This window comes from Lethenteron reissneri, chromosome 38, assembly GCF_015708825.2.
Source record: "Lethenteron reissneri isolate LAM-NWPU_2019-01 chromosome 38, ASM1570882v1, whole genome shotgun sequence".
NCBI classification, from domain to species: domain Eukaryota; kingdom Metazoa; phylum Chordata; class Hyperoartia; order Petromyzontiformes; family Petromyzontidae; genus Lethenteron; species Lethenteron reissneri.
The window spans coordinates 5,836,095-5,964,082 of record NC_083816.1 but is presented as its reverse complement, the minus strand read 5'-3'; the positions used below and the strand labels follow the sequence as shown (position 1 = coordinate 5,964,082).

Sequence of the window (127,988 nt, the reverse complement as noted above, 5' to 3'; positions counted from 1 at the left end):
TAGAAGGCACAGGGCACTGGGGCTACGAATGTTTGGGGAATTCCGGTGTGGTGGTGGGAGGGATTTGATTCCATGCACCCAGGGCCCATCACCATGACTCATCTGTGTCCTGTCTCCTGCCATCTTCTGTCTGCTAATATTTCGCACCGTCACTTGTCTTTGCCCATTTTTCAACTTCGAGCATCGCTTGGTTTCGGTCATCTTCTGTCCTCAACAACAACAACCGACATCTTTCGCCACTAAGTGTCACCACCACTACCGTTTCCCACAATCGTTCAACTCACAGCATCTCCAATCATCACCAAACATCCTTCAGCTTTTCAACTTCGCTCGTATCTCGTCTCTGTCTGCCTCATATCGATTTCCATCTTCGGATACCTCCCAATTCCTACAGTCTCTATTCTCGCACCATCTTCCTTCATCTCCCATCTCTCTTTATTCCCCATCATATTCGACCATCAGTCACGATCACCCACCTCCTTTCATTTGCCATTCCCCATCATCTTCAACATCAAATATGCCGTGGACGAGGGTTGAGGATGCGTCCCATTGATTGGTGACGTGCTAGTAGGGTGTCTCTGGGTGGTCGGTAAAAATGGCACAGATACAAATGGCACAATCAATAATTATCGAAGGTTCGGGTTAATCGTCTCTTTCATTTAGATATGTATATAACTGTTTGTACAGTGCCTCTAACTGTTAGCACAGTGCAAATATCTGTTAGCACGCCACTTGAAACTGATAATGAAGGCCAGTTCCATCGTACCATTTGTACCGGTGATCAGAGTGTCCACTATATAGATTTTTTTCACGATACGATTGCAATGATCACGATGTGGATGACGGATTATATTATTTTTAGATTTGAAGCTTTCGTGACTGCAATGATTCATATTCCTAGGTTTTTTCGGTAAAGTCACGTAGGTAAAAAATCACTTGATACAGCTATACAGCTATCGTGCTGTGACGGTTCCACCTGAAAACGGAAGCTTGTGTTGCCACCGAAACGTCGTGATTTTTATTTAATTTAATTTTTATTTCACTTTTATTAATTTTCATTTTTTACCTACGTGACTTTACCGAAAAAACCTAAGAATAGGATTATATTATTATCACCGCGCTATACGTTGCCCGTAAAAAACGTTGTCATTGTCATTTCGCAGTTTCATTCTGTCGCCGTTCACGTCTTCGCTGCTGACTTCTTGTACCGCACCTCAAAACAAAATGAAGATTCCCTGAAAAGACCACCGACTTGAGTTTCGCTCACTCGACGCGAGCTCTCTGCATCGTCGCAACATCGCCCCCCCCCCCCGCCCCATTTACTGCCGCGTGCATTTAACGCGCGCGCTGTCGGTGACGCGAGACGCGAGGCTTGGGACCGAGCTCCCAACGCGATGTTACCGTGGGTCATCATCATCCGTTGCTTGCGAAAAACCGAGTTTCTCGACGGATTCAGAGCTCATTGTCCCCCGTGTCAATGGCACAGTTCAATCCAGGGCTCGGCAAAAAACCTGCGGCTCTTTGCAGACTGCTTCGGGATGTAATGTAGATATTAAAAATAAAGATCTCCCGTTTCGACTTAACAGACTTAGACTTCAAACTTTCGTAACTACAGGAATTCATATTCTTGGTTTTTTCGGTAAAGTCACGTAGATAGAAAAGAAAAATTAAAATGGAAAGCAAAACAAAACCACGACGTTTCGATCGCAACACAAGCGGTCTTCTTCAGGTGGAAAGAAAAGAACACCGCATGTGTTGCGATCGAAACGTCGTGGTTTTTTTGCCTTCAATTTTTGTTTTCTATCTACGTGACTTTATCGAAAGAACCAAGAATAGACTTAACGGACTGTTGGGGCAAGTGCTGCTAGCGAGCACCTATGAAGGCCAGAACAGTACACGAGGGGGTTGGTGGCCAGCACCACGCCCGACCGTCTTTGTCTCCCCAGTGGCGATGTTTACACACCGCACCAGGTACTCATTTGAGGCTGAGTCGACCTAAGGGAGGCCTAGGACTGGTTCAGATAGTCATCACCGGTGTTGGCCGTGAGCGGCAATCGAACTCGGGTCGCTGGGTTCGTAGCGCAGCGTAGAGCTAACCACTACACCACCGCTCCCCATAAAATATATATTCACATACATTGAGTTTCTTACCGAATTAGAATTTTGTTGTATCTTCTTGTTATTTTGTGTGCTGACCCTTTGGTTCAATCGATGGAGGGGAGTTACTGAAAAGGCCCGCGGCCCACCTCTCATTTTAACATGCCTGCCCGCTCAGCATTTCGAGATTGTACACCGCAGCTCGCGTGTTGGTGGGGCAACGCGTGGACACAATGCCGACAAAAATATTCTCTGATGGAGCCCCCCCCCTCCACCCGCCAGCAGTGGACGCGAGCAAGCAATTGCAGGGCTGTACCTTTGCCTTGCACGTTGCTCACAGTGCGACCGCTACACTTTGGTCCCGGCCCGAGCGATAAAGGTGCAAGTCAACCTCGTTGAACGACGGAGCAAGGCAACCGACGCCGAGATAAGCTGCAGGAAATTCTCCGTATCTCTCTCTCTGTCTATCTCTCTCTCTCGCTCTTATCCGCTGTCAGCCAAGGCACCGGAATGATCGCCGCTGGTTAATAAGTGGCGAACGGAAGTAGGCTTCGAAGTCACCTTGGGCCGAGACAAACGTACAGTCCCGTTGTCGGATCCACTGCTGGATGAATGCCTCCCCGAGTCGCCACCACCCACCCACTCACGGTCCTGCGATCTCACAAATCCACCCAGCGCCTGCACACGGAACTGATTTTCGCCGCTCCATCTCCTCGGTTGTACGCACTCTCGGACGCGTTGCATTCTTTGGCTGTCACTCCCGTTATTAATTTAATTTCGCAACTCCGATTATCACGGTTGGATATGTACGGTGCGAAAGAAGTTCAACATACATACGACCATCGGCCAATATCCTTTATACAGGGGTATGGAGCCTTTTTTCTGCCAAGGGCCATTTTGATATTTATAACATCATTCGCGGGCCATACCAAATGATCAACTAAAAAATTAGTGTTATATTTGGTTAAACATTTGATTAACTCACCCGTAATGGAACTGCTTCTCTTGGGTGAGGCATGTGATGTTAGCTGGTATTGATGATGTTGCTACTCGCAACTGCTTTTCCAGGTTTGCTCCTAGATTTATTGAATTTCGAGTCCTGCCTGCGGTTGCTTTGGCAGGGCCACACAAAATGATTTCGCGGGGCCTTATACGGCCCGCTGACCGGACGTTCCCCACCCCTGCTTTATAGCCATGATGCGTCATGCCCAAGCCACGTTTTTAACAGTCCGAATGACAATGATACGAACCTCTTTCGACGAAGCATTGTTCTCTACGTGTCTTAAAACGATGCTGCTGAAGTTACGCGATCCCAGAAGGCCGTACGGCCGATGGGTTGCGGAAGAAAGGAGATGCATTGCCTGCTTCGTAATTCTGGTGTCGATATTCTCAACACAATGATGCAAATTGTTAGGTTGAGTTATAGTGTGACCTGGGTACGTCCTCTGACCCGCCTGTTCTCCATCAGTCTCTCGACGTAATGCCAAGGCCCACGCTCCTTGACGCGCCTTTCAGTTTGTGTTCCACATTTGCGTTCATCTTCTTCTTCCTTTAATGACCGTGTTTCTATATTCTTTGGTTCTTTCGGTAAAGTCACGTTATACTACGTGACTTTACCGAAAGAACCAAAGCGTATGGATTGCTGCAGTCACGAAAGCTTCAAATCAAGATTGGACCGTGTTTCTGTTGTCCGTGCTCTTATTACAAAAACAAAAAAAATATAGATCTAAAATAAATAAAAATGTCTCGCCGTTCTGAAATTATTTCAACGCGGCCTGGCTCGGTCGACCGAACGTGCAGCGTTGGTTACCAAAAATGAGTCGGGAAGCCAGAACCGGCCCTAGACCTTTGGGGGCCCTAAGCAAAATTTGGTTGGAGGCCCCTTTGATGTATGATTTTTTTTCACCCACGAGCTAGCAGTGACTCTAGGGGGCCTTCTGCTGGCCACGGGGCCCTTTGCAATTGCAAGGGTCGCTTAGTGGCTGGGCCGGCTCTGCGGGCAGCAAAAGGCACGGGCAAGCTGAACAAATATGAACGCCCTGCGGCCACACATGCGCAGCCACACAGGGGCTCCTCATGTCAACGGCGACCGATCGTGTCGCTTACACGGCACGCGTTCTGAACGCCGACGGGGTGATTGTCCACCACCCACCCACCTCACCCACTCCACCCACCTCACCCACTCCACCCACCTCACCCACTCCACCCACCTCACCCACTCCACCCACCTCACCCACCCCACCCAACCTCAACCACCCACCTCACCCACACCACCCACATCCCTTTCTAAAATAGCAACAACAAAACTACTCGAAGTTGTGTCACATTCCTCCTGTTCGTGTTTGTGGAGGCAACGGACTTGCACGAGCCCCCCCCACTCCTCCTCCATCCTCTCCTCCGTCTGGAGATGCCATTTGTACATTTGAGGTGGGGGGGCCAAGCGGTTGCACGTTTGTCGCTTGTTGCAGAGGTTCGCGGTTTAAATCCGGACGGCCGCCCTGGTTAATACCACGAGTGTATGGTTAATGTCATGGGTGTATTAAACCGGGAAAAAAAGATACGTGCAGTCTGCTGCTGCACACGGCGGTCGTTAAAGGATCCCCGCAGCGGGGTCGTTGCCAATATGTTAACTACCTCGCCCGGTATACAGGAGGTCATGGGTTTTATCGCGACCCTGACGACTGCATATTTAGAGTTTGCGTGTCCCTCTCCCCGTTGTCGCGTGGATTTTTCTCCGGGTCCTCCGGTTATCCCCTCCACATGTAGAAACGCGCGTTTAGAGTGTTTGGCTACCGATATAAATGTCCGCGTGATGAGTCCACTTCGTTGAGCTGCCATTTGCGACCAGGTCGCTTCTGAACAAGAGCTCCACATAACCCAGTGGGCCTTACCAGGAAAAATATAAAACATTGTTTCGTTTTAGAAAACAGGAGGCCATCCGTGTGCACGTCGCCGTCAGGCTCCAAATGTTTGCTGAATTTGAAAAGTTGGGAAAACGCGCAAAGCAATCGTCGCCCTCCACCCCGCCCCCGTGACTAACGAAAAGTCGGCTGGGTTCATCCTGAAAAACGAGTCTTGCGGCGAGGTTTTCCTGGGGTAAATAAACGAGCTGTCTGCGAAAGGATCATCATCGGTGGACATACACATCTCAGATAGGAATCGCAAATGTGACAGGGATGATTTTTTTACAGTATTTATTACGCTCGCTTACCCAGAGAAGCCTTGCCGAGTCCCACGACTCAGTAGCGTCCTGCCAAGCTGTCGCAGATAAGGGGGAGCGATAACGGTTATGTTACTATTCAGTAATTTGCGGTGCAATTTTTTTTTTGACCGACACAATTGCCTAACTCTTGCGAACGAACTCACGGGATCTCCAGCGTCGACGCGTCGTATTTTCTTACGGTAAACACAGCCCAGGAGGGGTGGGCGGCAGCAATCATTTTCCGCCCATCAGATTTGCTACTTTGAGTTGGGTTTTAAAGGGGGGGGGGAGGAGGGAATGCTGCCTTCTTCTGTTAGCGCAGTGGTCAAAGTCAGTTGGTGACGTTGTGATATTTATTCTGCAAACACGGGCAGTGCTGAACAGGTTTAACGGAGAGAAAAAACAAAGCCCGATCCATTTCCACCGCGAGAAAGCTCCCCGTGTCACTCCAATGTTGAGCCTGGGCAAACGCTTCGACAACAGATGTTCAATGCTCATTGAAGGGGCCTCCTCCACTATAATCCCAATCATATGCATTCATCAGACGTCCTGGAAGAGGTGGGCGTACCCACATTCTACCCCACCGTACGCGACCTGCCGATCGACTGATATGTTGAACTTTTTTCGCAGCGTGCGTAGCGCAAACCGTGCGAATCGCGGAGGTGCGACCCATTTGTGCGGCTGCCGTGTGGGCAGAGGCGGGTGGAGGGAGGCGGGAGGTGGGGCGCTGGGGCTGGATTTGGGAGACTTGCACCATTGTTTCGCCTGCCGCGCCGGGAGATGGAGTCTAACCGGCGACCTCTGGGTCCACAGGTCCAGTGGTGTGCGAACCACGATCACCATGGCGACTCACAAATGTCGAGCCTGGCAAAGGCTTCTTTACCAACACATTGTCCAGTGCTTCTTACACTATTGCATTATATATTCATCTTACACTCTATTGTATTTATACACCTAAATGTCAACAAAACTCAGTAAAATATGTTCGATGTCAAAAAGGAGATTCACACTTTCGTTTAAAATTCACATCGCATTTTTATTGCAATTTTGCTTCTTTTTTCCCCCCACCTCCCATAACAACACTTCATGTAATCATTCGCAAAAATCCCCACCCCCCCCCCCCCCCAGCATTTGATTGCCCATCCCACATCCTTGCAACGGGTCGCACGCGATGGAGTCGATTGTGCGCGTACTCACACCTTTCCATGGCAGCTGCCCAGCATAGGAAGAGTAGGCCAAATATAGCCGCGAGAGAGAACTGCTCTCTTAGCGGAGGCCCTTCCTCCGACGGCGACACGAGACGAGCGATTGCAGGGGCTGCGCCTTTTACCGTTCTCTACGTCCATCGGCTCGCTGCTGCAACCTGCCGAATATGGGCACAGGCAAACAAATTGTGCCCTTTCATTTCATATCCCCTGTGCAGGAGGCGCGATAACAGGAGGAGCAACTCGAAACGGCCCCTCGATGGCTTTGGCGACTACTGCTACTATTCCGTGATAAGTGCTTTTTCGTCTTCTCTGTTTTCTGCAAAGGTGCAGAGAGCAAATATTTCGACAGTTCCACAACGCTTACCCCATCAGCGATCCTGTACCGAACGCGTACTCTACACGTTTGTGTGTTTAACACGCAGGCGTTCGCGAACCAATATCCATAAGAGGTGTTTGTGTTCCATCGCGTGAATATAAATGCGTCGTTAAACCCGCCACGAGCCGAAACAGTCAAATTGTAAGGTTTGTCACTTAAACAAAACATGCCAATTCGTTATTAGCACATCAGGCGACAACTCGCCTGACGATGCTAGTTGTGATTACTTGCGAAACGTCGCACTCGAATTGTAAATGTCGTGGGTTTACTCTCCAACACACCGGTGTGCTGTACTCGTAACGATTTGGCACGTGTTGTTTACGTGACAAACATCGCTAATAAGTTGTCTGTCGGGTGGTGGCGGGTTTTAACGACACATTTATAGTTACGCGCTCGAACCCAACGCAGCTCTACTATAGATACGTTTGCGTTCACGGCGCAGTTAAGCCAGATGCACTTGCCACCACCACCGAAGCGGGCGAGCACAACATTGTGGGTGGCGGACAGACGCCAGGCTCGGGCCTAGGCAAAGGCTTGCATAGCTTTTGGCACCGTGGAAAAACGACAGCAGCTGGCTTTGGTTAGGATTCGCTCCACTCTTCTCCTGCAGTGCTTCTCCATTCACGGTCGAACCCACGATCTCCTGGTATGGAGGAGAGCGTAGGCTTGATCCCGACCCTGACGCCTGTGTATTTGGAGTTTGCGTGGATTTGTCTCCAAGTCCTCCGGTTTTTCCCTCCACATTTAGAATCAACATGCGTTTAGAGTATTTGGCTGCTATACATTTCCACGCTATATGCCGCTTCGTTGAGCTATCATTTGTGGCCAGGTCGCTTCTGAAAAAGAGCTAAATAGCTCAGTGGGCCTTATCTGGTAAAATAAAAAAAATTGTTTAATTTAGAGTTTAGAATATATTTTGTTTTGGTTTGTCCGAGAATTGTCCGTTCCGAGCTCCCACAGCTCGTAGTGCATCACCCTGTGTCAGAGAACAAACCTCTGGAAGAAGATACTCCAGAACTACTTTAGAAGTCCCTTAAACAGCGTCTTAATTTTCACACACCGTGGGGGGGGGGGGGGGGTCATATCTTTCCATGCACCCTGTAAAGCTTATTTGTCGCATGTCGATCAAAGGTCAAAGTGTCGACCGGCCAAGCTGGCTCGAGCCTTAGAGTGGGTGGCTCAGACTCGGAAAGCGCGCGAGTTTAAATCCTGGTCCGGGGGTTGACTCAGCCGACCCATGGTGCGTCCAGGGGGAATTAAAATGAGTACCACTTCGTGGCAGTCTCATTAGGTCTTCCATGCCAATCAAGCCACACAGCTTTTATATTTATGAGATGGGCAGATGCTCTATAGGTTCTAGATGTGTGTGTATATATACACGTGTGTGTATATACACACACACGTGTATATATATACAAGTCATTACGCATTTGCTATACGTGTAGCAACAGACACCCTGGGAACCCTTTGCAAATGAGATGTTCCATCTCAAGCGACGATCCAGGTGAAATATTTGAATAAATAAAACAATAAATGCCAAACCCAATTTGATATTGCTGATTTTTGTTTTGTGACCAAGGCCAAAACCCATAATAAACTTGCTTAACACTTGCAAAGTCAAAATGTAATAATCACAGGTAGCTGGGCTGAAACCCGGAATTGAACCCAGAACATAAGCGGGACTGACCCGGCCACCAGGCCACCTCTAAAGCTCCTGAAACGGCGCACGAGTTTTTGGTTACGAACTCATCCACGATTCGTAAGAAATCGACTTGGGTTTTTTCCCCACCCGCCGTTTAGTTACCGTTTACAACTTTCCCCCCCACCCCCCGCCGAGCCTCCAGTAGTCGTTGCAGCGTTTGGCACAGATTACGCGTGAACATACGCGGCGATAAAAAATAAAACAAAAATTAAATTAATGCGATATCGCGTGTCCACGCGTGCGTGCGTGGGCGAGCGTCCGAGCGACATCCTCGAAGTCAAATGAGCCTCGGACTCAACTGCAACACTCGCTCATAAGTATTCATCGCAGAGGCGTCGTCGTCATCATCGTCGTCATCGTCGTCATCGTCGTCATCGTCTCCATCAAACACCGAGTCCTCACTGGGCTCTCGGCTCTTGGACGGTCTCAGGCCGATCGTGGTGGCGGCGGCGGTGGCGGCGGCGGTGACATTGCGCCCGTCCACAACACCTTCCTGAAAGTCCAGACAGTCGAACGACTCGCTTGACAGGATGCTGTCGTCGCTCATCACGCTCGAAGGGCGACTCTGAAGACCGCCTCCGGCACTGGAGCCCCGCTCACCGCCGCCCCCTCCGCCGCCCCCAGCATCGCCGAGCAGGAGCAGATCGCCGAGCGATCGCGACATGCGCGCTGGCGGCGGGGCCTCGGCGCCGAGGCTGGCGGGCCTCTGAGAGAACTTGCCGTGGCGTTTCAGGATGCCCTTGTGGCGCAACACCACGAAGCCGCTGCTGCCTCTGCGCGGAGGCGGGGGCGGCGTTGTGAGAATCGAGCGCCAGCCGCCGCTCCCGTCCGGCTCCACGCCGCCCGTCCGCACCGCCAGCAGCACCGTCATGTCCAGCGAGCCGCTGCGCTCGGGGGACGAGTAGTAACCGCTCTCCCGCTGGCCCCCGCCACCTGCGCCGCCCCCGCCGCCGTTTTTGAGGATCCCCTTCCGCGGCATCTTCGCGGTGCCGCCGGCGGGCGCGGCGGGGTGGCACTGCGAGGGCGACGGCGCGCGCTTTGGCAGCTCCGCGTCGTCTGGGAAGCTGCAGCGGGCGCCGGCGGCGGCGGAGGAGGTGTAGCTGTCGAAGCTGCGTGCGGCCGGCTGCGAGCGCTCGGCGAAGTCGCTGCGCTTCTTCAGAATGCTCTTGGGCTTCCGCGCCGGCGCCCGAGCCGCGATCGGCTGGGGGTCGCCGCCAGCGCCGCTGCCGCCGGCGGCCTGAGTGTGGGTAACGTCGTTCTCCTTGCGCGACTTCTGCAGGCACCGGGCGGCGGGCGCCGATCCCGCCGGGCGAGCGGCGACACCGGCGCCGTCTTCCTCGCCGTTGCGCTGCCCGCCGCCCGTTGCCACCGCGGCCGCCGCCGCCACCGCCGCCGCTGGCGCCGCCGCTGCCTTCCAGCGCTGGTGAGAGTCGAGCGCCGGCTGCGGGTAGGACCAGCCGCGGGAGCGGGCGGGCGAGCCGGTGGGGGGCGCGCGGGCGTCGCAGTCGCACAGCGAGCCGCTGTGACCCCAGTTGACCCACCAGTGGCTGGCGATGTCCTCGATGCTGGCGCGGCGCTCCGGGTTCACCATGAGCATCCAGCGGATGAGGCCGCACGCATCTGGGTTCGTGCGGGAATGCGGGGGGAGGGGGATGGGGGGCGTGGCAGGGGGGAGGGGAGCACATGTTTGTTAACGTTAGGGATAGAATCATTCATGGATTGAAATCTACACGAATGACACGTGTTGGATTGTGAGTTTGCATTAGAATCAGTTGTTTTTGATTGGCGTATTTTGTGAATACATTTGTAGATTTTATAATGAGTAGGCCAGGGGGGAAGGGATTTAGTGAGAGAGCAAGCAAGATGGTGAATGAGTGAGCGAGCGGGTAAGCGAATGAGTGAGTGAGCCGGTGAACAAATGAGTGAGTGAGCATTTGAATGAGTGATTGAGCAAGCATGGCAGTGAAGAAATGCATGTGTGAGCCAGTCGGTGAATGCATGAGTGGGTGGGTGAGTGACCGAGTGAGCCAGTGAATAAATGAGCAGGTGGCTGAGCGAGCGGGCGAGCAGGTGAGTGAGCGAGCGAGCCGGTGAATTAATGAGCGAGTGGTTGAGAGAGTGAGTGAGCCAGTGAATGAATTAGTGGGTGGGTGAGTGACCGAGTGAGCCAGTGAATAAATGAGCAGGTGGCGAGCGAGCGGGCGAGCAGGTGAGCGAGCGAGCGAGCCGGTGAATTAATGAGCGAGTGGTTGAGAGAGTGAGTGAGCCAGTGAATGAATTAGTGGGTGGGTGAGTGACCGGGTGAGCCGGCGAATAAATGAGCAGGTGGCTGAGCGAGCGGGCGAGCAGGTGAGTGAGTGAGCGAGCCGGTGAATTAATGAGCGAGTGGTTGAGAGAGTGAGTGAGCCAGTGAATGAATTAGTGGGTGGGTGAGTGACCGAGTGAGCCAGTGAATAAATGAGCAGGTGGCTGAGCGAGCGGGCGAGCAGGTGAGTGAGCGAGCGAGCCGGTGATTTAATGAGCGAGTGGTTGAGAGAGTGAGTGAGCCAGTGAATGAATTAGTGGGCAGGTGAGTGAGTGAGTGAAGGAGCCGGTGAGCGAGCGAGATGCCCGGGTGGGCGACAGGGCGGCCACTTACCGGAGGGCTGAGTGGGCTCCTTGTAGTCGCCGCTGCTGATTTGGCGCACGAGTGTGCGGTGGTCACGCCCGTCGAAGGGCATCGTCCCGTACACCAGCGTGTAGAGCAGCACGCCCAGGGCCCAGCTGTCCACCTGCCAGCACACGAAGGCAAAGATCCCCCCCGTGTAGCCTAAACAGACTTTTGGGGCAAGTGCTGTTAGCGAGGAGTAGCACCTATGAAGGCCGGCACTAGCACACCTAGAGGGGGGGGGGAGGGGTGGCCAGTATCATGCCCGGCCGCCTTTGTCTCCCCAGGAGCAATGTTTACACAATCAGAATCAGGATATTTTTTCTGGAGGAATCCAATGAGCTATAAAGCTCTTTTTCACAGATGTCCAGTATGGGCGGGTCAGAACGTTACAGCGACAAACGTCGATCCCGCTGGTAATGACATCCAGCGTCATTGGGCGATTTTGCCAGAATTCAAATTGTAAATATTGTGGATTCACTCTTCAACACACTGATTGGCACGTTTTGTTCACGTGACAAATCTCACCAATTGGCTGTGTCGGGTGGTGGCAAATTAACGACACATTTGCACTCGCGCGATCTCACCCCCCAAAAAAACCCTTCGTGATGAAGCTACATAGCTCAGTGGGGGCCTTACCTGGATTCAATCAAATTTAAAATTAAAATAAAAAAGCCAGCGTAAAAACCGTACCTCGGGGCCTCGGTAGGGGCGTCCGTTGACGATCTCGGGCGACGCGTACAGGGGGCTCCCGCAGAACGTCTGGAGCAGTCGGTCGCCGTGGAACTTGCTCGAGAGGCCAAAATCCGCGAGCTGCCGGGACACGGGACGGGGGGGGGGCGGAGGGGTAGATGTCAGTAAATGCAGAGAGACGTGGGGAAGGACGTGGGCAGATGTGGGGTGATGTGGTCAGATGTGGGAAAGATGTGTAGAGACGATGTGGAGAGATGTGACAAGGTGTGTGGTGATGTGGAAAGATGTGGAGAGATACGAGATGTGCGGCGATTCAGGGAGATGCGAGGAGATGCGGGACGAGGGATGCACGTGCACGCATCACCGTTGTACGGTCAGACCTGGGCCTGATCGTACCGGTCACCGCTCACCATAACCGGATATCGAAATCTGGCCGGCAGGTTCGAAAGTGCAGTGCGCTAACCACACCGTATGAACGTGTGTACGTTGAACTTCTCTCGCACCCTACGTAGCCAACCGTGCTAATCGGAGGTGCAGGGCGAAGGACAACAAACTAAAAACCGTGCCACCGCTCCGCCCGACGAATATTTTGCTTCACTGGTTGTAGTAACACGTTCCTTCGGAGTGGGCAGGTAGGAACTTGGTTGGACAGCGCATTTGTGCTATCCGTGTCACGCGGCGCAAGCTGCGTGGGGCGGCACGTCACGTGGTGCTGAGCCCGCCCGAAGCGCTCTATGAAATATAAATCGAGGGCGGGGCTATGCACGACAGACAGACAGACAAATAATCCCTGGTGGGAAGTGTGGAACTGTTGTTCCTACCTGCATTATTATTATCATCATCACGGCTACCACACTTGTTCACCCAGGAAGGTCCAGCCACGTTTTCCCAATTCGGAAGGGGGGTGGGGGGGGGGCACGATTGGCATGCGACCAATTTAACGAATTTGGACCGTGACGCTGGTGCACAATGGCCTACTCCTCTACGAATGACGTCGGGGGGGGGGGGGCGGTGGGTGGGGAGTGGGGGCATGGAAATCTTTAACGCCCTCTGTGCAGTAGACGGCAATTTGTTCGTGTGGCCGACACGCCGGTGATATTTAAAAGCCAGCGAGCGAACCAAAGCGGAAGCAATTTTTATTTTACCACCCCGTAGGCCCACCGAGCGATGGCGTAGCTCTCTCTCGGAAGCGACCTGGCCACAAATGATCGCCGAAAGAAGGTGGCTCGTCGTGTGGAAATGCACGGCAGCGCAAACGCTCTGAGCGCGTGACGTTGACTCGCGGTTACCGGGGAGGGCGGCCGGGATCGGACCGCGAAACCTCTCGCAACAAGCGACAAGGGTGCAGCGGCAGCAGGTTACCTTGATGTTGTTGTTCTCGTCCAGGAGGATGTTTTCTAACTTCAGATCTCTGTGGACCACACCGTTCTGCGGGGGTGGGGGGGGATGGGGGTCAGAGGAGAGAAAGCGTTTAGTTAAAATACGGAAAACTAAACTACCGTTTTTATTTTTACCAGGTAAGGCCCACTGAGCTATACAGCTCTTTTTCAGAAGCGACCAGGCCACAAATAATAGCTCAACGAAGTGGCTTATCACGTGTTAAGTATATAGCAGCCAAATACTCTGAACACATGTTGAGTGTAGGGGTATAACCGGAGGACCCGGAGAAAAATCGACACGACCACGGGGAGAGAGAGAGAGAGACGCAAATTCCAAATGTGCAGGCGTCAGGGTCGAGATCGAACCCACGACTTCCTGTATACCAGGCGAGGGAGTTAACATCTCGCCACCGCGGTGGAGGCGGCCGGCACTTAGGCGGTCGGAGAACGTAGAGGCGGCGCCGCTGAGAACCTGGGGTTTATTACCCCAAGTTTCGGCCGCCTGTGCGCATCCCGTGCGGTCCCACGTCATGAGCAAGAGACTTCGTTCGTGGCTTTTAGAATGTGTGGGAAGCTCCCCGCTGGATATGCTCTGCAGTGATGTCACCGAGGGAGGTTATTGTTTGTTTTCTTCACTCACTTTTATTTCTCATTGCTGGGATAATCGCCACATTCAGTGACGGCCCAAGTGTTATCCGGTGGTTTTATGTGCACGGTTGCATCTACGTATGTTGAACTTCTTTGGCACCGTACGTAGCCAACTGTAATAATCGGAGGTGCGGGGGAAGGACAGAAAACTAAACACAAAAAACTGTTCTAGAGAAATGAGTTTTCAATCTATGTATAAAAGTGGATAGATTTAAAAGTGCATAGCTCCAGTGGCTTGAGCACACAGCTTCATTACGAAACATTAAGCAGACAATATACACGCCTCCTGCCACATACATGTCCCTCCAAATGACACGTCTTAGTGTTTTTTGTACACATCTAAAATCGGCAACACGGCCTTCCTTCTGTGAGCGACAATGTTTCACCAGCGTCGATATTATACCCGGGTTCGACACTCGGGTTTCTCATCAGCAGCAGAGTCAGGCTCGCCTTCAACCCAATAGCTGGTGAATTGCCAGACGGTTACGGGCAATGACTGGTTTCGACATTCAGCATCTCATCGGCAGCAGTCAGGTTCGCGTAAACCAATGGCTGGTCAACTAACAGATGTGGTTTCGTGGAGCTGGCCGACACCCAGACTCAATCCCAACATCTTGGCATCGCTGACTGGGCACTCAGACGCACCAATTATGAACCCCCCCCCCCGCACCACCCTTTCCACTACCCCCCCACTCCACTACCCCCACCAACTCAGCACCCGACCACCTCACTAACACCGCGGGGTGCCGCCGCCGTCACACACGCCGAGAGAGCGAGTCGCGTTATCGTTGCCCGCAGGCGGCAGGCCAGGAGGCAGCGGCGGGAGATGCGATACTCACCGCAGACTCAACACACCCCCCCCCCACCACCGCCAACACTCACCGTGACGAGGGTCAACATGGCTCGCACACTTACAGCCGCCACGAGGCCACCGGGGCCACAGGGGCCACAGCGAGGACGTGTGGATCGTCGTCAGGGCCAGGACTGAATCTCTCTCTCTCTCTGTGTTTTTATTCAAATTCCTTCCTGTGACCATTGACCCGCCACGCGCGTGGCGCGACGATGCCCACAATGCATCGTTGATTGATTCACCTCCGCTATTTCAGAGCTGCGCTCTCTAGCTGTGAGTTACACAGCTGCAAAGAGGCCAAATCGAAGTTAAAACGAACAAAACTGTTCATTGTGGCATGTAACTAGGCGGTAACGCACACAGTGAGCCCTATGGATTTAATTTCCAAACTAACTAAGAGGACGTTTCATAGCGCAGCAGTATTGCGTTTCAACCATTATAAAGCTGCGTAGACAGGACCTAATTACTCACTCGAGTAATTATGTCCCGCTAACTTGGCCGGCTTGGAGTTGGGATTATCAGCGCGTGGGGTGCAAGGTATGACTATCAATAATAATGACAATCCGACATTCGTCAAGTCAATTTGAGTTCTGCTTACGTACACCGGTGCCTTGCTGGCACAAAATCTACCACCCAAAGCGCCACCGTCACATTAATGCTCAACACAAACTTAAAAAATTCTAAACAATGAGAAAATATATATATATATACAGTACTGACACTACGTATTATTGTACACTTATATTCCTATCATCCTATGGAGATGTTCAGGCTACAAGTCAGGCATGAGAAGGATGTGGCGTCGCCAAAATAATTCCCGGAACACCGTTGCGGACTGTTCCATCTGGAAATAAGCACTGTATCGTTACAACTGCATATACCGCAATAGCCCCGATGTGCATTTTTCACCTTTTCCGTCATTTCTCAAATACGTCGTTACTTTATTATTAACACCGCTACCCGATGTGCGTCGCCTCAACCCCACAGCATCGTCCGTGCTTTCTCGTCATCCGTCGCCTCCACCACCTACCCCGTGTACATCGCTCTCTGATGGACGTCGTTTCGATATTCGCCGTCGCACTTTTCGGGAACGCACGCAGGATGTAAACCGAGCGTATTACGGTACGCATATATATGGCCAGGTGGCCCAGTGATAGAGCGAGTCGCTCGCAATCGGAAGAGAGCGAGTCGCTCGCTATCGGAAGATTGCAAGTTTAATTCTTGTTTCGGTGGTGGTTGGGTGCGGGGGGGGGTGGGACTCAGCCCATCATCCTTCTGGGGGCCTATAAAATGAACACAAGGTACTTGTTAACAACAGTGGTCAGACACGCCAAGTCCTGCAGGAACGTGGAATTCCCACCACTGACTCACGACTGTGAATGCTCTGTTACGGCAGGAAATCACTTCATCATTAATATATATTTATTGTTTTTGGATGGGTGGTGGGTGGGGGGGTGGCCCGGCCCTTAATAATCCACCCAAACTCCAAGGCCTCGGGCGGAAGAACCACGGCGTCCTCCCGACAAAAGCCCCTGAAGTTGAGACGGCCCGGGGTCAGAGCGGCTGCGGTGGCGGGCAGACCGAGGCGGAGGGGGCGGCCGCGGGAGTCTTTGGGCGGCGTTGGTGAGCGCGCCGAGCCTCTCGGCGGCGTTGCACACGCAGACAGCCGAGACAAACCACAGCCGTCTGTTCAGACGTGGGCGCCCCAAGTAGGTTCAAGGCGCAGCCCTGCGATTGGTTTCTCACAACCATGCTGGCGGAATGGGCCTTCACTAGACGGGGGGGGGGGAGGTCTGGCGCTCCAGAGGGCCCCCCCACTCCCGGACGGTATTTAGCCTACTCCTCCGCCGCTGTACTCGATGTCTTTGAAGAGGTCGGGAGTACACACACTTTACCCCGCCACACGCGTGCACATTGACGCCAAACGATTGTAAGTTTACTTGCGAGCTGGGGCTAATGTGGTGAGACAGGAATGCTCGCTCTCTCCTCGCCAAACCCCCCCCCCCACCACCACTCCTGTGTCCTGTGAGTAACGGTCGAGAGAGCACGTCCAACAAAGGAGACGGAGCGGTGAAATCGGTCCGAGTGAAGGTGCTGTGCGGATTGTTACATCGCTGTATCGAGACGGGGGGGGGGGGGGGGGCGGCAGCTTGCAGAAGCCGTCATCCAGCAGTGGACTGACCATGACTCATGATGATAAATGATGAAAAGGTATCGTAATGTACAGTCCTTTGTCAATGCACTGTTGAATGAAGGCTTCCCAATGCCGTGTCTGTCTTGGGATTTTGACTTGACCATACATCACCATGCCGGCCAATGTGGATTGAAGGGGTTGAAGGGGTGCACCAAGGCCCTGATATTTCACGCGCCGCGTCAGGTACTCGTCAAAAGGGCGAACCAGCCCAGGGGATGGCCCCAGGACCGGTTCAAATTTCACTCGCCGCTGATGTTCAGCCATGGCCAGGAATCGAACATGCATGTGGCGCGGGAAGGAACTAGAGACGAGCGGGAAGGCAGCGACGCATTAAGCCGGCGCCGACAAATCGCCCAAGATCTACGGTCCTCTACATGTATATATACAGGGTGCTTCAAAACAATGTTAACGCTAATATGGGACTATCCGAAAGAAAAACAATTATCGGAAGTGTTCACATTTTTTTGAAGCACCCTGTATATTCATGTGATTATCGGATTAAACGCCCAGCGCGCTCACCACTGACACTTGGGGATGCCCGGTTCGCCGGCGTGTCACCCCTGCGTGAGCCCAACTCAGAGGAAAATCAAGCGAAAATTTACATATATTGAACTTCTTTAGCCAATATTGAGAATCGCACTGTGCTGTGGAAGGACAACAAACTAAACACAAAAAGCAGTTCTAAAGAAATGAGTTTTCAATCTACGTTCAAAAGTGTCATAGCTCCAGTGGCCTCCTAATATCGGAGGAGCATTCCAGACGGCCGCAGAAGCGCATGTGAAAGCGCGCGATTTCGGTGACCGTCTTGGTTCAACGGTTAGCCAAAAGCCGCTGTGGAGATGGGTGGATGTAGAATGTGTACGCAATGACGCGGGCGAACATGATGCAGCAGCAGCAGCACTCGCTAGGCTGTCTAGCCGTGTGCGTGGGTGTTGCGAGCAGTACCGCAACCGCCGCACCTTTGATCCGAAGTCGGCCGTAACAGCCACCAGACAATTGGGCAATCGGCCCGCAGTGGAGGGGGGGGGGGTCATAATGAGAGACTCATTGTAAACATGAGTGTGTACATCCGTGTCAGGGCCGGGACAGGGAAGGCCACCTGGAGGTCGTGACCTCCGACTTGAGTCTTCTCACCGCCGACTCTCTCTCTCTCGGATCGTGAGCTAATTCGAATGTCGAGAGTTTTTACTTTATATATATTATATATTTTTACAAAGTCACGTAATTGTCATTCATCGGAGCTTTTGTTTTAGACGAGGCGAGACACCGTGCGGATATTGAATCACTTTTGGAAGGGACATCCGATTTTACAACAAAAATCAGGGCAGAGGAGAGGAGGGGTGAGCCAGGGAAGGAGGGGAAAGAGAGGGGGACGTGGGTGGGGGGCACGTGCAGTTTATAATCGTTATAATGAGCAGGTAAATATTGTTGCTGTTGTTGGGTTTCAATGGCCTTTCGCTAACCAGTGGGGGGGTCCAAGCCCCACACTGACCGCCAGTGCATTTCACCTAGAGGCCTTGCATTGGTTGCGACGTCGCCGATTGCCCACGATGAGAAGTCGCCAGATCGATCGGCCACAAAGTCGCCGATCGCTTACGAAGTCACCGAACTCGTCGTCCGAGGATTACCTCTCCCGCCACGATCGCGCTCCTGCAACTGCGAGGACGTTCGGCCGCGAACGAGCGTCCCATTGCCGCCGCCGCCGTCGCCACCGCCCCCGGCGAACGAGACACCGGTTTTGCGCGGCGCTCCGCCAAAGTTGTTCACATTCCACCGTCGGCGCCCCTCTCGACCGGAAATTGACGCCCCCCCCCCCCCGCCCAACGTACACATTCGCAGCGGTAGCAGCGGCGGCAGCATGACAGGCGACATCACAATTTGGCGCGTCGGCAGAGGGAAAAAGCAGAACAACCCTGAAAGAGAAGCGCCCGCCGATGAAAGGTGGCACCGGAATATCGGACGGGGTGGGGGGTGGGGGGGTTAGAGGCAGTGCCGGCGGGGGGGGCGGGCGACGGTTCTGAGCGTTGACGAGCGGCGGAGACGACGGCGGGGGGGGGGGGGGCGGGGGGCTCTTGGAGAAACGAAGGAACCCGCGGCCGCAGGGACAAAGGACGCAGGGATCGCAGTCAATTACAGACAGCCGAGAGCAGCAGCGCGTACGTTGCTCGTTCGCAGAGGTTCGGTGCCAGCGGCCGCCTTGGTGAATGCCGCGTGTGAATTAACCTGGGGAGTACGTAGAGGCGAGGAGAGTGGAGCGAGAGGGGAGAGGTAGGAGAGTGCGCGGAGGGGAGCAGACTGAGGCAAGAGGGGAGAGGTAGGAGAGTGCGTGGAGGGGATAAGAGTGAGATGAGAGGGGAGAGGTAGGAGAGTGCGTGGAGGGGATAAGAGTGAGATGAGAGGGGAGAGGTAGGAGAATGCATGGAGGGGGTAAGAGTGAGATGAGAGGGGAGAGGTAGGAGAGTGCGTGGAGGGGAGTAGAGTGAGATGAGAGGAGAGAGGTAGGAGAGTGCGTGGGGAGGAGTAGAGTGAGATGAGAGGGGAGAGGTAGGAGAGTGCGTGGAGTGGAGCAGAGTGAGGCGAGAGGGGAGAGGTAGGCAGGGTGGGTGCAGTGCGATCTCGAGGGGCAAGGGACAGCGACACGAGCGTGGGCTTGTCAAGGACGCGTGGATGAACACGCATTTGGCAGAGTGACTCAAGGTCACTTGACGTTATATTTGGCAAGGCACCGCCATCTGTGTTTTTGTTGTTGTGATGAATAATAATGTCCACATCGCGGGAGCGCAGGGCGGACAGAGCGAACCTTGCGTGATCTTGCTCTTCTCGCTCGTCTCGGCGTAATTATCGGTGACGAGGCTCTGATTAGATTGCGCCGGGGGCGACCGGAATTGCATGCTGATGAGCCAGGTCCCGGATTAGCGTGGGCGCGTCTCTTTTTCAGGGCCGACGATCAAGGCCTGACTCACGATACTAATATTTACACCCCCGCCAGGATGCATTTCATGATTCACTGCTCACGCAACCCACTCCCACAACCTCCTCTTCCACCTGCACCCTGCCGTCTATTCACATGCGTGTTGAACTTCATTTGCACCGCCGGACGTAGCCGACCGCGCCATTGCACGCACGATGATAATTTCGACCTTTGAGGGGTGCCCAGCGTCCGTTCGCTCTCACACAGAGAGAGGAGATGGAACGACTCCGGCGTGCGCGGGAAGGGACTAGAGACGAGCGGGAAGGCAGCGACGCAATAAGCCGGCACTGACAAATCGCCCAAGCTCTGCGGTCCTCTACATGCATATATACAGGGTGCTTCAAAACAATGTAAACGCTAATATGGGACTATCCGAAAGAAAACAATTCTCGGAAGTGTTCACATTTTTTAAATCCTTTATATTAAGTTCACTTGCTTACTTGCTTGCTTGCGCGCTTATGACCGTGCAAATCTTTCGGTCGTTTTTTAACCCACTTCCCGTGATCCAATCGAGCTGACATTTTGCACACAGACTCGTTGTGCGTGACAATTTATTTTCGTGAAAAATTTGTACACTTTTTAGGAAAAAATAAATTATATTTAATTACCAATTGCTTAATGGTGGCAGGCAATCATCTGACCCATAGGTGGCAGCCATCTCAAGCCAGAGGACGAGAGGACTCTAGCCGCCACGCATATAAAGGATTTATAGTGAAAAACTTTGTTTTTGCGGATTAATTTTTTTTAAGCACCCCGTATATTCACGTGCTCACCTTGTGGCAGCAGTGCACGGCCGAGACGACCTGGCGGAAGAGACGCCGCGCCTCGGCGTCGGGGAGGCGGCGACGCGCGCTCAGGAAGTCGTAGAGCTCCCCCCCCTCGGCGCACTCCATCACCATCACGATCTTGTCCTTGTTCTCGAACACTAAGGGGGGACAGACAAATACCAATATTTGGTGTATGTTGGTGTACGGTGCTTTTTCTGCAATATTTTGCCGTCTTTTCTTGGATTTTTCTGTTTACACAAAGTCACTTTAAGATGTTTTCTTGTTCATGTTTTTGTTTTTTTGTTTGTTGCGGTTGCACCCGATTCAAGAGCCGAATGGCTCTCAGGGCTATACCTACTAAATTAACTTGAACTTTAACCAAACGATCCCCATTGCAGCCTCGACAGGCGTTTTGGGGCGCGGCACACGAGGGGGTGGGGTGGCTCAGCACCATGGCCCCGCCGCCTTTGTCTCCCGAGTGACGATGTTTACGCATCGCACCAGGTACTCGTTTGAGGCCGAGTCGACCTAGGGGAGGACCAGGACCGGTTCAGATAATCATTACTGGTGCTGGTGGCCGTGAGCGGGAATTGAACTCGGGTCGCTGGGTTCATAGCACAGTGTGCTATCCACTGCGCAAGCACGCATTAAACATCGCACGGATGCAAGCATAAAGGCAAAGATTCCCTACCCCCGGTAGGTAGTCTTATAGACTTGTCGGGGTAAAGTGCTGTAAGCAAGCACCTATTCAAGCTGTTATCAGATCGACGCGCACACAACACCAACAGCCGTCACCACATCCATTGTGCCAGGCGAGAAGCACTTTGAGGCCACGTGGAGCGTGGAGGGCTCGCCGGGAGGAGGCCATGGGATAGACTCAGGTGCCTTGGGTAGACTGAGATGACTGGGCGACTGACTCCAACTGCCCATTAGCGTCCTTCACGAGCCGTAGAGGCTGATTTTGACACGAGTGGTACCAGTCATCGGCAAGTCCAATCAGCTCCACATCCTCCTGTATCGCATGAGTCCACCTCTTTTCTAGGCCGTGCCAAAGCCCGTTTATCCCCCTCAATCCATTCAAACAGGGACACGTGTCGTTAGTGAGCGTCTATTAAGGCCAAACAAACACACGAGCAAAGTGCAAGAACCGCGTCTCGTTTAACAGACGTAAAATCCCAGCGCCCCATCTTTGGTTTTACGCAGCATCAGCAAAACCCCAAGGTGTCTCCAATTGGGTGAAACGATGACTTAGAACAGGGCTAGGGCAGAGCTTTTGCCGAGGGGGCAAATTCACACGCTTTGAGTCGGGTCCAATACGAGGTGGGGGGGGGGGCGGTAGACAGAGCGCTGGCTCAGCGGTTTTGCACGCTCTGTGGTGGAAGCCGATAAACTCGTGGTCAACCCGCGGCCACGGCTGACACGAGTGGCATGCGGTGTCCGACACGGTCTGGCCCTCGCCAGATGTTCGCCAACCAGCACTGACTAGCGTGGTGAAGTATTGTTACCAACAAACAACAACAAAACCCCATGACTGATTGGCCTGGAGAGGCCGACAGCCAGCAGTGGATTTACAAATGGATGTAAACCATTTTTCTGGCAAGAAAACAGGTGTTTAGATGTTAAAACACCAAACTGAAACCTTTTAGAAGGAATCATGTCGACATTAACCACAATACTTGTGGTCAGAATGCAAACAAAAAACAAACTCTGATAATATATGCATTGTCTTTGAAACTGATTGGTCCACACCAGAGACAGCTTTCTTTGGAGCCTAGTCTCAAAAGGTGTTACACTAGAGGACGCCAAAAGGCGTACAGCAGAAAAAAGAGGAAAACTTATTCTCATATTTTGGTATTGGCAAAGGAGGTCCCATGATGGATGTAACCCAGCGGTGGGTAACCCGCGTCCCGCCGGCCACACGCATCCCGTGGAGGGGCCCTCGTGGTGGCCTGGCCCAAGTGTGTCGAGGGTGATGCGTGGGGTGATGATTGGTGAGCAAGAACGGTGTCAAGCTTGCGGCCCACTCATCCGAAGGAGGGCAGCCCACGTGGCCCAATGACTCGTCTGGGTTGCCCATCACTGCCGTCGACTCAACACGGCCCATAGACTCAACACGGCCCATAGACTCAACACTGCGTGGGATCATGTTTAGTGCATGAGCACAATGTCGAGCTTGTGGCACACGGAGGCGAAGGAGGACCGCCCATCGACTCGTCTGGGCTGCCCATCACCGCCGTAAATTGTCCAGAATGAGAGAGGACAGCACCTCTTGTGAAACTGATGATGCAGGAATTAGAATTCTCAGTGGGAGGTGGGTAAGGGAATTAACGACCCGCCACCTTTTTTTCTTCTTGGTTCTTTCGGTAAAGTCACGTAGAAGGGAAGTAACAAAATAATAAAAATAAAACATAATAAAATAATTCTCACGACGTTTCGGCCACAACGCAAGGACGGCTGCTTGCGTTGTGGCCGAAACGTCGTGAGAATTATTTTATTATGTTTTATTTTTATTATTTTGTTACTTCCCTTCTACGTGACTTTACAGAAAAAACCAAGAAGATGAATCCCTGCAGTCACGAAAGCTTTAAATCGAAATTTACCCGCCACCTACCACCCCCTCTACTGCTCCACCCGGCTAACTCGTCGTCATCATCATCATCATCAGCCATGGTCAATCCACTGCTGGATGAAGGCCTCTCTAAGCTGCCCCCCATCACTCACGACGACCCTGCGATGGAATAACCCAGCAACACAACGACAAGGAATGTTCGCAAGGTGATCAAACGTCCTCTCTTTGTTTTTCACCATAAAAAAACACATTTTCTTGCTGACCACTCTGTGGGTCTTCCGGACCATTGTGTATTTCCAGCCGCATTCGTTCGAACGGGGCACAAACTTAGTTTTGATTTCTTATTTTTCTAGTTAAACAAATTCCATTTAAGTGTGTTTTCTTTTTTTTGGGGGGGGGGCAGTCACCGTGACCGGGCGAACAACAGCAACGTGCTGCGTTTCAGAATCCAGTTTAATCGCACGGGAGGATAAACCCATACAATGTCAACAGTGCTGGCTCGGCGATCTGACTGACTGCTTAGCCCACCTGGTCTCCTTTTTTTACTTTTTTTGTTGTAAACTCGGTGAAATTTTTTGGTTATCAAAGCTGCCACAGTCGCGGTGCAACGGTCAGCAGCAGTCCGAACTTACAGTCCAGGGGTCGCCGGTTCGATTCCGTCTCTCGGCGGAGCAGTTGAAACGAGCAGCAAATTTCTCAAATTCCCACGTCACCTCTGTCCGTCCAACAGGATGAAGAAATAAGCTCACCGCCGCAGTCAATCGAAAAAGGTTGCATGTGGTGGGATAAAGTTGTGGGTACTTCTTCCAAGTCGTGTGGAAGAGTAGACCAAATTCCCTCTCGAGGGGGATCTCCAGAGCCCCCCCCCCCCACCTAGTGGAGGCCCTTCTGCCAGCAGCGGTGCAAGCGAGCAATTGCAGGGCTGCACCTTTATCATTGCATATCACCACTGACCTCATTTTATACGTGTTCTTTGATATGACAACATTAATTAGCGATTTTCGCGTCCCAAAAAAATACATAATTTCAAGTCTGCCTTTAATTTTTAGAGCGTCAGATCTGTGGCAAATGTGTTTTATTTTTGTTCGTTTCACAGGAGCAGTCTCGCATGCACATCCGATGTCACAACAAGATAAAGAGTAACGGCTCGGACTCATCGCGCCCACGCAGCGTCGCACTCATCTAATTTGGCCTGGGGTTGGCATTGCTCAACCGCTCACCGTAACGCCACCATCGCGGCGCTAACGAACGAGTCGGCGAACGAGCGAGCGAGCGAACGTCGCCTTTGTGCAAAGTGTTTTTTTGCGCCTCTCCCTTCCCCCCCTTCTTTCTCGCCCCCCGCCCCCCTCCTCCTCTCTCGGGGTTCTCCGCTCCAACGCCCGACGAGAACGCCCTGGCAGCAGCAGCAGGAAGCTCACACCCAGGGTCCCACACCAAAAACCCCCCCTCTGTGCTAGAGAGCAAAACATCCCCTCCGATTAAAATCCCTTTGTGATTAAAATACAAAGCAAAACAAATGATTAAATCCCTTCACTGCCCCCCCCCCCTCCACCAACGCCCCGCCCGCCCCCCCTCGGAGCAGAATTGAGCTGCAATCCACAACGGATCAGAAAAAAGTTTCAGTTGACAACCTTTTTTTTACGCGCAACTTTTGTTTCCCCAACTGCTCTCTCTCTCGCGCTCTCCCTCTCCCGACGCGTCTTCGAGTTGCACCGAGCCATGTCCGACGCTTCTTCGAGAAGTGATTTGGGGAAAGCTGAAGCAGCTCCCAGCACTCGGGAGCGAAACGTCGGACATGGCGCCGAACAACTGAAGAGGCGTCGACCTGAAGAAGCGTCGGAGAGAGAGACGCAGCGCGGACTGCCAAAACCTCCTCCTACGTGCCTGTTGTGACGTCCGTGTCAGCCGCGCCCCGAGGCGGATCACCCCTTGTGAGAGAATGGTTCAGAGAAGCAGACATCACAGAACCACTTCTGAGTCTCCCTTCAATTGACTTGGGCACAGCTTTAACTAAGCATCTTGCTGCCGAGGTGTTGACTGCCACGCGACGATCTCATAGCAGAGCGTGTGGGAAAGCGTGCCTACTTAGTCTCGAATTTAGCAAAAAAAATGTTTTAAGGATTTATTTGGGATAGATTTTGTCAAACAATAATAATGATAATTTCAGCTTTGAACGCCGTTGCCGTCCAGTGTTCGCTCGCTCTCAAAGGAGAACAACTCGGAGGCGTGAGCAACCACAGACGAGCAGGAAGGCAGCATCCGTGCGGTGAGCCAGCACCAACAATTGCCCAATTTCTGTGGTCCTCTACATATTGAGATGTTATCAGCCAATGAAGGAGTGTTTACATGTGGGAGGAAACCGAAGCACCGGGAAATAAACACCCACAGGTGCGAGGGGACAACACTCGATCCCACACATATGAAAGAGTCGGCGTCCACACTTGCCATGCTGCCTTTTCCTAGCAAGCCATAGGTATGTATGGCACCTCCTGGACGCCCACGAGAATAAGGATAATTTACAACATCTGTTGCGGTAATCCACCAACCCTCTCTCTGCTGCTTCCACAGAAGCGTTGGATTACAAGGCGGCCACGTGCAGCATCGCCACCAATGCCCACCGCAATTGTTGCCGTTTTTATATATATATACAGTATATACAAGGACGGCACTTTACCAATGAATTCTTCATCTGACGACACGATGCTGATAGCAGTTGGAATTAACTGGGGAGGAAACCCCCTACTAAAAACACGTCAACACGTGTGATCTCAACAGAAGAATTTTTTTTACATTTAAACATTTTTTATCGCAAAATCTGATTTTCCCCGCCAAGCACCTTCGTAGACGCCGATGATGTTGGAGTGGCTCAGCAACGACATGTTCTCGATCTCCCGCCAGATGTTCACCATCTCGCCGTCATCCTTAATCTTGTCCTTGCGGATTGACTTTATCGCCACCTGCAGCAACTAGCGGAAGGAGGAGGGAGGGGGGGGGGGTCGCACTTTAAGCCATCGCAGCCACCGCGATTAAGACGAGGTTCGCGGGGACAGAGAAAATTCCCACCGGACCATCGACGAAGGGGGCGGCCATGGTTCCTTCTTCATCGACGTAAAACTGTACAGGGTTAAATTATTACGTAGATAGACGTACAGGTTATTTTATAAACGATACTATAATGGGACGCTGACGCAGTGTGATGGTTCGCACACTAAACATGTACATCCAGAGGTTTTCTGGTTCAATTTGATTTCTTTGACCTCGCCCATTGAAACAACGGGTGCGGGCGTCTTAAAAGCCTCCTTCTTGCGTCAGTCCACACGGCGGTGTGCAAGCGGTGCAGCCACAGCCAAGTCGATCAATCGGCGGATCGCGTGTGGTGGGGTAAAGTGTGGGTCACTGCCACCTCTTCCGAGACGTCTGGCCAGCGTGGGAGAATGGGTCAAATTAGCCCCAAGAAGCCCTCTCTAGAGCGGACATTCTTCTACGGGCAGTGGCGTGAGCAAGCACTTGCAGTGCTGCACCTGTACCATTTTGATACTCTATAATGACATCTTTATTTGAACGCAATATTAAGTGAATCTCCGAAACGGGCGGCCACGTGCTTCACAGTGGAGACAGCGAGCGCCTCACTCAAAAAAATGTCCGCACTTGAATGCGTCATCATGATTCCCGTCGCGCTGAGGAATTCTGTAGGCGTCACTTGTGCCTTCGGTTCGTTCATGAAGGTTTTCGCACTCTTGCATTCTGCTCCCAAGTGGTTGTTTATTAATTGGCTTAGTAAACTCGAGAATAACAACACTTGCTGAATTACACTCCCAAGATACCCAATTAGAGATAATCTTGAATGCGTTTCTATTAAACGAAGCAATTTTTTATTTTACCAAGTAGGTCCCACTGAGCTATATAGCTACCTGGCCACAAGTGATCGCTTAACGAAGTGGCTTATCATGGGGAAATTAATAGCAGCCAAACTTCTTTTGCACCGTACGTAGCCAACCGTGCTAATCGGATGCGATTCTAATAGTGGAGGGAACAACCAGAGAACCCGGAGGACCCGCAGAAAAATCCACGCCACCAAGGGGAGAACATGCAAACTTCTCAGAGCGGTTGTGCAGTGATTAGCGTACTGCGCCATCAACTCTGTCGACACACGTTCGATTCACGGCCAGGACTAACGTCAGTGAAGTAAAATATTGGTCAAAAACTCCCGATGGGGAGGCTTTCATCCACTTGTGTTTTGAGAACAGCTGGAATGTATTTACTTTCATTTTACGTATTTTTTTCATCATCAGCAGCAGCAGCAGCCCTGGTCACTCCACTGCTGGATGATCTCTTTACTCCAGCTGTTGCCATCTCCCACGAGCTCCTAGGTTGGCAACCACCCACACAGAGCCTGCACACGAGCGGCGCTCCGTCTCCATGGGTGGCACGTCCTCTCGGACACGTTCCACTCCTTGACACGTTCCACTCACTCCGTTCGTTGCCACCCCCCCCCACCCCCTTCCCATCGGCCGTCATCTCCCATGAAGGGGGGAAAAACACCAATAAATACTCGCACGAGCGAGAGGTCTCCAATCACGTGCCAATGACTGGAACGTTTCCCTGCACCGCCCGGATTCATGTAATCGGGCCGCCACGGTGGCGAGATGTTAACTCCCTCGCCTGGTATGCAGGAGGGCCAGGGTTCGACCCCGACCCTGACACCTGTATGTAAATTTGGAGTTTGTGTGTCTCTCTCCCCGTGGTCACGTGCATTTTTCTCCGGGTCCTCTGGTTTTTCCCTCCACATTTAAAAGCGTGCGTTTGGAGTGTTTGACTGCTATACAACATTTCCACATGACAAGCCACTTCGTTGTGCAATCATTTGTGGCCAGGGCGCTTCTGAAAAAGAGTGATATAACACAGTGGGCCTTACCATCTAAAATAAAAAAAAAACATGGTTTAGTTTAATAGTTTACCAGTTTAGTTTAAACGTAACAAAAATACCCCAACGCCAATCCACGGCGGAAACTCCGTTCCTCGCATAATTACACGGAATCGCTTCCACCGTCCGCGGGAATCGTTACGACAGCCAATCTACGCCGAACGCAAACGAGATCTGAGCAGCTCGCCCCCCTCCCTCCTCCCTTAGCCGACCCCCCACACAGTCGCCCCCAATGTACCCCACCAGCCGAGCCCAAGATTTGGATTTCCCCGACGGCAGGGCACTCGCCCCCGTACGAGCCGCCGCGTGCTAATTTTAGGGGGCGCCCCCCCCCCCCCCCTGCATCGCCCCACACGCGGGATGACGCCGGAGATTAGCTGCGTGAGCCTCAAATGGCTCGCCCCAAACGGCTCTTCCCCCGCGCTCGCCCCCGCCCTTGCCTAATGCTTGGCCAATTCTCATGCAGACCTGCATATGACGGTCAACCACGTACTCGCCCACCACTCACTCGGTCACTCACTACTCGTCCCGATGCTCACAGAACGGCCAACCGACGCCAGCCTCAATGTTCGTGTAAATCTTGTACGATGCTTGGCCTAATGCTCACCAAAACTCACGCAGTTCTGTACTCGCCCCAATCAACTCGCGCAATCACTCGAGCAAAGAATCGCCCAACTTTCACGCAACGCTCACCAAACCACCTGCTCAGCTATTTGCCCAATAGTCGCCCAACACTCGCCCCAATGCTCACCCAATATTTGGCCAATGCTTTAACGAACACTCGCCGAGAGCTCGCCCCCAGCCACTCAGCCACCACCACCTTCAACCATGGGCGAGAATGCTACAGGCATTTATGATCGCGAAAATAAAACAATGCCCCTAACTCCCTTGTTTATGATTTTGCTGGAGGGTGTTTGACGCCGTTAGAGTGGTAATTATTACAGGTTGATGACCGTGAAATTGTAATCTACTTGTGCAATATGCACCGTGAGCATGCGGGTCACAGAGTACTTCAATTTGAGATGGCTGGATGAGATAAGAACATTTGGAATGGAACGATCGATGGAGGTGACAAATGATAATAAAGAGTTGAAGATACTGGGGGCAGGATGTTTAAGCTAAAGAAATAAAGAATACGACCAAACCCCATGGCCTTACACAGACTCCGAGGCCCATAGACTCAAATAGATAATCACAGACTCACTCAGAGACCTATAGACTCACAGAGTGACCCGTAGACTCACACAGAACCAGATGTAATCACACACAGAACTAGACTCGCATAGAAACCCATAGACCGACATAGACGGGACCGAGATGGAAATACAAGGTAAAGAAGGTCAGATGTTAGGGAGAGGCCTTTGTCCAGGAAGTTGGACTCAAATAACTAAGAAAAAACTAAGCACTTGAACCTCGAGCAACTTTACCCAGTCCTCTCAAAAAAAGATTTTGCATTCCGATAGCCTTTTGCAAAAGTGAAAAAAACAAATCTCATGAACGTAAAATAAAGTCTTCTGTGGCTTTCTCTGACCTCACTTTTTACAACCACACGTGCAATTTCACACAAGCTCACAGCCACAGACCCACACTGTCCGTCCAGTTGGCTTTGCTCGGAATGTTTTTTTATTTGCTCCATTTTCCACGCCCCTCATTTCATTGCCTTTGTGTCACTTTTTTGACGAGCCAGGTCACTCTCGGAAAACGCTTCTCGATCCATCCATCTCGTCTCCTTGAGTTGTCACCTGGTCAAACAAAGTGTGAAAACGCTGCATTCGAAAGGCGGAGGGACCGCCCGAGCCTGCCCGAGGGAGCGTCGAGCATTCGGATGGCCTCTTCACAGCTCGCGGCTGCCACAATGCAAGTTCAAGTTTCCCCAGAGGAACACGCAACTCCTTTTTTGGATCGCCTGCCAAATAATGTAATATATTCCAAGTGCCTTATGCGTTTGCATTGGCCTGACCAGGAGAGGGCTCTCAAGATAATAATAATAAAAAAAGTCTAGAGCGGATCAAAATCAGAATCTTTATTTCGACTGCAGGAGGAATCCGATGAGCTATGAAGCTCTTTTCCACAGATGTCCGGTATGGGCGGGTCAGCAAGTCACAACGGCGTACAATACCAGCGAAGGAAAGGAGTGCAAAAATCGGGAAGCAAGTAAGGATCTCTTGCAAACAAGGATTGGAGTTCTTCATAATTAAAACGTGCACGTGAAGTGGTGGTGCAACGACCAGTGCACTGCACGACAACCCTACTGGCTACCGGAGCCAGAGGCGAATCTAGAAACTTCTGAACACAGTGGAGGGCGGCGGGGGGGGGGGGGGGGTCCAAAATGTCAAGCCTTTTAAATGGGGCCTTTAAATGGGCTCTAAACTGGGCGATCACCCCCCCCGCCCCCCCCCCCTTTGTCCTCCGCAGCCTTTGGATCCAGCCCTGACCAGCGTTCAATTTTCTTGGTTCTTTAGGTAGTCACGTAGAATGGAAATAATAAAATAATAAAAATAAAACATAATAAAATAATTCTCAAGGCGTTTCGGCCACAACGCAAGCAGCCGTTGTGGCCGAAACATCGTGAGAATTATTTTATTATGTTTTATTTTTATTATTTTATTATTTCCATTCTACGTGACTTTACCGAAAGAACCAAGAAGATGAATCCCTGCAGTCACGAAAGCTTTAAATCGAAATTTAGCGTTCAATTCCCTGCCACGGCTAAAATGGATGGTGCGTCATATCTGGACTGGTCCTGTGCCGAGTCTCAAGACTCATCTTCGGGAGGGTGCTGCGTTTCGGTGTTTGGCCAATTGCATTATTAACAAGTTTGACTTCACATGAAAACGAAGCGGAGAAAACCTGGAGAAACCCCACCACGCACACGAGGGGCAGATAAGACTCAAGGCTCCGCACATATAGATTCAAGGAATCCATTGCTTTACTTCTAGATTCGAAGCTTTCGTGACTGCAAGGATTCGTATTCTTAGGTTTTTTTCGGTAAAGTCACGTAGGTAAAACATTAAAATTAATAAAAGTAAAATAAAAAGTAAAATAAAAATCACGACGTTTCGGAGGCAACACTTGATGCAGCAAATCTGGCTGTGACGGTCCCACCTGATGACGGAGACTTGTGTTGCATCCGAAACGTCGTGATTTTTATTTTACTTTTATTAATTTTAATGTTTTACCTACGTGACTTTACCGAAAAAAACCTAAGAACATTGCTTTACTGTCATTTCCTGGCCACCTTCTTGCAATAAGGTAAAAATCCCCAGATAGCCACCCGACTTTATGCCCTCCACAATGGGTCATCTTTACAAGAGCTATAGTGACCGCACCCCTTACAGGTGGACTTGGCAGACAGAGCTGACTGTGTAAACGCTCTCCACCATAATGGGAAAGCTTGAAACAAAGCAAACAGAAGAAAAAAACCACGACGATTCACGGCGTTCATCGCCGCCACCGCTGTTGATTTTTGGGGCCAGGACTCGGGCGGCAATTGAAGAACTCGATCGCGTGACCCCTCTCGACAACGACCACCCCCAGCGCCACACGCAGCTGGGGCCACCACCAAGCCGTCGAACCCCCCGCGCCTCCACCCCCCCCCCCCCTTAACAAAACAAAGATCCCCCGTATAGCCTTAACAGACTGTAGGGGCAAGTGCTGTTAGCGCGCACCTATGAAGGCTGGCACGACAAACGAGGGGGTGGGTGGCCAAAGCCAAGCCCGGCCGCCTTTGTCTCCCGAGTGGCGATGTCTACACACTGCACGAGGGACTCATTTAAGGCCGAGTCGACCTAGAGGAGGCCCAGGACCGGTTCAGATAATCGTCACTGGTGTCAGAGGCCGTGAGCTGGAATCGAACTCGGGCCCGCCGGGTTCGTAGCGCAGCGGCGCGCTGACCGTTGCCCACCCCCTGGCCCCCACACCCCACCGCCGCCTGCACTGACAGGAATTGGCCGCGATGCGCGTCACGCCAGCAGGGTAAACAACACGGGGGAGCATCATCGGCAGGGTGCAGAGTGCAGCAACGATCGCCGCGTGGGCTGAGAGACGCGTCCTCAGTCCAAGCACCGCGGCGCCGCTGAGAGAGAGAGAGTGTGACAGTGAGTGTGTGTGAGAGAGAGTGTGTGTGAGAGTGTGTGAGAGACAGAGTGTGTGAGAGTGAGTGTGTGTGACAGTGAGTGTGTGTGACAGTGAGTGTGTGTGAGAGTGTGTGTGAGAGAGAGTGTGTGAGAGTGAGTGTGTGTGAGTGAGTGTGTGACAGTGAGTGTGTGTGAGAGAGAGTGTGTGTGAGAGTGTGTGAGAGTGAGTGTGTGTGAGAGAGTGTGAGAGAGTGTGTGAGAGTGAGTGTGTGTGAGAGTGTGAGAGAGTGAGAGTGTGAGAGAGTGAGTGTGTGTGAGTGTGTGTGAGAGAGAGTGTGTGTGAGAGAGAGTGTGTGTGAGAGAGAGTGTGTGAGAGTGAGTGTGTGAGAGAGAGAGTGTGTGAGAGTGAGTGTGTGTTAGCGGTTAGCGCGCTGCGCTATGAACCTGGCGACCCGGGTTCGATTCCCGCTCACGGCTAACACCAGTGACGATTATCTGAACCGGTCCTGGGCCTCCCCTAGGTCGACTCAGCCTTAAATGAGTACCTGGTGCGGTGTGTAAACATCGCCACTAGGGAGACAAAGGCGGTCGGGCGTGGTGCTGGCCACCCACCCCCTCGTGTACCGTTCCGGCCTTCATAGGTGCTCGCTAACAGCACTTGCCCCTACAGTCTGTTCAGGCTATACGGGGGATCTTTGTTAGCGAGTGTGTGGGACTGCCCAGCCAGAAGGGCACTATAAAAAAAAAATCACGAGCAATATCAATCACAATAATAATTAAACCACTCAATGCAAAGCATTTACCTGCAGCACTCTGTGCTATTGCATTTGCGAGATATGTATTCCTATCGCCACCATGATTTGTTCCCGTTTTTGTTGTACCTTAAGGAGGTGGCACGACCTTCCCCATCGGGTATGAATATTTAGCCAACGAGGTGGCTGGGTGGCTAATGGGGCTCCATTATGGCCGTGTCGGAAACAGCGAGATGGCAACACTGGGATAGTGGGTTTTAATTCTCAAAAGCGTTCTCCGATAACACTGTGTGGCTGGCCTTCAATGGAAAAGTAGATCATAGGTGACGTTTTTGTTAATGGCCCTTCTTCGTGGCACTTATAGGGAGAGGACAGAGAGATAGAGTGGGAAAACAACGGCTTGGAGACTGCGCTTAACACCGTGGGGCCGGATTAGAATTAAAGTTTAACAAAGTACAATATACACTGTGCAGGGAGACATTTCCATTGTCATTCCTAAAAATGTAAATAATATATTCATACACACATAATGTATAATGGCTCTAACATACAAATACAAAGGTCCCCTGTGTAGCCTTAACATACTGTATGGGCAATTGCTGTTTGTGAGCACCTAAGAAGGCCTGCACAGTACACGAGGGGGTGGGTGGCCAGCACCACGCCCGGCTGCCTTTGTGTAGTCACTCTCTAACATACTCCCCTACACGTTATTAAACAACTGCACAGGGTATTTTACAAATGTATATGCAGCAGTAACGGGAATTGGCCAAGTATGGGATGAAAGAGTACTCCTGTAATGTGCTGTACATCCTCACCAAAGACAAGTTTTTGCAGTTATACTTTTACCAGGGGACATCCCATATCAATTGAATCCGTGGACAGCCTCTAAAATGTATGATTATTATCATATATGTCTTGTAAAATATCTCGAGACGCACCATAAAGTTTCTCAAGTTTTCCCGTGGTCGTCATTTGTTCGTGCTCGCCCTGTCTGGCCCAAGTCAAGGAGTGAATTGTGGAGAAAGAAAAAAAACCTCGAGTCTGGTTGTATTTACTTATCTGCTTCGCTTAAAAAAAATCCTGTATTTGTCTGCTAGTCACAGTGCTTACAAGAGCAAATGTTGTCGTACAGAGTCGAGTCAGGGCTCATTCTACCCAAAAAGGATCCGGGAACCCATGGCATTGATGCTGATTTGGGTGGGCCTGCTCACAGATCCCCTCCCCCGCACCTCCGATTAGCATGGTTGGCTACGTACGGTGCGAAATAAGTTCAACATTCATACAACTCGCCTAGATGCCCTACCAGGTTCTCCCGAGGAGGATTGACTAGGCCGCCAAAGGTGAGGCTCTGTAGGCCAACCGACAAAATAAAAACTAAGTAAAAACAAATAGAAATTATATTCACATTTCTATGCATGCGTGCGCGTGTGCATTAATGTGCGTGCAAATGTCTGTGGATGTTTTGTGTACGTAAGATAGGGTGCTCAGGGTGAGGGCAGGGAGGCTCAAACTAAGCGCAGTTATCTCTACACAAACACGCACAACAAAATGGACCGGCGGATGAGACCACTGGGAACTTCAAGAGCCATCCCTGCAAACACCAACTCCCGGATCCTCCAAAAAACTGCCGAGGACGGACAGGATGCGGTCCAAACACAACTGCATCTGACAACACCACAATGTGGGGTTCAATCTCCCACTCCCTGACATCCGCTTAACGTCACTCGTTTGCAAAGGTCCCTCCCACTTTAAAGGTATGAAGATGGTTTGGGCAAATGCTGCTAGCGAGCACCATCGAACAAAGACGGTCACTGCATCGCGTGCTTTCAGATGCGCTTCTGCGGCCGTCTGGAACGCTCTTCCTTCCTATAAGCACTTTTAAATCGAGATTTAAGACTAATTTGTTTAGAACTGCCTTTTTGTGTTTAGTTTGATGTCCATTATCCCTTACCTCCAATTAGTGCGGTTAGATACGTAGGGTGTGAAAGAATTTCAACATGCATACATATTAAGGCCAGCACGGCGCACAAGGTGGTGGTGTAGCCCGCAACACGTCAGCTAATTTTTATTTTGTTTTCCCCAGTGCTGATGTTTACTCAACGCACCAGGTATGACAGTTTCGGCTGAATCGACTCAGAAAGCTCACGACGCAAATTCAGATATCACTCGTCACTGATTTTAGCCAGGCCGGGAATTACACCCAAGTCGTGGGACTTGTGCGCAAACCACTATACCACCACTCCCCAAAAAAGAACCACATATATACATAAACACACACACACACCATGAAACAACAACACTTGCCACAACCACCACAATCACACCATCCAGAGGTGTTGCGGCGCTTTGTGTGCGATCGGGGAGTTGGGAAAATGTGCTCTCTCATCACAGTCCTGTTTACCACCTCCTGCCATAATGACTGATCGCTTTGGCATTATTGATTCGCTCCTGTTCAGCTGACCGGCTATTGGTCTTTTAACTAAAACCCTGCACTGCGGGCCAGCAACAATCGCCACTGAGCAGCACCCTGCATTGTTCACCTTTCTCTCCTGGACAGCACCTTGCACTATCCGCTAGCTCAATGAACTAGTGCCACCATGCACTGTTAACTAGCAGCCTGCACGAGGAACCGGAGACCATGCTCGCACCACGCTCTATTGGCCAGCCACCCTGCACTATTGATTTACTGCATTTTATTCGCCAGCACCCTGCTCTACTGGACAGCGCCCTGCACTACCTATTGCCCGGCACAATGAACCAGAGGTCGCAACCGGGTACCCGATACCCGTACCCTACCCGATACCCGGCTACCCGCACCCGGCCGGGTACGGGTACCTGTTTGCGACCCTGATGCGGCCGGGTACGGGTACGGGTAGACCGTGAGTCACTGGTGTGTAATTGTTTGTTACTCATTTCCCAACGTCTTGTCTCTTCTCATAATTCAAGTTCCTAGAATCAACCCACCCGCGCCTGCAACATGGCTTCATCCCAGAGGTCGCAATCAGGTATCCGATACCCGTACCCTACCCGTATCTGGCTGGTTACGAGTAGGGTACGGGTACCCGTTTGCGACCCTGGTGTGGCCGGGTACGGGTACGGGTAAGGAATCAAAACCCGTTTGCGACCTCTGCAATGAACTGTTGCCACCATGGCACTATTAGCTAGCACCCTGCATTACTGACGCCGTGCCTTACTTGTCTCAACACCGTGCAGTGTGATAATTCTGTGCGGCCCCATATTCCGTCCCCACCCTCTGCACCTAAGTTAGCCAGTGCCCACCTCGGTGCCTGAAAATGCCACTGGTGGCACGCTCTGTTGGCCACGAGCAGTCCCCCTCTCATTCAGCCGGGCAATCAATCCCTCCGCCTCAGCTGGGCAAGCACAGCGGGCACGCGGGGAGAAGGACGGGGAGTCACGCGTGAAGAGGAAACACTCGTGCGGTGAAAGAGTGTGAACAGCGCTCGCAAACAACGGGCCCCCTTGTCGAGCGAGAAGCGTCGCCGCTGAAACTTAGCAGCGGGATCTTGCTACCCATTCCCCCCTGCCCGCTCGCTCGCCCCCCCGCCTGCCCCCCCACCCACCGCAAAGCAGCGTCTCCTGAGATCGCTCGCGTGAGATCGCTCGCGTGAGATCGCTCGCGTGAGACGCGATGAGTCGCGGGCCAACGCTGGCAGCGGTCAAACAGACCTGGGGAGGGGGGGGGGGGTGCTGGCACAACCTGCTCTGTGGAACGTGACCCGGCCAGGAGCTGTTATAATGGACGGCACTGATGATGATGATGATGATAATATGGGAGGCGAAATGGGACGTTAGAGAGAGGAGGTTAAAAAGGAGGGAGTCGGGTGATGGGGCGGGTGGTGGCACGGTCGCCACTCGTGCGCAGAGGTTCGTGGTTTGAGACCGGCAGCCACCGTTGGTTAAAACAGAAGCAAAATCCATCGTCAGCATCGGCAAAATCTTGAATCGTCGTCATCATCGTCGTCGTAAATGCTACGCGCTGAATGAGAGGGACTGCTTCGCAGCGGATGGTAAAGATCCCCGTGATGTTTAAAAAAAAATAGTGTAGCCGGCTGCACTCTAACCCAAATAAACCAGTGTTATGAATTTGCTCATTGTCAGTTATTACAAAAATAATTTAGCGAATGTCTGAAATCGTGAGACCGTAATCTCTGCTCCTTGCAGCCCCCCACCACAAGGCAGCGTGCTTCCACATTTACCAACGTTCAGGAACGGCTGTTTGGTTGACCTTTGAGCCATTGGCCCGAAAAAGTGGCATTTTTGGTAAAATCGGGGGTGGCATAGGCTAACGGCGATTTTCTTAAAGACGAATGTGTCTAGACCACACGTGTGTACGATAGCAAGGTCACCGTTGTAGCTTTTTGTGATGGGAAAAAAAAATGTCACGGAAAGGACACTGCGATACATTTGCTGCAGAATATCGTTTTGGGGGTGGGGGGGGCGGGGGCGGGGGGTACATATTACATTTAAAACATGCATGGAATAAAGCGGAACCATTTCTTTCATATACAGTGCATACAGTGTATATGAAACAGATGGCATGTGCACGAAGATTTCTGCCCACGGTGGACACTTGCCGCATTTATCACCCCAGGTGTTACCGCCCCCCCCACACCACCACCACCACCCCCTTGGCTCTGGGTGGTGACGTGAGCGAGGAGAATGCGAGACGATTGGACTTTGAGAAGCTCCGCTCCGGGAGAGCGATTTCAAAGATCGCCGAGGGGCGGCTTGGCACCGAGTGGGCGCTGCGTCTGAGTGCACTCAAGCGCGCAGGTGTCGCGAGTCATAGGAGGCACCACTGGGAGGGCATGGGGGATGGGGGGGGCTATCGCTTGCCTACTTTTGGAGGGGGCAAAATAATTACTTGACCCCCACCGACCCCAATGATAAATCCCTTGACTGTTAACGTTGAAACCGATTTGCGTACGTGCCACGCGTGTGGTAGGGGATATTTATGTCGTCTTCAAACCGAACGCGTATATAACAGTCGACGTTTCGGGCAATGGGCCTCCTTCACTGCATCGCGAATAGAGAGGTCAGAGAGGGAGAGTGGATAATAAGTGTTGGAAGGCTGCACTGTAGGTACAGTACCATGGAGGGGGGGCCGGGGGGGGGGACAGATGAGATTGATTTGATAAATTAAAAGTGTCCTGATTAACAGCTTTTGGCGGTCAGTGTGCGTTGCTGGTGAAGGCAGGGAGCGTGGAAGTGCAGTACAGCAGTGGATGTTGCTGCACTGACGTCACAACGCGGCTCCGCAAGATACTAGACGATATTCTTAGGTTTTTTCGGTAAAGTCACGTAGGTAAAAAATAAAAATTAATAAAAGTAAAATAAAAATAAAAATTAATAAAAGTAAAATAAAAATAAAATATTTTACTTTTATTAATTTTAATTTTTTACCTACGTGACTTTACCGAAAAAACCTAAGAATATGAATCCTTGCAGTCACGAAAGCTTCAAATCTATACTAGACGATGGCCCTGATCGTGCGCCGGATGGCCGCCCATCCAGCCACTCTCCAGGCTCAACGCCCGCTTAGCTTCCCGAGTGCTGATGAGATCTGTCGCAATCCGGGAGATTTGGCCGAGTGGGTTAGGGGCCGTCAATAAATGACGTCACGCGATTTTGAACGATTTTTGACCCCCCCACCCCGTCACACGGCGTCACAAAAAGTCAGACCCCCCCTCAAATATGACGTCACAAAGCTCTGCCCCCCCCCCCAAAACCATATTTCCATTTTGAAAATAAAACATGTTTCGAATCGCTTTAAACTATTGTCATTGTAGTGCGTATTTAATGTGGCGCTGCACTCTGATGTTGTAAGAGTGTTGTTATAACAATTAGTGTTGTTGGAACAATTCAATATTTATTTAAAGTTGCGCATTTTGATGTGACGTCACATTTCTCAACCGCCCCCCCCCTTTCGTCACACATCGTCACAAATGTCCGACCCCCCCCCCCTAGGTGCGTGACGTCATTTATGGACGGCCCCTTACAGACGGGGTTTCATGAGAGATGTGCTCGTCTACATTCAAAAGCAGCCGGTGTCTCCTTCAGCGGACTTGCCCTACGGTCTCCTAAGGGGTTCTGTACACGAGGCAGCCAGTGGTTTAACACTCGTGGTCCTCGCAGTACGAAGCGCCTGGGTTCGATTCCCGACTCGGGCAAATTTCTGTGCTGGAGTTTGTATGTTCTGCCTCCGTGTTCTGCTATGTGTTCCCTCCGGGTTCTCCGGATTCCTCCCATAGCTAAAAGGCACAATGCAATTCTCTTCTTGGTTCTTTCGGTAAAGTCACGTAGAATGGAAATAATAAAATAACAAAAATAAAACAATAAAATAATTCTAACGACGTTTCGGCCACAACGCAAGCAGCCGTCCTCAGGTGAAGAACAGGTCTGTCGAGAAGACAGAGTCATTCAGACTCTGTCTTCTCGACAGACCTGACGCTGTCTTCTCGACAGACCAGACTCTGTCTTCTCGACAGACCTGACTCTGTCTTCTCGACAGACCTGACTCTGTCTTCTCGACAGACCTGTTCTTCACCTGAGGACGGCTGCTTGCGTTGTGGCCGAAACGTCGTGAGAATTATTTTATTAAGTTTTATTTTTATTATTTCCCTTCTACGTAACTTTACCGAAATAACCAAAAAGATGAATCCCTACAGTCACGAAAGCTTTAAATCGAAATTTACTGCAATTGCTGTTGGCCAAACGTCCCAATGTAGCGGGACCCCTCCTGAAAACGGGTCGTGGGACTTGGTGTAGCTTTCCTGGGTAGATGTGTCAATATTATTTCTATATTATTATAATAAAACAATTTCTTACAATAAAAAACGAAGTGTTTCGGTAATTAACACTCGGTACCCGTTGGTGAGTATTCATTGTAAATTGCAAGTTGTTCAGCTTGAAGGGTGTGAGTAATCCAAGGCAGCGATTTGAACCCCGCATCCTTCATGGGTTAACCTCCACTTCCCAATGTTCTACACCACCTAGGCTGCAGCTCCTCCACACACGCAAGATTGGAGATTTGTTTCCGTATTTATGATCATTATTATTTAAACTTAATGTCATTCCTTTCCCCAAAATTGTATCCTGATCGCGCTATCGGCGTTGCGTCATTACGGGACGAACGACCCGTGCATGAATTCTCACAGAGCGGCACGTACGGAAGAGGACACCACAGAGCTACCTCCGAGGTCCCATCACGTGACCTCCGGTCCACACACAGTCGGAGGGCACAGCTTTTTCCATGCCTAACATCGCTAAGAAATACATGATGTCACTCGAGCCCTGCCCCTCTGCCCTCCCCCCACCCTACTACCCCCCCCCATCATCCTCCACAGAGGTATTTAGCCCCCCCCCCACCCACACAGCACACTTGTAAAAACCTGGTGTCGCCCATGTCTGAATGGGTTCCTGACCCAGTGATAAACGAGCTGAGTACCCCCCCCCCCCCATCACGGCACCCCACGCTAATGGTTTCTCCCAGTGTGAGTGGAAAAAGGAATAAGTGGACGACCCAGACTGCAGTGGACAGGAGTGGACAAATCTTCTCTTTGACCAACTCCCGCAGGTAGCAGCAGCACTGGAGCGTGAGGGATAGCGACGGCATGCGGAGGCCTTCATCCAGCAGTGGAAACACAACGATGGATAATGACGACGATGACAAGTTGCTCGCAATTGAAGGAAGCGGAGCACACTTTGTCTCGGTGTGTCTGGAGTGATGCCCCCTACAACCCCAGAGGTCAAGGGTTAACTGGGAGGGCAGTTCCACAATTTTGGACGTACGATCTCATAAACTTCGAATATGTGCTTTGTGGTTCCCATGCATATATGATGAACTTCTTTCGCACCATACCTAGCCAACCGCGCTAATCAGAGCTTCGCATCATCAGATAAGAGATAATTTGTCCACCGCTCTTGATCAGCAAAGAAATACTCATAAAAGTCACGAAAGCTTTAAGTCAAGATTTCACCACGGTGGGCTTGCTCTCGGCTGGACGGCTCGACTCTATCATCTCCACTGGGTATTTGTTGAAGGCCCATTCACTTTTGTGCCCACGTGTCAAACACGTACCGACGTGTATTTGGCCGCTAGAAATGTCCGCGCGATGAGCCCACTTCGTCGAGCCGTCGGTTGCGATCGCCAGGTCGATTCTGAAAGAGAGAGAGCTACACGAGCTCAGCGAGGCCTTACCTGATAAAATAACAAGAAAACGTTGTTTAGCTTATACACCAGTTGAATAGCTTTCAAAACGACACTCGGTTTGTTATGCTGGGACGGTCATGAAAGTTCAGCCGCGGCGTTGGCCAATCTGTGTTACTGTCCTGAACTGAACCATGTGCGCATAGTGAGAGGTCCCCCCCTCCTGCTCCACAGCCTACACGGGCTGTTGGGCCACGTGCGGTAAGCAAGCACCTATTAAGGCCGGCACGGTAATCCGCAATAGAAGAGGGAGGGGGGGGTGGTGATGTGCCGAGACTTACTCCTGGCCGCTTTCATCTACCCCCCCCCCACCATGCTAGTATTTACACACCGCACCAGGAATGTACTCATTTAGGGCTGAGCCAATGTAGGGGTTCAGTTATCGGTTCAGATATCCACCGCTGATGGTGGCTGTGAGTGTAAATTGAACTCGGGGTCACCGGGTTCGTAGCGCGGTGCACTAACCACTGCACTATCGCGTGCGCACACACACACACGCACATCTACACACGCACACACCTACGGGCACTAGTGGTGCGTAGTTTTGACCGTCTGGCCCGTGCGATACAAGCGGCAGCTGCTGCTTATGTTTTGCTCCAGTGGCTGCCTAATGGTATGACGCAGCACAAAACACTTTTTGCATCGGCCTGATTGCACTTAACATTCTAAAGGTGCGTGCTGGTGGTGATGACGATACAATAATGCGCTACTGCTGCTGATGGGTTATGCTGCTTCTGCCTTTGATGATGATGATTCAACTGTTATTCATGAGACTTATGATGATGATGGGGGTATTTTTTAAACCTTCAACGGGGCTAGGGTCAATGATCAATGATTTGGTACATTTGGAGCAAATACCCGTGGTGCCTTCGAGTTATTACTGTCGCCGACCAGTGCGGCATTTTAATTCACAACAGCAACCCTGGCCACCTTGAGACCACTTGCTTTGCATGCACATACGCACATGTAAACGCCCGTTAACACCTTGCGAGAACACGTGGCCTCTCCCACCCAACCCATTTTCAACGACACGACACAAAAGGCAAATATGGCCCCGTACAGCCTTGACTAAGACTACTGGGGGCAATTCCTGTGAGCGAGCGCCTATGAAGGCCGGCACGGCACACAGAGGGAGTGGTGCGCGAACGGCACCACACTTGGCCAGCTTTGCCTTCCAAACGCAAAGCACTGGGTGCTCGTTTTAAGGCCGAGTCAATCTCGGGAAGGGTCCTGAGATCGCACTGAACGTCAATCGCCACTGGTGTCACCCGTGGCCAGTATCGAACTCAGTCGGTTGGGTTCGCAGCGCAGTGCACGCTAACCGCTGCACCACCGCTCTCCCACACATGCACACATGCACAGGATCTGCTGAAGCGTCGCTTCACGGGCCATGGCCGGGAATCGAACCCAGGTGGCTCGGCTCGTAGCGCAGTGTTCAGACCACTGCGCCACCGCTGCCACAAAGAAAAAGGATGTTACGGTTCATATTTTATTGCCAAGAAAACTACGACGCTGTCAACGTTGCACCCAAGAGACTTGTGCACTCACGACGCTTGGAACGAAGTGGGCCCCCCCCCCCCTCTTCCCTGGTCCTCTCTGCAGCCCGGCGCACCTGGGCCCATCTGGCCCGTGTGGACCTCTGTGCAGTTGCACCGCCTGCACACTCGACAGCACGGCCTCAACATGCCCGTCGTCGCCCCCGCTCGTTTCTTTGGGACTGCTTGTTGTGTTTAGTTTGTTGTCCTTCCCCCCACTGCACCTCCGATTGGCACGGTTGGCAACGCACGGTGCCAAAGAAGTCCACCGTGCACACAGAGACATTGTGAACGAAGCCACTGGAGCGCGGGCGATGATATTTAACGACGAGAAAACTGCGATGCTGTGAATGTTGTACCTAAGAGACCCGTGCACTCATGCCGCTTGTTTTTATTTGTATTTTGCAGTAGTGGGGCAATTTTGCTGTCATGCCAATTGAGCAACACCAGTCGCATTGTATGTTGTTTTGTTTAGTTTTTAGCTCTGGGAAGAACCCGTTGAACCCGGAGAACACTCATGCAGAACAGGAGGAGAACATACGAACTCCAGGTGAACATACGAGCGCCCACCGGGCCACTCCTGCGCCATCGCAGTCCCGTGTCTCACCCATCCGTTGAGGTTTATGTTGCTGCATCAAATAAAGACTGTGGCAGGCTTGAAGCCGTGGCGTCGCGTGGGGCAAGCGGCGGCGGCTGCGACCGCGATGGAGGAGAAGGACGCACCGTGCACGAGAGCCCACCCAAGTACTCGGGTTCTGTTGCTTGATGGGGATGATGGTGATGACAATATGGTGGCGATCAAGTAAGTCTTACTTGATACAGCTATCGTGCTGTGACGGTTCCACCTGAAGACGGAAGCTTGTGTTGTCTCCGAAACGTCGTGAATTTGATTTTATTTTTATTTTACTTTTATTAATTTTAATGTTTTACCTACGTGACTTTACCGAAAAAACCTAAGAATATGAATCCTTGCAGTCACGAAAGCTTCAAATCTAGAATTAGTATTATTGTTTATTATACTTGTTTACCCAGCATGATGATGATGATTATTATTGTTCACACTTGTTTACACCGCATGGTGAAAATGATGATGGTTATTATTGTTCACACTTGTTTACCCAGCATGATGGTGGTGGCGGTGTTGCTGATGATCATGATGGCGGTGTTGCTGATGATGATGGTTGCATCGTTGCTGATGACAACGAAAGTTGCGGTGGCGGTGATGACAATGACGATGGTGGTGATGGTGATGATGATTGTAGGAAGTAATGATGACGATGATGGTGGTGCTGGCGATGATGATTCATGACAAATGGATATTACTGTGATGGAGGGCACCGATGATGATAGAGTTCGAGCCTACCACATATTCACTCCTTGACTTCAAAAATTCTAAAGCAATACAGGGACTCCTCTATTTACGAACGAGTTAGGTTCCAGAGGTCTGTTCGTAAGTCGATTTGTTCGTAAGTCCAACTTTGCTTCTGTCGATTCCAAACACGTTGTACGGCGTGTACACTAAACACGGGGAATGGCTGTACAAGTTGTATCATCTCCTGTAGATGTAGATGCCACTGGTTCTTCACGTTCTGCAGATGTAAATGCCACCACCGCCATCCATTGCGCGGCAGTCGAACTTACCACTCTTGGTTCGAACAGGCAACTGGACATACGGACAGGTTTGTTCATATCTCTGAAAGTTCGTAAGACGAGTATTCGTAAGTAGAGGAGTCCCTATAATACTAAAGCCATTTGTTTACCCGGGAAGATCTGGCGAGCGTTTTGTTTAGGATGGTCCTGCATGAAGTTGTTTGGCCAATTCCATCACAGAGTGCTTGGCGTATCGTGCCCAGTGACTCCAAAAATGTGCCTAAACCGGTTTTGCGGTGGGGTCAAGGGTCAGGGCTCAGGGTTAAGGCTGGCCAAAGCCATTGACCCTCTTAATGGAATGGCAGCTTCCATTGATGCCAGTGTTGAAAACAGCCAAAAACAAATCGGCAAATCTTCCTTGACAAAACAATTCAAACGTGCGTCAGGTAACAATGAGCTCCAACAAGCGATTGGGTTTCACTCAAAACTCCACGCAGATAGAGTCAACGATCCATTGCTATATTGCCCATCTCCTGTACCGACCTGAAAATCCAAGCAGCGCGACACCTGATATCGTCCGGGAGTCTCCCATCCAAAGTCGGAGCCATCTAAGAACTAACCAGGCTCAAGCCGGCTTAGCTTCCAAGATTCGACGACATCCGGCGTGTTCAGGATCATGTCGGTCGTGAGTGTCTTGGCAGCGATCGACGTTCAGAGAGCTCGGCTCAACTGCTGCTATCCCTGCTGCCGCTGCTGCTGCTGCTGCTGCTAAATATGCTGCGTCAGTGCTCAGTCGAGCATGCACCCGTGGACAACCGGGACGAGAGAACAGCATGTCCCGTGCAACCCCTGCCAGGGGGCGGGCAGGAATAATGGGGCACAGACGCGGTCAATGTTTAAACCCAACACGGTGTGGAGGAGCCTAGCGGAGCTGAGAAAATCACCACCATCGATCGCCCCCCTGCCTCTGGGGAGGGGCTCAAACTCCAGCCCCCTATTGTCCCCCCCCCAAAAAAAAGATAATGCATGTAATTATGTTACTTCTTTCTCACCGTACGAAGCTAATCGTGGTAGTCGGAGGTGCGGGATTGCTAATAATTATAATAATAATAACAATTAGCAACCCCCAGTACAGCTACCCCACCCCTCCCTTCCAGCCCTGTGCCCCCCCCCCCTACCCCAGACTCAAGTCTCCTGGCACTAACGGAATTCCTCGCATGCCCTACATATTTTGGAAACTTTTGTTCGTCTTTTAAAAAAATAATAAAACAACCACATTGCTTTGCCCGTAATTGCACACAAAGCCCTCCGCATTGACTATTAATTATTCTCCAGCGCAAATCGTGTACAACGGCCGCTCGGTCGTGTAAAAAAAAAAGAGAGAGACCGGCCACAAATCTTCGTGCGTGCGCTCTGCAGGAGGTCGTGAATGTAGCCAGCAGGGGGTAGGTTTAGGGGGGGGGGGGGGGCTTTGTTTTGTTTAATGTTGGGACGGACCGGCCTTGCCGACTGGCTTCTTGGTCAGAGTAAAATTCACATTGGCGCCTCTTTAGAGGAGAGCCAAAAGAGCGGCCGGGCCCAAGGTAAATGAATAGATAAAACTAAAACTATAAATGTGTTTTTTTCTTTCTACCGGCTAAGGTCCCACTGAGCTAAATAACTCTTTTTCATAACCAACCTGGCAATGACAAACGGTAGCTGAACGGAGTGACTGTTGATCATGTGGAAACTTAATGCAGCCAAATATTCATCAACGCACGTTTCAAAAACGTGGAAGGGAAAAAGCAGAGGACCCGGAGTAAAATCCACTCGAGTACGGAGAGAGAGAGACACGCAAACTCCAAATATGCAAGCATCAGGGTCGGGATGAAACCCACGACCTCCTGTATACCAGGCGAGGTAGTTAACATCTGGCCACTATGGCGCCCAATACCCAAATGCCACAGAATTTCACTGTGGTGGTGGGGGAGGGGGTGTGGGGGGGACATAAACCAAACCTAGAACGCACGAATGAATTTGCGATGGGTTACGTAAAGCCACTTTGATTGATTGCCAAACACGCGGCTCCTTTCTTGGCCTCGGTAAGAACACGAGTGCTTTCTGATCAATAATTACAGCCTGCCCACGGGCCCCCCACCCCCCTCCACCCCCACCGTAGACAAGACGGCAGTCGGGGTAGGAGGTAAGTGCTGCCACTTAACCCGGGCGCCGTCGCGTGCGCGCGCGCAGCCACCACTTCTGTGGCGTCCCTAAGCGAGGATGGGGAGGGGGCTGTGCTCGTCTCGGTGTCTGATCTCGAGAAAAGGGTTTTTGAACCCAAAACTTTCTACCTTTGCCTCGTGATAAATTAATGCACGTGCGTACGTTGAGCCTCTTTGGCACGTAGCCAACCGCGCTAATCAAAGGTTCCCGAAGGGGGGGGGGGGGCAAACGAAACACACTAAAAGCAAGCAGTTCTAAAGAGATGAGTTTTCAATCTAGATGATAATTTAAAAGTGCATTTCTGCCAGTGGCTTTTTAATATCGGAAGGCGGAACGTTCCAGACGGCCGCAGAAGCGAGTCCAAAAGCGTGCAACGCTGTGACCGTCTTTGTTCGATGGCTAGCGAGAAACCGCTGTGATGATGACCGGAGTTTGCGTGATGGTTTAAATAAGATTCAACATCAATAATAATTAGGATTTATAGATCGTCCAAATACGGACTGCACACGCAGCGTGCGAGTTACACAGATGGGGAGGTTACCATTATTTTTGAAAAAGTGCAACTTAAGTAATACATCATTAAATCTTGACTTAAAGCTTTCGTGACTGCAGGAATCCATATTCTTTAGATCTTTAGCGGTAAAGTCACGTAGATAGTTTTTTTTGTTATTTTCTTTGAACCTACGTGACTTTACCGAAAGACCCAAAGAAAATGATCAATCATTCTTGTCGCCACGCTGGGTGTGTTCACTCTCAGAGAGAGAGACACACACACAATGAGAGAGACAATGACTCAAAAGAGAGACAATGATGATGGACAATGACCCAGGCACAAGGAGGAACCACCTATATGACAATTAATCAAATGACAATATGTACGTGCTCCTTCCGTTAATATAAAAGTCCCATTCCGTGGTGCGGTGTCTTGTGATGCGGCTGCGTGCGTACGCTGTACGAACACCAATCCCATTATATCGTATCGAGAGGGGGTAACACTCAACAGCTCATACAGCCCAAGCAAACATAAATGTTTCTATTCTTGCGCACGATAGCAGCAAGAAGTTCAGGAGTTCGAGGTCTGCCTGCCACGACGAGAAGCTTTCTGGAGAGAATTCGTGCAGTTCTGCTGCTCCTCCTCCTCCTCTGTTGTAGGACGGCAGACTACAGTGGTAATATACGGACCATAGTTTTGGGGTTACACGGTCACAATCATACAATTGTGGGTTGTCGTTAATGTATCTCAATGAGTCTCTAGGTATAGCCGAGGTATGCCTAGCTCTGCGATCTTACATTTACTTGCAAATTCCATCTCGAGCCCGCCCACTTACCCGTGGGTTGTACCCATCTCAAACCTATAACACCTTTGGCTGCAGTAGCTCTCACGCTACATTTCTCCCTGCCTCAGCAGTCCGCCTGCTGTATTTTTTTCACCTGAAGACGATTGCTTGTGTTGCAATTGAAAAGTCGTGATTTTGTATTACTTTATTATTTTTCTATCTACGTGACTTTAACGAAAGACCCAAAGCATATAGTCTCTAGGTATCTCAATTAATTTTTATGTATCGCAATGAGTCTCTATGTATACTCTTTGTATCTCAACGCGTTTCTATGTATCTCAATGAGTCTCTATGCATCTCGATGAGTCTCTATGTATCTCAATGAGTCTCTATGTATCTCAATGAGTCTCTATGTATACTCGATATATCTCAACGCGTTTCTATATATCTCAATGAGTCTCTATGTATCTCGATGAATCTCTATGTACCCAATGAGTCTATGTATCTCGATGAGTCTCTATGTATCTCAGTGAGTCTCTATGTATCTCAATGAGTCTCTATGTATCTCAGTGAGTCTCTATGTATCTCAATGAGTCTCTATGTATCTCAGTGAGTCTCTATGTATCTCAATGAGTCTCTATGTACCCAATGAGTCTATGTATCTCAATGAGTCTCTATGTATCACGATGAGTCTCTATGTACCCAATGAGTCTCTATGTATTTCGATGAGTCTCTATGTATATCTCCGCGACACCACCCAGCCGCCCGAATAATGCGCACACATAAGGGAACAATCGTGTCAGAGGGCACCAGACGCACACCAAAGGCTGACTGACCTTTAGACTGCTCCCCCCGGCGCCCATCTCGTGCTTTAATGAAACAGATTTTATTTAAGTTATTTAAATATCATAATTTAAAGCCACTTTTGCCATCCACTGCTGGATTTGAAGGCCTGCTCAGGCCACGTCGGTTCGTGGGTTGTTTGACCATACTTCACCACTCTGGTCAGAGCGGGTTAATGAAGGTGGGGGCCGGGAGTGGGGAGCCAGCCCAGATATCACTCATGATGCACAGCCGAGGCCAGGTCTCTAGGTTCATGGCGTAGTGCGCTAACTGCTGCACCACCGCTCTCCTGCCCCCCCCCCCCCCGTGCGTTATTTTATATCGAGTGTTTACGCTAAGCCTTGAGCTAACGGTTATGGCCTGTGTATAATTAATTACGACAACAATTTTCGCATCAATTATCTACAAAATGACATCAAGCCCACTGCCATCTATTTTATTTCTACTCGTTCTCTTCAACAGCAACATCATCATCATTAGCCAGGGTCATCCCGCTGGTGGATGAAGACCTATGCAAACCCACCGCCATATCTCATGATGTATGTAGAACTTCTTTTGCACTGTACGCAGCCAACCGTGCTAAGCGGGGGTGCGGGGGAAGGACAACAAACTAAACACAAAAGTAGTTTTAAAGAAATTAGCTCCCAATCAAGATTTAAAAGTGCACAGCTCCGGTGGCTTCCAAACATCGGATGGAAGAGCGTTCCAGACGGCCGCAGAAGCGCATCCGAAAGCGCGCGATGCGGTGATGGCCAGCCAAAATCCGCTGCTGCGAGGATGACGGGAATTCGCGTGATGGCTTATGCTTCTTGACGAGATCAGCAAGGTATTGTGTAATAATCCACTGAATCCACCCAGCCACTTGCACGCACGCCGATTGCATGATTCCATCTCCACGGTGGACGCCCTCTCGGATGCGTTCCACCGATACTCTTAAATCCTATTCCTCTGCCCCTTGGTTCCTCCGATCTTCATTTGAAATCTGTCGCTTAAGGAGCATCACAAATGCACCAACCAACCTTTAACATGTGAATAGGAACACGATTTTCATGTCAATGCCAATGCCACTTGGCTGACAATGTATAGTGGGGGGGGGGGGGGGGGGGGGGCGGGTTCCAAAGTCCTCGAGTCAAAGATTTGCCTTGGCTTGTAGCCTATTCGCAACACCCTGTGCCGTGAATCTTATCTGGCCAGGGCACTGCTGTGATCATCAAACACGACTCGCAATCGTAAGGTTGCGAGTTAAATTGCCGGTCAAGGATTGAAAGAAGCCACTTATGCTCCGGAGTAAGTAACGCTTTGTGGGCAGGGAACTGTGGTTGTTCTATTGAGGCCCTCTCTGCTGTCCGTCCATAGAAATGTGGAATTTCCGTCACCGGCTCAGGGCCACGTTAACGGAGGACGGGGGGCGTTAGCCCCATTTTCTAATTCGACATTCTTTTTTAATGCACGTGCATTTTATTTCACTGCATTTCTCTGCCACAGTTTGATTAATCTCCGCATCTGTAACCCGTTTGCTATCCGATATATTTTATTATTATATAACCCAGGTCTCCTACGGAAAAGAGACTTCTGTCCCAGTGGCCGTAGCGGCGGCTGGCACGGGGCCCCCTGGCGCAAGGAACGAAGTGGGGCCCCCCTCTCTCCCCAGGTCCTCTACGCTGCCCGACGCCCGGCCCCCAGCATGGCCTCAACAGGCCCCTAGTCGGCCCCGCTCGTTTCTTTGTGTTTAGTTTGTTGTCTTCCTCTCCCCCGCTCCGCACCTCTGATTGGCAAGGTTGGCTACCCACGGTGCGAAATAAGTTCAACGTGCACACAGAGACATCGTGAACAAATCCACCATGGAGAGCAGGCGACGATACGCCTCGTTCCGCTGTTAGTTTTTTGAATAAAATAAAATGCCGCGTCTTTTTCAAACATTTTTTTTATTTGACTGGGTAAAGCCCACGGAGCTATATAGCTCTTTTTTGCAGCAGCGACCGGGCCACAAATGATATCTCGACGAAGTGGCTTGTCGCGTAGAAATTCAGCGAAAATTCAGGACCCGGGCATTTAAAACCCACGCGACCACGGGGAGAGAGACGTGCGACCTCCAAACATAACGGGCGTTGGGGGGTCGGGATCGAACCCACGACCTCTTGCGCTGGAGATAACATCTCGCCAGCGAGGACACTCGGCCACCGTCGTTCCCGTCTCCCGCAGGTTTCGCCCTCGCGGCAGGCGCCTCTCTCTCTGTCTCCCTCCCTCCGCCGCGGGTCCCAATCCCCTCTCTCTCTCTCTGCCAGTTGCGACCCCTGCCCTGCGCTCTCGCACAGCTCCCAATAAACAAAGAAGGCCTCATCAGACTCTCACCCATGGGGGGTGTGGAGGGAGGTGAGGAGGGGGGGGGGGCTCGTCCTCCCCCTTCCATCCCCCACCACCACCACCTCCCCCAGAACCCTCCCCCACACCCCATCTAACACGCTCTCTCACGCTCGCACGTGTGGTTCCACACTGCCCTGCCGATTTTTGCAAAAATTCAAACGCGTGCTCGGCTTCGACTGCGAATGACCGCACCGCATCCAACCAGTGACTCCCAACACCTCCCCCGCCATCTCCTCGCGAGTCCCTAGTAAGATGTAGAAGGCCCTTCCCCCAGCCTCCCGTCTCCTCCCGTCTCCTACAGCCTCCCGTCTCCTCCAGCCTCAAGTGACCGGTGCCTCGCCATTACGAGGAGGTGGGTGGCCAGCACCACGCCCGGCCGCCTTTGTCGCTCCAGTGACGATGATTTTACACACCACAACAGGAGTCGACCTAGGGGAGGCCCAGGACCGGTTCAGATAACCGCCACTGGCGTTGGCCGCGAGCGGGAATCGAACTCGGGTCGGCCAGTTTCATAGTGCAGCACGCTGACTGATACACTCTCGCCAACTAACAAAGACAAAGATCCCCCGTGTAGCCTTAACAGACTGTTGGGGCAAGTGCTGTTAGCGAGCACCTATGAAGCCGGAACGGCACACGAGGGGGTGGGTGACCAGGCACCACGCCCGGCCGCCTTTGTCTCCCCAGTGGCGAGGTTTACACACCGCACTAGGTACTCATTTGAGGCCGAGTCAACCTAGAGGAGGCCCAGAACCGGTTCAGATAACCGTCACCGAGGTTCATAGCGCGGCGCGCTCACCGCTCCACTGCCGCCAACAAACAACAACCACCACCACACCACTGCCACCGTGCCCCTTTCATTTGTCCGTGGGCAGAACGGACTCTCGTTTAGGGGGGGGGGGGTGTTGGGGGGGGGCACCGAGGAGCCTCGCTCACGCTGCACAGCCCCCCCCTCCCCCCGCTGCCGTCTGGTTCGCGTGCCGGCGTTGCTCGCGGGGGCGTCCGTCAAGGTGAGCGCCCGAGCTCACCTCCAGCGCGCGCAATGTGTTTCCTATAAAAGCAGCGGGAGTCATATTTTTATTTTCTTCTTCTCTTTCTCTTTACTCGCCGCCGACGCCGCCGCCGCCGCCGCAGTGAGGAGCCCAACCTCGAGATCGTCTGCTGGAATTGTCCGGCCGTCCTTAAGGGTGGTGAGCGGTGGTTTGCGGCGGACAGCGAGATGCACCGTGGACCCAGCGGCAGCCTGAGTTCGACTCCTGGCCACGGCGAACGCCGGCGGCTCGGAGTAGATACCCGTGCTGGTTCCTGGGCCCTTGCCCACCTTCACCAACACGTGGCGTAGCCGGCGAGTGTGTAGGCGGCGCAACTGCACACGGGGCCCATGGGCCACGCGAGGAAGGAGCAAATTTGGACAGGGGGGCACGCGGAGGGATTTAATTCCTTCTGCCAGGGCCCCATACCAACCACGCTTCTGCGCCACTGATTCGTACACAGGGGACAGAATCCGAGCGGGGCTAAAACGTATCAAGGTGCCTCTTTGCGGCCGAGACCGTCACATTTTGGGCGCGCACGAGAGCCCCGTTGAATCTCGCAGCAGGAGACGGAGGGCTCGAAGCCAAGATTTTGGCGGTGCCGGCTTCAAAAGTTCAGTACCCTGACACGAGCGTTATTAGCCCCTGGAGCCGCTCAGCCAGCCGAGGACTTCCGGTTACATTTCTAAACGAACGCCCGATTCATGCATTTGCTACATGCGAGGCTTCCCCCCCCCCCCCCCTTAGTTAATCCCCCCCCTTGCCGTCGTGGAATGCGTAACGGTTCAGACGGACGGGCAACGGCGCTGACGACGAGCGGCGGTCCAATGATTTATCGACAAATCATTTGACCATGACGGCAAGGGCTTAGTAGATCAGAGGCGGCCTCCTCCGTGACACATTACACGGACACGCGGCTACATTCCTAGACAGTCGTGAGGTTTTCGGTCGTGTTAGCAGTGCCACAAATCCGCAAGGTATGTCCCCTCCAGAGCCTCCGACCTTCATTAAGATTTTTGTGTCTACCAAACAGGGTCCTCCCCCCCCCCGTAGTTTATACGGAGTGCTGTTGCCAATGAACACGCGGTAACCCGGCAGCATTTGTTCTACAAGGCTGATGAGACCCAGGAGTTCGAAACCGGTCCAGAGTTTTGCCTGCTCAAACCAAAGCCGTTCAATAATATTGGTGTGGAAAGCCAACATGCCAATGGACTCATCATCATTATCATTGTCATCCTCAGCCATGGTCAAGTCACTGCTGGATGAAGGCCCCTCCGCTAGCCACCGCCACCTCTCTCGACCCCGCAAGGTAACAACGAACGGAGCAACCTGCGCACAAACTACAGAATCCATCGCTCCAATCTCCACGGAGGACAAACTTTCGGATGCATTTGCCTTTAATTAAGCAAGTCTCCTCTGTGGCTGCGGTGGGGGGTGGTTCGGATGGAGAGTGGAATGAGCTGGGAGATGGGGGGTGAGACCCCACCAGCCCCCCCCCCCATCCCACTGCTTACCCTCCCCACCACCCCCCACTTCCCCCACTGCTTACCCTCCCCACCACCCCCCCCACCTCCCCCACTACTTACCCTCCCCACCACCCCCCACCTCCCCCCCCCCCACTGCTTACCCTCCCCAACACCCCCGCTGAGATGTGGGGAAGGGAAACGATCCGTAGAAAATGTTGCGAGAGGTGACCGGCTGGCTCAGGGGTCAGAAATGCTGAGAGCCTAGGTTCGAGTCCAGGTTTAGAGTGGTTCCGTGATTAAACCGGGTTCTTGAGTCTTTACGGGTGGATGGTGTCAGGCCAGGTCATCAATGATTACTTAAAATAACATCACTCAAAGGGGCTAATTTACAGCTTTGAGGATTAAAAAAAAAGTGGATTGGTTGACTGCCACACGTCGTCCAACGTGAGGAAGTGCACCACCTCCTCATGTGGGATCATTTGAATTGATCTCAGAGGTAGTTTTGTGATGTCCCATTCCACAGGCCGTTCTCTAAACGGCACGGGGTAATGCACTGGTCTGGCAGCAAATCCCGGCAGGACATTTGGCCCCACGGCATTACACCGAGAGCATAACTGGAATAAAAAAAAAAGTTGTGGAATTTAAGAAGACAAAATTACCAGTCATCATCCTTTCGTACAAACCACACCGGCTGCTTGTAAGAGATTGCGCTATTCTGGCACTCGCTAAAGCATTACATCAGCATTGGGGGGTGGAGGAGGAGGTGTGGAGGTCGGTATGCAATAATTGCCCTGGGGGCCAAAAGCCACTTTTTGGCTCCGTGATAATGAACGAATTAACTTCACCAAATCATTAACTTCACCAGCTGAAAGGGGAGCCAGGATTTATTAGGCTGATGACCTGAAAGCCGCCGGTCCTCCTCCTCCTCCTCCCCCGGTCAAGGAAGGTGAGGCCGGCGGGACTGTGCACGGGTCAGCGAGACGCGTCCCACAACGAGCACCGTCCGCCCGATTGTCCAGGGCGCGTGTGCGGCCGCAACGCGTGGGCCGGCCATTACGATGATGCCCCCCCCCCGCCCCCCCCCCTCCTCCCCAGGCACCGTTACCGTTGTCGCGGCTTGCTCGCCAAATGATTGTGCTCGCCGCGAACTTCCGGCGCCTAGCGAACCGCGGGGGCACGACGCGAGCGCCGCGTGCGCCAACGCCGCAGCCGCCGCATTCCTGGAGTGAGGTCCCCCAGGAACTCAGCCATTCCACAGTGGGGGGGGCGGGGGCCGGGCAGAGGTGGAGTGGGGGGGGGGCAGGGAGGATGGCGGTGAAATCTGAGTAGAAGACGCCTTCCTCTGCAACAAAAGAAAAAGTGGCGACGCGTGCCCCGTGTGGGGTCCGGGATCGGGGGGGGGGGGGGGGGTGGCGACGTCCGGCCGTTGTTTTTGCGAAACGGCAGCTCGAAGATCGCGAATTTTTTTTTTTTTTACGGCGGGTTGAGTGCCCCAGCTCTCCCGGCGCAGTGTCGGCTGGCTCTCGTCTGGTTACAAATGCGAAGCCCGCAATCAATAATCGATGGACCGTATAGTAATCCCACCGTTGACTGCGCTCACTCAACAGAGGAAGAGCAGGAATAGCAAAACTGCACAAACTCCCTCTGCGCTGAAGCCCTCTCGTCGTGGCCGGCAGACCTCGAGATTTGGCATTGAGCTGCGGAAAAGCAACATCGTTGCCGTCACGCGCAAGAAGATGATGTAATTGTCAGACTCTTGATTTAGATTGGAGAAATCCGATGAGCTATGACGCTCTGTTTCACACAGGTGCAGCAATTAACCAATCAGTCAAAATTGTCAGAGGGGGAAATATTCGTGGTGTATGACACAAGACGTGGCACAGCTACCAGGTGTGCAGACGGTGTGACGGCACCGGGGCCCACAGCATCGGGGCCCAGGCGCCAGGGCTATGAGAAAAAAAGAGGGCGTGGGGTCAGGGGTCGGGGGTCAGGGGTCGAAGGTCAGGGTGGGTGGGGGGGGAAATTAGACAGGGGGAGGCCCCCATTTAATTCCTTACACCAGGGCCCATGGCCAACCACGGATTTAATCCGAACAATTCAGAGAAGATCTGGACTGTAAATATTGTGCGGAGGAGAAGGCTGTCCGAAGGAAGCTCTTGAAATAACGACGCTGGGGAAGAGGCCAAGAGGCAGAGAAAGGGAAGCACTGCTCTCACATTTTAAGAAAGTTGGCAGAGTGGAGCGGGGGGTGGGAGGGGGGCACTATGATGATGAAATTAAGAGGAAAGTGTGAGACCAGAGAGGATGGCAAGAACTTGAACCAGAGTAGAGGGGGGCGTAAAGACTGCGCTTGTGTTTCACTGCATAGAGTATGAACAAAGCTGCCCCCTACTGTGTAAACCGGTGGTCATTTGAAGGGAACTCAGACGTAGCTCTGTGACGTCAGCTTCCACAGGACGTTCTCTTGACACCGAAGGGTTGCACTGCCCAGCGAGAGATGCTTTTAGATGCTTCGACCAACCTCTTATTTTTTTCAGGTCCTTCAGTTAAAGTTTCTTCTCCAGCAGTGTTCTTCACTAATGTTCAGTAGGGGGGGGGGGGGGGCACTTTTTCCGATAAGACATCAGCAGTGCGACGACTGCAACGTCGCCTGCAAGGGGTGTTTTCGCATTTGCGCATTGTTGGGGGCCGCACGTCAGGGGCTGCGCTAAAGACCACCCAGCGGCCGCTCGTGGCCAACGGGCCCTGCAATTAAATAAGACTGCGCTACAGGATCTGAAGAAGCTGCCAGCGTGGAGAGAGCGAAGGTGGCACGGCAGGGCAGCGACCGCAACGTACCATTGGTACCTCATTTGCCAGTAAAAAAAATATGATAATTGGTTTTTTACCCTTTGATCTGGCAACAAAACTGACACCTTTTTTTACGAGGAGTCATGTTTGCATAGACCACAATACCTGCAGTCATAATGCAAACAAAAAACATAACTCTGATAATGAATGCACTGTCCTTGAAGTTGATTGGTCCACACCCGCAACGTAGGCCGTACCGACCGTAACGACGGAAGAGTCGCACGACGCTCTACGGCTTGCCACACGATCCTCACGAGCTCTCGGCAGGGCTCAGAACAAACACTTACGTGCGAAACATTGGGGGGGGAGGGGGGGGGGCAGAGGTCAAACATCTAATTCACCGGGCAAACTTTGCTCCGTCGCCGACAACGGAGGTCACGCATTATCAGGAGCCGCGTGGAACTGCAGCGGCCGCCGTTGTGCGGAGGTGCTGCTGGGGTTGCCACCCGTTCCTTCTCTTCCCAGGATTTGTCCTCTCTCTCTCTCCGGCGGAAGCCGTCCTGGGAAATCTAGAAGCGTGCCCGAAGGGGTCCCGGTTTTTTTTTGTCAGTTACGTAATAACATTAATAGCAGTGATAATACACCCAGGGGTTAATTTATTACTCGTTACCGTCCAGAACACTGCGACGCTGCCTCGGAGTTGAGATTGTCAACATAGGAGTACAAGGTAGGCCTTGTAACCTACATTTACGCACTGTTCATAAGGACATCGGGTAACCCCGAGCACTATTCATGCAGAACACTGCACACACCACAGCACACAAATACAAAGACCCCCTGTATAGCCTTAGCAGACATTTGGGGCAAGTGCTGATAGCGAGCACCTATGAAGGCCAGCACAGCACACAAAGGGATGTGTGGCCAGCACCACGCCCGACCACCTTTGTCTCTCCCGTGGTAATTTTACACACCACACTAGGTTCTCATTTGAGACCGATTTGACCTACGGGACGCCCAGGACCGATTCAGATAATCGTCACCGAATTTGGCCGTGAGCAAAAATCAAACTCGGGTCACCAAAAATCCGAGTGCAGCACGCTAACCACTGCACCACCACTCCTCATACCGCATGTACACGAAAACAAAGATCCCCCGTATAGCCTTAACAGACTGTAGGAGCAAGTGCTGTCAGCGAGCACCTATAAAGGCCGGCACGGCACACGAGGGGGTAGGTGGCCACCTTTTTCTCCCCTGTGGCAATGTTTACACATCGCACCAGGTACTCATTTGAGGCCGAGTCGACCTAGCAGAGGCCCAGGATCTGTTCAGATAATCCTCACTGGTGATGACCGTGAGCGGGAATCAAACCCGGGTCGCCAGGTTAGTAGCACAGCGCGCTAACCGCTACACTACACACACGCGCACACACCACCACACACACCACCACGGCATCGTGCAAACACAAAAAGGCCGTGAGGTGGATGTGGCCGACGTGGCAAAACAATTCCCAGAACAGCGTTCGGGACCACTCCAGCTGAAATGAAGCACCGAATACTCCGCGCGGGTCGACGGATTTACACACGGCTCTATCGTCTTCCGGAATCGAGAGATCTTTTTCTCCCTCCCGTCACACGGGTTCAGTGGATCTTTCATGTCGGGAGGGTGGCAGCCGTGGTCGACTACGCGAGCTGGAAACACCACGTGCTACGTGACCCGCCACCACCACAACCACCGTCACCACGGCAGAGAGGAAAATCTTCGAGCTTGCAAAACGGGCACCAACGATAAAACGCGACGCTCGAGGCGCGCGTCGCGTGGTGTCGCAGAGCGCGCGGCAAATGCGACTCCGCTACTGCCCCCTCCCCACGCCTGGGAACCGCGATGCAATCAGAGGACACGGACAACGCTCTCTGCCAGGGAGCGCTTAAAAATACGGGCCGATTCATGGCCCCGCAAACCACAGGTCACACGCACGGTTATCGACCGATCTGTGTTTGTTTTTGGGTCGGGCCACGTGGTGTTGGTGGTGCTTTTCCAAAATTCTTGTTATCGAGCCCTCCTCCACCCGACGAGATTGTGTCGATCAAATTCTCACCGATAGAGCTCCTCCTCTTCACTGCTGGCTTTACATTTCTTTTTTTGTCGCCGAATTCAACATCGGCGCTCAAATTCCCGAGCGCGTCGCTCCCCGATGAAGAATCAACGCGGTTCGGGTGGAAAATCGCCATCGAGTGACGACGGCGATGGGCAGCCGTGAAGAGTCTCAGGGCACCGGCGAAGAGGACGAGCTTCATCGGTCAGAACTTGATCGACACGCCAGCAATAGAGAAATAATATATTTATCAACGTGACAATCTTATTGGAAAGCAGCGGGGTTAATCACCAGAATTTGAGGCCCAACACAAAAACTAATCCGGATCAATATCCGCTACAAAAAACGACCGTTTAAATCGATCGTATTGAGTGTGTTAGGAAGAAGAAACACAGCAGAGTATGCGCGTACCCTGGACAGGTACTGGAGGAGGACCAATATACATTAAAAAAATCTAATAAAGCGGCGGATGAGAGTCCTGTTGGAAAGTGGAATTTGATTTGATAATGAGAGGTAATTTAGCCATGTGCCCAAAGGGAATTGTGCTTTAATCAGCCTGTACTCCCTGCTATGACACGGGCATTCATTACAATTACGGAACGAAGAGTAAAAAAAACAGTCGCGCAGAGAAGCATGGGGAGATGCGGGTTCAGAATGACACCGGCAGATTGAAAGAGGAACACTCGGATTCGAACTGTGAAGCGGTAGTGTAGTGGTTAGCCCACTGTGCTACATACCTCGTGACCCGGGATCAATTCCCACTCACGACCAACATCTGTGACAATTATCTTCACCGGTCTTGGGCCTCCCCTAGACTGACTCAGCCTTGGATGAGTACCTGGTGCGGTGTGTAAACGTTGCCACCAGGGAAACAAACGCGGCCGGGCGTGGCCTTCACGAGTGCTCGCTAACGGCACTTGCCCCACAAGTCTGTTCAGGTTATTTGCGAGCTCTTTTACTTGTTTTTTGGGTGGGTGAGTGAGTTAGTTGAGTGAGCGGACAAGTGGGTTGGTGAGCGAGGGAGTAGGTGAGCGAGTTGGTGAATGGACGAGTGAATGAGTAGTCGGGTTAGTGAGTAGGTGGGTGAGAGAGTGAGAGGGTTAGCGAGTGGGTCGGTGAATGAATGGGTGGGGGGGTGAGCGAACGAGCGAGGTGGTGGTGGTCGCAGCGGTGGAGGTGGAGGAGGGAACGCGCTATTTCCTACTGCAAACAAACACGCACTCCTCAAGAACCAGGGCCGTGTTTTTCAAAGCAAAACATTCCAACTTCGTGGCCAATGATGGAAGACCTCACCTCCCAGCCAGCAGTCACTGTAGGGGGAAACAGCGACGCCATCCCTCCGCGTACCCCCCCACCCCCCACGCCACCCCTCGTCCCAACCCCTCACATCCCTCACCACCCGTTACCCCCAAACCCCCCCACCCCGGGTGCTTAATTTCTCACCGAAATGTTTTTCGGGCGGTAGCTGGCAGACCCGGAGTAGATGGCACGTGACTTGGTAGTAGCCATGGCCATAGCAAGAGGTGTACTGGATGTGGTGTGCCGGGTGTGTGTGTGTGGGGGGGGGGCGTATTTTCAAGGTCGCTGATTCAGACAGACCTGGCTGAAATAAATCCAAATCCTCACCATCCCTCATGACTGCACGACCCCTCAACATTCCCACACCGCTCGCCATCCCTCATATCCTCATCAATCCTCATATCCTCACCACCACCTCGCTCGCTCGTTCGCTCACCCGCTCACCCATTCATTCACCGACCCACTCGCTAACCCTCTCACTCTCTCACCCACTCACTCACTCACCCGACTACTCATTCACTCGTCCATTCACCAACTCGCTCACCTACTCCCTCGCTCACCAACCCACATGCCCATCCCTCGCTAGCTCTCATCATCCCTCACCATCCTTCACCCCTCACCATCCCTCACCTTCACCCGCTTCCCAAGCCTCATCTCCACGCCAACCCCTGGCCCCACTGTCACCCCTTGCGCCACTTATCCGACCGCAGGGACAAGTCGAGGCTCATTTCGTAAAATCGGCCGACAATGACTTTCAAAACCAGCGCCGTTCGCCGGGGTGAGGTGTCGTGTGAGAGCGCCTATTAAGGCACTCACGCGGTGGGCGAGATGAGCAGTGGCCACCGCCATCATGAACATCACCACCGGCATCGCCACAATCAAAGACAAAGATCCCACCCCCCTATAGCCTGAACAGACTGTTGGGGCAAGTGCTGTTAGCGAGCACCTATGAAGGCCGGCACGGCACACGAGGGGGTAGGTGGCCAACACCACGCCCGACCGCCTTTGCCTCCCTTGTGGCGATGTTTACACACCGCACCAGCTACTCATTTGAGGCCGAGTCGACCTAGGGTAGGCCTAGAAACGGTTCAGATAATCGACACCGGTGTTGGCCGTGAGCAGGAATCAAACTCGGGCCGCCGGGTTCGTAGCGCAGGGCGTGAAGCGCTCACCGCCACTTGCAGCAACCTTCCACCCAACCCTCCACCCAACCCACCCAGCACCTCACTCGGCATCCAACCCCCCCCGCTGCCTCCGTGTCTCGAATTCCACCTTTGTGAATCAAAGGGCTTGTAACTGCTGCCAAAACTCTATCATCCCAAATCTAAACTCTTCCCAGAGAGTACACTGGGGCACGCACCCTCTCTCACTCACGGCCAGCAACCCAACCGACAGCGAGCCCTATAAATAGCTCTGTCCCCCCCCCCACCACCATCTCCGTGAGCTGGAATGAATGGATAAAAAAAATATGCCTTAAAAAGAGCTCGGGTTTTTTTTACAACTGTCTCTTTTAAAACTTTCTCTTTCTCTCGCCCAAATGTTATTTCGAGCAATGAAACGGCCCGTTTGCCACGACTCGACTTTGGAATGCTTTGGGCGTGCGGTGGCGTGGGAGGAGGTTGGGGGGGGGGGAGGATGGAGGTGAGGCGGGCGGCGGGGAGTGAAATCCATCTTGGCCTCTCTGCCTTTTTTCGCTCAGCGGAGTGTCTGGCCAAATTGTCACGCACATGCTGTGTCATTTTCCAGATGTTACAGGACATCAAGGCCTGGGTCGGAGGCTTGGGTATGTGCGGAATGTAAACCGTCGTGAGTGGCCTTATCTCCTCGACCTCTTCGTGATCATCATCGTCGTCGTCATCATCATTGTCAGACGTAGTCACTCTACTGCTGGACGGAGGCCTTCCCGAAGCCTCTTCGACGTAGGCAAGGCAGCTCGCCGCTGGAGGAGTGTCCTCTTATGTTCTGCAGATTTTACTTTTATTTTTGCTCGTCTTCGTTTTTCGATTGTTGCTGGAATATAATGAGCGTGGATCCACCAACAGCAAGTGGCAACAAAGGAATGGACCCGAGAGTACATCCAAAGTGGAGATGGAGCGGTGAAATCGGTTGCCTGTGCAGGCGCGAGCTGGATCGTTACGTCACAGGATCGAGAGAGGTGGTAGCGGCACGGCTTGGGGGGGGGGGGGCAACATCCAGCAGTAGATGGATCACGGCTGAGGATGGCGAATGCAAGATCTCTGCGTTTTCGAAGAGGAGAGAGAGAGAGAGTTCGTGTCTGTTGGGGTGCAGGGACAAAATTTGGCCACATGGCCCCACGTGGAGTCGGAGGATTTAATTTAAATCCCAGGGCTTTGCTGAGAGCTTCTGTGTGAGCACACAGAAAACAGACAAAGGCACACACCTACACATACCTATGCACAGTGGTACATACAAAGACACGTACACCCCTACACACAGATCTACTCGTATACACATATTTAGACATGTAACTACATACGTACGTACAAATATACACACACCCACATAGACAATGACAAGATCTCCTATATAGCATTGAACAGACTGTTGGGGCAAGTGTTGTTAACAAGAACCTCACAAGGCTGGCACAGAACACGACGAGTAAGTGGGTAAGCAGCACCACGCCTGGCCACCTTCATCTCCCCAATACTGAAATATACACATTGCACCAGGTACTTATTTAAGGTGCAGTCGACCTAGGGGTGGACCGGTGCAGCTATGTGTCACCGACCACTGCGCCACCTACGAAGACAAAGATCCCCCTTATAGCCTGAACAGACTTTTAGGACAAGTGTTGTTAGCGAGCACCTATGAAGGCCGGTACGGCACACGAGGTGGTGGGTGGCCAGCATCACGCCCGGCCGCCTTTGTTTCCCGAGTGGTGATGTTAACACATCGCACCAGGTACTAATTTAAGGCTGAGTCAATCTAGGCGAGGCCCAGGACCGGTGTCGGCTGTGAGCGTACAAACACATTCTCGAGATAATACTGGTAGGAACCTCCTGGTTACACCAGCCCACAGGGGATTATTGTGTCCGTCCGTCGTGCAGGGAGGGGTTGGGTGGGGCTGGGTTGGGAGGGGAGGGTGGGGAGGGGAGGGTGGGGAGGGGCTGGGTGGGGAGGGTGGGGCTGGGTGGGGGGTGAGAGGGGTGGGGCTGGGTGGGGAGGGGCAGGTCACCCCGTGGTGCCCTTATAAAACTCAACGTTTAACCTACTCACGCCGGCTTGTGCCCGCCTTCACAGTCGGGCATATTTGCGGAATATACCACGCCGCCGTTGACCCTGGCCGTTGACCCTGGCCGTTGACCCTGGCCGTTGACCCTGGCCATTGACCGAGCAACCCAACGTTCCTACCAGCTCCCTCCGCAGGAATGTGTTATGTTCCCCTTCCACTCAGAAGCAAACGTCAGCCAATTTACAATTGGCACACGCCACCTCTGCTCTGCCATGAAGGTGAACCGTAAATGCCCGCCCAATCAACGTCATCATCACGGTACACCTGTGTGCCAGCCAGGTAGCGGGTGCATTACGCATGACGCATTTTTAATTAGTGCAGGTGACTTTATTTGAGCAGGTGAGGGGCCAATTGAGGCTCATTATGTCTTTCGTCAGAGGGATCCGGATTTTTGCACCGTAGCCGTCACTGCTCTTGCTTGTCAGTGGTAGAGTCATCATCAGCGTCGTCGTCATCAGCCATGTTCAATCCACTGCTGGATGTAGCCGTCACTGCTCTTGTGGTCAGCGTAGAGTAATCCACCAGCGTCATCAGCCATGTTCACTCCACTGCTGGATGAAGGCCTCCACAAGCCGCCGCCGCCACCTCTCGCGACACTGCGAAGTATTAGCACCGATTGGCCCTCTATGCAAACGAAATAAGACGCCCACTCGTAAGACATGCTACCAACAGGTCAATGCTACATTCCACATGTTGTCAGCTGCGCGATGATAATGCTCCACAGCCCTTTGTCAGTCCTCTGTTGGATACAGACTTCCACCACACCGTGTCGATTGTGTGGGGGGCGGGGGTGGTATTTGACCATACTTCACCACACTGGTCAGTAGGCGCGGACGGGTGTATTTGGAAGGGGGCTGGGTTGGGTGGGCTGGTCCAGATATCACTCGCCACTGATGTTAGCCGTGGTCGCGAATCAAATGCGTGCCTTTCTTTTTGAAGGTCAATTCAAGCTCACGTGCCATTCCCGTCTTCAAAGATGCTCGCTCACGGCACTTGCCCCTAACGGTGTGTTGAAGGTTATACGGGGGGGGGGGGATCTTCTTCTTTGTGATATTACCATCACCTTAATCAACCGTTACATAATAATACAGCGGCAACGTCCGCGCGAATGGAGCAGCAGTCTCGCACACACCGACTGCACGCACGGGCAGTGATGCACGTGGTTCAGATAATATTTTTAGCTCTCGCCGGCGAAATTCTGCCCAACCTTGAGGGTGACGAGCTGACAGTAATGCATTCAACATTTCTGCAACATGGAGACCTAGGCAATCAGCAGCGTTTGTATCAGCACGTTTGGCTACGTACGGTGCAAAAGAAGTTCAACATACATTCCAGTACTAGGACAGCGTCGTTCAATCATCATCTGCAGCAGGACCAAACGCCACAACCATCCACATCAGCGCCAGCATCACTCCGTGGCATGATGATCATCAGCACCACCACCAGCCGATGGTATCGTCATCAACATCAGCAGCACCAGCATCATCACCATATGGCATCACCGCCATCACTAGCAGCAGCACCAACAGCAGTAGAACCCCATTGCCATCGACGTAATCAACTGCGACACCACCACCAATATCAGCAACATCATCATCATTACCAGCAGCAGCACCAACATCATAACCATAGCCATCATATGCAGCAACAGCAACACCACTCGTCATCACCAGCATCAACAGTCATCATCATAACCTTCACCATCACCCCCTACACCACCATCAGCACCCATCGTCAATAGCAGAACCCCAATCCATCGTTTGGATTATACATAGCAATCATCACTCCTCGCCTGAACAAAAAAACATTGCAGGACCCTCGTGATATTGAGTCATTAGACTCAGCGAGGCTTTCCTGGGCAACCATACATGAGGCAGGCGGCGGGGAGTGAAATCCATCTTGGCCTCTCTGCCTTTTTTCGCTCAGCGGAGTGTCTGGCCAAATTGTCACGCACATGCTGTGTCATTTTCCAGATGTTACAGGACATCAAGGCCTGGGTCGGAGGCTTGAGAATGTGCGGAATGTAAACCGTCGTGAGCGGCCTTATCTCCTCGACCTCTTCGCGATCATCGTCGTCATCATTGTCAGACGTAGTCACTCTACTGCTGGACGGAGGCCTTCCCGAAGCCTCTTCGACGTAGGCAAGGCAGCTCGCCGCTGGAGGAGTGCCCTCTTATGTTCTGCAGATTTTACTTTTATTTTTGCTCGTCTTCGTTTTTCGATTGTTGCTGGAATATAATGAGCGTGGATCCACCAACAGCAAGTGGCAACAAAGGAATGGACCCGAGAGCACATCCAAAGTGGAGATGGAGCGGTGAAATCGGTTGCCTGTGCAGGCGCGAGCTGGATCGTTACGTCACAGGATCGAGAGAGGTGGTAGCGGCACGGCTTGGGGGGGGGGGCAACATCCAGCAGTAGATGGATCACGGCTGAGGATGGCGAATGCAAGATCTCTGCGTTGTCGAAGAGGAGAGAGAGAGAGAGAGTTCGTGTCTGTTGGGGTGCAGGGACAAAATTTGGCCACATGGCCCCACGTGGAGTCGGAGGATTTAATTTAAATCCCAGGGCTTTGCTGAGAGCTTCTGTGTGAGCACACAGAAAACAGACAAAGGCACACACCTACACATACCTATGCACAGTGGTACATACAAAGACACGTACACCCCTACACACAGATCTACTCGTATACACATATTTAGACATGTAACTACATACGTACGTACAAATATACACACACCCACATAGACAATGACAAGATCTCCTATATAGCATTGAACAGACTGTTGGGGCAAGTGTTGTTAACAAGAACCTCACAAGGCTGGCACAGAACACGACGAGTAAGTGGGTAAGCAGCACCACGCCTGGCCACCTTCATCTCCCCAATACTGAAATATACACATTGCACCAGGTACTTATTTAAGGTGCAGTCGACCTAGGGGTGGACCGGTGCAGCTATGTGTCACCGACCACTGCGCCACCTACGAAGACAAAGATCCCCCTTATAGCCTGAACAGACTTTTAGGACAAGTGTTGTTAGCGAGCACCTATGAAGGCCGGTACGGCACACGAGGGGGTAGGTGGCCAGCATCACGCCCGGCCGCCTTTGTCTCCCGAGTGGTGATGCTAACACATCGCACCAGGTACTAATTTAAGGCTGAGTCAACCTAGGCGAGGCCCAGGACCGGTGTCGGCTGTGAGCGTACAAACACATTCTCGAGATAATACTGGTAGGAACCTCCTGGTTACACCAGCCCACAGGGGATTATTGTGTCCGTCCGTCGTGCAGGGAGGTTCTGGGTGGGGAGGGTGGGGCTGGGTGGGGAGGGTGGGGAGGGGCTGGGTGGGGAGGGTGGGGCTGGGTGGGGGGTGGGTGGGGCTGGGTGGGGGGTGGGAGGGGTGGGGCTGGTCACCCCGTGGTGCCCTTATAAAAACTCAACGTTTAACCTACTCACGCCGGCTTGTGCCCACCCTCACAGTCAGCCATATTTGCGGGATACACCACGCCGCCGTTGACCCTGGCCATTGACCGAGCAACCCAACGTTCCTACCAGCTCCCTCCGCAGGAATGTGTTATGTTCCCCTTCCACTCAGAAGCAAACGTCAGCCAATTTACAATTGGCACACGCGTATCGCCGCCGCCACCTCTGCTCTGCCATGAACGTGAACCGTAAATGCCCGCCCAATCAACGTTATCATCACGGTACACCTGTGTGCCAGCCAGGTAGCGGGTGCATTACGCATGACGCATTTTTAATTAGTGCAGGTGACTTTATTTGAGCAGGTGAGGGGCCAATTGAGGCTCATTATGTCTTTCGTCAGAGGGATCCGGATTTTTGCAACGAAAAAAAACCGTAGCCGTCACTGCTCTTGCTCGTCAGTGGTAGAGTCATCATCAGCGTCGTCGTCATCAGCCATGTTCAATCCACTGCTGGATGTAGCCGTCACTGCTCTTGTGGTCAGCGTAGAGTCATCATCAGCGTCGTCGTCATCAGCCATGTTCAATCCACTGCTGGATGTAGCCGTCACTGCTCTTGTGGTCAGCGTAGAGTCATCATCAGCGTCGTCGTCATCAGCCCTGTTCAATCCACTGCTGGATGAAGGCCTCCACAAGCCGCCGCCGCCACCTCTCGCGACACTGCGAAGTATTAGCACCGATTGGCCCTCTATGCAAACGAAATAAGACGCCCACTCGTAAGACATGCTACCAACAGGTCAATGCTACATTCCACATGTTGTCAGCTGCGCGATGATAATGCTCCACAGCCCTTTGTCAGTCCTCTGTTGGATACAGACTTCCACCACACCGTGTCGATTGTGTGGGGGGCGGGGGTGGTATTTGACCATACTTCACCACACTGGTCAGTAGGCGCGGACGGGTGTATTTGGAAGGGGGCTGGGTTGGGTGGGCTGGTCCAGATATCACTCGCCACTGATGTTAGCCGTGGTCGCGAATCAAATGCGTGCCTTTCTTTTTGAAGGTCAATTCAAGCTCACGTGCCATTCCCGTCTTCAAAGATGCTCGCTCACGGCACTTGCCCCTAACGGTGTGTTGAAGGTTATACGGGGGGGGGGGGATCTTCTTCTTTGTGATATTACCATCACCTTAATCAACCGTTACATAATAATACAGCGGCAACGTCCGCGCGAATGGAGCAGCAGTCTCGCACACACCGACTGCACGCACGGGCAGTGATGCACGTGGTTCAGATAATATTTTTAGCTCTCGCCGGCGAAATTCTGCCCAACCTTGAGGGTGACGAGCTGACAGTAATGCATTCAACATTTCTGCAACATGGAGACCTAGGCAATCAGCAGCGTTTGTATCAGCACGTTTGGCTACGTACGGTGCAAAAGAAGTTCAACATACATTCCAGTACTAGGACAGCGTCGTTCAATCATCATCTGCAGCAGGACCAAACGCCGCAACCATCCACATCAGCGCCAGCATCACTCCGTGGCATGATGATCATCAGCACCACCACCAGCCGATGCTATCGTCATCAACATCAGCAGCACCAGCATCATCACCATATGGCATCACCGCCATCACTAGCAGCAGCACCAACAGCAGTAGAACCCCATTGCCATCGACGTAATCAACTGCGACACCACCACCAATATCAGCAACATCATCATCATTACCAGCAGCAGCACCATCATCATAACCATCATCATAACCATAGCCATCATATGCAGCAACAGCAACACCACTCGTCATCACCAGCATCACCAGTCATCATCATAACCTTCACCATCACCCCCTACACCACCATCAGCACCCATCGTCAATAGCAAAACCCCAATCCATCGTTTGGATTATACATAGCAATCATCACTCCTCGCCTGAACAAAAAAACATTGCAGGACCCTCGTGATATTGAGTCATTAGACTCAGCGAGGCTTTCCTGGGCAACCATACATGATATAATAATAATTAAACAATAACCACCTTGCCATCATCACCTCTCGCCATCATCATCAATCATCACCATCAACATTATAACCATTATCACCATCAGGCACCACTACCACAATCAACAAAGGCAACGATTCCCCCATATAGCATTGGGCATCTGTGAAAAAGAGCTTCGTAGCTCATCGGATTTCTCCAGGATAAATAAAGATTATGAGCATTCAGCAAACTGTCAGGGCAAGTGCCGTTCGCGAGCATTAAGGCCGGAACGTCGGCCAAGGGGGTGAGGTTACCCAGCAACATGCCAGGCAACCTTCGCGTCTCCATAGTCCTGATGTTCTATACACACCGTACCAGGTACACGTTTGAGGCTGAGTCGACCTAGGGGAGGGCCCAAGACCGGTTCAGAATATTCATCACCGATGTTGGCCTCGTGCAGAAATCGAACTCGTGTGGCCGGGGTTTGTAGCGCAGTGCAGCGCTAACCACCACAAAGACAAAGACACACCTTCTAGCCTTAACAGACTGTTGGGTCAAGTGCTGTCAGTGAGCACCTATAAAAGGCCAGTACGGCACACAGGGAGGGTTGGGCAAACACCACTCCCGGCTGCCTTTGTCCCCCCAGTGGCGTTGTTTACACACCGCACCAGATACTCATTTGAGGCCGAGTCGACCTAGGGGAGGGCCCAAGACCGGTTCAGAATATTCATCACCGATGTTGGCTTCGTGCAGAAATCGAACTCGCGTGGCCGAGCTTCAGAGCGCAGTGCAGCGCGAACTGCTCCAACGCCACTCGTCACAACCCACCACGGCCACCACCACCACCGCCACCACCACCACCGCCACCACCACCACCGCCAGGGCCGCCTCACCTTGCGTCCGCTCGCCCTGTGGATCGCCTTCTTCACTTTGCCGTACGTCCCCTTGCCCAAGGTCTCCAGGAACTCGTAGCGATGCTTCAGGTTGTGCGTGTGTTGGTGTCTCCGCACTCCACGATGAGCCAAGCCGGCAGTGGTGGCAGCAGCAGCGGCGGCGGTGGCAACCGGAGACCCAGGACGTCCCGGTTTGACTCGCGAAGCCGGGCAGGAGTAAGTGAACGGGGAGAATGCTGCTGCTGCTGCGGTTGAGGAAGAGCACGGCGATTGCTGCCGTTGCTGCTGGTGAAGATGACGTTGCTGCTGCTGTGGCTGCAACTGAACCAGCGCGGACCGGCGTGTAGCTGGTGTCGAACCGCGAACCCGGACATCTCTGGTGGCTCCGGCTGGTTCTGCGCGTCGGGTCCTCAGCAGCACCTCGGTAGCCATCCGGAGGCTGCCTCCAGCAATCAGCTGGGAGCAGGAGCCGAAGAGGCGTTCGTGGTTGTTGTTGTTGTTGGTGATGATGATGACGGCTGATTTGACGAGTGGCGATGGGGATAGGATGACGATGATGGAGGTGGCTTCTGATGATGACGGACGACGAGATGAGGAGTGACCACCAGACTTCTGCACAGACCTCTTTCCCCTTATCCTCTAGACAGCACGCATATTCTCCAAGGGAAGACGATGATGATATGGACGATGTGGCTGTGTGCCCCCTCGTGCCATCATCATCATCCGCGCGGGGTAGAGAGAGAAGAGAGAAGAGTGGGCGAGGGAGCGCTACTCCCCTCCCCGTGCGCCGAGAGCGCGCGTTGGATGTGATGCAGGGCTGGAAAGGCTGAGGGGGGTCCACTGGGCAATATAGCGCCACCTTTGAACATCGGCAGCCCTCCCTCCACGTCCAATTGGATCCCGTGGAGCCGAGGGCCGGGCCAATGGAGGCAGAGCGAAGATTTGTCATCACCGATGGGCGAGAGGGCAGGGAGCGAGGGAGGGAGGAGGGAGCGAGGGAGAGAGAGATGCGCTTGTAAGTTGAAAAAAAAACATTGTCTGAAGCTGCTACTGCTGCGTTGGCAGTGGTGGACAAGCACACATAACAACAACAGCAGCAGCCATTCGCCACTAAGTGGCGGTGACGTCACCACGGCGCCAGTGCCAGGCTAGGTGCACCTTGTGGATGCCAGGAGGTCGCGGGACAGACCCAGGTGCTGTGGGTTGTTGACTGGCTGAGATGACTGGCAGATGCGCCAGCTGTGCCCCCTACTGTGCAAAATAACAACATCAACAGCACGCAACAAATTGGTCAATAAGAACACTCTGTGGTCTTAAACGAATCAAAAACCACTCCGACACGTTTTGGGCAATGGCCCAAAGGACAATTGCCCAAAACGTCGCATATTATCTCACATAAAGGCAGTGTTATCGACGAATGTATTGCGTTTTAATGCTTCTATTTGCTCAGTGTTGATTTAGGAGGGAGCGAATGACTTATTCAGATGAGACACAAACACTGAGCACAACCACTGTGCCAAGGCAGTGTCACCATTATCGCTTGCTGAACAAGACGGCTACCAACACCGGTGACGATTATCTGGACCGGTCCTGGACCTTCCCTAGGTCGACTCAGCCTCAAATGAGTACCTGGTAAACATCGCCACCGGGGAGACAAAGGCGGTCGGGCGTGATGCTGGTCAATCACCCCCTCGTGTGCCCTGCCGGCCTTCATAGGCGCTACTCGCTAACAGCACTTGCCCCAACAGTAGGTTTAAGGCTACACGGGGGATCTTTGTGTCTACATACAACACTGGTGGGTGATGCTGGGCATAAACAAACGACGCATTGCCCCAAATCGATCAATGGGGCCCTGGATATATATAACGATGAATACAACGTGCGCCCCATCAGATCAAATTCAAACGCTTATAAACACAAGTCAATTGACGGAGAAAATACAATCTGACCTCTATCTTGTCCGCATCCATCATCTCAGTACATCTCTGTGGTGTCTATGTTTCTCTAATCTCACTACAATCTATATCTCCCTTGTCTACAGCTCTTCTGCCATCTCACTAGGGGTTTATAAATGTAATGGGGGTTCCTAAAAAATGTATTCTGCTCCGGGCCTCCCAATGGGCCAGCGTGTCACCGCCGTAACTGAACACACATGCAACAAAGACAAATATACTCTTTGGTTCTTTCGGTAAAGTCACGTAGGTGAAAAAATTAAAAGAAAAAATACGAATAAAAATAGAAATAATCAAATGAAATCGCGACGTTTCGGAAGCAACACAAGCTTCCGTCATCAGGTGGGACAGCCACAGCAATTTTATTTATAAAAAAAAATAAGGAAAAAAAAGTTATTTCTTTATTTTTACAATAATTTTTTTCATTTTTGCTGTGGTTGTCCCACGTGATGGCGGAAGCTTGTGTTGCTTCCGAAACGTCGTGATATACTTTGATTATTTATATTTGTATTCTTATTTTTTTCACCTACGTGACTTTACCGAAAGCAACAAAGAGTATGGATCCTTGCAACGACGAAAACTTCAAATCTATAAAGGCAAAGATCCCCCTCCCATTATAGCCTTCAATAGACTGTTTGGGCAAGTGCTGTTAGCGAGCAGCTGTTCAGGCTTGGTGCTGTTGCGCGGGAAAGCAATATATCTGCTAACACATTCTGTAAATAAAAGACATGTAATTAATTGATTATATACTGTAATATGTTAATAATATGTTAACATTGGAGGGTAATGTATAGGGTGGGCAGAAAGTCTAATAACTCTCTGCCTTCAACATTAATTAGGACGATATTCAATGATAAATGAATATTGGGATTTCCGACCGCCATTGAAATTTAAGCAACACTTACCATTTCTTGTAATGAAAAATAAAAATAATAGAAATAAAAAAAAGATATTTTAATTAATTATTTTTACCTACGTGACTTTACCGAAAACACCTAAGAGTCACGAAAGCTTCAAATCTAGAATTGTAATGAGCAGTTTCATAATAGATGGTATACATTAGGTTGACGTTTCGGACAATGACTCTTATTCAAGACTCATATGGCAATAGTTTCTGGCAGGTGGATCGTACGCAAACGATTGTGTGGTGTTGTGTGACTGCGTTTTGAGTGTACTCGGTGTGTTTTGCATTGTTGTTTGCGTTGTCAGTATATAGGCATTATGTATGTGTTGTGAATGTGTTTGTATTATCCATGTATATGTTGTGTGTATTATGTATCTTGGCTATGCATGTGTTGTGTGTGTGTTGCATGTCTATTCATTATGTGTGTTATGTGTGTGCTTGTATGAGTGCACGTTCTTAATTTTTTGCGGTGACGCAATGTTATTTAAAACGGAAACGTGATTTTATTTCTGAGTGGAGCTCACACCCACTCATGGAGGGTTATCGTGAAAGACCACGCTTCGCTGGAAACAAAGATCCCCCGTGTAGCCTCCACAGGCTGTTGGGGCAAGTGCCCTTAGCGAGCAGAAACTTATGAAGACCGACACGGCAGACGAGGGAGTGGGTGGAGAGCACCACGCACGGCCGCCCGTATCTCTCCAATGCTCATTTTTTTTACACACAAGTACTTATTTAAGGCTGACTCGACCTAGGGGAGGCCCAGGACAGGTTCAGATCATCGACACCGGTGTTGGCCGTGAGCAGGAATCGATCTCGGGTGGCCAAGTTTGTAGCGCAGCGCGCTAACCGCTATACTACCGCTCCCCATCGCACCAGGTACAAAGACAAAGATCCCCCGTATAGCCTTAACAGACTGTTGGGGCAAAGTGCCGTTCGCGAGGAGCTATGAAGGCCGGTACGGCACACGAGGGGGTGGGTGGCCAGCACCACGCCGGACCGCCTTTGTCTCCCTCGTGGCGATGTTTGAACACCGCACAAGATACTAATTTGAGGCTGAGTCGACCTAGGGGAGGCCCAGGACCGGTTCAGATATAATCGTCATCGTAGCGCAGCGTAGCGCTAACCGCTGCGCCACCGCTCCCCACAAGGCGCACGTGCATGGAGAAAAAGCGCCACCTCTCGTACACAATCTCTCACCTGCACACGTTGACAGCGGCAATCAATTTCAGGCACAAAAGGGTCCTCCCCGAGCCACGGGGCCAGTCTAGTAAACCCACGTGTCAACCTCCGTTGGAAAAGTGACGTTTTAATAACACGTAGGAAAAACAATCATCATCATCAGCAGCAGCAGCAGCCACGATCAATTCGCTGTTAGGTTGAAGGATTCCAAAGCCCTCACCATCTCTCACGCTCCTGCGATGTAACAATCCAGCTCGTATCACTGCACACGAGCCGATTTCATCACTTGGCCTCCATGCTGGGCGTCCTCTCTCGGCCGCTTGAATTCCTTTGCATAACGAGGCATAATCTGTGTTCAATTTCGCCGCAGCGACGTGCCCAGTGCGCATACTAATATGTCATCGAGGTGCTGCATTATCTAACGACTGGGTTACGTAATCTTGGGGCGGCGGAGCGGTGGTGCAGCGGTTAGCAGCGTTGCGCTATGAACCTGATGGGCGTCCTGAGTGAGAATCCTCTAGCCACGACGAACGTCAAGGGGCAACCTCCCCCTTGCCCCACCCCCCTTGCCCCACTGACTTGACCAGCATAGCAAAATATTTCCAACAACCGCCCCCCCCCCTCCATGGCCGACACGGCGTAGGAGCCTTCATCCAGCAGGAGATTGGCCAATCTACTGCTGGAGACTAGGCTCTAAGAAAAGCTGTCTCGGGTGTGGACCAATCAACTTCAAGGACAGTGCATATCATTATCATCATCAGAGTTGTTTCTTTTTGTTTGCATTTTGACTGCTTGTGTTGTGGTTATTGCAAACATGATCCCTTGTATAAAGGTGTCAGTTTTTGTACCAGTTGAAAGGGTAAAAGCCTATTACTATATTTTGCCACTGGTAAAGGAGGTCTCATAGTGGCCAAGGGCTGTTGTAAAATAAGTAATAATCGTAATCGAGAGGGGCAGGGTTAGGGTGTGTGTTTTTTTTCCATTGCACGCGTGCACGGACGCGATGCTAACCGCCGAGCGCGAGATCAGAATTTCAGATTTCACGCGAGTCGCCTGGAAGGCATTTTCATACGTTTGTATAAATTCATCACTTCCTGCACTGCGGTAGACGCCAACGGATTATTTTTTAAAAATGTAAAACTATATATTTTTTGTAAAAGTCTTACGCCAGAATTATTACTTTACACCACAAATCAGCGTTTAGCAACCCCCCCCCCCCCATCTCTCATGAATGTTACGGAGCGATTATTTAAAATAGAAAACGAGCTTCGGTCCTCCCCCCTTTTGATGCCGATGCATGTGAAAATGTGCGTGCAGAGTGGCATCTGAGGATACGGTAAACAACTTGGCGGGTCAGAATGGAACGTTGCACGCAAAGCATCAATCACGAAGGGGTCACCGAGACAGGGACGGAAGTGGCACCCCAGAGGTCGACAACCAAAGGGGAAACACCCCAAAGTTCAAAGGTCATGATTACCTCCTAGCTGGCCATGAGTAAATGTACCTTGTACGTTCATTTGTAATTATAAGGCAAAGGGGGGGGGGGTACCCATCTCAGGAAAGCTCACCATACAGTCAACCCGCATGGTTCGGACATGTCGAAAGAAGAGAGGGGCTCGGCACTGAGAGGTGACGAACGTGGACACAACACCAGAGCAGAGGCCGAGAGACAGGCCAAGAAAGAAGGAAATAGGTGGTTCGAAATTGTGAACCGGGATATGAAGGACTGCAGAGTAGAGGTGGAGATGGCCCAGGGCAAGAATGAGTGGAGAAAGAGAGAGAAAAAGGAAGATTCCTGCCCAGGTTGTCGTAATGTTGAAAACGAGGTCAAGAGTTCATCGTGGCCAATGCCGTTGATGCCACCACACCCTGAGTTTGCTTCCTGAAGACGTTAAAGATTCCGTGACGTCATTCGAAAAACAACAGAAGTCCATTTGTGCTGGCATCATGAAACTCAATTGGGATCACACAGAGCAAGCATTGCCCCCTACTGGCAGACTAATTCTCGATTACAGGCCAGGTGCGAAATCATCTTGTGCCCCCAGGAACAGAGGTGCCCACTTGAAGTGCCCTTTCTAATATTCATGATGAGATGTGATGCACATCGCCTATATTATCGTAAAGCGCTTCGAGACGCCACAGCGTAAAGGAAGGGCGTTACACCAAAAATAAAATCATCTTCTGCTAAATCTTTCACTTGGTGTTCAGTCGATACTCGATCTCAAACGACCGCTCTTATAGTCTCCCACCATGTGGGCTTTCAGTCTACCCCCCGGGGTCACCGTCCGTGAGGGTCACCAACATCTGCCTATCACTCCAATGCGCTTGTCGATAACCTGCCTCCCTCCATCCGGCAGACGCACGTTTTGACAACGGCACCGACCGAAGTTAATAATGCAAATACTAAAAAAGGGCATAGTTTTTTTTTTTTGGCGCATGACTATATCGCGATATAAACGTACGCATATTTTAAGCCTTACGGTATATCCCCGTTGTTAAAACAAAATTACCTTCGGTAGCTTTACGTTTCAGGCGTGTGCAGGGGTAAGTAAAAAAAACGTGAAAGCTTAAAATAAATCAGTGAGTTGCCCAAGCCCTGTGGATCCTTGAAAAGAGACTTATCAAAAGGGTGAGTTTAAACAAATCGAGAAAGCGTTAGTAGTCATTTTTCTGGAATGCAAAATATGAATGTTGTAATGCGAGTGACGCCAGATAGGTCAGGCCCTGGTTAAGATTCCACCTTATTTGGCTCCGCTATTCACGAAAAGTAAGACAAGATGAGTAGCAGATACAAAAATAACATTTATAAGGATCGTTAGAGAAAGGAGAGTGATATTTCTTGGACATGTCATGAGAAACCAAGACACTGAATGTTTTGAATGGGGTAATTAGTTACAATAAACTAGGGAAGACAGCGAATTAAGTATTGTTCAATAGCAATTTTAACAATTGGGTGTATCGAATAAAAAAGTAACTGAGCACATATCATGGACAAAGCTAAATAAAAGGAAGGCCGCCAACGTCTTTGAGAAAGGACACGGCACATAGATTCACCAAGAGATGTCAAAAAATTTAGTTTAAAATATGAGTTTGAATTATACAGTGTTATGGAGCACACATTCCTGCGGAGGGAGCTGGTAGGAACGTTGGGTTGCTCGGTCAATGGCCAGGGTCAACGGCGGCGTGGTGTATTCCGCAAATATGGCCGACTGTGAGGGCGGGCACAAGCCGGCGTGAGTAGGTTAAACGTTGAGTTTTATAAGGGCACCACGGGGTGACCAGCCCCTCCCCATCCAGCCCCACCCCTCCCACCCTCCCCACCCAGCCCCTCCGCACCCCACCCAGCCCCTCCCCACCCAGCCCCTCCCCACCCTCCCCTCTCCACCCAGCCCCACCCCTCCCATTTTTGGATGCACGACAGACGGACACAATAATCCCGTGGGCTGGTGTAACCAGGAGGTTCCTACCAGTAAAAATGGTGCAGTTTAGGGTTACGGTAAGAGCTAACAATATTGCACGGTAATTGTTTACAGGGTTGACCCGAAATACAAAGAAAAAGGTCGCTCCTTCAGCAAGTAAATTCCTGGAATTATATAATAATGTAGAATGTACACTCCACTGCTGAAGGCGTCCCCGTGAACTATATGTGAACTATCGATGTATGTTGAACTTTTTTGCACCGTACGTAGCCAACCGTGCTAATCGGAGGTGCGGGGGAAAAATATTATACATCTCATGAGGGTTGTTTGACCATACTTCACCACGCTGGTTAGGGTGGGGCTTTTTTGAAGGCGCGTGAGGGGGGGGGGTATGCCAGGGAACTAATTCAGATGACTCACCACGGATGTTAGCCGTGATTGAATTGAACACAGGTCGCACGGTTCATAGCCAGTGATCTAACCACTGTGCCACCACTCCCCCTGCAATCTGATATACGAATGAATGGCAGTGTCTGAGATATAAAGCTGCAGTTTAATGTAATAGCATTGCATTTGTACTCATCCTAGCCATCACAACTAAACTCATTGATAAAAGTGCTCAGGAATATAATCATCTTTCGATTTAAAGCTTTCGTGACTGCAGGGATTCATCTTCTTGGTTCTTTCGGTAAAGTCACGTAGAAGGGAAATAATACATTCCTCTGTTGATATGTAAATTCTCACTTTAACATAGCCACTTCCGTGACCAGTTACATGCTAATTCCTCACATTAACAACATGCTAATCTCCCAGTTACATGCTAATTTATCACTTTAACATCATGCTAATCTCTCACATTATCATAGCTACTTCTATGTTAAATTCCTCTGTTGATATGTAAACTCCTTTGTCGAGGCGCTCTGCTCCTCCCACCCAACTTAAATACGCTGCCAAGCTTAGCAGTGTTCATTGGAGCGCTGTCTTTCCGACAGCTGTTTCTTCACCTGAGGACGGCTGCTTGTGTTGTAGCCGAAACGTCGTGAGAATTATATTTTATTACGTTACATTTTTATTATATCCCTTATACGTGACTTTACCGAAAGAACCAAGATGAATATCATCATCGTCCATGGTCAATCCACTGCTGGATGAAGGCCTTCCCAAGCCGCCGCCACCTCTCACGATCCTGCCATGCAACGAACCGACTGAACACCTGCACACGAACTGATTGTATCGCTTCTTCTCCGAGGTGGGTGGACGGCTGGCACTAAACAGCATTTCACTCTTTACTTGCCCTCATGCTAAACGTATTCACACTGAAATGGCTCAATAAGATGTCGTCGCACATGTATTAAGGTGTTGGGGCTAGAGACGCATTAACTTATCCCTACACAAACACATCATTTTGAGTGCATTTGCTAAATATATAAATTGGATTAAAAACGGTAAACAATAAACTGACAATGCAAAAATCTAGACCATGTTGACGAAGCCCAGCTGCTGTTCGGTACACGGATGAGCGAATATTGTATCTTCACGGTGTTCGAATCTAAAGCCAAAACACGGGGGAGAAAAACACCGACGACGAGAAATGTGCAGGGATGGGGCAAGCTGTCGCCATCCACTAACCGCTCCGACCCACCAATGTCGATTTAATGACTGCCAAGTAAAAATGCAGAGTGAAATTTTGTTTAAAAAAAGACTCGTTTTTTTTTCATGTCATTGGACATAACGTCCCGGACTAAAAGATGTCTGTACAGTGGTGTGTACAAGGGAGCCCCTGTCCCCGGCACAATTAATGCCTTGTGCTCGGAATAACACGACACAGCTTCTCTATCAGCACGCTGTCCAATCTGAAGCAAGTATTGACACAAGCCATTTAAACACCCACTCCGGAGGGTTTTTTTTTTGCGTGAATGATCGTGCCGCGTATCTCTCTCCGTTGTGTAGTTGGAGTTAGTTTAAGCGGGTGACGAATTCTCTAAGAGACCAATCAGTCTATTGTGCAATTGTGACCTCGGTCACCAATATAACAAAAGTAAATATAATAAAGAGCACCAATTAAAGATAAATTTCGAGTAAAATGCAGCTTATGTTACAGGCGTACCGTGTGTTGTTGGGCATGTCCCGATGTTTTGCTATGCGCGCTGGAAGTATTTTAGGGGCCGTCCATAAATGATGTCACGCGATTTTGGACGATTTTTGACCCCCCCCCCTTCGTCACAAAAAGTCAAACCCCCCCCCCTCAAATATAACGTCACAAAGCTCTGCCCCCCAAATAAAACACGCTTCAAATAGCTTTAAACTATTGTCATTGTAGTGCGTATTTAATGTGCCGCTGCACTCTGATGTTGTAGGAGAGAGCATTTATCAAAAAGTCTATTTAATGAAGGTGTTTAAATCTAAAGTTGCGCATTTTTATGTGACGTCATATTTCTCAACCCCCCCCCCCTCGTCCCACATGTCTGAACCCCCCCCAGGTGCGTGACGTAATTTATGGACGGCCCCTTGGCATGCGGAACGAAACGTCGGGCATACGTCAGTGTGTGGCATAACCAGAGGACACGATAGCAATTCTAAATGCTTTGGTTCTGCAAAATGTACATGCGCAATCCATAAAAAAACATTTCTGTATTTACACCAGCTGTGTTGCGTGCCTGTGGAAGCGTATCGATTTGTAGGTGAATTTGAGCATCTCGTAAACGATGTTGATATTAATAGCACCATAAACACTGAAGGTGAATGAAAAGTGAAGTGCAAAAGTCCATACTTAGCAGGGAGGGTAACGACAAACTGTTATCAGATGGAGGACACCTGCAAACCAAACTGAAGCCGTACTCCCAACCCAAAATAAAGCAAAGCAACCTGCAGCAATGGCTACACGCTGCGGTTTTGATCAAAATAAATCGACATTGTGGTGAACGGTAGCATCTCTGGTGACTGCATGGGTGAACGCGGAACCCTGTTACATACAACAGTGAAATAACGCCTCTCCAGTCCACCACCAATCCGCTGCGAGACGACGGCTTACCCATGCCGTGTCGGTCATGAACGTACTTCACGATGCTGGTTAGTTCGGGTTGGTGAAGGCGGACACCAGGACCGTATGGTTCGTACATCACTCGCCATTGGTGTTAGCGGTGACCACGAATTGAAGTTTAGGCAGCGGGTCCATAGGGCAATGCACGGAGCACTGCTCCACCACTTGTTTAACGATATAACACAAGCAGAATAAATAATAAACATTCTTCCACACACACACACGATCGGATGCATGGATCGTGAGCTTAAAAATTGACATATAAACCCATAGCATTTACAGCAATAAGAACATACAGTACGAGCCATGATTAATCCAGTTGGGTGGACTACCCCCCCAAGGTGTCGCCATCTCTTAATTCTGAAACGCAATATTAAGACAAAGATCCCCCATATAGCCCGACCTGTTAGGGCAAGTGCTGTTAGCGAGCACCTATTAAAGCCGGCATGGCACACGAGGGGGTGGGTGGCCAGCACCTGGGCCGGCCGTCTTCGTCTCTCCAGCAGCGATGTTTACACACCTCTCCAGGTATCCATTTAAGGCCGAGTCGACCTAGAGGAGTTCCAGTACCGGTTCAGATAATCGTCACTAGAACTCTGCTCACTGGGTTCGTAGTGCAGCGCGCTCATCAGCTGCCCCACCGCTTCCCACACAACGTCATAATAATCCCCTGAGCACCTTCACGAGACGTGTTGTACGGAGTGTATAGTGACGACAAAATAAATGGAGATTTCACACAAAGCACTATATTTTGGAGTTGCTTCATATACAGGCTACACAAAATACAAACACAAGTCTTGTATACAGAATAAAAGTAAAAACTACAATCAGAAGGGTTGAAAATACCATTTCACGTATTAAAACAGCTCTGCTGCTCAAGTGCATTTTTCACTTCATGTGTTCTCTAAATTGCTCTGCTAACATAAAATGAAGTAAACAAACAACCCCGGATTTTCTAATAAATTGTACGTATTTTCCAGCTCAAAGTTCAATGGAGCAAAAACAAAAATGCACTTTAGCAGATGTGGCAGTCAGCTCAAAGTAGGTACAATAACGAGTTCAATCAATGCCCATAGTTGCCCACAACTTCTAACAATCTTTTTTAAATTTCCTTGTACAATCTCGAAAAAAATTTAAAATTTCCACCAAATTCACATGTAATACATCCCGACATCAATAACGCTTTATAATTGTTAATACGTGAAAAAAATACAATGAATTGCGGCATTAACGAGACGTTATATGGCATGGAACACAACAGAAGACGAAGCCATCTTTTTGGATATTTTTTTCTCATAGTAAAAATAACTCTATTACAAAAAATTAAGTAATGAAACACGGCGTCTAAAACACGTTGCTGTTGTCATTATTTGAAAAATGAAGATGATAAGAGGTAATTCACATGATTTTCTTACACATTTTTACATACAATTTTTTTTTAAATGTGACCAGCTTCATATGTACGTATAACTTATTTCTCACCGGAGGTGATTCCATCATTAACGGGCACAAGTGAATCCTTCTGTTAGGTGACATATGTATTCAGGTTCACACTTTGCTTTGTAAGGAGATTCCACTCTATATGCTAAAAAAAACATTCTTAATCCAAATTGATTGGATGGGGCTGTGTGATCCTGAGCAGGCCCTCTTAACTGAATCTATAGGAATCCTTACGATCCTTGGAATCTAAGAGTACCTGACATTGCAGGCATTCTCTCCAAATCCTAACAAATCCTTAGTATCCTAGGAATTCCACACAAGGTAACACGCCTTAAGCTGCAAAGTATGAACATAATTTGACACCACACGACCTTCTGGGAAAGTTGTATTGCTTCTTCATTGACTTAAAACACATTTCTCTTATCTAACATACGTGTGCGCAACCGAACGCGACAACTGGTTGTAAAGAAATTGGAAGACGCAAATTTTCACGGCTGTACAACTTCCACAAATGCACGAAGCAGGATCGGATATGGATATGCGCCAACCACCACACAAATAGCCTTGAAAGGTGTATAATGAATTATTCCCACTTTGAGCATATTATTATTGTATAGGTTACTTTAAATCCAATGTGCAATTGTTACTTCGCCACAAATACGCTTTTGAGTAACACGGAGAAGGGCTACTCTAGAAGCAAATGACATGTTCTCATCAGGCAATTGTGCTTATTAAATGCTGAATTGAGTTTGCAGTTTCGCAACGCAAATTGTTAAATACAAGTACTGTTTGGTATGTTAAGTGCAATTCAACAGTACACGTTTAAATAATTCGTGATAAGAGACTGCCACTGCACGCAACAGCGGTGCACACCGCAATGGCAGGTTGCTGTGTTGAGCTGGAACACTTTCCACTTGTGTGACCGTTTCAATCAAAATTTCAACTTATCGAATGTGACGGACACAAAATGGTTAACCGCTCAAAAGCATGTAAGTGCCAAGTGTACTGTAAAAGTGTATTAAGTTAAAGCTAATCCATACATCTACAAAAGGTGAAAAAGCTGCTTTTAAATGTGCTTTAAGCCCTTCATCTTGCTGGAATAGTCCCTTCCGATTTTAAATCAAGCTGTGCTTTGGTGAATCACCATCAACCCCGACTAGGGGGGGCAGCAATAACTTGTGAGCGCGCAGTTCTTGAAATATATTTGTGGAAAAATGTTTCTTAGAGCACAGTTTATCAGTAAAAAACCCGGGATGTGTTAATTGGCCTTAAGAGCTGCATTTAGGCACTTTCAATGCCCATAAACACAAGCGTGCGCCTCTGCAAACTCGCATTAGCCATCGTTTTGCATGACGTGAGAATGCACCAAATCATCTTCCAAACGGCAGAGTGTGGTTTGAGGTTAAACAGGCAAAGAGTAGAAAAGCCAAGTGGTTGGTTTCAGCATGTTACACGCCGTTTACAAAGAGGCCACTTTGAATTTCTTTACAAACAGTTAAGATTAATCATTCTACGAAGCATAATACAAGTTATAAAGTAAATGTGATCTACTAGAGTTAAAATTCCTCGTATCGTACATAAACAACGCTAATACCCAAACTACAGGAAGGCGATATATTCCATATGAATAGCTGCCAACTGTCCTTAAAATCTGTCCCATCTGCAAGCGTCAATCCTTTCCAATTAAATACGGAACCAATTGTTTTAAAAACCATGTATTTCATCATTTAAAATTCAACATTGTCGTAAAAAAAATCTTCAAATGTTCAATATAGTATCTTTAAATACAATACAAAATGTACTCTAGTTGTATTTTTGTTAGTTTTTTTGTTATTTTAACAAATGTACTCTATGATATTTGCAGACAAAAAATACATGACCACCCTTTTAAAAAAGCCAAAACATTTCCAATCGATCGCCAAATAACTTACAAACCCAAATTTCTGCTGCGTGTGACTGGGATACATTAAAATACACCACCTCTGGGCAGGCAGTACGACTTTGGACACTTGCAAAAACATGTCCGCATTCTGCAGATCACAGTTAACAGTTTTAAGGCAGTTAAATACGGGAACATTATTTTTTCACAATTTTTTCTTTCCTACATTCGTAGGCTTCACCAATTCCATATAAAATATACGTTCTCAACTGCGAACGTATAAGCTTTCAAAACATTTAGAGATACAATGCTTTATGTTAAAAAGATAAAAACGTAGTCGAACTTAACACAAACGACGGTTGGGTAACATCATATTTTGTGATTCCTGCTAACACTTCATTCATTTTACATAAAACAGACCATGTTCAAACAAAAAGAAAATCACAAGATGTCAATTCTGCAGTATCCAATCCACTGGCTATCAATTTGGTGATGATTTAAACCAACTACCAAACTATATTGGAACTACAGCAAAACAAGATAGGCATCGTCCGAGTGAATGGAAGGCAGAGTATGATTCCGTGTGCTTTGAATTTCCGTTGGCAAAAAACCGTGCAGAGTGGTACGTCATTAAAATAAAAAAAAACCCAACATTTTTTTTGTAAAAATTCACAAAAAGTATATATATACTGGACGTATGTAATACCGAAAATAAACCAGGTTAGACGTCCCGACTATTCCTGGGGCGGAGTAGGCTTGGGCTCGTTGCTTTCCATGTTGGCATAGACCAGCGCGAGGAACACTACCAGCGCCAGCACGAGCAGCACGCGTAGCCACACGGGGAAGCGGCGGTGGGCGACGGCACGCGCCGCCGTGCCGCTGTCAGTGGCGTGCACCGGCTTGGCATTAGCTCGGGCGTAGGCGGGAGCGGCCGAAGTCACCGTCACCGTCTCGTGGCGCACCAGCAGGTCCTCTCCGCGGAGCGAGGGCTCTGCCGAGGAGCGCAGGGGCCGGCGCCGGGTGGCGCTGTGGGGGGCAGAGGAACGCGTCGTTACGTGGCGGAATAGGCGTAGACAACTGCTAGGTCGTAGTCGTCATTGTCGTCTTGGGTTGTAAAGCGGGGTTTTTGTGTGGTAGATAGGAACCGATTAGAATCGCTTCTTAGGTTTCTCAGTACACGTATCAACTATTGTGGATATGTTTAAATAGTATATGTCAATTCCATGGAAATAGAGAGTTCTCTGAAGCCTCATTACTGTAAATAGGTGATGATGGGCATCTCCCGATACTTGCTCAGAGCAGGAAACCAAATTGACCTTTTATTAACTTGCAGCAGCAGAAACTCTTGAAAGCCTCTTACAAATAAGTGTGACATTATGAACACATTTATAATGAGTGAAAAGACTTGCCAACTAATCATTAATTCAATAGATTATTAAAACGTTTTAAAAAGAGTAAAACTCACTTGATTCCTTTGGGAGAAGACATGACCTCTATAGACGGCTCTTTGAAGTTTTTCAAAGATCGCTTGCTCATGGTACTTGTGGTGGTCATGGTGGTCGTGGTGGTCTCCTCGGTCACCTGAAACATGTGCGCCAAGCAGGACGTGTCACAGGTCGCAAGCTTGAGTACAATCGCATAGTATACGCGTGGCAGCGTGCCCAACGGCGAGCCGAAAGGGAAATAGGCTGAGGCAGTGGTGAGAGGGGAACGGGGAGCAAGAGAAAGGGCAAAGAGTAGGAAGCAGGCAGCTGCGAGTAGGAGGCAAGGATCAGAGGGAAGGAAGCTGGAATTAGAGAGAAGAGAGCAAGGGAACCAGGGGAAAGCAGGAAGCAGGCAGGAAGCAGGCAGGAAGCAGGCAGGCAGTCGGTGGAATTGGCCAAGCAGCAGATATCGTGGAGCAGGGAGGCAAGCAAGGGTGTAAGAGAGCAGGAATCGGGGACCACAGTGCATTGAAGCAAGGGGCTGAGGACTACAGAAAAAAGAGCCGGTACCACAGTTGGATATGTATGGTGCGAAAGAAGTTCAACATATATACATTAGTATGCCTCTTCAACACCAGTTAAATTGTATGCTACTTTAGGCACCGGAGAAAACCGGAGGATATATCCATGGAAAAGAGGGGGAGAACATACACACTCCATACAGAAAGGTAACCGAGTCGGGAATCGAACCTAGGTCCCTTCTTGCTGCGAGACACCATTTGTTGTGTCACCACTGTTTATTCCGCCACCCAACAACGAGGCGGGCAGTTGGTGAAGAGCAGAGAAACAGTGAACAGGGTGGAGGGCATTGCGCACGGAGCAGGGAATGATCACCTTGACTTTGGCCGACCGCGTCGAGCGAGATGCCACCGGGGCCTGAATGCTGTTGCCTTTTGGTTCCTCGACCTCCTTTTCTTTGGCTTCTGCAGCTTCACGTTCAAGCAACAAACGACACAACAACCACGGAAATGAATTACTTTAAATTTAACATGACTTGCTCACTTGCAATTGCATGCTTTTTAAATGCGGTGGTCACTAAACAAGTATAATAATCATGATTTTACAGACCTTTGTAATTCCACTGCTGGATGAAGGCCTCACCATGCCCTACAGTAATGGTGGTTGTTTGACTGTACTGAAACCGCACTGGTCAGTGCAGGTTGGTAAAAGGAGTTGAGACCCAGCATGAGCTCTGATATCACCCAAGTGAGCCGTGGCCAGGAATAGAACTCAGATTTCCACATTCATAAACAGCACGCTAACCACTACCCTGCCATTCCACCCCATTTAGTAACAGCCAATTATTAATACACGTAAGTCTGAGTTGTAAGAGTATTTTTTTCATGAGGATCTACATCGTGAGAGGTGACATTGAAGTGCTTGTAGAAAACCCCATGGCAAAGATGGGCACACGAACACTCGCTATACTCGTCTTCTGGCCACCTAAAAACCGAAAAGCCGTACCTTCCTTCCCATTGTTTTCATCGTCGTCATCACTGTAGGCTTCCTCGACGGCCTTCGTGTTGGTGGCCGGGGTGCCCTCCTTCATGGCCTTCATGAGCTTGCTCTCATACACCTTCCGCGTGGTGGCTGCTCATAAGATCGCCACCCACCGAGGCACACAAAGATAACAAAAACAGTCACGACGACGTAGGTTTTCCCAGTTGTGCTGTATAGCGCTCTCGTGTTTTCAGCTTCTACGGTCTGCTGTTTGACATTGTCCTGAAGAAGCTCCTAGCATGTGGAGCGAACGTCGGACATAGTGCCACACACGTGAGCAAAACCAAAATAAATCTAGACAGTCACATGGGAATGCTAGACCAAGCACGTAGTACAGCCAATACCTTCCCAACGAGGTGGCACGTAAAAAACCACGACATAATTTTTGTGATTAATTTAGGAAAGCGACCGAAATAATTTTACGGAAGTTTTTGTGCACGTCGCACCAAATTAACGAGGCAGTGAATGTAATTTACTCTAGCACGTGTCTGGACGTGCGGTACAGGCAGGCCCTTATCTCGGACATGCACTGGCGGTCAGACAAAGCTGCTGCTAAACGGGAAGTTTCACCATGACATAATTTGTTTCACTGGTCGAGGCTGCGGCCAAGCTTAAAATTCCACACCCTAGTGCAGAGGGAGCAGGAAATGTACACGACGTTTGAAGTGTTCAGCGTGGCTTGGGAATGCGGCCAATATCATTTAGGGGGAAAAAGACATCCAAAACCACTTGAAAATTAAGCCACTTGGCTACATTTCATTGCCAAGAAGAAAGTGCACCAAGGTCGACAACAATATTTTCCACTATAGGCTTGAATCGAAATGAAAACGGATACAAGGAAGTATTTTATATATACATACATACATGAAAAGATCACAAAAAAGAATGTCACTTGATTTCTTGATAAAATTAAACACTTGTTTAGTCTACGTCATGGTAAACAGCCTTTGCTCAAGGGGTTTTTACCTGAAATACCAACCGGTGTACTTTATCACGAAACACTCATTTCAATTTTATCATCAAACAACCAAAACCCTGAGCCTCAGCACACTCAAAAGTGCCAATATGCCATGCTAAGCAAACAACAACAAAGCTCCTAGAGAAAGGCGTAAAGCATTTTCACGGGATTCCAGAGACATCGTCTGCAACTAAAGATAATTCATCTTTGCCAGAATTACGAGTTGGCAAGCATGAGTTGGTTCATAGGAGGCATACGTTAACTGCTCACAATTGGCAAACAATCCGTGTACATTTTTTAAGAAAGACTGCTGGAAATGTTTCCTGTCTTATCCAAATCTTGAGCATAACAAGGAAAACCAATGAAGGTTGTGTAATGGTGTTTGCATTTCCATTAGTGGGCTGGGCCCTTTCCCTTAGGTTGTGTTAATTAGCAGGGAACACAACTCTATTATTGCTTGCCTTTCATTGGGGAGGACGTCAAGCCAACAATGGCACATGTTAAAGGAAGCTCGGGCCCAAATAACAAATGGCTCTTATCTTAGATATGCCCCCGCCCCTGCACCACCCTAGGGCAGTCTGTCCCAGACCATTTGACACAAGAAGCAAGCTTTGTCGACGAGAATAAAGATGTTAAGCTTATGGTGAAGTATAATATTACGGCACTGGAGAGATTATTCCAAAGTGGTTTAATGCATCAATGTAGATGTATCACGATAGCACTACGTCAATATGTAGTAAGTAGCTAACGTCTATTTATAAATTAATGAAGTTTCAAAAAGAGGTTGACAGCCCAGGCAACAAATGCAATTAAAATGTAAAATCTTTTCAGTTGCATCTTACTTTAAACTCAAAATCAGCCATGATCAATCCACTGTTACATGAAGCCCTCTCAAAGCAGCGATCCGTCTTGCACCTGCATATGAGCTGATTTCATTGCTCCATCTCCAAGTTGTGTGCGCTTTCTCATTTGGGTGCCACTCAGTCATGCTACATGACCACTGTCCATCGTCCCTTACACCGACATGTCCAGGCTGAGCCCACTTATTTTTTTAACAATCAAAACTATGTCTCTCACTTGTGTAGGTTTGCTAATCCACGTATTTCCACTCCCAATGGCTTATCGCCAACGAATATGGAAAGCTGAAAAGTATATAGAGACCATATAAATGCAAACTCTGTTGCGTTCTGCAACTGAAGTGCTGCCAAGAATCCAGCGTGACTGCGGGGGGGGGGGGGGCATCGGGAGATAGAACCCTGCGCTCACCAATGATGGGTCCAGAGTTTAAGCCGTACTGCGAGAGCAGTTTCAACAGCTCCATGTCGGACATCTTGGTGATATCCTTCTCCTCGATGATCTCCGTGATCGTCACCGTCTCCTTGACTGGCGTCACCTGCACCACCGTCTTCCGGGTGGACTTCTGTGCCGTCGCAAGGTAGAATAGGGAGGTGGGGGGTTGTACAAGAAGCCAAAAAACATAAATTGTCACTACCTTCATATTTTCAGAGATGTATTTTTCCTTTTAAAGACACGACAAAAAATGTAAATATCTCACCTTGTTGGTATGTACCTAGGCAGTGTGTCTAGGGTAGACACCAAGTTTTTAGTCCATTCATAAAAATAACGAATTTAAAATCATGACCAGGAACTCCATCAGAGTGCTCTATAGTGATGTCAATGACATCGGCTTAAAATGTACCGAGGTCAGGTCGCAGTGTATGTGCTTCCACCAAAAGTGTTTATCTGAAAAGAATGTCCAGAAAACTAAAGTACCACAAGCGCAATGGAAACGTGCATAATTTGTGCAATTTCACTGCTGTGCCAACCCCCGGTACACGTCAGTCCCTTGGCATGTTTTGGAAAAGTTGCATTTATATCTAACGTTCTATCAATGCTATCAATTATGTTTAGTACATTTTTCTTTTTCAGAGTATTTATTTAAAAAGTTAAGTCCGATCAAGTTCACAAAATTGGTGATATTTGAACCTTGTTTAAAAAGACTCAAATTATCAGCTTACAGTGGATTAACTATACGTTACTTGAAACCCCAAGTTTAGAAAGACATATGCTATGGTTTGTCAAATGCCACCCCCTAGTGAAAACCGTACGGTTGTCAGTTTTTATTTTTACAAACAAGTGTGTATGCCATACCTGCGACTTGTGATGACCCTACTTGGCTAAAGTTTACGAGGCGACAAAAAGGGATCATAGCTCTAAAAGCCATTTGTAACCCTTTTGTCAATCTACTGAAGGCCTCTTCATGCTGGTCAGTGCTGGTGCGCGAAGATGGGTGCCAACGACTCGGTACCGATGTTATTCACCATTCATATCAACCACGTCCTGAAATTTACACTGCCGGGTTTGTAGCACAATGCGCCAACCTCTACGCCCGCCACTCCACCCTACGACAGTGGGGAAAGCGGGGAGCATTGCCCGCCACTCCAGTTGAAATTGGAAGACGGTCAATGTTATGTTGCTTGAGGAGGATTTGTGGACTTTGTGGTTAACCCGACCCACCTACTGTCCCCCCCAGCCACCGCTACATACTATTGCGTGCCCCCACCACTACCTCATACATGTCAGTCTCAAGAATCAGTAACTCACCATTTTTCTAAATGCAAGGGATTCTCACGTTTTTGGTTGTTTATTGTGGTGCACCAGTAACTGCCGCCGATGGATCAAGTCTTAGTGAGGGCCAGCTCCAAAAGTTGTGTTTAGTTGCAACCTTTTTATATGAAAAAAACAGTGGGGAACTACTAACAACTATTCAAGGTCATTATTAAATATTTACTTTGGGGGTGTTCACTAAGTGGTGTACATGAGCATATTGCTGTTAAGCAAACACATTAAGCAACCACCACGTTTTTCTCCAAAGGTAGACTCGCCTTTTCCTGCTTCACACTGACATGTTTCTGTGCCGCGGTTTCTTGGGTTTCAGAATCGGGGTGGGGACTAAGCAGGGAAGGGTAAGGCCTTAAGAGGATGGGGTGGAGCCAAAAGAGGAAGGGCCTAAACAGGAAGGAGTAGGTCCTAAACAAGAGTGGCGAGTCTAAACAGGAAAAAGTGGTAGGTCTAAACAGGAAAGAGGCAGGGCTTGAAGAAAAAGCCCCAAAAAGCGACCTCCAATTAAGGCGGACCCAAAAAACATAAATCTGTAACTCTCAAAAAATGACAGACTTCGATTTTTTCACCCAATTCCACATATAGAGAGGTGTGCTTCAACCATGCACTTCCCTGTTGATTTAATTAAGTGAAAGAATACAATCAAATAAACAAGTGCAGCAGGCAGCAAACATGTCATAAAAATACTTATTTATTCAGAGAAGTCCTAGGACTCGTTTTCAGTCGAGTCCTATAGTGTTTTAATTTTAAGAGGTTAAGGCAATTAATGAATGTTTATATATGTTGGCGGAAACAGGAGTAGCTAGAGAAAACCCATGCATGTGTGGGGGGGGGGGCAAAATAAATCCCCGTACAGATGGCTATAAATGTAGATTTGTCAAATTGCTGTACTGCCTTCTGCTGGTGAGGCAGGGTATGGCACCTTGATGCCCACGGGAAGGGAGTTTCACAACATTCGTGTGATCCACCAATCCATATTTTACCGCAGTTCTCATCGCGGTTCTGGCCACAGGCCAAGTAGATGCTTGTATTTGGTGTTCTTGAACAAGGTCATGAAGAGGCAGAGATTACAATGCACATATTTAAGTAGGTAGGAAATTCCAGATGCTGGAGCACCAGAGGAGGATCCAGCCCGCATTATATATAAATTCCATAAAAGATAGGCTGGTCATTTGATAGTGACCCTTCCTCAAAGTCTATTATGCATCATGTGCTTGGTGGTCTGCAAAACCAAAGGTGAGCTCATCTTCTTGGTTCTTTCGGTAAAGTCACGTAGAAGGGAAATAATAAAATAAAAATAATAAAACGTAATAAAATACAATTCTCACTAAATCGAAATTCAAAGGCGAGCTGTTTTTTTTTAAACATTCTTCACGAGATTACATAACAAACATCCAGTACAAATAATAGACACAAATCTTACACATCTATTTTTGCATTCTTTTAAAGAGAGTTTAATTTCCTAAAGCAGGAGTTGCCATGAGCCCATTCTGCTAGTCTTTGCTGTCATGTGGTGGCAATTTTAGAAAGATTAACAGCACTGTTCTAAAGCCAGCTTCATTTTCTCTTTTTATATGTTTTATACACGATTAAGTATAATCACTAAATTACGTAGATATATAGTATATATGGGATTTCACATCTCCAGTAAGCAAATGACAACAATGCAACACTATTTGCATCGTTATATTGCAACCGCTTGCAATGCAAAGAATGAGTTTCATATTTTGTTATTTGTGCATTGTAAAGTAAAAAAAGCCACGCTTGGATTCTTAATAAAAGGAGACTTCAGAAAGGAAGATGCACTTTATCGCATATGGATCAACAACACATCAGTCCAAAACGGTTTATATAACTTGGCACAGATGTGACGTGTGGGCAAGCCTTTGTCACCACCTTCTCAAAAATTTCTTGGGAGCCCCACAGACAAAAGACAGCCAATCAGAGGTCTCGCGCAGGTCACGGGTCTGCTGACCCACCAATCGGCTCGGTGGACCGAGCTGATTCACAGTCTGAGTGGGCTGCTCCCTGCTGCCTTGCCTCATGCCCATAAAAGGCAGTGTGGACGGTTGGCAATGGCTCATCGATGGGTCAGCGGTTACGTGGCGTGCGGGTAACGGGAGCGGCTCGGCTCAGACGCACATGCCTCGTGTGGCCACACCAGAGGTCGCAAACGGGTTTTGATTCCTTACCCGTACCCGGCCACACCAGGGTCGCAAACGGGTACCCGTACCCGGCCGGGTATCGGGTAGGGTACGAGTACCCGATTGCGACCTCTGGGATGAAGCCATGTTGCAGGCGTGGGTGGGTTGATTCTAGGAACTTGAATTGTGAGAAGAGTCAAGACGTTGGGAAATGAGTGACAAACGGTTACTCACCAGTGACTCACGGCCTACCCGTACCCGGCCGCACCAGGGTCGCGTACGGGTACCCGTACCCGGCCGGGTACGGGTAGCCGGGTATCGGGTAGGGTGTGGGTATAGGGTACCCGATTGCGACCTCTGGGCCATACGACCCACGGTATGTTGGTGACACTGCTGTATCTGCAGTGGCCTGCACCACCAAGACGTGATTCTCCTCTTGAAGCTAGCACGACTCCAATTCGAACCCATTTAACCTACCCCAGTTAAAAGAGAAAAATAAACTGTTTGAGGTGCCTCTCTATGCAAAAAATGCTTGGTATTAGGCATGTGGTACAAAGTGTACCTAGAATGTTAACAGAGGGCGGTGCAGCAAATCCGTACTGTACTCTATGGTTTTACTTCCATGCTACCCGCACTGACCAGAATGGTGATGTATGTTCAAATAATCCCCAACGACGTATACAGCTCTTATCCAGCAGTAGATTGACAAAAAGACAACACATAAGAATAGGTTTCACTGTTTTACAGCAATAAAACAAATGTTAAGATGTTCAAACACCAAATATAAACCTTTTGCAAGGAATCATGTTTGCATTAACCACACGTACTTGTGGTGAACATGCAAACAATGGCTCCTCGATGAGCCACTGTTCATCTTTTGGCGTTCACTCGTCTGGACACTGGTGAGACTAGGCCACGAAGAAGGATGTCTCTTGTGTAGGCCAATCAGTTTAAAAGACAATGCATATATGATCAGACCATGTTTGTTTGCATGTTCACCACAAGTATTTGTGGATAATGCAGATATGATTCCTTGCAAAAGGTTTATATTTGGTGGTTGAACATCTTAACACCTGTTTAATTGTCGGAAAGGGATAAAACCTATTCTTGTTTTTTCATACTTTGATACTGGCAAAAATAGGTCCCATGTTGGGCAGTATATACAGAGTCACGTGACGATACATCCCACTACTCCCTCAGTGAACTGGAACATTTTTCACGATTCAGGATTAGGATTCAATTTACCATAAGTGTAAAAATAAAATTACCATCTCATTTGTATTGCTTATAGTTTTTGTTGTGTTTCGCTCCATGACCCTAAATGTAAATCAACATCATAATAGTTGTGCTGACAATTAGAAGCCTTATCATGCCTCAAAATTGATTTTAATTCAAAATACATTTTGAAAAACCCATGATATATACATTGCATTGCACTATTTTCAAGTTATGCGCATTTTTTAATGGAAATTATCTTCTTACTGCCGATGATTGCAAGGTAAATTTTACGAGACAAACAGTACAAGTGACACGGACTGTAAAAACCGGACCTATGTTAGACAACACAACGGAGGCAGTACCGACAGGACAAATGGGACAAAATGATGCTGTACAAACGAGTAAAAAAAAAAATCTACTCGTGAATATAATCTTGATCCAAAATCCTGACTTCATCGAAGCGTGGGAGGAAAGCGGGCACGCGGGAATATTTTTTGCGTTAGGAGTAAATAGAAAGCGTTCATTACTACGCGAGCTGTCGTTAAAATGTTTTTCGAAAAACATCAGACATTCCAACCAATGTTATCCATCTTGAAGTAAAAAAAAGACCAAAAACATTCCACCGGCTGGGCTGGCCAGCTTTAGTAAGATGCATTTCGGACATTTTTGCTAAGCTTTTTTTTTTAAACAAGGAAGGTCTGCACCTGCATCTACAATCATTTACTTGTGTCTAAGAAGATGTGAACATTATAAAGTAATGCAAAGCATTTCAAATTTATATCCAAGTCGACAGTAGTAATATACACAAATCTCTTCAGTGCAAAAATTGGCTTAATACAAAGCATTTTTTCAGCTTTAAAAGCCTTTGAAGTGAGACCCCGAGATGAAAAAAAAAAATTCTTGATAAAACAAAAGTATTCTGGAAGTGTGCGGTGTGCTGCCAGGAATGACTGTTAATTGTGATCTCGGATGTCTAACCACAATAATTAGTCTCAACAGCTCCACGACACAGAAAAGAGACCACTGCGGTTTTATAGAAAGCGCTGCTTTGGATGATGCATAACACAATTGCTGACAAGACAACTGCTGCTACAAATTGACGTGTTCTTGGCCATGGCTAAAATCAGTGGCATGTGATATCTCAACTGTTCCTTCGCTCTCCTCAACTAACCAACTCACACTAACAGGTACAGTGCTAAAGAAGTGCAACATAGACATATATACGTATGTTCCCCATGACTGACTAGGCATAAATAGTGGCCTTCATCCAGCAGTGGATTGACAAAGGGAAGGACATTATTATCGGTTGCACATTAACCTTGCATGAATAATGTGCAATATTCGTATGTTATCCATAATCAATTTGGTTTAAAAAAAAATCAACAAGCTTTTGAGTTCATAAAAATTATCAAATCGATAAATTAACATGTACTGCCATTTACCAATTACACCCTTAATATAGACCATATAAAGATGCATTCTAATGTTTTTACAAGCCAAAATTATACGTACATCCGGTGGGAAGCAAAAAAATGTGCACACTGTCAACACATTACACAGGAAGGAACACCTCTGGTAGGTTTCAAGTTGACAAGCTCTGCTCACACCCTCGACACATGAAAGTCAGCGCACACGGCGACATGTCACTGGCACGCGAGGTCAATTTGTATGACGTGTACCATTTCGTAGCCTCAAAGCATGCACTTAAGATCGTGTCAGTGTCGCGCAATCATAAATCACAATCCAATTGCCCGACCTAAGGCTGATTGTGTGGGTGATACACACGTGCGTGAAAATCGTTTTTGATTTTGAACATTTTCACATTTCAAAATAATAAAAAGTTATAATTGTGAGAAAATACAAAAAAAATATAAGTTCACCTGCAGGTACACCGGCAAGAAATTATGCATTCATTCGATAAAAATCACTATTTTCCCGCAAAAAAAATAATCAATCACAAGGCTATTAGAGCAAACTAAATAATGAAAACAAAACAGTAAACAATTAAAACAGGATGGAAAAAACAAGACCAAAATATATGATTCTGGAACTGAATCATGGCCAAGAATTGTGACAACTGACTTAACCGGCAGGGTGGTCAATTCATAAAATTGCCCAGTAGGTACGAATGTAGTCGGCAGGCGCTTTGCTCGGAGCACTCAACTCAGTCAAGAGTCAACTCGGCCCACGAACTCTCGAAGGTCATTAAAATAAATACCACCGTCGGAAGTCAACATCGTTCATCCAATCTATTGGAAGGTTTCCCAGAAAAGAAACGTGGAATATTTCCACCCCGTCTCAGGGCAGTGAAGAGTCACCACAATGTTTGAGCTGGGATACGCACTGATGTTTTGAATATTAACGTGTACATGTAAATAGCACTGCACATAAAAATAAATGCGATACATTTGTAAGATTGCATGACCCGAAAAGAATCCGTAAGTAAGCAGCGTTGAGCCTGGACAGTGCTCATATGGATCACCATCATGCACATTGGGTTGTTATAGGCTGCGGGGCTACGTGACTGGCAACAGAGGATAGTGTATCAAGATACATTGCTCAACTGTACCTATATGATCCCTGCCTTCACCAACTCCCACTGACCAGCATGGTGAGGTATGCTCAAGTAACCGAAGTGACTTGGTCGGCATGGCGAGACCGTCACCCAGCAATGGACTGACATATACAGGATATTGTACATTCATTTATATGTGTAAATGCAATGTACTTGCATACTAATACAATGCAGAACACTATCAGTAAGGTACACAAAGCATTAGGCATTGTGCATGTAGCATTAAATCTACACAAAACTAATGCATTATCTATTGGAAACTCCATCTCCTTGTTCCTAAGAATAGTAAAATAGGACGAGAAATAAAGTAACATGAGCAATCATGTAATGAGTGTATGCATTTTAAAGAGCTAGTTCTCCAAGCTACTCCAAGCATCTTTTGAAAAAGACTTTCGATCTCAATGGGCTGTTACCCGATTCAAATGTAATAGTAAATTGTGGCTATTAATACAGACCGCACCATTCGTGCATGCATGCACAGTATGAATAAAAAAATTACTGCAATTGATTAATACAACCACGCAGGTATGCATATATGCCACGTTAATACCTTCATAATATATAGAAATGTGCAAGTTTACATTGTACTGAACATTGAAGGTGAATGTAATATGACAATGCAAGGTGGTCAAGATTAACAAAGGAGTGGAACCATGAGGAATGGCTTGGGGAGATCTTCATCCAGCTGTGGTTTGACAATGGCTGATAATAGCATTCCTCTGAGCACTTGTTTCAAGACTTAAAATTTAGTTTTGATGGCTGGGATCAGTACAAATGCCATGGTATTACATTATGCTGGAGCTTTCTATCTCAGATATTACCATGCATTGGTATTACTCTGTTATTTTCAGGAACTATTTTTTGGCCATATATTAGATTGCAGGGGGAGTGGTGGCACAGTGGTTACAGCACTGGCTATGAAACATGCGACCTGTGTTGGATTCAAGGCAAAACATCTGTGGTAATGATATCTGAATTATTTCTCTGGGCCACCTTTCAAAAAAACACACCATGACGAGTGTGGTGAAGTATGGTCAAACAATGATACATATGATATCCATGGTTGATGATGTTATTGTACAAAGTTGATTGTCCGAATGCATGATCTGTCCTTACAATGAGAATGGGGTGTTTTCTGGACAGTAATCGGGATATGAACGAGATTATTTCCAAGCAGGAAACCGCTGTGACTTTCTTTGGCAACAATATAATTCAATGAATGAAATGAGGAAGTAAAAGCACATGTCTCCATACGCAACACTGCTTAAAAGCCATATGGGAGTCTAACTTTTACTGAAATTAAAGATGTGATTAAGTTACTGTAATACAATTATGCATATCCTATTATAATTACTGGAAATTTGGAGAATGTTGCGTTATTATAGTATTAGTTTACCACCTATGGTATGCAGAAATACACATGAATAAAAGTGACACTTGTATTACAGCAAATAAGACTTTACAATTCTCCGAGTCTTGAAAGTACTTTCATGACAGACCTACATTACAACAATCATAGCACTGCGTATTGGATATTACATGGATGCTGCCGTGACATAAGATGCAAAGAATTTCACAAGGGAGCTAACAAACTTTTATGTTCGGAAGGGAACATGGGAAAAAAGTTGTAAATGTAATCGGTAAGTGAAGGTTAGAATAGACATGGCAGAGAGTATGGGAGGGCAGTTTACAGAGACGGGCATTGGAGAGGAAGAACTAAACCCAGACGAGTGATGACTCTAAGAACAAACCTGGGAAATCAGGTGTTGATTTTACAGGAGCTGTGAGATCTAGCACGAGAATAAACTGTGATGGAAGCAGCATTATCCGCGATTACCTTATCACACACACCTGTAATCCTGCAAGTTTGTGGATCGCGCAGATTTGTGAAACTCTCAAACCCGAAGGGCAGTACATCAAGTAGGCTTGTGAACATGTCTGTATGGTCCTTGGGGTATTGTGCTTCAAATTCGTGGGTTTGTGGCTTTCCTGCCACTTGCAAAACAATAGCCTAAAAACAAAGTGGCTAATTGAATGAATTTTCATGATGTGGTCACAAATCAATTCAAGAATACATTTTTTAGCCATTGTAGTGTATGTAGTCTGCAAAACTGCAAGGTTCAAATGAACTAATTTAACAGTTATTTGGAAAATACATTGCTAAACACACAATGCAATGTATGCCTCATGAGTGTAATATTCCATGTTAATATACATTGTTGTATGCCAACTCAGCTAGGTTTCCCTGGGTAATTAAGTGACATTATTATTTCTGTGCTGTTTAACACATAACACAATTTGGAACTTTATTGCATCTAAACACAACCGCATCTCAATACCCTGTGCAAAAACAGTGAGCATATTTATTTGATAGCGAGAAAGAGGCAGTTAGTCAAACGGCTAAATAAAAATTAAGGTCTTGAGCTTTGACTTCCAACAGGTGCAGGGGAGTCAAATGCATTGATGTCTGTGGGAAGAATTTTCTAGACCATGATAAAAACAATAATAGGTGTTAACCTTTCTCGCAATAAAACAGGTGTTAAAATTTTCAAACACCAAATATAACCCTTTTGCAAGGAATCATGTCTGCATTAACCACACGTACTTGTGGTGAACATGCAACAAAAACCATGCTTCTTATTATATACACATTATCTTTGAACCTGATTGGCCTGGACCAGAGACAGCCTTCTTAATAGCCTTGTCTCCAGACTATGGTGGAGGCAGAGGAGAATGAGCAGCGAGAAACTGCAATGCCACCAACATGATGATAATACTGGACATCTGTTGAAAAAAAGCTTGAGAGCTCATCGGATTCCTCCAGAATAAATACAGTAATCCCTCGCCACTTCGCGGTTCAAGTTTCGCGGCCTCATTGCATCGCGGATTTTTCGAGCTGATTTAAAGGCCTCATTATACCTGTGCAGTAACACCATCATCATCATCACATTCATCGAACTGCACAGGTCTGTCATCGTCGTCATTGTCATCGTCGTCATTACTGGAGTCAAGTCTCAAGATACTACTGTCATTGGTGAGTGTAGAACACCATAATACGTATCGTATGAGAGAGTGAATGTATAATATTAAGGTTTTATAATTAAATAGATTTAAGTAAATATATATATATATAAAGTATAAATATACATATTTTAAACATTCTGGTACCCACACACACATATACGGAAATTCCTAGGGGGCCAATCCTACTTCGCGGATTTTCACCTATCGCGAGGGGTTCCGGTCCCCATTAACCGCGATAAACGAGGGATCACTGTATTCTGACAAATCACCCTGTTTGGAGAGGCGCGTGTGGGTTGCTGCTGCTCCTCCTCATCGCTGGAGAAGTCGGCACGCAGGCCGGCCCGGGCTCGCACACCGCTCCGCTTGGGTGTCACGTGCTTCAGGTAGAGCTTCACGTACACCTCCTTCTTCTGCTCGCCTGTGGGCAGCGCCACCTGCGATGATGGCACGGTGACAGGGTTGGGGTGGGTTGGGGTGGGTAGGAGTGATGAAGGGTTTATTAGACAGAAGAGGGCACAGCTGGAGTAGACTTGCAGGGAGAGAGAGAGAGGGACGGTACAGTGGGAAAAAAACTGAACAATAAACTTGAAAAGCAATGTTAATATACTCGGCGTTGTGTCATTATAATGGAGGGTGGAGATGTTTACAGCTGGAAACCCCAAGCACAGCTATATTTGTTGATGATCGTTAAGATATTTGAGTGGACAGTGACGGATTTATATTTAAGCTGTGCACCCTTGAAGTAAATAACTCATAGCATGTATTGATCTTAACACAATCGGAATCGCAGTTTGGTGTTCATTGAAAAGCACAACATTTATGGAGGCCCATAATTTACATTTTTCAAGGGTATATCTTATTAAGTACATTTACACCGAGGATCTGGTTGACCCAAAGAGGTACGTCTTTTAAGGATCTGTCCAACACGAACTTAAAATTCCAATGTTACCATTGGGCGTCGGCATTCAGAGCGAGGCTTTCAACTTTAACAAATTCACAAGTTGGGTCTTAATGATGAATCCCTAACTACTTTCAAACAAATGTACAAAGCAAAGAATCCAGCATGTAAAAACTCACAAGCGGCGTCCGTGTCAGACATTATAAGCACCATAATTAGGATCCTAGAAGTTGTCCTTTAAGGTCCAACTTCAACGCACTACCAGAGGCACAACAAATAATAAAAATACCAAGCAGCCTTTAAGGGTCCACCCCAAGACTATCGTATCGCACAATCAGGCTCAGTCGCCAAGTATGTTGAATGAATTCATCTTGGGAATTTGAAGTCCCAGACGTGGCAACTTTTAATACGGTCTGCTTGCACACTGCCAACCCGCAAACGCGGACAATAGGTGAGCGAGTGGCTTCATCTTGGCGACTCAAAAGACCCACACGTGGCGTCGTTTAATGACCTATCACACTCAACTGGTATCAAATCCTTACGTAGAGTTCAAGCACGCAAAGCGGCATCCCCCCCTTTGAGGGTATGTCTCACACTGGGCAATTCAAGCGAGGGGGTCCTCAAGAGAGATCTCGTATAGATCTCGCATTACCCAACCCAGCGTTGACGTGAAAACGTCTGCGTCGTCCTTAAAGGACCCCCCCCCCAACCCAAACCCTACCGTGGTGTCACATCTATCTGCGTCAACAGCAAAAGACGTATCCATCCCTAAACTCGTCTGTCTCACATGACCAAGAGTCTGGATTGCAGACAAACTCCATCCTTTAAGGACCTACACAACTCAACCGCGGTGCGAAACTGCGTGGAATGTAAGCGGCGTCCTTAAAGAGCCCGAGTCACATTATCTTCCCAAACCATGGTTGTTAAACGTTACCGCGAATATTAAAGTCCACCCATTAAGAACCAATTTCAATCTTACTCTTTCTTAGGGTTTTTCGGTAAAGTCCTACGTGACTTTACCGAAAAAACCTAAGAGTACGAATTCTTGCAGTCACGAAAGGTTCAAATCTAGAACCAATTTCGCTCGACTCAAGTGTGGTACCAATCCATGCTCGTACATAGAATAAGCATCGTAATCATTTAAGGACCGAAATCTCCCATTCCCCAACCCAACCGTGGTTGTTTAAGTCGAGATGCACAACATAGCAAGTTACATGTGTCAAGGAGGACCCTGGTGACAACACCACCAGGGCCCAAGCGAGGCGGCTGAGGATGGCGAGCAGAGAGAGGGGGCATCAGCCTGGCGGGGAAAGGAAGGGGATGTGATGGGTGAATGGAGATGAGATGACAAGAGTAGGGGAGAGGCAAAAAAAATTGTGATTTAATGTATTTATTTCCTTTCAACCTACGTGACTTTACCGAAAAAAAAACAAAGAGTAGGGAGGGGAGAGGCAGACTAAAAACTCGAACCTTGTGCGCGAGTAGCTCCGACTTGAGTCTCTCCTTGGTGAGCGAGGCTGGATCTTCAACCACGACGGAACCCGACATCTTAGCGCGTCTTTCTTTCTTTCTTTATCTATCCCCCCTACCGCCTTCTTTTAAGCGCCAGAAAAACCCACCACGAAGCGATTCAACGCAAACAGCGACGGCGACGACGACGACGCGACCACGAGGAGGCGCTTCCACGGGACGTCGCTTCGACTTGCGGCAAAAAAACACCGCCTTTTTTTTATTGCGATCGAAGCGGGAAATAAATAATGATACGAGGAGGAGTTGTGTGGGGGGGGGGTTTAGCGGTGAGAAAGTGTTAAATGTAATAAATAACTGCGAGGCGATGACAATGAGGGACCCCTTGACTCGCACGCCCCGGACCGCGTATTCAAAATGTCCGCAGGCCTCGCTTCTCATTGGTCGCCCGCGCGCGTTCGAAGGCGCGCGCGCGCTCTCATTGGTCGAGCCGTCGACCGTCCGTTGGTGACGCTATTGAATGCGGGTTTCCGTGGCGTCAAATTATAATATGATTTAAATATGGTTATGCAATTATTATTCTTGATATTGTAATGCCGTATTAGGTTATGATTGTTGTATTTGATTTACTGTGTTTTGTAACTAATAATAATTTATTATTACAATATATAACAATATTTTTATTACGTAATTGCAATATAATTTTTATTATTAAATTATAACTATAATATTTTAATTGTAAAATAATTAAATCATAATATAATTTCAATAATATATTTTATAATATAATCCAGTATTATAACTTAAAATTATTACATTTAATACACTATTCTTTATAACTAATGATATATTATAATTTTATGATTTAAATATGGTTATGCAATTATTATACTTGATATTGTAATCCCGTATTAGGTTATGATTATTGTATTTGATTTACTATGTTTTGTAACTAATAATAATGTTATTCTTATAATATATAACAATATTTTAATTACGTAATTGCAATATAATTTTTTTATTAAATTATAACTATAATATTTAAATTGTAAAATAATTAAATTAGAATATTTCAATAATATATTTAATAATATAATCCAGTATTATAACTTATAATTATTACATTTAATACACTATTCTTTATAACTAATGATATATTATAATTTTATGATTTAAATATGGTTATGCAATTATTATACTTGATATTGTAATCCTGTATTAGGTTATGATTGTTGCATTTGATTTACTGTGTTTTGTAACTAATAATAATGTTATTATTACAATATATAACAATATTTTAATTACGCAATTGCAATATAATTTTTATTATTAAATTATAACTATAATATTTTAATTGTAAAATAATTAAATCATAATATAATTTCAATAATATATTTTATAATATAATCCAGTATTATAACTTATAATTATTACATTTAATACACTATTCTTTATAACTAATGATATATTATAATTTCAATTTTAAGTGCGTGCATTTCCTCAAGGAGGTTAAATACAATAATGGTGCCTTCAAATTAAAATGTTTATTAAAACTGGAGCAGTATAAATAATCCGATGAGCTATAAAGATATTTTTCATAGATGTCCAGTAGTGGCATCTATGAAAAAGAGCTCAATGTATAGGAAAGATAAACAAATCACTTAAAATATATACAAAAATAAATTTAATCTATAAATGTTACCTCATCAGGTAAAGCCCACTGAACTATTAAGTTATTTTTCAAAAGCGACCTGGTCACAAATGATAGCTAAACGTAGTGGCTTATGCGATGATGGGCGGTAAGGAGAGGGGTGAAACTGCTAAATGTTTTCCAAGGAATATAATAGTTTGCTTTGTATGTAAATAAAAATGTTAAGGTAATTCTGCCAGTAGGGGGAAATGAAATATTTGCTCTGTAGCATTTGCCCCCCCTACTGGCCCTCAGAGGTGCTGAGGTATTTAAGCAAAGCGCCCAATAATAACAAAGTTAACTACGAATCTTTATCAACGGCGATGTTTGCCAAAGTCGACGTCCTTTAAGGGCTGTTGTTTTACTCGGGGGATGAAAGTTCAATCTCTGCAGTGTCAACGTGAAGTTGTCTCATTGGCCACAATTGCCCACATCTCAGTCACCTATCTTAACTCGAGTTAACATCTTTCAAGAGGTAATCTTCACTACCGCCACTAGACCGCGCTGTTCTCGTTATTTAAACCACAGAGGCAAAAGTACAGTACGCAGTTTTAAGAAGAATCTCCGGCCAAAAACGTCCCCTATTGTCGACTATATACATTGTTATTTTATTTCAGTGTTTGCCGACGAATGCACCGGGCGGTTTCTTTTATTAACCGCGGTTTTTTTTACCAAAAACTTGCATCCACAAACACTGTGACCCCGACGTGATTTGAACACGCAACCTTCTGATCTGGAGTCAGACGCGCTACCGTTGCGCCACGAGGCCCGTGGTCATTTGTCACCAACTTTGCGCACTTGTCTTTAACGTGCTTCGCAAAGCTTTAATCGCAACAATCGCACACGATCAACAGCATCGATGCACTGCTGGATGATGGCCTCTCGTCCCCACGCCCATCCCTCATCAACATCACTGCAGTCATTGCCGTGGTAAATGCGACAAATAATACTGGTAGGAACCTCCTGGTTACACCAGCCCATAGGGGATTATTGTCCGTCCGTCCATTGTGCATCCAAAAATGGGAGGGGTGGGGCTGGGTGGGGAGGGGAGGGTGGGGAGGGGCTGGGTGGGGAGGGTGGGGGTGGGGCTGGGTGGGGGGTGGGGCTGGGAGGGGAGGGTGGGGAGGGGCTGGGTGGGAAGGGGAGGGTGGGGGGAGGGGAGGGTGGGGAGGGGCAGGGTGGGGAGGGGCTGGGTGGGGAGGGGAGGGTGGGCAGGGGGCTGGGTGGGGAGGGTGGGGAGGGGCAAGGTGGGGAGGAGCTGGGTGGGGAGGGGCTGGGTGGGGAGGGGCAGGGTGGGGAGGGGCTGGGTGGGGAGGGGAGGGTGGGGAGGGGCTGGGTGGGGAGTGGGGCTGGATGGGGAGGGGCTGATCACCCCGTGGTGCCCTTATAAAACTCAACGTTTAACCTACTCACGCCGGCTTGTGCCCGCCCTCACAGTCGGCCATATTTGCGGAATACACCACGCCGCCGTTGACCCTGCAGGCCATTGACCGAGCAACCCAATGTTCCTACCAGCTCCCTCCGCAGGAATGTGTTGTTTCACCGAGAGTCGCCCGTTTTCAAATAATTAGCAGCCAAATCTAAATTTAGCAGCCACTGCTTATCCACTGCTAGATGACGGTCTATCCTCCCCACGCCGCCCCTCGTCAACATCACTGTGGTCGGTAACGGTGTTATATCCATGCTTCCATAATTACAATAACAAGTGATATCACTGACCCAAACACAACAATGCATTGGCATCATAATTAGCAGCACCCATCATCTACTCACTGCTGGACGAAGCCCTACTACCTATGCACACGACCATCACCGCTGTACTGTAGTAATTAGTGTGTTAAACGCTAAAATAATTACACATTCCTGCGGAGGGAGCTGGTAGGAACGTTGGGTTGCTCGGTCAATGGCCAGGGTCAACGGCGGCGTGGTGTATTCCGCTAATATGCCCGACTGTGAGGGCGGGCACAAGCCGGCGTGAGTAGGTTAAACGTTGAGTTTTATAAGGGCACCACGGGGTGACCAGCCCCTCCCCTCCCCACCCAGCCCCACCCCCCACCCAGCCCCACCCTCCCCATCCAGCCCCTCCCCACCCTCCCCTCCCCTCCCCACCCAGCCCCACCCCTCCCACCCAGCCCCTCCCCACCCTCCCCTCCCCACCCAGCCCCACCCCTCCCACCCAGCCCCTCCCCACCCAGCCCCTCCCCACCCTCCCCTCTCCACCCAGCCCCTCCCCACCCAACCCCTCCCACCCCCACCCAGCCCCTCCCCACCCTCTCCTCCCTACCCAGCCCCACCCAGCCCCTCCCCACCCTCCCCACACAGCCCCTCCCCACCCTCCCCACCCTACCCCACCCCACCCTCCCCTCCCCACCCAGCCCCTCCCTGCCCACCCAGCCCCTCACTGCACGACGGATACAATAATCCCCTGCGGGCTGGTGTAACCAGGAGGTTCCTACCAGTATTACGCCGATAGCCTGATCCAAACAACCATCAGCAGCATCCAGTGTCTATCCACTGCTGGGTGAATGCCTCCCTCGCGGCCCAGTGCTGCTACCATCTCGCTCCTCCTGCCACGTGAACTGATTCCGTCGCTCCATCTCCTCCGCAGTCATCCTCTCAGACGACACAATGTGTAGACATTCTTGTAAGTCTTAGTATCATTTGTAAACTGCTGTAATGAAAAAAAATATGCACGTCTCCTTAGCACGGCATTCAAACCACTGCGCATTGTTTCAATTTTTTGTAAATTAATATCTAAACCCAAAAATCGTTGATTATGAAATTAATATTCGTTAACACAATGGGTTACAACATTTCCTTGGTTTAAGGGTATTTATTACACGTCGGAATGTCTTCGTTGGGAAGTGGGATGTGGTGTTAATGTTTTAACGGGGTAAAGGAAATTACGTAGGGGTAAACACCGATTCTGTAACGTCAACGTTCACTGTTTTAATATGTTTTATTATAACGAACTGCTTCGGAATTGCCCATTGGAGAGGAGCCACATGTTTATATTGTGAAGTGAAGATAACGTGGAAAATAAAAATGTATCTGGTAGCCGTCGGCGTACGTGAAATTGAAGTCTCGACTTAAATCTTTCGTGACTGCAGGGATTTATATTGTTGGTTCTTTCGGTAAAGTCACGTAGATAGAAAATAAAAATAAAACAAAAATAATAAAATAAAAATAATACATTTAAAATACTTAAAGCAAAAAGAATTTCAATTATTTTATGAAATTATTTTTAATTTTATTTATATTTTCTATCTACGTGACTTTACCGAAAGAACCAAGACCATCTAAGGGCCATTGGTAACAAAAAAGGCAATGGTGCAGCCGTGCAAGTGCATGCTCACTGCCCCTGCTGGCGGTTGGGCCCTCCACTCGATAGAGCTCAAGAGACCCACCTTCTAGAGAGGGCATTTGCTCATTGCTGTTTTGTTTCTCTTCCACGCAGTCGTGGAAGGGCGATGGGCGTATACCCACATTCTACCCCACTGTTTAAACTGGCACACCGGGAGATTGTGTTTGCGTAAGGGGCCGTCCATAAATGACGTCACGCACCTGGGGAGGGGGGTCAGACATTTGTGACGATGTGTGACGAGGGGGGGGGGGGTTTGAGAAATGTGATGCCACATCAAAATGCACAACTTTAAATAAATATAGACAACACATTCTACTTAATTAAATAGACTTTTTAATTAATATTTCCTACAGCATCAGAGTGCAGCCCCACATTAAATATGCACTACAATGACAATAGTTTAAAGCGATTTGAAGCATGTTTTATTTTGGGGGGGGGGGGGGCAGAGCTTTGTGACGTCATATTTGAGGGGGGTCTGACTTTTTGTGACGCCGTGTGACGATGGGGGGTGGGGGGGTAAAAAATCGTCCAAAATCGCTTGACGTCATTTATGGACGGCCTCTAAGTCCCATCTGTTGCTAACCATTTCAACACTGGCAGCACCCCAAATTCCATGCGCTATCAAGTGTCAAAATCGAACAAGATTTACTGAAAATTATCCGTTCTTTACTGCTTGTGCGTAATGTAATATCGGCCGTGGTCTATCCACTGCTTGATGATTAAGGTCTCCCGCACGCTTTCCCTAACCGTCAAGGTGTCCACGGTGCCACCACACTCCGTAAAAATCTAGTGATAGGTTTTTACCCTTTCAACTGGTATAAAAAACTAACACCTTTATACAAGGCATCCATCAAATCTAATTCTAGATTTGAATTTTTTGTGATTGCAAGGATTCATACTCTTTGGTCTTTTCGGTAAAGTCACGTAGGTAAAAAAGTAAAATAGATTTAATGTATTAAAAAATTTTACCTATGTGACTTTACCGAAAAAACCAAAGAGTATCCATCAAATCTCCTGCACACACGCGCTCATTCTATCCCATGGCTCCATCTTGCTCGGGCTTGCTCCCTCGACTGCTGGATCGACTGGACACCTGTGGAAAAAAAACAGCTTCGTGGCCCATCGGATTCCTCGGGCCGAAATACATATTCTGATTCTGGATGGAAGCATTGGCCAAGCTAGCACAGTATATCAATTGTATACAGGATTGTATAAAAAAAAATTGTTTCCTCTTCGACCACTTGTGGCCACTGTTTAGTCCAAAATCCTTAGTTTAAGATTTCACACATTTACTCCAACGAGAAGATTCGGTTTAAATGGCAATCGTTCAAACGTTCTCATTAATTGCAGACTCTTTCTAATAGAGAGAGAGAAACATGGGGCGTAATTGGTAATTGGTACTGTACTATTAGTATAATTATTATTAGGATAACTATTAAATCTTGACTTAAAGCTTTTGTGACTGCAGGAATTCCACCTGAAGACGATCGCTTGTTGTGATCTAAACGTCCTGGTTTTTTAAAATTAATTTTGAACCTATCTACGTGACTTTGCCGAAAGACCCAAAGAATATAAATAGAAACTGTTTACCTCCAAATTAACGTTTAATTGCTTGAGTACGGTAATTGTTTTTTACATGTTTTATGACTTTTCACAACTCGCAAACAGAAGAGAGCACGTTATCTTACAATATATTAAGGTGTCCATGAAGGTTTAATCACTTAATTATAAATAAGACAGATGTGTTTCAACGGCATGGTTGAAACGTTGGCAACATTTCCAGTAAACAACAAAACTGAACACATTTGTTCTTAACACTGCATTAAGAGTAACAAGGTATAATGGGCGACGTTTCGAGAAATGGCCCTTCTTCATAGCACAGGGCTGTTACCTGAAACGTCGCCTATTACAATATTATTTTTCTTTTAAAGTGAGCATGGTTATTGACGAATGTTGTTCTTGTTGTATGCTGTATTTAGGTGTTTTGACCACTGGAGGGCAGGTTATTTCTACATTTAGTATGGTCCTGCCATGTGGCTCAGAATAATGGCCATTAAAATGAACTGAAGCTGGAAAGTGCACTTGGAATGTATGTTACGTTGAACTTCTTTCTCACCGTACGTAGACAACCGTGCTAATCGGAGGTGCGGGGAAATGACAACAAACGAAACACAAAATGAAGTTATAAGAAATGAGTTTTCAATCAAAATTTGAAAGTTCCATAGCTCCAGTTGCTTCCTAATATCGGAAGGAAGAGCGTTCCAGACGGCCGCAGAAGCGCATCTGAAAGCACGTGATGCGGTGACCACTGTCTTTCTTTGTTCGATGGTCAGCCACAATCCGCTGCGATGATGGTTTATGCTGCTTGACGAAATCAGCAAGGTATTGTGGTTCATTTGTGGCAAGAACTTTGTGTGTAATGAGTGCGCCTTTTAATGTGTGCGTTCATCAACCGAGAGCCAATGCAGCTCAGCGAGCACCGGACGGACATGGTCAGATCTTGCAGTACCCGTCACGACACGTGCCAAAGAATTGTGTGCACGCTGCAGCTTGCTCATGCATGCATGCTTGGAACTACATTGAGATCCTGTAAGTGGAACACTTGGATCAGAAAACATATGTAGGTTATAATTAGAGCATTAAAACTGTTAAGGAAAAGTGGGCATGGGCAGAACGTGTGGCTAGAAGAGATGGTTGGCCAAGGTCAAGTATGGTGATGGAACGGCGATGAATTTGTCGGCACTCTACTATGCCTATTCTTGCATTGTAGAACTGTGAGAGGTGACGACTTGAGGCCTTCATCCAGCAGTGGATTGATCACGGCTATATAATTATAATTTTGAAAGAGCGGGTCGCGCATTAAGGAATCACAAACTTCATTGATCGTCCCTCAACGTCAACAGAAGTGGCCATGATTCGTGCTTAGTTCACAAACGTCGATTTGAAGAGATTCAATGGAACTGGGTATTCCAGATATACCACCTCGCGAAATTGTATGCATCTGAGAGTGTCACCTAATTCATGCAAAGAGTACACGAACTTACCAATGCTGCAATGAGTTATTCTGTATTATGATCTCACACACCCAATGACCTTGGCGAACACTGGGGACTTTCTCAAATGTCTTCGTAATGTGTCACCAACGCCAGCAGGGTGATGCAATTGACATTACACGTTGACTACAATGGCAGTTAAGAGGGCTAACACGCTTTCAATACAATGCTTCAATAAGTGTGCGTTTGTTTAATTTAAGTGACCATACTCACACCGCTGTCCAATTATAATTCTGCATTACTGACCGGGACCTGTCCTGACACCCACGACTGTAACATTGAGGAATGAGGGCAATGTTCTTTACGCAGGGATATTATCAGCAACGCCTGGGGGCGCTATTGTAGTAAGTGTCTGGGCTGTGGTTTGGGCTTCGGGTTAAGGACCGAGAATGCAGATAGATATGGAGCTGCGGTTGAGCCTATGAATAGGGGCTCGTGATAGGATTGGAGTATGGGGTTAGTGGTTAGTGTTTTAACTATGGTCAGGGTAGGACTGGGGTTCGGGCTAGGTTTAGGAGTAGGGAGGCATATGGTTAGGGTAATGTTGGGGTTAGGAGGGTAGGATGGGGTTCGGACTGGTTTAGACTTAGAAGTTTAGGATGGAATTTAGGGTTAGGATAAGAATTGGGTTAGGGTTTTTTGGTTAGGCATTATGGTTAGAGCTGCGATTATGGTTAGTCCTGGGATTTGAGTTAGGACGAGGTTTTGGGTTTAGGGTTGGGCTAGGGTAGGGGTATAGGACTGGGTTATGGTTAGGAGTTAGGTTTTGGATTTAAGGTTTGGGTATTTGCTTGTCTTTAGACGGAGTGAGTGTTGAAGGTTGTGCTAAGGCTGAAATTGGTGTTGAGAGTGATTAGGCTGATGGTTAGTGTTAGAGATTGGGCAACAGTTGGGGCGCTATTATATCCGCCACTCCATGGGCATCAGTGCTTCTGCTTACAACCATCATGTAATTACACAAGTGGCTCTGGTAATGTGTACGATTTCAGTGAAACGTTATCGAGGCGAAGCTGACAGAGCAGAATTTAACTTTCATTACACATTGAGTGTGTTAGAAAATGTTAGCATCAACACGTAACCACCCATGCACATCTCTGAGCCAGTGGCGACAACTGGTATGGCAGTGATAAGCGTCTGCATTGGACAACCACGGTCGACTGCTCACAACGTGGTACCAATTTTATCGATATTGGATGAATTATGATGATGGGCTCAGTTGACCAAGGATCTCTTGCAGCTGTTTAATCGTAAGCAGAACTCTCTAACCACAGCATCCACTCACTGGATGGTACACAGGGAATAATACATTGTATACAGTGTAATTATATGTCAAATTATTGATAGATGAAGGCTTCCTCACGCTGTGTTGGCCATGGCGGCTGCCTGACCCGACTTCACCACGATGGTTGGTGCAGGTTGGAGGTGTGGAGGTCCAGGATTGATTCAGATTATCGCATACCACTGACTGACATCATCCATGGTCGGGAATCGAACTCGGGTCGCCGTGCAGCGTAGTTCGTACTACGGTATATTCGTTCCGGAAAGTAAGTCGCGTACCAAACGTGTGCTCGGTGTCTCAATACCAGTTATACAAGTCTCATCACACACACACCTAACAGATTATAATTACGCGCCACCATTTTCTACTTTGAAAAATACAAGGGAGAAAGTGCGTCTTATAATCCGGACAATAGGATATAGTCTCATATTTTTCTTCTTCTGGGTCTTTCGGTAAAGTCACGTAGATAGAAAAAATAAAGACATTCCTACGGAGGGAGCTGGTAGGAATGTTGGGTTGCTCGGTCAATGGCCAGGGTCAACGACGGCGTGGTGTATTCCGCAAATATGGCCGACTGTAAGGGCTGGCACAAGCCGGCATGAGTAGGTTAAACGTTGAGTTTTATAAGGGCACCACGGGGTGACCAGCCCCTCCCCACCCCACCCAGCCCCACCCTCCCCACCCCCCACTCAGCCCCCCCCCCCACCCAGTCCTTCCCCACCCTCCCCTCTCCACCCAGCCCCACCCCTACCATTTTTGGATGCACGACGGACGGACGGACACAATAATCCCCTGTGGCTAGTGTAACCAGGAGGTTCCTACCAGTATAAAACTAATAACAATATCACGACGTTTCGATCGCAACACAAGCAATCGTTATCAGGTGTAAAAGAATGAGACAAATGCGACGCGGATATAGTCTCCCTTTAAAAAAAATATCCGCTCATTCCTGCAGCCACGTGTTGTACGCTTAAATCCGCGTCGCCCCGACAACAAACACTGAAACCCGGGCGCTTAATCCGCTCCGGGCTGCCTGTTGGTCAGAAAATAAAAAGGTTTAGTGGCAAGAATTGTGTGTGGGGAGGGGGGTGGAAGTAGCGGGCAAATGAAAAAAAGAGAGAGGGGGGGGTGGAAGCGGGCGGCTCTCTCTTTTAATTAAACGAGAAGATTCCAAGGCTTGCCCCTAGCGAGGGGAGCATTGTCAAAAGCTGCTTGGCTGCGACCAGGGGCTGTCTGATTTGGGGAGGGGGGGGGCTCTGACGGTGGCCGTGAAAGAGGAGATTAAGGACGCACACGGCGAAGGAGACCGACCAGCAAGGATGTGTAGCCAAGCGTGTGCCTTCGTCCGGGAGCGCTTAATGCCCATCCCCCCCCCCCACCACTTGGAGGCCCACGCTGTTGTCCCACCTTGAGACGCACAAGGACAAGTATCCATGAGGGGGGGGGGGGGTCCCGGGGGGGGGGGTCCCCTAGGAGAAAACAAAATAATGATATTGCGTCTAAAGAAACAATGCTGCCATTAAATTTCGATTTAAAGCTTTCGTGACTGCAGGGATTCATCTTCTTGGTTCTTTCGGTAAAGTCACGTAGAAGGGAAGTAATAAAATAATACAAATAAAACATATTTTATTATATTATTTTATTATGTTTTATTTGTATTATTTTATTACTTCCCTTCTACGTGAATTTACCGAAAGAACCAAGAAGATGAACGCTGCCATTGTTGTTATTGGTTAACGGCAGGTGGCCTTGCGATCCAAGGGATTGGCCGGTTCGATTCTCCCACCGCTTCCAAAACGTTTGGTGAACGTGGACACGCAGCCCTGATATACGCACGTTCTGGAGCTCCCTTTACCGAAGGCCCTTCCACAAGTAGTCACGTGGCCAAGAGCTTGCAGGGATGCGCCTTTACCTTGCATGTTGGGTCGCTGGTAGACATTTATAGATACCCCCACTAAAGTAGCACTCCGGAAAAAATTATGAAGACATTGTATTTCCCACCAATCTGAGTACACATTAAATCTATTTAAACTCTCGACTTTAAAAAGTATAAATATGTTTTGATTTAAAGCTTTCGTGACTGCAGGGATTCATATTCTTGGTTCTATTGGTAAAGTCACGTAGAAGGCAAATAATAATATAATACAAATATCAAACAATAATTGTTAGAATTTTTATTGTTTGATATTTTATTATTATTTTTTTATTTCCCTTCTACGTGACTTTACCGAAAGAACCAAGAATAGTATAAATATATTATTTTTATTCATTCATTTATATATTACTCAGTCTCAAGACAATGTAGTACAGGAGGGTCCAAGTTTTTCACAGTCGGTTATGTTATCATGTGTAATCACTTGAGTAATTTGCAGGCAACTATTCAGCTCTTAAATGTTTTGGCCAATAATACCAGTTACTGTGTGTGTTTTATTTAGCTATGGGAGGAAGGCGGAGAACTCGGAAGAAACCCATGCATAACAGGGGTAAAACACCATTGGAACCTCCTTTGCCAGTAGCAAAATATGATAATTGGTATTTTACCCTTTAATCTGGAAACAAAACTGACACCTTTTTTTTTACAAGGAGTCATGTTTGCATTGACCACAATACCTGCGGTCGGAATGCAAACAAAAAACACAACTCTGATAATGTATACACTGTCCTTGAAATTGATTGGTCCACACCCGAGACAGCTTTTATTAGTGCCTAGTCTCACATGGTGTTGGACCAGATGACGCCAAAAGACTAGGTTCTAAGAAAAGCTGTCTCGGGTGTGGACCAATCAATTTCAAGGACAGTGCATACATTATGAGAGTGTTTTTTTTGCATTCCGACCGCAGGTATTGTGGTCAATGCAAACATGACTCCTTGTAAAAAAAGTGTCAGTTTTGTTGCCAGATAAAAGGGTAAAAAACAATTATCAGAGGTAGAACACTCACACTCCACACACAAAGGCGCTTGAGTCAGGAATTGAACCCAGCCTCTTCTTGCTGTGAGGCACAGGCGTTACTACTGCACCGCCCAGCCGCCTTGCAAGATATGGAGCCATTACTTTCACAAAATTGACTCACCTGTTGAGAAGTAAGCGGGGTCATTAGAAACGAGTCATGTACAAATGAGACGCGGAAATTAACCAGTGATGCTGATAAGACACGCTCCCAGAAAGCCGTATGGTCGATGGGTTGTGTAAAAAAAATGAATGCGTTATTTATAATATTAATCTCCACAATGACGAATTACCGATTCATTTGTGTTATGTATCAATGGATCACCACGCCGTACTTAGTGTCCGTTTGTTATGACGTTTTCATCCATCTCGCAGGGCTATTCCATTGGTTCTTTTTGCTCTCCAAGGGACAATGCAATTATCTTCTCCATCGCATAAATATCTGGCAGCCTATGAACATCTGGCATTTCACCAGCATTGGTTGAAGCAAGTCGAACTGCTGGATGAAACTGAATTCCAAAACTGGTCCAGAGTTTTGCTTGGATGAAACCATTCTTGCCGCAAATGAAGCACAATACCTTACTGATCTCGTCAAGGAGCATACACTTCGGTCATCCTCGCAGCGACTTTTGGCTAGCCATGGAACAAAGGCGGTCACTGCATTGCACGCTTTCAGATGCGCTTACTGCGGCCGTCTGGAACGCCAAACATTCCGATTTTAGGGAGCCACTGGAGCTATGCACTTTTAAATCTAGATTGAAAACTAATGTCATTAGAATTGCTTTTTCATGTTTAGTTGTCCTTCCCCCGCACCTCCGATTATCACGGTTGGCTATGTACGGCGCGAAAGAAGTTCAGCATACATACATTGCTGTTGACAAAACAAAAATGTCACTCAAAGAAAGCAGTGATGGCCGATGTGATGCATATAATTTTTATTATTTTATTTTTAAGTGGAGTGACGGATATGGGAAGGAGGCGGATTGCCTTGCTTGTTGTCCAGCGTCGCAGTTCATCAAGAATTTAAATTGAACGGTCGAGTGCTGTTTGTTTTTATAACCTGGCCTACAAGAGAAAAAAACACCGTGGAAAGGGCGATGATTGGCACTGCAGCACAACGCTCTGGTATGTCATCTTCTCATCAATGTTTGACACCGAGCCTGTAAAACATTAAATAATGTGTTTATGCACTGTGTCCTGCCACCCACAGCCCCCTCCCTCAGGCAGTGGCCCAAAATGACCTTGGGAGAACTATTCTTCAATCCACCCTCCACCATCCAAGCTTACCCCCCCCCAAACTCGTGGGCACCCAACCCCATCCCCCCAGGACCAAAGATGTAACGATTCACCCCACTACACCCTCGCCACAAAGCCACCCCCACCATCCCACCACTAACCCCACAACGCCCCCCCCCCCCCCCCCACACAAGAGATTTGGTGAATTGTCGCGATTCAGGGTCATGTTTAGATGCGAGAATCGATTCTCTTTTCAACGTTGTAGTGGCCACTAGCAGCTGCAGGAGGTCAGGGGTGAGCCCATGACATACGGACGGAGACAAACCGAGTAGTGTCGAAATCTTACACAAGCTGTTAAACTAGATTTGAAGTTTTCGTGACTGCAGGGATCCATACTCTTTGGTTCTTTCGGTAAAGTCACGTAGGTATAAATTAAATAAATCACGACGTTTCGGGCGCATCAGGTGGGACAACCACAGCAAGAAACAATTGCTGAAGTGGGCAAAAGAGCTGCTGTAACAAGAGGCTGTATAGGTAAGAGAGGGGGAAGGTAAGCTGTTAAAGCCACCCGCGTATCACGAGCTTAAGAATAGATGTTAAATGATGATTCGATGCAAAGCTACACCTCTACCCGCCCCTCCGATTAGCATCGTTGGCTACGTACGGTGCAAAAGAAGTTCAACACCACCCAGACCACCCCACATCACACCACACTCCCACGTCAGTCTCGTTCGCCAGAACTCGAAAAAAAAGCACGCATTATTTTTTATTTTTCAATATTTTTTTAAGGGTGGCAGATGGACAAGCGTGGTGACTGTGGCGACCAAGGAATGCACCCGAGTTTAATTCCACCGAGGAGACGGAGTGATGTAATGAGCTCGCATGCAGGCGCTGGATGGACCGTCACATCACAGAACAGCGTAAGAGGGGTGGCGACGGCTTGGGCAGGCCTTCATTCGGCAGCGGATTGTTCGTGGCTGATGTTGATCATGAAAACTGCAAAAAGCCAAGCAACGGCATTCAAAAGCGCTTAGTAGATGGGTGGGCGGGATGTCGTGAATGTCTCGGTAAAAAAAAAACGCATGCTTTTCTGCCTTTGTGGGACAATTGGCCATCTCGGCCACTGGTTTATAAAGACACAAGCCCAATTAGCAGTGTGGTCACGAGGCGCGGTGATGCATCTCTGAAAAGCCCCTTGGCTGCCGCGCTCGTTACGTCTCACGCAGAACAGCCCAGCAGCATTCCAGTAACTCTCGCGCATTGTAACCTTCTTTCTCTGCCTCTCTCACTCCTCTCCCCTCGTTTTCTTTCTCGCCCCCTCTCTCACTAAAAAGAGGTGGTTGGAAGGAGGGCGGAGGGACTCTTCATCCTGCGAGGCAACGTACGACTTGGTTGACCTCGCACGCTGTCTGGAACGCCAAGCCACGTGTGTGCGTGTGTCCGTGTGTGCGTGTGTCCGTGTGTGCGTGTGTCCGTGTGCGGGGAGTGGTAGCCGCAGCGGTTAGCGCGCTGCGCTGTGAACGTGGCGACCCGAGTTAGATTCCCGCTCACGGCCAACACCAGTGACGAATTATTTGAAGCGGTCCTGGGCCCTCCCCTAGGTCGACTCGGCCTCGAATGAGTACCTGGTTATGATGTGTAAACATTGCTATTGGGGAGACAAGAGGTGGTCGGGCGTGGTGCTGACCACCCACCCTCTCGTGTGCCGTGCCAGCCTTCGTATGTGCTCGTTAACAGCACTTGCCCCAACAGTCTGTTACAGGCTTTGTCTTTGTGTGTGGGGAGTGGTAGCGGTTAGTGCGCTGCATTACCAATCCTGCGACCTGCGTTGATTCCTGCTCATGACCCACATCGGTGACAAATATCTGCACCAGTCTTGGGCCGTCGCCTGTGTCGCCACTCGAGAGACAAAGGCGGTCGGTCGGGCATGATGCTGGCCACCCACCCCCCTCGTGTACGGGGTTGGCCTTCATAGGTGCCCTCTAACAGCACTTACCCCACTGTTCAGGCTAAGCAGGGGAATTTTTTTTGCCTTTGGAGGGGTGGTAGTGTATTGGTTAATGCACTGCAAACCCGAGTTCAGTTCCCGCTCAAGACCAACATAAGTGATGATTATCTGAACTATTCCTGGGCCTCCCCTAGGTCGACTCGGCCTCAAATGGGCACCGGGTGCATGTGTGTAAGCATTGGCACGAGGGAGACAAAAAGCGGTCCGGCGTGGTGTCGGCCACACACACCCCATGCAGCCATTGTTTGGTGTTCCGCAAAGCAGTGCTCCACGAGAGATATGAACTCTCTTGTCGTGAACACCAACGAGAGTGCCGCTTGTTGCTGGCCACTCGGTGTTTTGGACCTTTGTGCCGGTTGTTCAGCAACAACGACTTTCAATTTGCAACGATGAAAGAGTCAATTCTGGCAGATATGACTTACTAATGCCAGTCATATATTACAGCATTACACCTGTGACTGGTTGTACATATATATATATGCTTTAAAAATCCGTTAATCTCATTTTCAAATTAACAAAACTGAGGGCAAAGTGCCTTTCAGGGTTGCACATTATAGGCGAGCAGCAGGAGGAACAGATTTGGATTCGCATTAATTGAGCGGCCCGCTGCTGGCTTGAATAGGAAGCCTGATTGTGGACAGGAGATCGGCAGAGAGGAGTGGGCGGGAGGCGATGGAGGCAGCTGGAGTGAGCGGCGGGGAGGAGGTTGTTCCATCTCGTTTTTTTTCTCTCTCGTCCTTTAAAAATCCGCTGACGTTCCAGGCACCGTCGCTTCTGCCGTCATTGTCGCCGCAGCTGCTGCTGCTGCTGCTGCAAATCCGCCCATCGTTGCATGGCTTTCCTCCCTACATGAGGCTCAGCGTGCGTTACGATCACGTAGGAATAAAAAGCCATACAACGCGGGGAGGAAGGCTCGAGGGAAGGCCACGTGGGTGGTAAGAAGAAGTTGTCGCGGCCGTCGTTTTTTAAAAGAGAGAGATTGCCGTGGGGCAGCTGTGTGGATTCTTGGGTTGGGGGGGGGGGTTCCTGGGGGAAAAACAAACAAAACAGCTGCTTATTATCAATACAGGACCGCAGAACTTGGGCAATTGTTGTTGGTGCCACCGACTCTGGCCATCTTCCACGTTTATCTGTAGCTTTACCGCGTCTCTGAATCATTCTTGCTCTCTCTCTCTGTGTCTGTATGTCTGAGAGCGAATGAAACATGTGCGCATTATGAAGTCTAAATTATTACAATTATTGAATCAATGATGTTCAGCGACGACGACGTCGCACTGTGTTGAAGCAACGGATTTACGTGAAATTATGCAACAACAAAAGCACAAAGATTACTAAAGCACAACGTCACGCCCTCATCAATTCATCGCCCGCACCTCGTGCAGTATTTGAATGTGGTTTACACACACCACACGATTTAATTCTGAGTCAACCTAGAGGAGGACAAGAACATGTTCTGAAACTAATTGCACCGATGTTAGCCCTCGCCCGGAATCGAACTCGGGGGTACAAACCACTGCTCCATCGCACACACAGATGAATACACACTCAATCGTGCACACGCAAAATCATACATCAAAACAAATACACACCAACACACATACGCACATGTCAACATACGCTTACAAACAAGACACAAGATAAAGATCCCCTGTATATCTTTTAAGACTGTTGGGGCAAGTGCTGGTAGCGAACGCCTTTGAAGGCTGGCACGGCACACGAGGGGGTCGGTGCCCAACACCACGCCCGGCCGCCTTTGTCTCCCCAATGTTGATGTTCACACACCACACCAGGCAATCATTTGAGGTGGACTCAACCTATGGGAGGCCCAGGACCAGGTCAAATGTTCACCACTGTCATTGGTCGTGAGCGCGAATTGAACTCGGGTTGCCGGGACTGCATTGCAGTGCGCTTGCCGCTACACTGCTGCTCCCCACAATCGACGAACAACAACAACCGCCATTCGTCACGAAGTGGCGGTGACGTCACCACGGCGCTTGTGCCAGGCTATGTGCACGTTAAGGCCCCGTGAAGTGTCGAACGCCCGCTGGCAGGAGGTCACGGGACAGACCCAGGTGGTGCCATGGGTCGAATGAGTGAGATGACCGGCCGATGCACCACCTGTGCCCCCTACTGTTGGCATCGACCAACAAGACAATTAAAAATATCCCCCGTATAGCCTTAACATACTGTTGGGGCAAGTGCTGTTAGCGAGCACCTATGAAGGCCGGCACGGCGCACGAGGGGGTGGGTGGCCAACACCACGCCTGGCTTTGTCTCCCGAGTGGCGATGTTGACACATCGCACCAGGTACTCATTTGAGGCTCAGTCGACCTAGGGGAGACCCATGACCAGTTCAGATAATCGTCACTGGTGTTGGCCGTGAGCGGTTATCGAACACGGGTCGCCGGGTTCGTAGCGCAGATTAGCGCTAACCGCTCCACTACCACTCCCCACCGACCAACACACATATACAATCACACACGAAGCAACACTTACGTGCACAGACCCTAACTTGCACAATCAGCCACACACACACACACACAAAACCACACACTCATGAAATTACATAGATGCATACAAACTCATTCGCAGGCATAATTGTACAAAGACCCCGTTTACTCTGCGTACACTATTAGGGTGAGCACTGTTAGTGAGTGCCTATTATGATCAACTAAGTATACGGTGGGAAAAGGGTCCAGAACCATTTCAATCTCCTTTTGTCTGCTCAGCAATTGGCATTCGGCTGTTTGCATGCCACTGTGCCAAGTGTGCATTTCATTTTAGGCGGAGTTGACCTAAAGGTGGCCCTGACCATGTTCAGCTGCTAATTAAGGTTGTTGTGCATAGCCAAGTGCTGCTCACACAGAGCACCACATACCGTCCTGTACACACACATCACATCAACAGGAACAAACAAATACAAAGATCCCTCGTGTAGCTGTACATATTGTTCGGGCCAGTGCTATTCGCTAACATCTATGAAGGCCGGCACGGCACACAAGCTCCTGGGTTTACGATATTTACAGATCACACCACTTACTTATTTGTGTCTGAGTTTACCTAGGGGAGGCCCAGCAATGGTTTAGATAATCGTCACCGGTGTTGGGCATGAGCGGGAATCAAGCTTGGGTAGCTGGCTTCATGGCGCAGTGCGTGAACCACCACATTACTGCTCCCAACAAAGACAGAGATCCTGTATATTGAGTTTAACACGTAGGCGTTCGCGACCAATATCATCCATAATACAGATTTGTTGGGTTATATCACGTAAATATAAATATATCGTTAAACCGGCCACCACCCAACACAGTAAATTAGTAGGAATTGTCACATAAACAGGACATGACAATTCGTTACTAGTACAGCACACCGGTGTGTTGGAGAGCAGATCCACAACATTTGCAATCTGAGTACGACGTTTCACCATTAATGATAACCGGTATCATCAGGCGACAGCCGGATCGGTGGAGAAATCCTCCTGTTTAATTCCCTTAATAGAGGGATAGATGTGATGACTTCACTTGTGAGCCCTTCACGTGGTGCTCTGTGTAATTTGCTCTCCAACACATCGGTGTGCTGTACTAGTAACCAATTGGCACGTTCTGTTTACGTGACTAACCTTACTAATCGACTTTGTCGGGTGGTGGCGCGTTTAACGACACATTTGAATGTATGCGATCTAACCAAAACAACCTGTATTATCCTTTACATTGCCTTGGCAAAATTCTGGGGCAAGGGCATTTAGCAAGGACCTATGAAGGCCGTCAAGACTCACGAGGAGGAGACTTGCCAGCACCACGCCCGACCGCCTTTTTCTCCCCATACACACGCTTACACGCACCAACTAACACACACACATGCACAACGCACGCACACACACTCTCTCGCTTTCATTCTTCAGCCTCCCCAAGAAAGTAATTAGATTTTTTTTGTTGGGTCTTCGTAATGAGAGCAAGCATCTGTGTTTATGTAACAAACCCAATTTCCATAACTGCAAATGAAGTGAGTGCGAGCGGTAATTGTGCCGCGCCATCCAACCTGAGTGTCACGCGATTGGGATCTCGGTGTAATCGCATCTGCAGCCCGAGCGCATCCAGGCAACTCAGTGGTGGTGGTGGAGCGGTGGTGCAGCGCTTAGCGCACTGCGATACTTAACCCAGCCACCCGAGTTCGATTCCCGCTCACGGCCAGCACAAGTGACGATTATCATGAAATAGTCCTGGGCCTCGCCTAGGTCCACTCAGCCTCAAATGAGCACCTGACGTCATGTGTAAACATCACCACTGGGAGGCCAAGGAGGCCAGGCGTGGTGCTGGCCACAAACCCCTTCGTGTGCCGTGCTGGCCTTCATAGGTGCTGTTCGCTAACAGCACTTGCCCCAACAGTCTGTTAAAGGCCATACGAGGAATCTTGGTTGGTGGTGGAGGAGGCAGAGGCAGCCGTGATGGTGACAGTGGTGGTGGTGTTAAAGATGATGATGGTGTTGGTAGTGGGGAGCTGTGGCACAGTGGTTAGTGCGCTGCACTGTGAAACCGGTGACCCAAGTTCGATTCTCGCTACGACCAATAACGGTGGCGAATATTTGAACTGGTCCCGGGCCTCCCCTAGGTCGACTCAGCCTTAAAGGAGTACTTGGTGTGGTGTGTAAACATCAGCACTGGGGAAACAAAGGCGGTCGGGGATGGTGTTGGCCACCCACGCCCTCTGGTGTGCCTTGACGTCCTTTATAGGTGCTCGCTAACAGCACTTGCCCCTAACGTTATAGTAACGCTCTACGGGGGATCTTTGCCTTTGTGTTGGTAGCGGCGGTTGAGATGGCCGTGGTGGTGATGGTGACGGTGGTGGCGGTGGTGGTAGTGGACGTGGCGACCGTCAGTGGTGGTGGCGGTGGCAACGTTGGCTTGGAGCCACAGCAGCAACGAATGAGCCAGTTGAGTGCCCTGCAAGTCACCGTGACGCGAGGACATTGAGGAGAGAGTCACGATGACACAGGCAAACCGGCAGCCAAGGCCATCCATCTCACGTAATGAAGCAAGATTGCTCGAAGACGCCCGCCGACGGAAACTTCTCCACGCTCGCTCCGTCTCGCTCCGTCTTCGTTATTAATCTCGGCACCTCGGCCGCCGGTCAATTTAAAAGCCGCCGGGCGCAGGGGCGGCGATGCGTCGCAAGCCTGCGATCCAGCGCTGTGGAGGAGGAGGAGGTTGGGGGGGGGGGAGCGCATGCAGGATCAGATCATGTGCAGAGGTCATTGTGTGTGTGTGTCAGAGCCTCACAATCATTAGCTCAATATTTTTTTTCAATTAATTCTATAACGATTGCTTTTTGCTGCTCAAATGAGCTTTGAGCCGGTGCTCATCTCCTGTTTATAATTCTGAGTCAGTGGTTGATATTCCACATTCCTATGGTGGGAGGGAAGGGGGTGTTTCTATCCATAGAACAACCGCTGTTGACTTCCCAACAAAGTAGCACCTATTTATCCACCCGAGAGGGATGATGGGCTGAAGCAACTGCCAAGCAGAATTCTGACGTGGATGCCACTCGCTGTAACCGCGCAGCAACCTGGCCAGTTCACCCTCCTGCCAATTCATTAAAAGAGCATTTAATAATGTTTTTTTTTTTTACACAAATAAGGCAGCCAGAACGAAAGCATGCAAGCAAAGCAGGAAACAAAAACAAACAAAGAGCTCGGTCGAATCATAAAACAAAAGCGTTAACCTTTTCAGCAGCAGAATTTATGGCAACATTTATTTAAGTGTGCTCTCAGTGTACACTGCCGTGGCGGCAGTGGTGAACAAAATGGGTTTGTGGCCACGGGACGGGCAAATGAATTTATTTTCTTTGCTAATGGTTTCCCAGTGCGACCGGGGGCTAACACAAGATTTGGAAGGCAACAGCGATCCTTTTGTCAACTCAAGTGCCAAGCGGCCGTTGGTTACTACGGGGCATAAGGAAAACAGGCTGCGTCGTCGAGGTCCGGGAGGCCGACGGATACAAAAGGAGGCCTTCTCCCGTCCAGAAAAAAAAGGCCAAATTGTTTGCTCAGGACACATCGAAAACACGGACGCCTCCTCCTTATCCTGCACGCGGGTGGCGCTCACGGTTAAGCCCCCCCCCCCGACCGCCCCCCAAGCACACACACTCACCCACACACTCACGTGTGTTTATGGCAAAGAAATATTTCTTTTGTGAACATTTTAAAAAGGTTAAATGACACAGGCTGAGAAACTTTATAAGAAAGGGCGGTGGAGGGGGGGGGGTGTGTTGAGGAAGAGAGATTCACGGAAAGGATTAATAATTTTTCTCTCGCTCGTTTTGTGATATTATGCAACTGCCTATCATGGTTTCCACTTAATTTCGCCCCCCAAAAAACTATAACCGTTGTACGTATGTCTGTCTGTTAAACTTCTTTCGCTCCGTACATCGGCAACCGTGATCAATTGGAGGTGCGGTTGTTACTCCACATCGGGTCTGCGCTGGAACACCGCAACATTTTTTTTCCTCGTTCCTCATCCTGGCCACGCTTATTGCGTGGTTATCTCCCTCCTCCCGTCACGAAGAGGGGCAGTGCCGGAGCCGAACACCGCCACGGTTATGCGCGTGCATGTCGGTCGCCGCGCGTGCTCGCCTCGCCTCTCTGCGCGTCTTTGCGATGGGTACGTTTTTTTTTAATGTCGACGACAAAGAATTTCTATTAAAAAGAGAGTGGCAGCGGTACACTCCTACGATCCAGCACTTTATCTCCAACGCTTGTCCACTCTCTGGCCTATCTCTGTGTGGTGTGAAAAAGGGCCCGTTGCCCAAAACGTCGTCCTCATTGCATTCTTTTGAAGGCCACACATGGTGTTATTACTGAACGTGTTTAGTTTTGTTGTTGTCTGTCCTTGTGCACCACAGCTAATGCAAGTATCACCAAATGAAATATTTGTAATTTATTTTGCAGACCAAGGGTTGATGGCTCACAGCACATTTAAGAGGCGACTACCAGATGGCAGTACGGCAAGTGGCTTGTTAATTAACCCAACTGTTTGGACCTTCGAGTGTCATCCCATCGCATGAGTGGTGGAGTTTCCCGCGGGTGCTCCACTTTCCTCCAAAGCTCTCATTAAAATACAATTGGCCAAACATCCTCCCAATGTATAAACAACAGGTGAGGCCCACTAAGCTATATAGCTCTTATTTCAGAAGCAACCTGGCCACAAATGATAGCTCAATGAAAGGGCTCATCACGTGCAAATATATAGCAAACAAAAACTCAACGGAGCAGAACCTCCCCCCCCCACACCATTAATTTAATTGCTACTGCTGTCTACCTTCAAAACAATCGGTGCTTATTCGTAAAGTTTAGAAACACTATACACTCGCATTTTTATTTTTACAGGTTGTATAGCTCCTTGCCAGTCTTGAGACTCGGTGATCCATTCCTAGCTACTCGGGGCCCACTTCCTGTATTTGGCGATTGTTGTGCTTTCTGTGCAACCTTTTACGCAAATGTGCTGGTGTCCACGTTGCTTCACCAGTAAGGGACTCACGGTGCTGACGTTTTCATGACGTTTACGTCCTGGCCAGAGCTGCATTTCGCCTGGGTTCGTCCTGGGTCACCGACCCGGAAAACATTTCCGCACCCGGCACACCGCATCCAGTATGCCTCTCGGCGCTATGGCTGTGCGTGGCTATTAATGGTCACGTGACACCTGCTCCAGCATTACTAACGCACCGGAAAATATAATCCGCCCGGTACACCACATCCATCATACCCCTCGTTTCTACGGCTGTGCATGGTTACTAATAGTAACGTGACACCTTGTCCAGCCTTACCAACGCACCGGACAATACTAACCCGCCCGGCACACCGCATTCAGTATGGCTCTCATCGCTACGGCTACGCGTGGCTACTAATGAGTCACGTGACACACACATCCTGTCTACGAGCGCCACGGCAACATATTCAGTGAGAAATGAAGCGCTGGCTCTGGGAGACGATCGCCTAAAACGAATCGCGGAGGTTGAATTTTAGAAAGAAGTAAAAATGTTTTTTTTTTAAATCCTCACCCCGAGCAGTTGAGCTCACTTGGCCCAACAAAAAAAATCCCCCCACTGCTGTAGCATCCGCGTGTGCTTATTTCCCTGGGAGGCGGTGCAAAACCTGACAGCGGTTATGCGGGAGAGAAAAAAAACTGGCCGACGGAAAAATAGGCTGAGGCCAACAAGAAGGGACGGATCAAATCGCCTGCAGAATAATGCCATTCTTATCGCGGCGTGGCAGACGCAACCCGCTTATCTTTGGCAAAGGGGGTTGTGGGGTGTTTTCGGTGCCGCCAATACTGCACCAGACACAGTCGCTGCCTTCAAGGCAAGATAAGCCGGGCGGGCCGGCAATCCAGTTTTTTTTTCGTTTTTATTTTCATTTATATATGGTTATATATTTGTATAAATGAATATATTTAGTGTGCGAACAAACACCTTGTTTTGCACTGTTGCTACAAGCGCTGAAATAGTCGCATTAATTGGTGGCGTGTTTTCAGCGATACAAAACAGTAGAGGAGGAGACGGAGGAGTAGGCAGAGGAGGAGAAAAATGTTCGGAAATTAATAATCAGTCCCGTGCAAGAACTTGCCAGCGTCGCGATCACACCATGCGCACGCGCTCACTCGCACATCCTCAACGAAGGTTAAAGGTCAAGGCGCATTCCCGCAATTGCTAGTTAAGGACACTCGCTAGCAGAAGGGCCTCCAAAAAGGCCCTCGAAGGGAATATTTTGACCTCCTCTTCCACGCTGTCGAGAAAAGTCGTGCAAGAGGTGCGAGTACCAACTCTTTACCCCACCGCACGCGATCCACCGTGGAAGTACGCTTCCATGCCGCTGGGTGGGTAGAGGCGAGGGAATGGGGTTTCAGCAACTCGCTCGGTGTTTCAACCCGGCAACCTCTGGCTTGCAAGTCCACCGCAATAACCATCATACCACGGCAGCATCCGTCAATGAGGGTACACCATCCCAAATGATGGCTAGAAGGATGGCCGGGGTGGCTCAGAGGTCAGGCCGCAGATCTGAGATTCGCATGGAGGCAGCAGCTGCCTGTGATGAAACCGGATTCACAAGTGGAGTGAGCTGATACTCTCAGCCCAGTCACCAATAACTGGTCAAAACAAAACAAAACCCCAGTGAATCAAATTTAGGTCATCACTGAGTGTACAAACAAATCCATTACAGTGCGTTTATATATGCATAGGGTGCTTAAAAAAATGTTAACAATTCGGAGAATTTGCAACCCCAACAAATGTGCCTCCGGGCTCTGGAGACCACCTGGAGAAGATTCCAGGCATGTGTTGACAACGACAGCGAACAAGTGGACATTCTTTGAAGTTATTAACATACATTTGTTATCATATTACAGTGTCATTAAAAACGCTAGTCCCATTTAAGTGTTAACATTTTTTTGAAGCACGCTGTGTATATTTTTATCACTTTAAACCAGCTCTGATAATTAAAACATTTCACTTTGATTGGCTTGTGACGAACAAACGTCCCAGGGCATTAAAACGTGTTCTTATGAAGTGATAAAGAGGCCAATTGCATTTACCTCAGTTGTAGTTGGTTGTCATAGGCTAGGCACCAATGACTGCAGAAAACAGCCATTACATTATATTTAACTGTCATGCAACGTCCAGCGACGAACACTACTCCCCGTGCAAAGGTGGACGTGAAAAGTGCTGCCCCATAGTGTGGCTAAGAGGTCACTTGAAATGACCTCTGAGGTTGCTCTGCAATATCCGCTTCCACGGGCTGTGCTCTGCGGGATATATCACTGGAATTGTTGCGTCTCATAACGCCACACCAAACACACAATTGTGCTAATATTGTCGAGGGGCGGGGCGGGCGGAACCCCCCACAGAATGACTATTCGAATCATAGTTAGCACTCATAAAGAATACGTTATGTACAAGCGTGTGACGATTCATCCGTTGGTTTATTAAAATTGATTCTTATTCCCATGGCTACACGTGTACCGAATCGTGCTCGGCACGGTCGAACGCAATTTGGGAGGTGGTTGGGGGGCCCCGATAGTGAGGAGGGGGGGGGGGCGAGGGGGGGGGGGACCTGGGGGGAGGGGCTTTAAGAAACTTGCACCGTGTTTTTTTCAACGGTTGCCCCCAGGAGACGGAATCGAAGCGGTGACCCTCTGCACTGTGAGTCCACCGTGCTGCTGAACGTTGCTCCACCACCACGACAACAGCAGCAGCAACAGGAGCAACAACAGCAGCAGCAGCAACAGCAGCAGCAACAGCAGCAGCAGCAACACCTTCCCGGGGCTTTGACTGAAATTGCCCCGCGGCGCTGAAAATCGCTGAGACAAGGCGGCCGGCGTGAAGGGGGTGCGCGTAAGCAAAATGGTGCAAATAAACGGAACAGCGACTCTGGTTAATTGGTTCATGCTCGGCAGCCCCAGCCGTAGAGGAAGGAGGCCACGAGTGGCGATGGTGGTAGCGTTAGTGACAGTGGCGGCGGCGGCAGCGCTAGCGGTGATTGCGGTGATGGTGGCAGTAGTGGTTGTGGCGTTCGTGGCGGCGGTGGTGTTGATGGTGGCGGTGGTAGCGGTGGTGGCGGCAGTGGTGGCATTTGAAGTGATGCCAATTGTAGCGTATGTTGGTCGCGGGCTAGCGGCTGTGGTGGTGGTATCCTGCCACTGGGTGGGGGGGGGGGGGGGGGGTCAGCAATAACGGGCACAGGAAGGAAGAGAAACCGCCACACTAATCGTTTCTTAATTGTCGGCCGTCAGTCTCATTGACAGCCATTAAAGTAACCACTGGTCACTGACACTCAGTTCGGGGCCAGCACCCTCCGCATCATTGCATTGCAGCTTAGCAACCACTCCGGCCTTCTCTTGCATGTTCTGGGCAACCTTTTGTGTGTTGCTGGGGTGTATGAGTGTGCGTGTGTGCGTGCGTGTCACTTGTGTTTGACACAAACCTTGACACGCAACAATTCCCGCCAGCGAGCCTTGCACATTTCACGCGATGGCCTCAAAGTGCACCCAGCTTGGCACAAGCGACGTTGTGATGTCACCGCCACTTAGCAATGAATGACCAGCTGTTTTTGTTGTTGTTGTTGTGTGTGCGAATGTATGAGTGCATGGCTGTCTATGGACGTGTGGGTGTTTGGAGTGGGTTTGCAGGGGTGAGTATAGGGTGTCAGTCATCTCAGTTAACCTATAACACCTGGGGCCTGCCCCGTGACCTCCTGCCAGCGGTGACGGCCTGAAAGTGCACCTAGCCTGGCACAAGTGCCGTGGTGACGTCCCCACCACCACTTCATGTCGAATGACGGCTGTTGTTGCTGTGAGTGTAGGGAGAGTGAGGGTTGGATGGGTGTGGGTATGTTATACGCTTCAACCGCTTAG

General features: G+C 49.1%; 2 protein-coding genes and 1 non-coding gene across 3 annotated transcripts; all 3 read right to left on the bottom strand.

The window, feature by feature from the left end:
* Positions 1-6,432: 6,432 nt before the first annotated feature.
* On the bottom strand, positions 6,433-70,130 carry LOC133351684 (NUAK family SNF1-like kinase 1). Its single transcript, XM_061567085.1, has 7 exons — positions 69,310-70,130; positions 26,140-26,260; positions 20,741-20,892; positions 13,288-13,353; positions 11,926-12,045; positions 11,224-11,356; positions 6,433-10,205 (listed from the first exon to the last, which is right to left on the bottom strand). Exons 1-7 carry the CDS (start codon positions 69,739-69,741, stop codon positions 8,863-8,865), a joined length of 2,367 nt encoding a protein of 788 aa, XP_061423069.1. The 5' UTR covers positions 69,742-70,130; the 3' UTR covers positions 6,433-8,862.
* Positions 70,131-80,529: 10,399 nt separating this feature from the next.
* On the bottom strand, positions 80,530-101,441 carry LOC133351573 (lamina-associated polypeptide 2, isoforms beta/gamma-like). Its single transcript, XM_061566880.1, has 7 exons — positions 101,016-101,441; positions 98,917-99,081; positions 88,331-88,484; positions 86,071-86,196; positions 85,441-85,535; positions 84,588-84,703; positions 80,530-84,148 (listed from the first exon to the last, which is right to left on the bottom strand). The coding sequence occupies exons 1-7, from the start codon at positions 101,091-101,093 to the stop codon at positions 83,857-83,859; spliced, it is 1,026 nt and encodes a 341-aa protein (XP_061422864.1). The 5' UTR covers positions 101,094-101,441; the 3' UTR covers positions 80,530-83,856.
* A 1,958-nt stretch (positions 101,442-103,399) lies between these two features.
* On the bottom strand, positions 103,400-103,471 carry TRNAW-CCA (transfer RNA tryptophan (anticodon CCA)). Its single transcript has one exon. It is a non-coding gene; the product is annotated as a tRNA-Trp (tRNA).
* Between the last annotated feature and the right edge of the window lie 24,517 nt (positions 103,472-127,988).

What these genes read in the sequence shown, in the direction of transcription:
- LOC133351684 (XM_061567085.1), bottom strand. Translation starts at nt 69,741, where the DNA reads ATGGCTACCGAGGTGCTGCTGAGGACCCGACGCGCAGAACCAGCCGGA. An exon ending in CATCATCGGCGTCTACGAAG is followed by an intron (nt 20,893 to 26,139) that starts GTGCTTGGCGGG and finishes GTCCCCCCTTAG; the next exon opens with TGTTCGAGAACAAGGACAAG. An exon ending in GGAGCCCACTCAGCCCTCCG is followed by an intron (nt 10,206 to 11,223) that starts GTAAGTGGCCGC and finishes GCACGAACCCAG; the next exon opens with ATGCGTGCGGCCTCATCCGC.
- LOC133351573 (XM_061566880.1), bottom strand. Translation starts at nt 101,093, where the DNA reads ATGTCGGGTTCCGTCGTGGTTGAAGATCCAGCCTCGCTCACCAAGGAG. An exon ending in CACGCGCCTCTCCAAACAGG is followed by an intron (nt 88,485 to 98,916) that starts GTGATTTGTCAG and finishes GCGACGGCACAG; the next exon opens with AAGTCCACCCGGAAGACGGT. An exon ending in TGAAAACAATGGGAAGGAAG is followed by an intron (nt 85,536 to 86,070) that starts GTACGGCTTTTC and finishes TTGAACGTGAAG; the next exon opens with CTGCAGAAGCCAAAGAAAAG.